This window comes from Eleutherodactylus coqui, chromosome 4 (genome assembly GCF_035609145.1).
Source record: "Eleutherodactylus coqui strain aEleCoq1 chromosome 4, aEleCoq1.hap1, whole genome shotgun sequence".
Lineage (NCBI taxonomy): Eukaryota > Metazoa > Chordata > Amphibia > Anura > Eleutherodactylidae > Eleutherodactylus > Eleutherodactylus coqui.
The window spans coordinates 266,604,676-266,712,141 of NC_089840.1; the positions used below are offsets into that span (position 1 = coordinate 266,604,676).

General features: G+C 45.3%; 2 protein-coding genes across 4 annotated transcripts; one reads left to right on the top strand and one right to left on the bottom strand.

Annotated features, from left to right (window-relative positions):
* The first annotated feature begins 12,045 nt into the window (after positions 1-12,045).
* On the top strand, positions 12,046-47,443 carry PIANP (PILR alpha associated neural protein). Of its 3 annotated transcripts, none has more exons than XM_066601271.1 (6): positions 12,046-12,146; positions 13,033-13,083; positions 28,956-29,527; positions 29,607-29,688; positions 36,234-36,416; positions 46,869-47,443. In XM_066601271.1, the coding sequence occupies exons 2-6, from the start codon at positions 13,076-13,078 to the stop codon at positions 46,888-46,890; spliced, it is 867 nt and encodes a 288-aa protein (XP_066457368.1). In that variant the 5' UTR covers positions 12,046-12,146; positions 13,033-13,075; the 3' UTR covers positions 46,891-47,443. The 3 variants fall into 3 exon arrangements, with proteins under 3 accessions (XP_066457368.1, XP_066457371.1, XP_066457369.1); XM_066601274.1 differs by having other exon boundaries at positions 12,066-12,106; XM_066601272.1 differs by lacking the exon at positions 12,046-12,146 and adding an exon at positions 12,857-12,886.
* LOC136626314 (WD repeat-containing protein 5-like) lies at positions 47,391-105,018 on the bottom strand. Its single transcript, XM_066601270.1, has 14 exons — positions 104,990-105,018; positions 102,160-102,265; positions 99,550-99,653; positions 96,716-96,861; positions 93,751-93,856; positions 89,103-89,221; positions 88,422-88,505; positions 84,465-84,551; positions 68,244-68,332; positions 66,076-66,283; positions 64,650-64,775; positions 51,443-51,611; positions 50,161-50,234; positions 47,391-47,562 (listed from the first exon to the last, which is right to left on the bottom strand). The coding sequence occupies exons 2-14, from the start codon at positions 102,256-102,258 to the stop codon at positions 47,471-47,473; spliced, it is 1,503 nt and encodes a 500-aa protein (XP_066457367.1). The 5' UTR covers positions 102,259-102,265; positions 104,990-105,018; the 3' UTR covers positions 47,391-47,470.
* Positions 105,019-107,466: the final 2,448 nt, after the last annotated feature.

The window sequence follows — 107,466 nt, forward strand, 5'->3', positions numbered from 1 at the left end:
AGTCTCCATACATGGGGCGGTTGTGGATTTTGGAGCGGGAAAAAAATTGTGTTAATGAAGCCTATGGGAGCTGTCATGGTGATGCGGTCCTCACCCAGCTTTCCCAGAAGCAGGTTTTATATTTTACGGGGGTTTCGGAGCTCATTCTTTGGTCATGTTGGTGAATCAACATGCACCGCGCCATTTGGAGGCCACATCATTTATAATCTAAAAATAATAGAGTGGCCGGCGCTGGCGCGGCGGGCTGGAGGGTAGGCTGCTAATGAACGTGGCAGGCTGGAAGCCTCAGCTTCTCTCTTGTCGGGTTTTGATCAGTGAAATAATGGCTCGTTTACTGCACTGAAGCACTTTGAGCTTTTTCTTGTCGTCTGCTGTGACAATCTGTTCTCTCTCGCCGCTTCTTCTTTTCCAAACTAACCAACTGTGTCACGGATCTAATGTGCCCTCCGCGCTGCAATATTGATTCCTGTGTATTCGCACATAAGCGACGCTTTGGCCAGCAGATGCAGTCATTGATGTTGTGGGCGCACATCTTTCTTGCTCATGAAATTTGGGGTTGAGCCAGGGAGAGAATAAGCTGTAGTCACACCCGGTGGAGACAGCTGGTAGACCCCGTGAATGCAGAACATCTTCATTAGAATTCTGCAAATATGCAAATCTGGTTCCTGAAAGTTGGGAAAGGGTTAAAATGGAGTGTCTTCCCAAAAAAAAAAAAAAAAAAAGACTTAGACCATTGTGTGGGTGCGCCGAAGAAGGTTTGCGCATACTTTGTGTGTGTGTTTCCTGGTTGATCACCACATGGGAACTAAATGATGTCATTTGAGGGGGTGAAGACATTCGCACGGGAGTTGCTGTGAGGGTAGTCATTCCCAACTGTAAAAATAGCCACAGCAGTCATAACATTTGAGGGGGCCCACGCGTTATGGGAAGATGGCAAAAGTAGCTTTGTCTTAAAGGACCTTAAATCCCAAATTATGGGACATTTGTAAGCCCCGCCCCATTTAGACAAGGAACACCCCCTTACCTGACAGAAATACCCCTTTTAGCAGAACAGTCCCTTCAGAAAAGGGGCTGTTGGTAAATCTGTTATCTGTTCTTTGAAGGGACTTATTGACTTGGGGTTCCTCTATTTGTGACTCTGAATTTCAAGACACTTGCATTGAAGTAAAGGGTCATATTTTTAGTGATGTCCAATATTGGGTGGGACCGTATTTACTGTACAGCCAGGTCCAGCTTTGACCTAAAGCTATGGAGGCAGCACAGATAGCAGGAAAGGACAGGTTTGCCCTCCTTGGGGTTGTTTAGGAGGCTTTATAAATAGTATTTGGGTCTAGAGGATGCTCTTTCTCCTCATAGAGACTACTTTTAGCTATGCAATGCTACCTGGGAAAAAATATGCAAATTAAGTTTTCCTTCCAGGAAGAAGGGAAAACTTCCTTTTCAGCACTACCTTTTTGGACAGTAGTTGACCTATCCCATGCTTTAACTGGTTTTGCAACATGACTAAGGATGAAAAATACTTGTAAGTGTTCCGGTTTCTTGGCCTTACTTGAATATGACTTGCAGTTGCCTAGCAACAGGTTATATGGGAGGAAGAGATCACAGTAACACCAGTGTAGCATCCCGTAGGGTGATTCTGGACACAGGGCATATGTTGAGGAGCAGGGGGGGGAAGATGCTGGCTTGTCACAGCATCACTTACCAGGCTTCCTCCCGGAGGGACGCACGTAGCCTCGTCCAGGGCTTCCGGATACCCCAGGAGAGGGATAGTAGTTGTCACGGGTGACGCCACCGTTCCGCTACACACCAGAATGACCTTCGGTGGAGAATAAAGGGGCCGCAGAGATAACGTACCTCAGGTCCGTGGGATCGGTCAGGGCCTGGCAAAACTTTACTTCAATATAACTCCATCAGTACAAGACAAAGTAGACAAAATTCCAAGTGCAGGCATTTAGACTTTAGTGGAGTACCTCCACACGGTGATCCCTAACTTCAGGACACCTGTGTGTGAACAACTGAAGATGAATACCTCCACCCAGCGGTCCAAGACTTCAGGACGCTTGGGCATGAACAATTGAAGAAGAGTACCTCCACCCAGCAGTCCCAGACTTCAGGACGCTTGGGTGTGTGAATTAAAGATGAGCACCTCTGTACTGGGCCTTGGGAAGAACACACTCACAGTTTGCTCACCCTCTCTCTCTCTCTCTTTGGGGCTCACTCTTCTTTCATGCTAGAACAGTCAATCCAGGGAACCTCTCCTCCTCTTCCATTCTTCACTGCATGAGGGTTGAAGTAGCCTCATGTAGCTGGCACTCTTGTTCAGGAACCCAGAAGACATGGACGTCGTCCCGCTCTCAGACACTCCTATTCATACTCTCACTCATACCATGTGACAGGACATTACCTGATACATTCGCAGGCAATTTCCAGGCTTTTGCAGACACTTAACCCATCACACGCTGCAGCTGTGCAATCCATATAGCAGAATGACTAGACAGATTTGCACAGTGCACCAACATAAGACATACATGTACGACAGTATGGAGGGGGCCAGGAATGTATGTACTGGGCCACTACACCGGGGTCTAGACCCCTCTGATTATAATGTACATCTGATCCCTTAGAGCAGCCACATGTTGGGGAGGTGGTCATTCATGAACGTTGTCCTCTCCATTAAAGTCTATGTGAGATATAGAGACAGCCAATTGGCTAGAAAGACATATACAGGGCCGGGACTAGCGGTAGGTCGCCGCTTACACGTACAACGCCACCTTTTTTTTGCTTTGTTGGGATTATCTACATTAAAAATTAGTGGAACTAGACCACTAGGAGGATCTTCCTATATGTTGAAGGGTTTTTCCATGACTTATGATAGGTCATCAATATCAGATCAGTTGGGATTTTCCACTCAGGACATCTGTGATCAAGTGTTTGGATGAGCATTGTGGCCTCTTCTCAGGCCCGTGAAGTCATGCTCATTGGTCACATGGCCTGAGAGCATCTCATTCCCATTCAAGTGAATGGATATGATCTGCCATTCCAAGAACAGCCACTAGGAATTATATAAAGAAATATAAAAATTCAGGATAGCGCTTCACAAGTAAACAGGTCCGTGTATTGCAGCAAACGTACTGTAAAATAAAGTAGAACTCACCCGGTGTTAAGTGAAGATCCTGTTTGAAGGATCTCCACTACACCCCTTATCCAGACAAGCCTTTAGTGCATGGTGCCTTTACAGTTCCCTGGTATCCTGCTGGGCCAGTCAGCTGGAGAGCCACTCAGAAGAAGTGACTATGTATAATAAATAATGGATCCGCGCTCCGAGAACTACACCTTCTTTTCTCCTTAGAAAGTTTTATTCACACACACAACGCGTTTCATCCTTACAAGGACTTTTTCAAGTGTGTACACACAAATGCAGCAGCGCCCGGAGATTGTGACGTCACGGCACCATGTGACTTGTCACACGACACGCACAGGGGGCGTGACGCCGCAGGACGCTGGAGGAGGACGAGACGGGTCGGAACGCATGGGATTAAGGTATGTGGAGTTTATTATAAATAGAATGTCAATATTTGTGTGTACCAGTCTTCTGGCGTGAAGAAGACACAAATGTTGGTGCACGCCTTACTTAGCAAAAATAAGCTTTTTTTTTGTTTCTAAATATGGGCGTGGTTTAGCGGGATGGGTGTGGTCTGCCGCAGCCCGACTTAATTATTATACATTTAGACCAGAAACTGGCATAAATTATAGCACAAATGTGCGCCAACTATGAGCTGGTGTATAGATTTGATTTCTGGTTTACAGACTGCGCCAAATTTATTAAGATGCATGCACCTCCTAGTAAGTTTTGCGCATCTTCATCCTGCGCAGTTTATGTTAAAACAGGTGTAGGAAATGCCAGTCTTGATAAATCAGGGCCTCAGTATTATGGTTGCACTTACAGGTTGTCGGAGAATCATCGAGAAAATGCGAGCGCTAGCGGCAGCCGTTGGTACTCATGGCTCTTGGAAGATGTAGCCTTGTGGGCAAGATGACAAGGTTTATACCTTGTGGAGGAAGGGTAGAGAGCAGGTATCCAACAGGAGACGGGGGAGGTAGGTACTGATATCCAGTAGGGTAGGAGGACGGTAACTAGGGTTGAGTAAAGGGAAGGATTAACTGAGTGCCGGGGAAAGGGGGTAGGAAGGTTCCTGGAGTTCAGTTGAGAGGTATAGGAACATGGCATCAGGGAGAGGGGTAGGTAGCTTGTGCCCAGTGGCTGGAGGGTGGTAGGTAAGTGGTAGCATGTGTGAGCCAAGTATGCAGGCAGTAGCTATCAAGTAAATGGGTAGGGCTAGTAGGTGGAAGGTGTCCAGTGGAAGGAGGGGGGCAGGAAGGTAGCTGATGTTAAGTAGTCGCATGGTGGTAAGTGGTTGGTGGAGTATGTCAATAGCTGTTGTCCATTAAAGAAAGTTAAGTAAGTGCCTGGTGTCAAATCGGGGGAGGTAGGTAGCTGGTGTTCAGTGGCTGGAGACTGGTAGTATGTGGTGTTCACTGTGAGCAGAGCATGTAAGTGACCATTTTCAGGGCAAAATGAGGGTGGTGATAGATGATAGCTGATGCCAACTGGTGCATGGTGTTAAGTGATAGGTAGAGTTCACTATCAGCTGTGCGCCAGTAAAGGTAGGTGTCTGCTGTCAAATAGGAGGGGGATAGGTAGGTTCATGGTGTTTCATTGGGATAGGAATATGGTATCCAGTGGAGTTAAGGGGATGACTGGTGTCCATTGTGACCAGAGTATGTAGGTAAATGGGGGATAATAGGTGTTGAGTGGGTGGGGGCAGGAACGTAGCTGATGCCAAGTGGCTGCGTAGTGGTAAGTGGTGGGTGGAGTACGCAGTGACTGTTGTCCAGTAAAGGGGGTAAGCAGGTGCCCAGTGTCAAATAGGAGGGGGATAGGATAGTTTTTAGTGCTTACTTAGGATAGGAATATGATATCTAGCGGCGGGATGTAGCTGGTGTCCAGCAGCTGAAGGGTGGTAATAGATGCCCAGAGTGGAGGGTGGTAATAGATGCCCAGAGGGTGAGAGTAGGAAGGTGGCTGATGCAAAGTGGATGCATGGTGGTAAGTGGAGTACGGCAGTAGCTGCTCTCCAGTAAAGGGGGTACAGTAAGGTATGTGGTGCCCACTAGATGGTAGTGGCTTACTTGGTGTTCAGTGGAGGGTAAATACATGTCTAGTGGGAACTGGCGAGGGGGATAGGCTGGGGGTTCACTTTAATTATGTGGGCTGATTTCCGCAGACACCAGTCTCTCTCCCCGGAGTTATAATTATTCTGAATGACGAGTGGCGATCATCCATTCTGGCGCCCATCTCCACGTAGCGCGGGGTGGCGGGGTCCACCATGTATAAATAGCGCTGATCACAGTAGCAGATGGGCTCCGTGTGATTGACAGGAAGAGGACGGAAGCGTGAGAACAAGACTGCGAGCGACGTAAAGGAGGCGATGATGCTGTAGGAAGCCGCACAGATTGTGAGCCTACAGCCCGGGCCTTCCTCGTGTTCCCGCAATGTGTTCTCCCATCGCCTGCCGCACGCCGAGTCTTATGTAAGACGACGACTATTATTAATTGAGAATGTAGGCAGATAACAGGAAAGTCAGGCTCAAAGCCGAGGCTCATGTCAGGGGAGAACTAAAGAAAGACCACCCAGCCAGCGTGTGGGGGGAACGTGGCGTGTGCTGCGCTGTTGACAAACCTTACATCAATTCATTCACCGACTCATTCAACGCGCGGAAGCGGCTTCCTAAAATTAGCAAGAACATACAATGAACGAGGAAAAAAAAAGCTTCTCCTTCAAGGACTAAATGTAAAGCGAACGTAACGCAGGAGACGGGTATAATTTTCTATCAATGATCCTGCTGGGAAATAACAATGATCGCAGGAATTGGCGGCAGATTATCTCGGCTGAGACGTCCTGCGAAAAAGTACCAGGCGTCCCATCCAGCCTCATTATAATGATACCCGCTGCTCCACGAACAGCTGGCGGCGTCCAAGGTGTGTGCAATTAGCAATTTGACCCCTATTGTGAATCTGTCCCCTCCTCAATCGGGGCAAATCAGGTGAAAGAAAGAAAAAATATTTGTTCTATATCCAATATGGCTGCCATTATGGCTCATACAGGGATGGGCATTAAACTTTTCCAAGCTCCTGACTGGCAAATTGTAGACAAGAAAACTTGAAACCCCCATAGTTGATTTTTGGATAAGAACAAGTCCGACCGCTGGGACCCTCGCTGATCCTTAGAACTGGGGTTCGGAAAGTCGCCGCATGAATGGAGAGGCGGTGGAGCATGCACATTCAATAGGTCTGCCTGAGTTAAAGCACTTAGCAATCTCTGGCAGTCACATTGAATTGAATGGAGTGGTGGCGCACGTGCTTCACCGCCGCTCCATTCATGCGGGGACATTCGGATCAGTAGATAATAGATAGTGTTTAATCTTTGCACAACCCTTTAACCCCTTTCCACCACAGGACGTAAACTTGTGGGAAGCAGAAATGGACGTAAGCTTTCATCATACGGATGGCGCGGTCTCTGAAGCTGAGCCTGCGCCATCCGCAGTGGAAGCTGGCTGTGGCTGACACTATATAATCGTGGAGGGCCAATAGGCCAGACAATGGCGTCTAGGTCTGCCATAGCCTATGATCGCTATTGTTATCAATTATACACTGCAGTACAGAAGTACTGCAATGTATTATCATAGCGATCAGAGCATCACCGGTTCAAGTTTCATACACAGACATAAAGAATGTTAGTAAAAAAAAAACACATGTAAAAACAAGTTAAAAAAATCCCTTTTTTTCCAATATTTCACCTCTTTGGTATCACTGCATACATAAAGACTCTTACAATAGATTAAACACACTGTTTGTCCCACACGGCAATTACCATAAAAAAGAAAAAAAAGCTAAAAACTAAGCAAAATGCTTTTTTTGTTTATTTCCCCCAAAAATACAATAAAAATGTTCGAAAAAACCATATGTACCCCAAAGTGGTACCAACAGAGACACCAAAACAAGCCCTCACAGAGCTCCGTCCATGAAAAATAAAAAAGTTATTGGACTTTTAATGCAGCGATAGAAAATATATATATTTTTTGTATTAAAAAAGGGGTTTTATTGTGCAAACATGAAAAAAAATAAAAAATATATATAGTTTTGGTATTGTCGTAATAGTAACAAACTGAAGACACAAATTAAGATGTCATTTATGCTGTATGATTAAGGGTGGATTCAGACGACCATATATCGGCTCGGTTTTCATGACGAGCTGATATACGGTGTCCTCATCTGCAGGGGGGGGGAGGATGGAAGAGCCAGGAGCAGGAACTGAGTTCCCGCCCCCTCTCTGCCTCCTCTCCACCCCCTCTCTGCCCCTCTGCACTATTTGCAATGAAAGAAGGTGGGATGGGGCGGGGCTAAGTTCATAGAATTAGCCCCACCCCCGTCCTGCCTCTCTCCATTGCAAATAGTGCAGAGGGGTGGAGAGGAGGCAGAGAGGGGGCGGGAACTCAGAGCACTGCTCCTGGCTCTTCCAGGCTCCTCCCCTACAGAGAGAGACTACGTATATCGCCTGGGCATGAAAACCCACTAAAATCCACTAAAAATTGTTGCGACCCCCTAGGTCTAAAATAGGCTGTGTCACTAAGGGGTTAAAGCTCCTGCAAAATCTCCAATACCCCGCACACATCCACCAGGTGCCATTTATAATATTGGTGTCTTCTTATGTGGCAGGGGACCTAGGGGCCCCCTCAGGTTCCATGACCTCTTCACAAAGGGTTCAAATAAATATCAGCACACAGAGCCAATAAATGCCCTTATATACTGAAAGAGGTGCCCAAAAAAGAGTACCCACAAAGAGCATTACTATAAGTGCCCACATGAGGGCTCTGTCAGTATCAACACAGAACATCATAAGTGCCCCATAGGGTGAAACAGAAGTGTCTACAATGAGGGTCTGGGTGAATCTCCAGACTGCCCGCATAGGGCATTATCAAGGATACTGGTGAATGCCAACCAAAAATATCATAAGCACCTTCACATAGACTTTGACTGAATTTTAACAAAGATCATTGCTAGGTGCCCACCTATAGGGTTCAGGTACATGTCAGCAAGTGCCTGTAGAAGGCACTATAAAAGTGCCCATATTCAGAACGACCAACATTAAGCATCTTCTGTTGGAGATGCCCACATAGGGGGTTTAACAACACAGTATCTAGGAGCGGTGTAGAGTGAATGAAGGGTTCAGGTGAATATCCACATAGGAGATCAATAAGTGCCTACCAAGGGCATTATCAAAAGGGGGGCTACTGGTGACCTTTAACAAACGACTTTGCCTGAATGTCAATTTAAGCCATCAATGAGTGCCCACAGAGGGCATCACCAAAATGGCCGCATACAGGAATCTGGTGAGTATTAACATAGAAGAGCTCTCGCTCATGACCTGAAGGTTGTCAGTTCAATCCCCGATGGTTCAGGTAGCCAGCTCAAAGTTGACTCAGGCTTCCATCCTTCCGAGGTCGGTAAAATGAGTACCAAGCTTGGTGGTGGGTAATAAATAAATTACCTGAAAGCGCTGTGGATTAAGTTGGCGCTATACAAAAAACAGGATTTATTTTATTTTTAACATCCTGTATTGGAACCAAAATGCCTACATGAGGTGAATGGCAGCAAAGAGCACCAATAAGTGCTGAAATAGAGGATTTAGATGTATGGCAACAATGAATGCCAACATACAGGTAACTCAACATAAAATAGCCTATGTAGAGGTGCCAGCACTGAGGGTTTGGCTGAATGACTACACACAGAACATCTATAGGGTTCAGGTGAATATGGACATAGCAGATCAATGAGTGCAGACAGAGGGCATCATCAAGAGGTGGATACTGGAACCTCAAAAACAATATCATAAGCGCCATCATATAGAGTTAGAATGAAAGCCAACAAGGAACATCACATTGCATACAAAGAGGGTTCAGGTGAACATAAATCTAAATAATCAATGAGTGGCCACAGAGGGCATCATCAAAGTGGCCGCATAAAGCAAAGTGATGAGCATCAACATTGAACGTCTTGTATTGGAACCAAAATGCCCACATGAGTTGAATGGAAACACAGAGTACAAAACTGCCCACGTAGGAGGTTTACATGTAGTCAGCAATGAGGACCGACATGCAGGTAAGTCAACATGAAAGAGCTTATGTTGGTGGAGCTGGCATTGAGGATTTAGCTGAGTCAACATAGAAATATTACCCATAAATGCTCCCTGTAGGGTTCAGGTGAATATGGGCATAGCAGATCAATAAGTGCCCACAGAGGGCATTATCAGAGTGGTGGATACTGGTGAACCTCAAAAAAAGACGTCATAAGTGCCATTATATAGAGTCTGGATGAAAGCCACCAAAAAACATCACTGTGCCTACGTAGATGTGAGTGTCAATCTAAACGATCAAAGAGTGCCCACAGAGGGGATTATCAAAGCGGCCGCATACAGGAATCTGGTGAGCATCAACATAGTACATCTTTTATTGGAACCAAAATGGCAACACAGTGCACCCTTACGTGCCTACACACAGGGTTTAGATGTATGTGAACACGAGATGATAGCCCAAGCAGGGCATTACTGAAGTGGCTGCATACCGAGTATCACAATTAAACATCTTGCATTGGAACCTGGGTGGCCAAACGAGTTGAAAGGCAACATGGAACATCAATGAGTGCCCACACAGAGGGTCTGGATGCATGTCAACAATGAGTGCCCACAAAGGGCATTACCAAAGTGGCCACATACAGTAATTTGGTGAGCATCAAAATGCCCACGTGAGTTCAATGGCAACCTAGAGCACCAATAAGAGAACCAATAAGTGCCCACACAATGGGTTTAGAAGCGTATCAACTCTGAAGATCAATAAGTGCCCACAGAGGGCATTATCAGCATGGTTGCATAGAGGAATCTAGTGAGTATCAACATAGAACATCTTCTATTAGAACCAAAATGCCCACATGAGTAGAAGGGTGGCACAGAGCATCAAAAAGTGCTGACACTGAGGCTTAAGATGCATGTCAACAATGAGTGCCCGAAGAGGGCATTATCAAAGTGGCCGCATACAGGAATCAAATGAGTTTCAACATAGAACATCTTGTATTGGAACCAAAATGCCCATGAGTTAAGTGGCGACACAAAGCACCAATGAGTGCCCACACAGAGGGTTTAGATGCACTGAAGATAAGTGAGTGCCCACAGAGGGCATTCTTCAATTGGCCGCATACAGGAATCTGGTATCAACATATAACATCATGTAATGGAACCAAAATGGCCATGAGTTGAATGGTGCCCAATAAGTGCCCATACAAGGGATTTAGATACATATCAACAACGAGTGCCCACAGAGGGCATTACAAAAATGCCCACATGCAACAATCTCCAGATAAAATAACTTATGTCGGAGGCACCAGCATTGATGGTTTAGCTGAATGTCAACACAGAACATCCATAAGTGCCCCCACTAGGGTTGTATATGGACGTAGCAGATCAATGAGTGCAGACAGAGGGCACCATCAAAATGCCAGCATACAGGGCAATCAACATAAAACATGTTGTGTTAGAAGTGCTCGCATACAGGGTTCAGGTGAATGTCAACCCAGGCGGTGGACGCATGCCCACAAGGGGCATTATTAAAGTTTCTACGTGCGACTGAGGCGAATGACAACAAAGATTATGTCAACCGGGATGGCGATGAAGAGACGGCTTACATAAAGGGTTTTGCCACATGTCCGCATTCATGGGTCAGTGGAGGCGGCCGACATACAGCGGGTGGCAGGCTGCCCCATGGGGGGTGACGGAGGGTGCAGGGCACCTTCACAGGCTGAACCTGATGGCCTAACAACAGAACTACGTAAATGTGATGCACATGCGGTCTCGAACTAGAGGGACTGAGGAAGAGACATCTGTATAGAGCAAGAGACAGTCAGGACCCTAGAGGGAGAGACAGACGTAGCATGCCATATCACAAGAGACATCCTGAGATGCTATGTAATATCAAACAGGTGATGAAGAGAGGCCGATGGAGCAAGAAAGAAGAATGAGACCGGGAAAGGTGATACGAGACAGACCGACAGACACCGCGGGGAAAAATACAGCCATTTGCATGTAGAATTAGACCCAATCCACAGAGACAGGACATTTGCGCAATGATTTGTGCAACTGAGAGGCTGAACGCCACAGCCGAGCACGAGGGGAGGAGATGATGTGAGACACAGGACAGACAGACCTGCAAGATAAGAGACAGACCAGACAGCAATGTGCAGAGAGACAGGTGGACATTTGGGTGGAAGGGAGACAGCTGGTACCAGCGATGCGCTCTCCTCTGTCTCCATGGTAACCTCTAGGCATCTTGCAAGGAGACAGCAAACGAGAGATAGGAGGGGTGGTTGGTGTTGGGGTGCGTGGAAAATGTAAAGAGAATCCGAAAGTATAGAAAGAGAGCGCCGTAAGAGTGAGTGACGGACCGGGCAATTTTCGCATGCCACATGAAATGAGACATACTGGCACAAAATGAGAGAGTAGGACAGATAAGAGCGAGATGCTTCTTCTCCTCAGTACACAATGTCCTCGTCTTGTCAGAGCCTGCAATAACTTGTACCATTAACGCAGCTCTGCAGAGCATCTCGCCGTTAACCCCTTCACCGCAGGCAGGCGAACTATCCCTCTATTAACCTCTCGCCTCCCAAGGGCCTATTACCAAACCATCTCTCGTTTTAACCCAAAAGGAACTCTCTCTCTCTCAAAGTCGCCCCGCAGAGCATCATTCCGATTTGCCCCCCCTTCTCCCAATCCTTGTTCCCAAGACATTGCAGAATGTTGCATCTTGCATGCAACAGTGGACAAGGAAGGGTAAAGAGCAAGAGAAGAGAAAGGTGGAGACAGCCTGCGAGGGAGGGAGAGAGATAATATGAGTGGATGGAAGGGAGAGAGAGAGGGGGAGAGAGAGAGAAAGTGTGAGAGGGAGGGAGAGAGAGAGCGCAGTGATCCTGCCAGACAGAGCGAGAAAAAGAGAAAGGAGAGGTAGACTGAGAAGCGTCCCCCTCAGCACCCCAAAACTGAGGTCAGAGCACCCCTGCACCACTTGTGTTTGTGTGTCTATACCTGTGTCGTATGTGATTTTTTACCCAGAAGAGCAAAAATCCGTCTTTGCTCTGGAGCAATGGGCATGTCCACCTGTTGTGCATCCATGTAGCGGTGCACCAAGCTGGGTGTGTGGCTGCAGCACTTGGGGTGTGTGTGTGGCACTGCATGCTTTGTGGGTGTGTCGGTGACTTGGTGGGTGTTCAGCATTGTGCTCCAGTGCAAGGAACACCACCAGTTGCTTTGGGTACACCGATACGTTGCTGTCTATACAAAGTATCACTGTGAAGAGTCTTTTCTCACCCTCAAGAAGTAGAGCTAAATGTGGTTTGAGGGTGGTTAACGAACTACAAATGCCAGCACTAAGGGCAGGTCCCATTTCCAAACCCGTAACCTATGTATGACTTTAACAATAGACTGAAGACAACTTCACAATATTGATGGATTGATTGATTGAGTTTCCTCCTGTACGTCATCTATATACCTCCATCTAACTACCTTTGTTAACAGTCCTAGAAAGAGTTTGCAGAGATTCAGTTCGCTGCCCTAGCCCTATATTAAATACTCACCAAGGCAGAGTGACTTGCTGGCACCCCCTGGCACCCAACACACTGCCCCCCCCCCCCCCCCCCCTAGCTACGCCCCAGCTTTATATAACACGTTATAATGATGGCTGGTATTTCTATGGTGATTCCCTGGTTCGTTCTTGCAGCTATTAGGGTACAAAGACATATTTATGATCAGATTGGGAGGGTTCGGAAAAAATAAGGGATGGACTGCAATGATCATTTAGATAATAATGTGCAACCAGGGAAGTGTCGGCTATTCTACAGTTGTCTCTGTCTAACTGATTCTTCAACCCACAGGCAATGATCATCTCGTCTTGGGGTTAACTCTGTGCGGTCCAACATGAAGTGGTATGTAAGATCATACAATGGGGTAAATAGTCTAAACTGGAGGGAGGAGGTGTAATATAAGACTAGTTAGTGCCGGGGTGATGGGTAAGAGTAAGACTGACTAAAAAATACAGTTAGTACAGAGAGTGCTTTGCACTTATTGGGGTTTGGGTATATATGATGTACACACACATATATATATATATATTTGTTAGTATTTAGGTATATGGGTTATATATGTATATGGTTATATAGGATGTATGCCTCTGGGTTTATATGATATATCAGATTCATATTGCTTTGGGTATATTAGGATGTGACCTTATCAGTATGTAAGGGATTTATGTATATGGGTTGCAATATTCAGTCATTTTGGAATATCCAGTATACAATAAAGTAATAACTTTGTATTAACTGTTTAGAGGAAGTAATGGTAGAATGCTGATTCTGTGGGGAAGCAAAATTAGAATGCCTTAAGTGTTAAAAAATGAAAACATATTGTGTGCAGTGACTGATGTAGAAAGATCAAAGTATGACCATGCTACATGGCCAAATTGTGAGGGCAAACATAGGAAGGACAGGATCGTGGTACTTAGGTTAGAATGCTTCATGTAGGGAAACAATGCTGGTTCCGTGGAGAAAACAGGAATAGAATGTGCTTTACAGAAGCCAAAAAATGATTGTGTGAGTTAGACTGTTCCATGTAGGGAAACAATGTTACAATGTGCTGCTTGTATACTGATACAATGTGATACAAAGCCTGGGATACTAGAATGCCTTGTGCTTTTAGGAAAGCAAAACAAGAATGTTCCAGGTTTGGGGTACAATGATTAGAATGCTTAATACAAAGAAAGAATGTTAGAATGCGCTGTATGTAGAGTGACACGATGCTACAATGTCTAGACTGCAGGGAAGGAAGTTCTGACATGTAGACAGATTGGAGTACTTCATGTTTGGAAAGAATTTCAGAATGTGCTGCATGTATGGTGGGTGACACAATGTCTAAACAGTAAGGAAGGACGTGTTCAAGGAGGCAAGTAGACAGATTAGAGTGCTTCATTTAGGGAAGCAATGTTAGAATGTGCTGGATGTATGGTGTCACCATGCTACAATGTCTGTGAGAATGGAAGATATAATATATAGAATGTTCAAGGAGAGAACCGCAGGTAGACAGATTAGAGTGCTTCATACAGGGAAGCAATGCTAGAATGCACTGCATGTTTAGTATAGTGACACAATGCTACGACATCTAGACTGCGAGGAAGGAAGTTTGAAATATGTAGAGTTGTTGAAGAGGGAGGCAAGAATAGGTAGACAAATTAGAGTGCTTCATTTAGGGAAACAACGTTAGAATGTGATGTATGTAAGGTTACAAAATGATACAATGTCCACAGTATAAACAAGTGCACTGGTAAAGTTATGTAAAGTGATGCATACAATGCAAAGAAGTTATAACGTAGAGTGTTGGAGGAGACAAGCAAAAGGTAGACAGATTAGAGTGCTTCATGTTTGTTAAGAATTTCAGAATGTGCTGTAGGTATGGTAGCACAATGCTATAGTGTCTAAACTGCAAGGAAGGAAGTTATAACATATAGAGTGGCCAAGGAGACAAGCAAAGTTAGACAGATTAGAGTGCTTCTTTTAGGGAAGCACTGTTAGAATGCACTGTCTGTAAAATGACAGAATTATACGATGTCCACAATATGAATAAGTGCAATGGTAAAGAAAAACTATGTAAATTGATGCCGGATAATACATAAGAACAATGTTAGAACATGCTGCATGTATGGTGTCACAATGCTACCACATCTGTGAGGATAGACGTTAGAATATGTAAAGTGTTCGAGGAGGCAAACAAAGGTAGACAGATTAGAGTGCTTCACATGGGTAAGCAATATTAGAATGTGCTGTATGTAAAGGCCCATTTAGACACAACAATTATCGCTCAAAGATGCCTTTTGAGCGATAATCGGTGTCGTTTACAGTGCAAGATCATCGCTCAAACGCTGAGTGATCACCTTGCGCTACAAGCAAGCCGAGCGCTATGAGCGGAGGATGCAGAAGACAAGTGGGGTGTATCCGCTTGTCTTCTGCATCCAGCTGTTCCCTGTTCAGAGCGCACGGCTGTTATACAGCCGAGCGCTCCGAGCGAAGGATGCAGAAGACAAGCGGGGTGGCCCCGCTTGTCTTGTGCATCCAGCTGCTCTCTGCTTGGAGTGCCCGGCTGTTATACAGCCAAGCACTCCGAGCGAGATATGAAGAACAAAGCTGGACCGCTCTGTTCTTTATACCCAGCCTGTCATCAGGAAGCGGGATACAGCTGAAACAATAGTATGAGCTGTATCCCGCTGTGAATCCCTGATAAGGCTCATCATTGTCTTTCAGCATGCTAAAAGACAACGATGAGCAATGGCTTGACGATGTCAGTGCAGTTACACACAACGATTATCACTCAAAAGACGGCTTTTGAGCGAATTTTGAGCGATAATTGTTGTGTCTAAATAGGCCTAAAGGTTACAGAATTATACAATGTTCACAGTTTAAGCAAATGCATTGGTAAAGAAAAGTGATGTAAAGCGATGTCAGATAGTACATTGTGGGCAAAGAGTTGTTCCAGTGACTATGGAAGCAATAGTAGAATGCTGCAGGGGAGCAAAATCAGAGTGTTCAAGATAGCAAACCTAGAAAGTGCATAAAAAGGGGCTGTCCAGCATTAGAAAAGCATGGCTACTTTGTTCCCAACCCAGCTCCACACCTCTTCTCAGGTTATGTGTAGTACTGCAGCCAAGACCCAAGCTGGAATACCAGACATGACCTGTGGATAGATGCAGCGCTGTTTCAGCAAAACAACAGCCATGCTTTTCTAATCCTCTACAACCCCTATAAAGTGAGTGTTCACCTAACATCACCATTTGATTTATTCTTTTATCTCTATAAGTACAAAATCCTGTGCTGATGACATTCATCATATTCTTTATAGAGGTTGGAGTTCCCTTTTTACAATCAGGATGCCTGCAGCCACCACTAGGGGGAGCTAACTGCATACAGATTTAAAAAGTTGTCTGAATCCATGACATTTTTTAATAAACACTGAAAGGAAACCTGAGCTCAGTAACCTACTGTAAAGTTATGGGCTCCTAGACAGGGGCCTCTGAGTCCAGGGACGTGACTTTTATACTCAACTGCCTCCCACTAACCTTGCTGTCCACCTGAGAAGCCATCACTTGGTACATTAAGTGGACTCATCTCTTCATTCCATATGCTCTTACGCTGTTCATAATGAAAGGTCAGAGTGTGCATGCACAAGGAATAAAAAGTCGAGTCGGACTTAGGGGCCTCTGTCCAAGGAGCCCATAACTTTAGGTTGTAGAGCTCTTAGGGCATGACAGGTTCCCTTTAAAATGCATATAAAACAACAAATGCAGTATCATTAATTCCCTGCCACTCCTGTGCTGACATTCCCTGCCCCTTTCGGTGCCTGTAGTGCAGCAGGGTTAGTTCTTTTTGTTTTTTCCAGTCCAATACATGAAGTCAGCTTTGCTTCAATTTACTGTAGAGGTATAACTGGTAGTACCGGGGACAGCCCACATACCACAGTGTTATCTCAGTACATGTGCATGCTTGCATGCACTATTTACACTTAGTAGGCCTTTTAAGGGATTTAGGGTCATCTGTAGTTCTGGTGTGTTTTAACCCATTAAGGACAAAGCACTGAAAAATTTACGGCGCTTGGTCCTGGGCTTTAAACCCAGCCGATAGGAAAAATATGGCGGGGGTTTAAAGCTTCTGCTTCTGCAATCAATCAGAAGCATGTTGGCTTGTCAGCTGTTAGTCACAGCTAATAACCCAGAGGAGAAGGCAGGAGGGGTTTTTAACCCCTTCTGCCTTCTCCTTTCCTGAGCACACAGCACTCAATGAACGCTATGTAATAAAAAGTGAAAGTGGAAGTATAATTTTCAGTACACGAGACAGTGATCATGTGACCGCCGGGATTCCCTACTACAGCAGAGCTGCAGGGTCATAGCAGACCCTGATCAGCTCTGCCAGTAACTATTGTCATTACAGGGGATGCTTTCCCTGTAACTGGGGCTCCTATGGATGCTGCTCCTATGGATGCCCCAGCTACAGTGGAAAAGTGTCAAATAAAAAAAAAGCTAAGCATGTGAATGTCCCCCGAGGTCTTATATGACAACATGGGGGACATAGATAGTACAAAGAATAGCTACATAAATAAGTAAAACAAAATTACAAAATAAAACAACAATATATACATAAGAAAGAAAATAACCCAAAGCCGTCGCTATAAGCGCCCTGTAATCCAAAACCATACATATTATATATCAAAACAAAACGAGGAATCCATTCCCATACTTTATTTTAGCGTAAATATACTAATTAAAAAAAATAACTATAAATTTTAAAAACTTTTTGGGTTTTTTTTTTTACCCCCAATAAACTAAAAAAACGGGGGGAAAAAGTGAAAAGGATATAAAAAAAAATAGCCCTATATATCACAGAAAAAAAACGCAGCAAAAATAATTTTGGTAGCTGAAGTAAAAAAAATAGGGCAATTAACCCTTTGCAATCCAATTGTGGATTCAGGGTTTCCTAGGGGGCTTTCTCTTTCTGCCATTATACAATGGCGCCATCTGCTGGCTAGAGCCAGTACTGCGGTATGGGACATGCTGGAGAGGCCCCCTGACAACAGAGCCGCCACTAATGTACAGTAGGAATACCCTGCCAGACGTCGTCCAACATCGGAGCTGTACAGCCTTCAATCAGAATGTCTTCAGACGTCAGACAGTGGATTGGAAAGGGTTAAACCACCACATGGGTAAAATCCCTAAACAGTGTCTGGTCCTTAAGGTACAGAGCAGCCTGGGTCTTTACGGGTTACTAGAGATACATTGTGACGATAGGTATAAAAGAAGAGTGCACGTCGTACCAGCACACTCATTAGACGTCTATTGAGCTTGTCTATTTTCCTGAGCGCAACGTACCACGTTGGGCGTTGCTGCACACAACGAACGAGCTTCCCAAGAGAGCCTTGACCTGCAGCTAAGTGACTCATTACCTTTGCAAAGTGAAGGAACAAAAGGGAAATGTAAATCCCATCAATACTTGATGTGACCGTCCTTTGCCTTCAAAATAGCATCCATTCATCTAGTTGCACTTGCACACGTTTTTTGAAGGGACTCGCCAGGGGGGTTGTTCCAAACATCTTGGAGAACTAACAACAGATCTTCTGTGGATGTCAGTTTGCTCAATTCCTGTCTCTTCATGTAATCTCAGACAGACTGGATGATGTGAGATCAGGGCTCTGGGGCCAAATCAGCACCTCCTGGACTCCCTGTTCTTCTTGCTGAAGATAGTTTTTAATAACATTGGCTGTATGTTTGGGGTGGTTGGCCTGCTGCAGAATAAATTTGGCGCCATGAATTGTATGGTGGATACGTCTCTGTCTGTATTTCTCAGCATTGAAGATACCATTAATCCTGACCAAATTTTCAACTCCATTTGCTTAAATACAACCACAAACTTGTAAAAAGCTACTACCATGCTTCACTGCTGCCTGCAGACACTCATTATTGTACCACTACCCACCATGCTTCACTGCTGCCTGCAGACACTCATTATTGTACTGCTCTCCACCATGCTTCACTGCTGCCTGCAGACACTCATTATTGTACCGCTACCCACCATGCTTCACTGCTGCCTGCAGACACTCATTATTGTACTGCTCTCCACCATGCTTCACTGCTGCCTGCAGACACTCATTATTGTACCGCTACCCACCATGCTTCACTGCTGCCTGCAGACACTCATTATTGTACTGCTATCCACCATGCTTCACTGCTGCCTGCAGACACTCATTATTGTACTGCTCTCCACCATGCTTCACTGCTGCCTGCAGACACTCATTATTGTACCGCTCTCCACCATGCTTCACCGCTGCCTGCAGACACTCATTATTGTACCGCTCTCCACCATGCTTCACTGCTACCTGCAGACACTCATTATTGTACCGCTCTCCACCATGCTTCACTGCTGCCTGCAGACACTCATTATTGTACTGCTCTCCACCATGCTTCACTGCTGCCTGCAGACACTCATTATTGTACTGCTCTCCACCATGCTTCACTGCTGCCTGCAGACACTCATTATTGTACTGCTCTCCACCATGCTTCACTGCTGCCTGCAGACACTCATTATTGTAGCGCTCTCCAGCCCTTCGGAGAACAAACTGCCTTTTCTGTTACAGCCACATTTGTCATATTGTGACTCATCACTCCAGAGCCCCTGCTGCCATTTCTCTGCACCTTAGTTCCTATGTTTTTGTGCATAGCTGAGTCACTTGACCTTGTCTCTATGTTGAACATAAGACATTTTGGCCACAGCTCTTCCAGGAAGACTACTTTTAGTCAGAGTTCCCTGAATGGTTGATGGGTGTACCTGGGTCCAACTGGTTTCTGCCAGTCCTGAGCTGATGGCACTGCTGGACATCTTCCGATTTTGAAGGGAAACAAGCATGATATGTCTTTCATCTGCTGCACTAAGTTCCCTCGGCCATCACTGTGTCTACCATCTTCAACGTTGCCCATTTCTTTGTGCTCCTTCAAAAGAGCTTGAGCAGCATATCTTTAAACTGCTGTCTGCTTTGAAATCTTTATCTGGAAGAGACCTTGCTGATGCAGTATAACTACCTTGTGTCTTGATGCTATGCTCAGTCTTGCGATGGTGCATAACCTGTGACAGGTAACTGTCCTCCACAACCTCACCTTTCTAGCAGAGTTTGGCTGTTCCTCATCCATTTACCTATAAAGCTACATAACTGTTTCAACTTATGTATGAAAACAATGATCATTATCACCTGTTTGGTATAATGGGTTAATCATATACCTGACTGTAATCCTACACAATCCCTGACTTTGTGTAAGTATACTTAGGAGAATTCATGCTGCTTTGAAGGCAAAGGGCGGTGACACCAAATACGGATTTGATTTAGAGTTCATTCACTTTATATTTTGTTAATTGAAAAAAAATTTTTTTTACCACTTTGCAGCATTTTTACTTTGCAGCATTTTTGCACTTTTTTTTTGCATAAAAGCTTTTATGTATATTAGGTTATTTTTTATCTATTATATGGAGAATAGTGTTGTGACACCTTGTACATTTTATTTGTTACATCTCACTGGGATGGTATAACAGGGTTTGAACCCAAAGCATAAGGGGAGCAGAAAGCAAGAAAAGGGAGAGCTATGGAGAGGGGCACTAAAGACCCCCAAATAATTAGCATTTAGTTGTCTGAACATACCGATAATGGTGGAGCTGGACGACTCTCTGCTGTGTATGGGTGGCCCAAGTTGTCCATGACAGATGATGTTAGGAATAAGAAGGATTGGGGACTCAGAATTTTAACATCTTTCTGTTCCCTGGGGAGATAAGCTGGCATCAGAGCTGACTGCAGCATATCTCCCTAAACGCATGAACATTCATGTGTATGAGGGAGTCAGGGAAACGGCTGCTGAAAGCATCTTCCCTTTGTAGTTATTTTTTCCACACCTGCATAAGACATATATATATATATATATATATATATATATATATATATATACACACACACACAGGCATGCCAAAAATCAAAAGAAATGTAGTACCCCTCTAGCCTAGCAAAGTGCAGCAACTCAATGTAGCATTAATTCCACAATTGGATGGAAGACGTCTGGAGGGATGTTGAGCTGCCCGGATAGCCCCCCCACAGCTCTGTGCTATTTGTAGGTGCCTGATCTCAGGTGTGAATGGCCATCTCCACCTCATCCCATAAATACTCGGATGGGCTCGTGTGCAGGACGCACCATTCATAGGAAGTCTCCAGAATGCTCCTCAAACCAATTCTGGACAACTTGGGCCTGATGTGTTTAGGTGGGCTAGTGGACCCAACCCATGCCAGGACAGCACACCACACACCAGTATGGAACTACCACCAGCCAGTACAGTGCCTTGCTGACAACTGGGGTCTGTGGTTTCATGGGGTCTGCTCCACACATGAACCCAACTATCAGCTCACAGTAATTGATACCATGACTCATTGGACCACGCTACATGTTGCCAGTCCTCTAGGATCTAGTTACTAACCTCAGGAGCCCAGGTGAGGCGCTGTGTCCAGTTTTGTGGAGATAAGAGGCGAGGCGCTCTGGTGGGTCTTCTGCTCCCCTATCCCATGGAAGCTAAAGAGCAGAGTACTGATCTGCAGGATATACATCCTCCTGGAGCCTCCTGCACTGCATGTGGATGAACAATTCTAGCCAAACGCTGCCAGTCGCGATCATTAAGTACCCGTTGACTGCGCTGTCCTTTGTGGGTGGTAATGCCTTCTATGATATATTCCATTGTGTATAGAGGAATCTTAAATGCCCGCACAAATACTGAAATGGAGGGTCCCATTCGTCTGTCACCCACTATCGTACCTCATTGGAAATCCGATAATTGACATAGTCTTACCTTGAGCACGCTGGGCGGTGTTTAACCTCACTCCCAAGATAACACCTCATGACTTCTACGGGTGTGAAAGTTCCCAAGTGGAGCGCCACTTCATAACCAATTTATATACCGCTTCCCAGAACTTTTGGCATGTCAGTGTATATATATAATCTAGATAGCAGTAGTACAGTCACTGGGGTATTCGCTGCATTCACTGATGTCCAGTCTCCTTGCTTTCATACTATCTATGAATCCACCTTGTGAGTCTCCGTTCTTCCTGCTTCAGCGATGACCTGTTGACGTAACGTGACAACTCCAGCCAATCACTGGCTGTAACGCTAATGTGCCAACATCCCTGAGGTCACTGCTGCAGCCACAGCAAGTCAATGTCACGTTGACTTATTACCACCGAAGCATGAAAAACAGAGACCAGCAGAGTGATGGAAGCGGCAAGGGATCAGCAAGGTATTACTACATTTGTGGTATGGAACAATACCTCTGCAGCGCCACCTATGAGAAGGCAACATTCCTACAAGTCAATGTTACAAGGCTTGTATAAAGAGACTAACATTGACTTGGAGGAATGCTGCCTCCTAATAGGTGGCGCTGTAGAGGTATTGTTCCATCTCCCTTATTTGCATATTACCCAGGGGAGCATGAATGGCCTTATAAGTTTCCTGACTCACCTTCTAGGTGCTCTCCTTAAGGAGAAAAGACAGCGTTCATTAGTGATATTACTCCATTGTAAGCTCTTCTAGGCTTCTAAGAAGCGGGTTGGAAGTGCAGTATGAAGGACAGCAGGGGTGCTGGAGCTTTGTTTCAGGAAGAGGGATCTGCAGCCCTCATACAGATATATAATGAATTAAGAATTCTAGAACATTCCACATCAAATATGCAAGGGTCGAATGCTGAGAGTACAGGGCAGCGACTGTAGAATATGCAGGGTGTAACGTTAAATCGGAAAGCTATTTTAGAACATTCTTGTGCAAGGAAGAAGCGTCCAAGTCAATGAGATGCAACTTTGTAGCTCTGGAACTAAAAAGGGACATGTCAGCTGTGAGGGCAGGCAGGGTTAGAGTGCGCCGTGTGGGCAGTAGGTCGGCCGAATTGGAAAGCACAGAGTGTAAGGAGAAATCTTGCAGATGGCAAAAGAGATAAAGCATATAGCACATGAGGAGTTAACGTGAGATTGCTCATCACGAGCATAAAATATTAGAATGTCAAGTGTGAGGGCAATGCTTTAATAACTGCGGTACGGGGAAGCAATGCTGGAGTGCTCACACAGCCAAAATGTCAGGAAGCAAAATGTGGGTGAGCAATGTTAGAAAACTCAATACGGAGAATTTATAATCAAGTAGTCAGACTACAAGGAGGTAATATTAAATGGATGCCTGGAAGCAATGGGAAAATACCCAATGTAAAGGCAATCAATTAGAATGCTCATACAATAGGGAAGCTAAGGTAGAATGCTCACACAGTCAGGATGTTACGAAGCAGAATGTGGGGAAGCGATGTTCGAAAGCTCACTAGAGGTAACTCATGGTCGAATAGTCAGTATATCAGGAGGTAATATTAAATGGATGCATAGTAGAAATGGTAAAACACCCAAACTAAGGGCAATCAATTAGAATGCTCATACAATAGGAAAGCTAAAGTAGAATGCTCACACAGTCAGGATGTTACGAAGCAGAATGTGGGGAAGCGATGTTCGAAAGCTCACTAGAGGGAACTCATGGTCGAATAGTCAGTATATCAGGAGGTAATATTAAATGGATGCATAGTAAAAATGGTAAAACACCCAAACTAAGGGCAATCAATACAAATGTTCACAAAGCAAAAGTAGAATGCTCATACTGCCAGGATATCCGGACGCAGAATGTGGGGAAGCAATGTTAGAAAGCTCGCTTTGGAGAATCAGCCAGAATATCAGGGTGTATCATTAAATGGGTGCATGGTGGTAATGATAAATACCCAATCTAAGGGCAATCAATTAGAATGCGCATATAGTAGGGAAGCTAAAGTAGAATGCTCACACAGCCAGGACATCAGGAAACAGAATGTGCCATAGATTTCACTATAGGGAATTCATAATCGAACAGTCGGACTATTAATAATAGTCTGGCTGTTCGATTATAGAGGTAATACTAAATGGATAAATGGTAGCATTGTATAATACCTAATTTAAGGGCAATCAATGAGAATCCTTGACCAATGGTGGAATGCTCGGGCTGTACAGAATACTACCATATTACAAGCCAGGAGACACAAATATTTACGTGGAGGTAAGAGACAGTGGAATGCGGGAGCGTACCAGGTGCTAAATGTAGTTTAGGTTTTTAATATCTTGCTGTGTTGCGCGAGGCGCTCCTCTGCACAATAGAATGCGCTAAGTGGTGGAAGCAACTAGAATGCCAGGTTTGTAGAAACAATGTCCAATGGATCAGGAAGCAGTAAGAGAATGTCCGCCTATAGCAGGGTAATGCTGCAATGTGCAGATGATTTTACCGACTGTATTATGCATTCACAAGTCTGCCGGCCCAAGAGCTGAAATCTCCCAGCATACCCTGCTTGTTCAGTTTCTATGGAGGAGTTTGTTAAATTGGCTTGCATTCTGGGAAGTTTTGTTTTTACACTAGGCACTGTAATCTGCTGCAGGAGAAACTTACCGCTCTGCGGCTTCATAGAACAATAGGCAAGCTGTTAGCGCAGGGTGTGTCAGTCAAGAAGCGTGCAGTTTCCAACAACCCCAGGGACTGTGATTGCTGCTCTAGAGTATAATACAGGATGTAATTCAGGATTAGTACAGGAAAAGTAATGTATGTACACAGTGACTTCACCAGCAGAATAGTGAGTGCAGCTCTGGAGTATAATACAGGATGTAACTCAGGATCACTACAGGATAAGTAATGTATGTACAGAGTGACTTCACCAGCAGAATAGTGAGTGCAGCTCTGGGGTATAGTACAGGATGTAACGCAGGATCAGTACAATGTATGTACACAGTGACTCCACCAGCAGAATAGTGAGTGCAGCTCTGGAGTATAATACAGGATGTAACTCAGTATCAGTAAAGGATAAGTAATGTATGTACACAGTGACTCCACCAGCAGAATAGTGAGTGCAGCTCTGGAGTATAATACAGGATGTAACTCAGTATCAGTAAAGGATAAGTAATGTATGTACACAGTGACTCTACCAGCAGAATAGTGAGTGCAGCTCTGGAGTATAATACAGGATGTAACTCGGGATCAGTACAGGATAAGTAATGTATGTATACAGTGACTCCACCAGCAGAATAGTGAGTGCAGCTCTGGAGTATAATACAGGATGTAACTCGGGATCAGTACAGGATAAGTAATGTATGTACACAGTGACTCTACCAGCAGAATAGTGAGTGCAGCTCTGGGATGTAATGCAGGATCAGTTCAGGATACATAATGTAGTGAGTGCAGCTCTGGAGAATGAGTGAAAGATAAACAATACAATGGGGCATATTTATTTAGATCAGCGTTCCATAAGCCAGTCTGGGTAAACTATGCCCCTGGCTACGAGCAACAAATGCATTACGAGGGTCAAGCCTGTTAGAACATTTTTCTCATCTGATGGCACCTCCATATGTGAGGTGGAAACCTATGAGCTGGTGTAGGTTTCTAGTATAGTGTATGCCGGTTTCTAGCATACATGACATATGATGGGCCGTATGCCGCCACACCCCCTATTGCTAGGTCGTGCCCACTTTTTGGCCTAAAGGCCCAAAAAGGTCACAATTTTCTCACCAAAATTATGACTTTTGTCATCCAGAAAACTGGTGTAGAGGGCATAATAGCGCCAATGTATTCAACGTCTTCTGTACATTATATCTTAATGTAAACTATTTCCACCATCACAAGGATACAGTATGGCGCACTGACCATTAAACTAAATGGACGGCCGTGTAATGCGATGGGTCCTCCATAGTGGGTAACGCTGATTGTAGCCGCTGTCGGCTCTAACAGATGACAGTGCAGGACGTGTGGAAATTCTGAGTCAGACAATCCCTTTAAGGACTAGTAAATTGGGAAGAAATGTAAGGATAGAGCAAGTGTGGGAAGCAAAGTAAGAATGTTCACTTCGTGTTCTCGCGTCCCCGGGATATGTGTCAGCCGTGCTGGAATGTCCTCAATTATAAGACCTTTCTAGAAGTACAGTAAGCGGAGAGGGTGTGATAACTGCGGGATGATATGAGACGAGCATGGAGATATAATACTGTACACCCGGCATTACAACATATATAATAATCGGACAATTATATTGTTACATATTTAAAGGGTATGTAAAGATTTGCAGCCAAGACATTTCTAATAATGCAACTTGCCTTAACCCTTTGCAATCCAATTTTGGATTCAGGGTTGCCTAGGGGTTTTTTTCTTTCTGCAATTATACAATGGCGCCATCTGCTGGCTAGAACCAGTACTGCTGTATGGGACATGCTGGAGAGGCCCCCGACAACAGAGCGGCCAGTAATCTACAGTAAGAATACCCTGCCGGACGTCTTCCGACATTGGAAGCTGTACAGCCTTCAATCAGAATGTCTTTAGACGTCAGACAGTGGATTGGAAAGGGTTAAAGGGGTTTTCCAGGAAAAATACTATGGATGACCTATCCTTAGGCTAGGTCATCAATAGCCGATCACCTGGGGTCCGTCGCTTGGGACCCCGACTAATCAGCTGATTGTGCGCATGCTGACAGTGCCGCAATTACACAGGGGTCGGAGTGGAAGTCTCTGCTCCAACCTTTGTGTAGTGGCCGGTGCTTGTAACTGCAAGCGTGGTTCCCATTGAAATCAGCTGATCGGTCGGGGTCCCAATCTACGGCCCCGAGTCGATCAACTACTGATGACCATTTATAGTTATTTCCCCAGAAAACCCCTTTAATTAAAAATCTTCTAGTGTATTATGTATACAACTCCTATGCAGACTTATGTGTCTCCATGGTAACAGACAACAAACAAACCCTGTGTGTAGTCTGCAGTCATGCCTTTCCTGTTTGATAACTATCACAGGAGAAGGAGCAGATGCAAGGGAGTTACAAATTACATAGGACTAAGCTGTAATACCACACACAACCTATGGATAAGAGTGGCGCTGTCACTAATGACTGAAAACTAAGCAACCATCCGTAATGGGTAGTATAAAACCGCATTAGACAGGGTGAGGCAAAAGTCTGGACAGACCTGTTTAACTATTGTAATAATGAGAAATTTGACCTCCAGTGTTTGAAAGTATTAATTGGGCTGTTCAGTTGCCATGGTAGACTGGGGTCTTCCAGAGGCCCCCAGCGCTGCCATGGCTGATTGGCTATCAAGGCATGCCTGTGGTGGCTTGGTAGAATGTCAGTCAGATGGCGGTATAATGTAATACTATGGTATTACATTACACTGCATGAGCAATCAAGCAATCAAAAGGTCAAGTGTCCTGCGGAGACTGCAAAAATATGTAAAAAGGAGTAAGAAAACTTTTAGAAAATAATCAGAAAAAAAGTAAGAATTATAAAAAAAAACAAAAAAAACTTTTCCCATATTTATAATAAACAAAAATGAAAACAGCAAAAACCCAAACATACAGCATCTGGCATCGCTGCGTCTGTAAAGGTCCGATCTATCAAAGTAAGGCCTCATGCTCACGGCCGGGTCAGATATCGCCTGCTAAATCTCACAGCTTAATCAGACCCGGCCCCCCCCAGAGACCCCATATTCACATCCGCAGTGAGAGTTTCGGCCGACGCTGGGGTAGAACACAGGGCAGACGGCTTCCATTGACTGCAATATTATGCCATTTTTGCTGCATTGTTTACCCTGTAACCCCCACCCCACCCCAAAGATGGCGGAATTGCAGTTGTTTTTTTTCATTTCATTCCATTTAGAAAGTACAATTCAGTACATTGTGCGGTACATTAAATAGAGCCATTGAAAGATACAGCTCATCCCTTTAAGGGGTTAAATTCAGCTCTGACTTTTCAAATGCGAAGGGGGTCATGTGATAAATTAATCTTGGCTAGAATTTACTGGGAAACTCACTGGAAAGGTCAGTTTTGCCCGATCTTTACTTGTTTAGCAGTGCAAGGGGAAAGTTGGTAAATTACGTCTGACATGCAGAGCCTTCTTTCATTGACGGATCACTTAACAGTGAGAAGCCCCTCCAGATGTGACAGGACACCATATTCCCATCCGTGCTCAAGGAGAGCAGCGAGTTTACACATTACTTGCAACATGATGGCGCACTTCGCTCTTGATGTCCGCAGATGATTGGTCATGCAATTCCCTGGGTGCTGGATTGGATATAGAGGTCCGGCAGAATGGCCGCCAAGGTCACCGGACTTAATGCCTTTGGATTTTTATTTCTGAGATCATTTAAAGTCCCTCAGAAAAACCTGCTGGCTAGAGCCAGTGATGAGGTATCGGACATGCTGGAGAAGCCCCCGACAACAGAGCGGCCAGTAATCTACAGTAAGAATACCCTGCTGGACGTCTTCCGACATCGGAGCTATACAGCCTTCAATCAGAATCTCTTTAGATGTCAGACAGTGGATTGGAAAGGGTTAACTCCTAAACAAGTAAAGATAAAGCAAAACTGACAGCTCCAGGGTGCTTCTAAGTAAATTGAAGCCAAAATTGATAGATCGCATGACCCCTTTCGCATTTGAAATTCAATATGGTGTTCAAAATGGCTGCCGAAAATGTCACCTCCACCAAAAAAGCAGCTCCCCCTCCCCCCCCAATTAATAATTTCAAACACTGATAGTCAATTTTCTCATTATTACAACTGTTAATCGGGTGTGTCCAGACTTTTGCTTTCCCCTGTATATTCATAGTTCCATAATGGTCACTGTATCCCTTTTCAGGATCATCATTAGAGGAGTAACTTGTAGCTGTTGAACCCCAATGCAAAATCTGTAACAGAGCCCCCAACTATAATGCTTCCTTTATCATACTGGAGTCCTCCAATGTGGAAGAGAGACCCTATGGACCCTCTAAAGATACAGGGCATGGGTGTAACCCACCATAGCGAACACCCATAACCATCATCAATTAGCCAGACCAAAGAACTCTCTCCGGACAACCCAAGGTCCATACATTACACGGACAGCCTACCAAGTTCAATGGGTACTGTGTAATGCTTCACTTCTCCTGTGGTGGCACTGCAGGGGAGCTGAACACTTGCTGCCAGAATTTCCTACAGCTGATCCCTCGATCACTTGCTGCGATCAGTTGATCAGTTTTTGTGGCACCTGTCTTACAAAAAGGAATTATAAATGGTAGATGATACTTGAAGGAGCAAACTATGTAGTAAAAGGCTGCTAGGAAGGGAAGAAAGAGCCAAGGGAGGAAGGGTTGTTGATTATGTCCATCTACTAACCTTCCACCTCTCTCTCAGGTCTGGCTGTCCTTCCACCATCTTCATTTATTATTCTGTACTCCTATCAAGCACATGTTCTTCACTCCCTAACCTCCTGCACCCTACAAGGTTTCCCCACCATGGTGCAATAAGATCTTCCTCTATCCCAGGTGTCCTTAAGCATCTACACACCTCCCATCATCCTGATCCTCCACAACCCTCAAGCTCTACTCACCATCTCGACCTTCATACTTCCCCTATGATCGGATCACAAGACTTTCCACCACGAATCACCTACTTCGCCCACAGGAACCCTAAGCACCGTTATCAGCGCTCTGTGCCTACCCGAGGCAAGCGTCAGTCCTCGGCGTCTAGCTTGCTCTTCCCGGCAGCCATTGAAGGAGCGGTTCCCCCATCTCAATACCCCTGGGCAATCTTGTGGGACCCTACAGTTTCAGATGAAGAAGGGGCTCAAAGTTCTTCTTTTACGCCTCGACCTTTTTACCATTCCGAGTGGGGCCTCATAGAAAACAATGAACCTGCACGGGGACTAGATCTGCGAGGGGTCCCGACCACACTGAGACCCCACAGATTTCCTCCAAAAGATGAAGGTGAGGAGATAACTGGGAAAGGGATTTGGAAACAAGATGTTCTTTCTTTGCACATATTTTATTTTGTCTCTCTCTACAGGAACGGACCCCCAACTGTATGTGACGATTGTCATCTCTGTAGTCATTGTCTTTGTGGCTACTGGAATAATTATCAAGTTCTGGTAAGTGGAAATGTAGCAATTATCAATATAGCCTCTACTTCAATCACATGCGGAATACCGCTGGATTCCTGTTAACTCTCAGGCTGCAAAGCTTAACATCTATCACTTACCTCCTGGCAGCTCAACGTCTGTATAATGCAATGTATGATCTGCTGGAGTGCACTGTGTGTGTCATACAGTGTGTATAACGAATAGCAATACCCAGGTTATACCAGTATCGTCCATATCACTATGGAGATGTATAACATACACCAGCTGTACATATATAGTTATATACAAAAGATATGTAGGTTATGCAAGCATGCTTCGTATTCACTATATACAGGAGATGTGTAACATATATGAGCTGTACATATATAATTGTATACAGGAGATAGCCAGGTTATACCAGTATGGTCCATATCACTATATACAGGAGATGTGTAACCTATATCAGGTGTACATATATACAGAAGATACCCAGGTTATACCAGCATGGTCTATATCACTACATACAGGAGATGTATAACTTATACCAGCTGTACATATATAATTATATACAGGAGATACCCAGGTTATACCAGTATGCTCCGTATTACTATATACAGGAGATGTGTAACCAATACCAGGTCTACATATATACAGAAGATACCCAGGTTATACCAGCATGGTCCATATCCCTATATACAGGAGATGTATAACTTATACCAGCTGTACATATATAATTATATACAGGAGATACCCAGGTTATACCAGCATGCTCCATATCACTAAATACAGGAGATGTGTAACCAATACCAGGTCTACATATATACAGAAGATACCCAGGTTATACCAGAATGGTACATGTCACTACATACAGGAGATGTATAACTTACACGAGCTGTACATATATAATTAGATACCCAGGTTTTACCACCATTGTCTATATCACTATATAGAAAAATAAGCTTATGTTATACCAGCTATATATACACATAATCATAGCCATGCAGCCGGTAAGATGGAAGGCCTGGAGTTGGCTGGTCAGGGCTAATGTGAGAATGGTGGATAAACTTTTTATTCTGAAACATAATTAGGGTGTCATTTATACATCCATATTTGCCGGCGTGCTTATGTCGTGGCGTAATATAAGACGTGAAAAACGCATGCACTTACTTTAAATAAATGGCTGCGAGCCATTATGAGGCTCTAATTGTAGCTGAGTGCTCCCCTGCTGTGTCCTTCTGAGTGACTTCCTCTTCACAGCAGAGCAGAGGAACTTTGCTTCCCCCCACAGAACAAATTACATTACAAATATATTCAATGTGGATGTCACCTTGAATGTTCTGCGCGAGCATTTAGATCATAAAAATACTTTATGGTACGACGATACTTGTATTAAAGCTTCTCATCGAATGCCTAACCACATGTATCAGAGGAAGAAGGAAACGGGGGGATAAGCAGAGCTACGGGCGCCGCTGCACAAGTTTAGAAACGCTCACCGACTCTACACAGCGAAAACCACTTCATTAGAGACCACATCTAGGAGAGTCTCTGACCTTCAGAACCGCAGCAGCTCGTCATCCGCAGGTATCAGAAGGCCCGGGGTGTGCCAAGAAAATATTCCCTACGCCACCCTCACCAGCTAGCAGGAAGCGGCCATCGATTCATATGGTTTGCATTAACGTCTGACCATCAGCTGCAGAGATCTGGATCCATCTGACCAGGCCAAGTTATTTTGCTGCTCCGTGATACAATTTTGGGCTCTTTCGCTCCCTGGAGTTTCTGATTCTCTTAGACACAATGGCGCTGGAACTGGTCATCTGCTGTTATAGCCGATCGGTGCTGAGGACGGTGAGTTGTCACTCGGACATGTTAGTTGGAGCACCAATGTAAGATTCAGATTCTCCTGACTGAGCAGCGCCTCTTGGGCAGAACCATTCCTTACATCCTCCTCTGACCCCTTTTTAGGAATCCCTCCGCAGGATTCCCCTTCGCTGGATGTTTTTATTTGATCGCGCCAATTTCCGTATACTCTCCACACTGCGGTTGGCAGTGACATCCCGGCCCGGCTAGTCTAGCCCCGATGACCCAGCCTCGTTGGAAGTCGCTCAGATCACTGGATTTTTCTATCTGATGTGGATTCACACTGAAACTAATCCACGGAAAACTTGTCATGTAATTTTACGCTGCACTCCGGGGTCACGGGGGGGAATGTCCATACACGGAAGCGCTGATCACCAGAGAGCTTTAATAAAGTGGCCTTTCAATGTATGTGGTGGTGTCCTGCATATAACTCTGCAAGGACTGGTATAAAAGCTCTGCAATGCTAATGGTGGGAGGGGAGTCCAAACAAGAAAGGCATGAAATGTATGGCTTTTTTTAATACAAAGTCCCCAAAAAGATCTCTGTATAAAGGAGGCCTCAGGCCGGTCTGAAATACTCTGAATATGGACACAATGCAAACTACCATGTTTCCCCCAAAATAAGACCCTGTCTTATATGGATTTTTGCCCCAAAAGAGGCACTAGGTTGGTCCACGTCCCTGAGCATTGATTGTCCAATTCATAAATCCCGCCTCCACAACACGATGGTTGCGATTGGCTCTCAAGCGCTGTTCAGCCAATCGCAGCCACCACATTGGTTCATCAAGCGCTGCAGTGATTGGCTGAAGAAGTGCTTGAGAGCCTATTAGAGCCATCGCTTCCTGGAGGCGGGATTTACGAATCCCGTAATCACGTAGCGGTCTTCTGTCGGCAGCCAAGGACTGCAGGAAGCATGCTGGAGCTCTGGAGAGCAACGGGAGGGACATGGACCGATCCTGCAAGGTAATGTAATGCTTTTTGTTTTTTTTAATATATGATGCAGCTGGGGCTTATTTTCAAGGTAGGCCTTACATTTCAAGCCTCCCTGAAAATCCTTAAAAATCAGGGAAGGGCTTATTTTTGGGGAAACAGGGTAGAACTTTACTGTTCTACTAATAGAACCTAATTGTAATCTAGGTTCATATGATACAGAATAGTGGGACTCCAGGTGTTGCAGCAATCAGGGTCAGTTTTAAACTAAGCGTGGCCCTGGACAAAAGTTCAGGGCCAGTCCGTCGAAAACACATTTTTCATCCCTGCTCCCTCACCTGATTGCCGGCCACACCCTGGAGGTCTTCTCTGTATATTGCAGCTACTTTTCTTCAGCGCATCCCCCTGTTGGATGTTTATCAGCCACCATCTCAATAGTATGTAGAAAGGTGAAAAAAAATAGGGGTGGAGCTACCTGAATGGGTGAGTGATTTGGAAAAAATATAGGTCGAGGAACCTGCGGAAGATGTGATTCTTCTCTCTGGTTAAGATGGTGGGTCGTGGAAAAGACCTAGTTGTTTGGGTGCAGCCAACCCAATGATAGTCACACTGACAGGAAGAAAAAAATGTGATGGGTGTAGGAGCAGGTGACCGAAATATAACGTTCAGTACAATACAGGAAGTAAGCCTCTCCGTTTTATTTAAAATTAAAATGCTGGTGTAAACTAAAACGGAGAAGCTGTGCTTACTTCCTGGATTGTACTGCACGTTATATTTCGGTCCGCGGCGCCTACATCCACAAAAATTTTTCCCTTCACCAAACCATCTTAATGGTGAGATTATACATTCATTTTCAAATCGATCCCATGATACATCAGCACAGCATTACTTAGAGGCTATACCATTTCTGCCTGCTGGGGGGACAGTTTAATTATAATAATTACCTTCTATATTCTATACCTAAATAAGCTACAGACCATAAGTATATAGTCAGGAGGATGAGCTGTGATCTCCTCTATTGTGTGACAGGAACTGTGTGATCATCCTCAGTAACAGTGATAGGAGTGCCTCTGTACCTCTCTAGGTAATTTCTGTAGCAGATCTATGCAAGAGTATCACACAGACTGAGAATCTGACTAGTTTCAGACAGCGTAACTGTCTGGTCAGAAATGAGATCACAGGACCATCTGAGGAAAAAGAGGCTAGGAGATTCAGATAGAAAGGTAATGCAAGCTCAGGAAGCAGTCTGCAGGACCACGGAGGGGCTGCGCTACAGTTGTCACCGGACGGTATTTATTTTTTACTGGCCGTATTAATGGTCATTAAAAAATAATTTCCAGCGGCGAGACGGCTGGGGAGCAATCCCACAAAAAGTGCGTTCACTCCGTCTGCAGCTTTGGTTGGGTGGCTGCTAAAGTCATAACTCTGTGACTCCTGACCTAACCCCCTCCCCCCCCTTCTTCCCTGGCATCTGCGTTCCTGCACACAAACGCCAGTCTGTACACAGGGCGGATACCTAAAGAAGGAGGGGGTGGGGGTGTCAGGGGGTCACAGAGTGATAGCAGCGAAGCGGTTGCCCAATCAGAGCTGCAGACAGAGTGAGAGCGTTGCTTGTGGGGATGCTGTCCAGCTGGGGGTCACTAGTATTACTGCAGCCACTATTGGGTGCATTATTACTACTGGCGACACTTTTGGGGTCACTATTACTACTGGGGACATGATTAATACTGGGGGCTCTATGAGGGTCCATATTACTACTGCGACCACTAACGGGGTCACTATTACTACTGGAGCTATTAAGATGGTCATTGTTACTATTGAAAATGATAGAAAACAAAAAAAGGGTGGAGCAAAACCTGTATGGTCGTGTTTAACGTGAAGAATGAATCTACATATGTGGTAAAAGAGAAGAATGAGGATTGCAGTAGTGGAGGTGCCGCCTGACCAGATAACGCCCCACCTAGGTGGGCGTGGATAGGCAAGAAATAGGACTAAAAGACCGGTGGTGATGGCACAACACTCCAGGCTGCAAAATATTGAAAGTGACCAAAAAGTGTGGAAACTTCTCCTTTTATTGACTGAGATGGGTGTCCAGCCTATGAAACCGTGTTTGGGAATAAACCCCTTCATCAGTTCAACTGGTGCTTAAAATATACAAACAATTAGTGGGTCCCAAGGGGTTAAAGGGGAACCAGTTTGGCTGTATACTGTCGGTCAGCCGGGACGGCAAACGGGTTCCCCTTTAACCCTTTGGGACCCACCAATTGTCTTAACCACCAATCTTTTAGTCTTATTTCTTAGGCCGGGTTCACACAGGGCGGAATTGTCGCAGAATTCCAGTGCAGAAAATTCTGTCTACAATCTTAAGCCCGAGACTAACCAGCAAAGTGGACGGGATTTGCAAAAATGTCGTCCACACGCTGCGGAGTAGCCGTTGCGGCCAAGCCACACTAAAGCAGACATGCTGCATGGAATTCAAAGCCGCGGCATGTCAATTATATCGCTGTTTCCGCAGCGGCCTCTGTCTGCTGTATCGGGAGAGATGGCTGCAGTGGAATACAGGTGGCGAAACCGCTTCAAAACCCACGCCGAACGGTGCGAGTTTTGAAGGTGTATTTCTACTGCGGAAATCTGGCGGTATTTCTGTGCGGACCCGCTGCGGTCATTCCACGAGATTTCTGCCCCGTGTTACCGCAACCTTACTGTTACTATTGGGGGCACTAGTACTCTGTCCTGTAAAACAAGTCTCAACACTTTCACACTTCACCTCAGGCAGCATCAAGTCTCGGTGCACCCCTGAATATACATTGCAGCTGCTGAAGAACCTCTTTATATGGTGGAATCACCACATGCCAGTCCATCAGTGCTTAAAATGGGAAAAGGTTCCTCCTATAAATGTGATCAGTGGCGGAGAGCCCCTGAAGGAGGAGATCAGCGGTGTCTATGTATCACCACTACAAGATAAACGGTAACGAGCATGTGACCCGCAGCGACATAGCGATCATAGATCATTCGCTTGGCGTACATTTGCACTGAGCAATAATTGGATAGTTTCGATCGTTCACTGGATCATAAATCACAACCACGCCTCTAGTCAACCCCCATGTTTTCTATTCCGCACGTCGTCGTTGCGGCGACAAAGGACGTACGAGGATTTTTAGGTCCGCGCGAAAGTTCCAATCAGCGATAATCTAACGATTTATCGCTGATCGTTCGTGCAAAGCAGTCAAGCGAATGATTATGTAAAAGCCTTAATTCTCACATCCTGGCATCAGAATGTGCGCTCTTACGATTCCCACCGAGACGGGCTATGGGTGAGATGTCCTGCGCGACCTTGGCCTGCCAACTGCGGACCGCTATATACGAGGAGCCGTGTCTTCGCAGGTTCTCTTCAGACGGATTTCAGTTCTTGTTAAAGTTTTCAGCCCGGATTTATTTGCACATTCCGACTTGTGATGTTCAGCCGTTCGGTTGATTGCCACTTACATGCGCGGCTTCTGACGCCACGGGCTCTCCAAGGACAGAGATCTCGCTACACGCTGGTAAATTCAATCTAATCGTTCCAAACTTTGCATCATTCTACCTGTTCACCGCACACTAGAAGATGCTCTAATATACAAAGTATGATTGCAATGGCCTCGTAGACCATGAGAAGCTGGGCGGCAGCCATATAGATTAGTTCAGTGGCCATTATGGCTGTATAGGTGAAAGATATGATGAAGTAACTATATAAACTAGATTTGCTCCATTACATTCCATGTACTTCATGCTTCAATCTTTTCCCCTTAGTTGTGAACGCAGACAGAAACGGAGACGTCACCGAAATGACCGCTGTCCGTTACCGGAGGAAGGAAGCTTACAGCCACTCACTGACCTTTCACCTGATACGGACATTCCTGGACTTCACCCTCTAAAGCTTGGAGACTTCAAAAGTAGTCTGGATGAGAGAGGCATCCCCTGCCGGACAAGCAAGTAAGAAGAATGTTCAAGTTGTTACACCCTCTGTTGTCACATTTAATCCAGTTGACACTCTCTGGTCACCCAGTTGTGAAGTATCATGCTCCTGGTGGCCTAGTGATGCCGTATCATGTTCCCAGTGGTCCAGTATTCTTCTTTTGGTTGCCCATTGATGTAGCATTCTGTCTCTGATGACCCACTAGTAAAGTATAATTTTTATAGTGGTCCAGTAATATAGTATACTACCCCTGGTGGTGTAGTGGTACAATATCATATCCCAGGTAGTCCAGAATTCGGTTTCTAGTTGCCCAGTTATTTAGTGTTTTGTCTGTGGTGGCCAAGTAGTACAGTATCAAGTTCCTGGTGGTTCATTGTCACAGTATCTTACTCCTGGTGTCCTAGTGATACTGTCTAATGTTCCTGGTGGTCCAGTTTTCTGCTTCGGGTTGCACAGTGATACAGTGTTCTGTCTCTGTTGGCCCACTAGTTGAGTATAATGTTTGCCCAGTGGTGCAATATACTGTCCCTGGTGGTGTAGTGGCCCAAGTATCCTGTTTCTGGTGGTCCAGCAATGCACTATTCTGTCCCTGGTGGCTTAGTGGTGGAGCATCTTGTAATGAGCAGTCCAGTATTCTGTTTATGGTTGCCCAATTATGCAGTATTCTGTCTGTTGTGTCACAGTGGTGCAGTATCATGTCCCTGCTGCTCCAGTATGCTGTTTCTGGTTACCCATTTATCTAGTATTCTGACCCTAGTGGTCCACTGGTGCAGAAGACTGGTCTTGGTGGACTATTAATCTGTTTCCGGTTGCCCATTTATGCAATATTCTGCCAGTGGTGCCCAGTGGTATAGTATCATATTCCTGGTGGTCTAGAGTTACAGGATCCTGTTTCTGGTGATTCACTGATATCGGGTAACATAGATCTGAAGAACCCTCTTCCTTGAGGCCTAGTGCTTTAATTTACAGTCACTAGTTCTCTAGTTGATAGTGCCTGGTGGTCAGGAACCTGTTTTATGTCCCTGATCTTCACAGATCTATTTGCCCCCTCCCCTGACAAGCTACAATTCTGCAACCGATCCCAAGCTGATTGCACTGAGCCTCTAAGATTATTGTAGGAAGGAGAAAACAGGGCAGCTGTCATATAACAGCGACTCATTATAGTCTGATCATGGGAAGCCACAGACTACTCTCCAGTGTACAGATATAGGGAGCATATACTACTCTACAGAGTCAGTTATTACTGGAAGATAGTCAGCACTCCTGCACATAGAAATAGCCATTTAAAGCATTTGCCCACATTTTAACCCAATTTTACAGTTTATGTAGAGTTTTAACCTTCACAGAAATGTCACTATGTAAATTCATTATATTGCTTATCCTGTACGGATCCTGAGTTGCCGCCGTATTATACTCCTGTTACGGCAAAAATATATGGCCGTCTAGGGGAAGCGGAGTGTACCTTGTGAATGACGTCATATGACCCATGCTACGGCGATAGCCTGCTGAGGGACAGCAGAGTGTACCCTGAGACTGAAGTCCAGGTGGCCCGTGCAGTAGGGCTGCCACACCTGGAGTTCAGTACGTGATATGACGGAGGAACTAAATGACAGAGCCCACTCAGTTATGGATTCATCAAAGAATTCCCACCCAACCTGGGCCAGGCAGCTTTAATTTATAGCCCCCTTACATTGGGGTGTCACAACATCATTGGTCAATTAACTATGCAAGTTTATTGGTTAGTTTCCAATCCAACATTTCTCATAGGTCAATTTAACCCTTCTTCATGTCCATTGGCCACATCTCATTATTCCAAGAAATATCATAGTTCTTTGGACAGTTCTCAATCCGACCTTTGATTGGTTCCTTCTTAGACAATACATGGCATTCACTGGATACCTTCTGATTCTTCATTTGCATACCTCCAAGAAACTATTAAGTCGCAGTGAATAACCTCTTGACGGAGTGCTGAGGGGCCCAAGTAGCTCAAAGTTCTTATCTCATCTCAGCATATGTGTCCCTGTACATAGCTAAGAACAGGGTCACATGGTTTATCTAACACATTTCATGATTATCCTGTGGCGTAGGTATTAATTCAAAAATCACTTGTGTGTATACATATATATACATATCTAGTCCATGAGTACTTTATATGTTACTATTACATTGAAGGCATCAATGCTGCCCATTAACCTTCTTGATAGTCTTATCTTATCTTGACATATGTCTCTTGGTACAGTTACACAACCTAGTTCATGAAGTTGTTTTTCTGGTATATTAGATGGTGTCTGCTACTGCGTAGTTTAAATTCATACTATATATATATATTGTCCATAATCAAATATTTTCTGTTACACTCCAGAGCTGCACTCACTATTCTGCTGGTGGAGTCACTGTGTACATACATTACTTATCCTCTACTGATCCTGAGTTACATCTTGTATTATACTCCAGAGCTGCACTCCCTATTCTGCTGGAGGAATCACAGTGTACATACATTACTTATCTTGAACTGCTCCTGAGTTACATCCTGTATTATACTCCAGAGCTGCACTCACTATTCTGCTGGTGGAGTCACTGTGTACATACATTATCCTGTACTGCTCCTGAGTTACATCCTGTATTATACTCCAGAGCTGCACTCACTATTCTGCTGGTAGTGTCACTGTGTACATACATTATCCTGTACTGCTCCTGAGTTACATCCTGTTTTATACTCCAGAGCTGCACTCAGTATTCTGCTGGTGGAGTCACAGTGTACATACATTACTTATCTTGAATTGCTCCTGAGTTACATCCTGTATTATACCCCAGAGCTGCACTCACTATTCTGATGGTGGAGTTACTGTGTACATACATTACTTATCCTGTACTGCTCCTAAGTTACATCCTGTATTATACTCCAGAGCTGCACTCACTATTCTGCTGGTGGAGTCACTGTGTACATACATTATCCTGTACTGCTCCTGAGTTACATCCTGTATTATACTCCAGAGCTGCACTCACTATTCTGCTGGTGGAGTCACTGTGTACATACATTATCCTGTACTGCTCCTGAGTTACATCCTGTTTTATACTCCAGAGCTGCACTCACTATTCTGCTGGTGGAGTCACAGTGTACATACATTACTTATCTTGAACTGCTCCTGAGTTACATCCTGTATTATACCCCAGAGCTGCACTCACTATTCTACTTGCATTTCCACCTGTAATAACAGCTATTCCACCCCACCCCCACCCCCATCCAATTTATAGGAATTCCATTTAACTAAAATGGTACTCCAAATGGACATCCCCTTTAAATTATAGGGGAATGACGTAACATCATAATAGGTCTGTACTGCTTTTGTAGCATGCGGCTGTGTAGATAGACATTTGATTAGCTGGAAGTCTAAATTTACTGCAGTAACTCAGAAAGTTCCTTTTCCCTGAAAGCCAAGTAATTCTCCGCTATAACTCGTACCATAAAATATGCAAAAACTAAGGTTTACAGAGCGTTATAATTTATGACCGATTGTTTTAGTGAATGTTTATAGCTAATTACTTCTGGGTCTTTACTCTGTAGCTGGAGTCTATGCTGATTCCACTAGTGACACCTACAGGTGAAATGGGGAAATACACACATCTTCTGATCCACTCCTACAATTTATGGTGTGCGAGTTCCTCCTGCCTGTGGTTAAAAATTAAGAATAGATACACTGAGATTGACACATTGATCTGTTCACAGAAGGCGAATAATGCAATGAGAACTAAACAAATAAGGCACATGAGACGGCAGGTTCATAAAAGGATGATCAGCAGAGAAATCCTGTGGCATTGCTATCTTCTGCTTTCTTAATTGATGCTGGGGCAGCTGCTATGACATGTTGGAGGGGATCAGCAGACCACAATGCTCAGCTTTGTTTCAGAGAGAAGGGTCTAATTTGCTCTCCTCTCTATAAATACTTTTGGCTTTTGCAGAGTGGTGTGGTTGATAGCTGTAACAATATGTGTTCTCTTCAAAATTCCATGTTCTAGTTTCAGTGCCTAATTCTGGTCCAGTCTTTGTGCCTTGTGCCATTAGTCCACTAATGTCTAGCAACAGTGCTGAAAAAAAGACCCCTGCCCGTTCAGTTCAGCCTATTATCCTGCAAAGTTGATCCAGAGGAAGGCAAAAAAAAGCATGAGCTAGAAGTCAAATTTCCTCATTTTAGGGAAAAAAAATCCTTCCCAACTTCAATCCGGCAATCAGAAAAATCCCCGGATCACTGACCCTTCTGAAGTAATCAGTGATATAACATGTAATATTATTACATTCCAGGAAAGCATCCAGCCTCCTCTTGTACTCTTAGTGAGTTCGTCATCACCACATCCTCAGTCAGAGAGTTCCACAGTCTCACTGCTCTTACAGTAAAGAACACCCTTCTATGTCGGTGTAGAAACCTTCTTTCCCCTAGACGTAGGGGGCGCCTCCTTGTTACTATCATAGTCCTGGGTATAAATAGATGAATGAAGGGATCTCTGTATCGTCCTGTGATATATTTATACATAGTTATTAGGTCGCCCAGCAGCCATATTTTTTCTAAAGTGAATAAGCCCAATTTTGGTAACCTCTCTGGGTATTGTAGTCCACCCATTACATTTATTACTTTAGTTGCCCGCCTTTGTACCCACTCAAGCTGTGATATGTCCTTCTTGAGTACTGGTGCCCCAAACTGTCCACAATATTCCATGTGTAGTCTGACCAGTGACTTGTAGAGAGGAAGAACAATGTTATCGTCATGTTCCCCTAGACCTCTGCTAATGCACCCCATGATTCTATTAGCCTTGCCAGCAGCTGCCTGACAGTGGTTGCTCCAGATAAGCTTACAGTTAACTAAAATCCCCAAATCCTTTTCCATGTCAGTGTTACTCAGTGGTTTCCCATAAAGGGCTCACACCCACTGGCGTTTTTTTTTCTCTTGCGCTGCGAGAGCAAGTGCAAACACTTGCCTCACAGCGCAAGAAAAACGCAATGATATCAAAAGTGTTTTCAATGGGGCCAGCAGCAGCAGCGCTAGCCCCATTGAAAACATAGAGAGAATAGCGTGGACTTCTGCCACAGCTGTGGCAGAAGTCCAGCAAGCTATCCCAAAGCTTTCAATGGGGTCGGCGCTGCTGCTGGGCCCATTTAAAGCAGTGGTTTGTGGCAAGCCCCGCAGCATGACTTTCGGGGAAGAGCTTGAAATATAAGCCCTTCCCTGAAAATCATCCCCAGCTGGTTAAAAAAACAAAAAAACAAAAACTTTACTCACCTCTCCGCCGCTCAGACGCGTCCTCCGGCTGGCTCCCCTGCACTGTTGTGAATGAATAGCTAAGCGCTGGCTGTAATTGGCTGACCGCTCAGCCAATCAGCACAGCCCTTTCAGGAGGCGGGGATTTTTAAATCTCCGCCTGCTGAAAGTGCTGGACAGCAGTGCAGGGGAGCCAGCCGGAGGATGTGTCTGAGCGGCGGAGAGCTGAGTAAAGTTTTTTTTTTGTTTTTTTAACCAGCTGGGGATGATTTTCAGGGAAGGGCTTATATTTCAAGCCCTTCCCTGAAAATCATACTGTGGGGGTTGCCACAAACCACTGCAGCGCCGACCCCATTGACAGATTTGGGATAGCATGCTGGACTTCTGCCACAGCTGTGGCAGAGGATTTCTTCATCCCCGCGAGTGTTTTCACTTGCTCTCGCAGCGCAAGAGAAAAAAAAACGCCAGTGGGTGTGAGCCCTTAGTGTGTAATGGTGACATGCATTTCCATGCCCATGTGCATATCCTTACGTTTATCAGTGTTAAACCTCATTTGCCACAATTCTTCCCCCAACGTATCCAGATCCATTTGTGATGGCATTCTGTCCTTTATTGTGTTACCTACTTTACATAGTTTTGTATCATCTACAAGTAGTCTGCTCCTTCGTTCTCTAGTCCAGTCTGTTTCCTACTTTCTGCAATCTCTCCTTGTTTGTTGCCATCTGCCTTAGATCATTTCAGCATATGCTTCTTTAGCTTCTTGTCTTGGTCCTAACGCCCTCCTGTTCTCAAGGATAGTGTTTTAGACAGGGTCATTCATAGGGACAACAAAGGGCTGTTTAGGGACAGTGGGGTCTGGTGTTGAGGGACAGTGTCAGGCAGAGATATAGGGAGGGCCAGTATTAGGATCAGCATTTCTCTGGTTATTTTGGTTCAGGCCCATCTGATCCAGTCTTCAATGGCAATTAATTACATTATATTCAGCACCCTCTATCCCTCATCTAATATTGAATCCCTAGATGCAGTTGTGTTTTCACCTGTTTTGTGTCTATATTTCTTGTAACACCCATTTTTTGACTCCAATTGGCTCTATTGTAAGTCCTGTGGTATCTGAGTACTGACAGATACAGTTAGTGCTCAGGAAAAGTGACTGCTTAACGAAAAAGTTGAGTTTTACTGTTAAGCATTCAGCTGGCCTTGTTACAAATGCGTCATACTCCATAGTGTAGTCTGGTCTAGAAGTCCCATCACCATTGCTATGGGTGGCGAAAACCTGTGCAGGACTTCCTTCTACTGAAAGACTGCAATGTTAGCAAACAAGGGGGTGGAGATTTGGCAGAAGGGTCATGAAGGACGAACCAAACCCCAAATACCTCCGTGCTGGGTAGCAAAATGCAACAGCATAATGGGGGTCCTGTTTGATCTTTGCTATGGGGTCTTTCTCTTCTGTGCAGACCACTGTTTGCGTGACATGCCAAAAGCCAGCATAACATATGTTTCCGTCCAGTGGGAGAAATAGGAGCATAATCCCAATGCAACTAATTGCCAGAGAGAGCCAAGAGAGGGAGGGGGTGGAGCATCTAAGTGACCTGTTGACAAAGAAATCGGCTCATTGACAACTAAAATGGCTGCTGTCAGATCCTGATGACTGTTGAGGCATCTTTAGACCGCTCTCACACATGCGTTCACAATAAGTTGCATTTGAAACCACAGCATTTTACCTCGATTTTGCGCGGCGTGTTTGAACGCATACTTCAGCGCTTGTCAGCATTTTGTAACCCTTTCCAATCCACTGTCTGACGTCTAAAGACAATCTGATTGAAGGCTGTACAGCTTCCGATGTCGGAAGACGTCCGGCAGGGTATTCTTACTGTATATTACAGGCCACTCTGTTGTCGGGGGGCCTCTCCAGAATGTCCAATACCGCAGTACTGACTCTAGCCAGCAGGTGGTGACATTGTATAATGTCAGAAAGAGAAAACCCCCTAGGAAATCGTGAATCCAAAATTGGATTGCAAAGGGTTAATGCATCCCATCATTGTGATGAGGTGCGTTAAAAAGCACTAAAATGCATGAAAATAGAGCACACGGGACTCGAAAATCGTGGTGTTAGAAATGTCACGTTCGAGTGCTGGTTTGTGAAGCCCCATGAAAATCAAGGGAGGGGGGGGTGTTGTACAGCGGTTAGCGGTGTTTGAAATGACGTGCTAAACGCTGTAAAAAGCGTGTGGCGTGAGAGCGGCCTCAGGGTCACAGACTGCTGGGTTTCATCATAGAGTTATACAAGACTGAAAGGTCAGACTACACGAGATTTGTTTGTAGTCTGTAACCATAGAGATGCATAGAAGCTGTGTACACAAAACGGTAGATTGTTTAACTTTTTTGGAGCCCTAAAAAAAAAAGTTTGACGAAGTGAACAAAGCCTTTCAGTTTCTGTGCCCTTCATAATGCCATTGATCTTTCTGCCACATCTACAGTCCCTCTGTGTCTGTCAATTGTGAACTGTATGTAGATTGATTACCCTGCGGTCCCTGACAAGATATCAGGGAGGATGGACGGCGCCTGATATTTCCCACCGTGGCCATCATCTTCCTGGACATGTTTGATGACACTTGTCCTCTTGTTCCAGTCACTAATGGCATATAATGGGATGTATTCACCTTCTTCACCTCACCTGTCACCTCCAGTGCTTAAGGAGAAGAAAATCTGAAATATGTGATCCATCCCTACAGTCCGTCCATCTATCTAACGTTACAGTTTCGAGCAGACACATAAAACCCCTTAATGATAGCGTCACAAAGTATCTCAGGGAACGTGTCTGCTGACCTAATAGAAGGCAGTGATAGGAGTCATTGAGAGGTTATTTCTATATTAGATGGACCCCCGTTGCACACAGACATGTTGTCCTGCCCAACATCACATGATCACACTAGCCAATTGTAGACAGCCTTGGAATAGTGTTGCCCACAGTGAAATCAAGGTAGCACCCAGTGATGGGCTGTTACGGTCATGTGACATAGCACTAGAAGAGACCTCATTGTGTAGTGGGGGATCCCTACAATCGTATTTGGGTAACAAGATCCACCTACAGTTGTCAGGATTACTGTTCATTAGAGGCAAGAGAACCGATCCCATGATTCGTATTCATTTGGCGATCCGCTGGTCATTAGTAAACAGTCGGGGACTCGATTTGCTCAACGTTTCACGCACGTTGTATACTAATAGCTGAACTGCAAGTCAATTGCTCAACAACTCCACTTCTGCTCCTGTGTATGGCGTATATGGTCACATGTGGTAGCAGTACCACAATAAAAATGGCGCAAAACTGCGGCAAATCCACACTGGATGTTTAAAGAAAGCTGTAGACCGTAAATAATAAGTGGTTTTGTGGGGGTGAATGGAATCTTTTAAAATCCCGTTGCATAAAAAGCTTCTTCCACTGACATATTATCAACAGTCTCGAGTTTTGTAGTATGGTCCTATGAAATGGATCGCAAAAGGGGTGGAGTTTATTCTCAAATGTATTAAAAAGGGGACATTTCTGGTTGTTTTGGGGTGGGACTTAAATTGTCCTGTGATTGGGGATTCAGATGTTCATAAGCATTAAAGAGTTTTTTTGGCTTTCGACTGTTGATGGTGTATTCTCAATAGCTGATCAGTTGGGGTCCAATACGCGGTGACTGGACTGCTGCACTAATGTACAGAGGTGGTGAGCTGCCGGAAACGCACAACTCTGTATACACCGCAATACCATTGTGGCGCACTGCAGTATGTACTGAGCTACATGTTTCCTACAACAGAGCAGCTCTGCACGGTTCCGTGATCAGCGGGGAGTCCTATGTGTCGGACCGCTGACGATCAACTATTAATGGAGTATCCCGAAGACAGGCCATCAATAATTGAAAATATCAACCCCCCTTTTAATGGTATGTGCTAAAATTTTGAATAGTCACCTATCCCGATGACTCCCTGCCCAGTGCTGCAGCGCCGCCGCACGTAACCTGGAAGTAGTGGCGGGCGGTCACGTGCCGTTCATTGTGCATGTGACCGCTCCACCACTCACAGCTTCGGCGATGATTCTTCTATGGACACTGAAGTCTGTGATTGACAGCAGTGAGATTTCTTCTGGATTTCGTGCGGCGGGCACCGGGGCTGCAGCTCTGAACGGGGAGCCGCTGGGATAGGCGAGTATTTACTTTTTCTTCATTCTAAGCCCGTAAATTTTTTCTCTTCATGTCCCGGAAAAGCCCTTTAAAATTTGCACCAAAACGGTGCAGAGCTGACGCGGATCCACACCTAACCCCCCCCCCCCCCCCCCCCCGTGTAAGTACAGCTTTAGGTTATCTTCATACGGCAGATTCCACCATGAAACTTTCTGAACAGAATTCCCCTGTACAGCTGCCTCTGGATTCGGTGGCTATTATATATTATATTATTATTATATATATTATATTATTATTATTATATATTATATTATATTCTGCTATGGTTTTTGCCACGGATTTAGCCTCGTCAACATGGAATTGCGAGGCGTTTTTGCAGAAATCCACACGAAGGAGTAACATGTAACTTCTTTGCACCAAAACGTTGGATACTCGGCATGTGGATTTTGCCTATTGACAGGGCTAAATCAGCATGTGGACTCGTGGCAAAATAACCACGGATTCCTACCGCTTTTTTGTTATAAGTGGATTCTGCGCAAATAATTCTGTGAACAGACCCTTAAGGGTTTTTTTCGGAGCTTGGATATGGATGACTTATCTTCAGGATAGGTCATCAATATCAGATTGGTGGGGATCTGCGACATAGGATCAACTGTTTGATTTAGCCGTGGTGTTCGCGGAAGCTTTTTCACTACATACGGGGTACAGCGCCATACATTTCATAGTGTCAGTGCCTGGTACAGCAGCTCAGTCTCATCCACCAATATGGGACTGAGCTGCTTCCAGGCCAAGTGATGAATGAACAGGATAGCCATAGTCTGAGAAAATGTCATGGTGCTCACCGGAGTGCAGGGGTCTCTTCGAGCAGCTGATTGGCAGGAGCCCCAAGTGGCAGACTACCACGACTGATATTGATGACCTAGCCAAATTTGCTAGTCAGGAATCTGCGAAGGCTTGGTGGCAACTTCCTTGTGCCGTCTGACTGTAGCCGTATTGGTGGTCCACAGCTTACCGTGTAACCAACGTGACTACAGAACTTTTTTCTTTCCCGCAGGATCCCTGTGGTGACGATGTGATGGCGCCGTTATTGTGATGACGTCGTATGACGACACAGAGGGTGAATATTACAATACAGGAACTGACCTGACGGCAGGTGGCGGTATACAACCCCACATTTCTTAAACCTCTGCACCCCAAAAACACAAGTAACGTGAGAGGAGACGAGTGTCGGAAGAAGAGACCGGTCAACGGAAGACGACCTCACCTAGCCGGGAGTAGCCCCCCCTGCAGCCATAGGGCTGTATGTTTATGTATGATACATGTATGTATGCATGGGTGCACATATCTAGTGACCCGGGACTGACCATGGAGAAGACCCGTGCTGCCCTGCGGCATTGTGACAGAACATATATGTAATAATACCGTTATATATATTTCTATATCTATCTATGTACGTATGACAGCATGTATGACTGTTAACATGTGATCACGAAGGGCTTAACCCCTCCCCCGCCACACGTATGTGCTGTGAATGTCTCCATGTGCACCAATACTACGTGTACGGTATCCGCTCATCTTCAGGGTTTTCATCACAGTTTTATTTTTAATAAACGTAATTTTACGTGTAAACGCGTCGTCGAAGGCGGCTTCTCTCCGTCATATCAGCACGCACCACTGCCAGCCGCTGCGATCTGCCTGCACGTCAGACGGTTCAGCCACCGTGTCCGCTTCCCACAGATCTTCCTCCTCTGGAAAAGAACATCGTCACAGCTGAGCATACAGTAAGCCAAGGATATGACACATCTACACGGCGTGATGATAAACACTCGGCGTCATGCCGTGCGTGCGCTCAAGTCGCAGCCTCTGGCAGGGGGTCATTGCTCGCTATGGGGATTCGCTATCTGGCGCAGAGCTAATGCTGATGCACTAGCTGCGCGGTCTGGAAAGTAAAGTGTTAAAGAAGTTGGGGAGGATTAGAAAAACATGGCTGCTTTCTTCCAAAAATAGTGCCACATCTGTCCACAGGATGTGTGTGGTATTACAGCTCAGCCCAGTTCACTTTAACTCTTTGCAATCCAATTTTGGCTTCAGGTTTTCCTAGGGGGCTTTCCCTTTCTGCCATTATACAATGGCGCCATCTGCTGGCTAGAGCCAGTACTGCGGTATGGGGCATGCTGGAGAGGTCCCTGACAACAGAGCGGCCAGTAATATACAGTAAGAATACCCTGCTGGACGTCTTCCGACATCGGAAGCTGTACAGCCTTCAATCAGAATGTCTTTAGACGTCAGACAGTGGATTGGAAAGGGTTGAGTTGAGTTGCAATACCACACACAACCCATGGACAGGGGTGGCGCTGTTTATTTGGAAGTATGCAGCCATATTTTTGTCCATGAAAGTCTTGCATTGTCCTTTTAACAACAAGCATCTGATAAACCCGAAAGTCCGATAATCCGCAATTTGTTTTCGGCTCAGAACTGCAGGACGATGTGGAAGGTTGTCACCCTTCTGATAGTTCAGCACGTATTGATGCCGGATTAAAGGATTTTACCATATGTTATGTTGGATTATCAAATATGGCATAACGTATCAGACTATATTAGAGTGCCCATCCAGTAATACGTTGGATTTCCTTTGGCCTTCAGAATAGTAGCAACTCGTTGTGCCGTACATTGCACTAGATGATGGAATCGTTCTGCAGGAATATCGGCCCCTGCGGACAGGAAGCTGCTGATTAGATGGGGGTGCTGACATGTTCTGACCAGCTGACAGGAAAGGGTCAGCAATTCATGCTGCTTGTGCCAAATTCTGCCCTCCCATTAGCACGGGGCAACAGAGATCTGGATCCATCTGACCAGGGGATGTTTTTCCACTGCTCAGTGATACAATTTTTGTCCTCTTTTCCACCTGGAGTCTTGCCTTTCTGTTTCTCTTAGACACAATGGCGCTGGAACTCGTTGTCTGCTGTTATAGATAATCCGTGCTGAGGAACAGCGGGTTGTATATTTGGATACATTAGTTCGAGCGCCAGCGTTGTATTCGGCTGCTCTTGACTGTGCGGCGCCTGTTGGTCAGAACAGTTCCTGACATCCTCCTCTGACCCCTTTCGGTGACAAGTTGTTTCCGTCCCCATGATCCCATTTTGCTCGATGTTTTTCTCTATCACACTACTCCCGGTATACTCTCCACACTGTTACATGGGTAAACCCCACAAGGTCGGCAGTGACACCCCGGCCCCAGCTAGTCTAGCACCAATGATCCGGCCTGGCTGGAAGTCACTCAGATCGCTGGATCCACAGAAAACGTGTCACATAATTTTATGCTGCTCTCAGGGGTCACAGGGAGAATTTCCATACAGGAAAACGCCAATTATAAAAGGGCCGGGGGCTCTAATAAACATGCCATTCAGTGTATGTCATGACCCCTCTGGAACCAGAATGGGTGTCAGCAGAGAATAAACTGCATTCACCAGCACAGCATATGAAGAGAAGATGTATTTTAGATGTACTGTTCCTTTAAATCTCAGAGGATATCTAAGAGCGTAGAGAGATGCAGTGGAGAACGGCCTCTGGAGCCATTAAAAATATATGATTCCTCTACTTCTCGGTCAATTTGCACATGAATGATGTGTTTCTCCGCTACTTTCTGCTGGAATTAGTTTTCATTCACTCCTTTGTGTCGCTTTTATGTGGAAATTGTGGTTATAAGATAAGAGTCTGAGTGCTGATTATAATAGAGACGGCTGCACCGGTACGGGGAGGGCATGAAAGGACGGGCGCTGTTTTGTTATGCCCCTCCTCTGTTACATATAAATGTAGGACCCCACACATAGACAATAAATAGTATATACACATTATTACAGCTGCACGGGGGGTCCAATACAAATCCACTCATATACAGCTTGTATATGGCAGCAGCTGCCTGTATATTGATAAATGGTGCACTAAAGCCTTATTAACCCCTTCAGTGGCAGGTTTATTACTACCATGTCATGCCTCACAGGGCAGATTTTTTTAAATGGGTCAACAATGCAATTTGATCTCGCAAGTAATTTGACAGTTGGTATTATGGCAGGGAAATCTCCAGGGCTTGCTGCGCTGAGTATGCAGTAAAAACCCCGGAAGATGTCAGAGGACAGCTCAGTGGTCTGCACATTTCAGCACTAGAGCTGTCCACGGAAATCTTCCGGTGTTTAACTGCATGGTCAGTGCAGCAGGCCCCAGAGATTTTCCGGGCGTGCCACTAAAGGGTTTAAAGGGGTTGTTTCCCTTGACAAATCCTTCTTAATCAGTTAACTTGTGGTTGACACAAATCCCAGGATAAGACCCCGTGTCCTTGGTCTCCTTACCCTCCTCATCTTCTGATTCAGTCTCTGGAGCAGGAAGCAGAAAATCTGGACAGAAGTGAACCCGTACCGCAGACCTACGACAAGAGCAGATAATCACCGGAGATTCTTCCATGATGGTTGGATAAAACATTATTATATAGGATACAAAAAACATATAATAAATCACCATTGAGAAGGCTCACTAATGGACAGTTATATATCATACCTCCAACTCTTCCAACTCTCCTGGGACATTTGGGAAGATCCCAAAAAGAAACCAAAGAGTTGGCAAGTCTCCTGGAGGCTGCACCGCACTACTTACTTTATGGGCGGCTTCCCTTTCTATGCACACCTTGCAGGATCTTCACGTGCACTTTGTTTCATCCTCCTCCATGCTCTGCTGCTTACCCTCTGGCACTCAGAGGAATGAGAGAGAGCCGTGAGAAGAAGTCAAGATGCACATGAAGATGCCACACGTAGGAAAGGAAGACAATGATAAAGTAAGTAATGCAGTTGGAGAAGGACTTGTGAGTCACAAAGGAGGGGAGCACTATTATGCAATGGAGGCACAAAGTATGCACTATTACCTAATGGGGCACAAAGTGAGCAATATTAACTAACAGGAGCACTATTACTTAATGGGGACACTACCGTATTACCTAATGGAAGCACAAAGTGGGCACAAGTAACTAACAGGAGCACAAAGGAAGCACTAATACTTAATAAGGGTACAAAGGGAGCACTAATACTTAATAAGGGTACAAAGGGAGCACTATTACCTAGTAGAAGTACAAAGGGGGATCTATTACTTTGTGGAAGGCAAAGAAAGGCATTATAAACATTATAAAACACAAAGAGGGCACTATTACCTTATGAAGGACACAAATGGGTGAAGCACCAGGAGGGTATTATTACTGTGTAGGGGGTACTCAGGTAGCTGCAGGATGAGGAGTCTCCAGGTACCTCCTTAATTTTAGTACCTTTGTAATGGGTGGGGGCTCTAAATAGGGGCTGTAGCATGTGCCACAGTCGCTAATCTCCATTATGGCGGTTTCTGGAAGATGTCCAGTACGCTAGAAATGAATTCAAAATTAAATCCACCAACTACAATATACCAAGTGTAATCCGGTTCAGACAGAGGAACACACAACAGACTGAGTCTTAGGTTCTTCTAGTCTACACTTGTCTCCTCAACACATATTAGTCAGTGATGAGGCAGGAGGAACAAGATACCTCACTTATATAGTTATATGTTCGATATGACTGGCAAGGTTCAAATGTATTCAACTATACGAGGGCTCACCGGTCCAATGCTGCTCCTCTTGGAAGCTCCTCCCACAGCAGCAGTTCCCTCCCTCCTGTCACCCATCGGCACAGCCCATTGGAAGTACATGAAACCGCCAAACATAAGAACCGAGAGACTTCAGGGCAGGACAAGGTGCACAGATATTTGCCCGATTCCACATTGCGGACTGCAAAGACAAAGAGTGTGAAATCAGGGAGGTTTGTGCAAAAAGGCCAGCGAAAACTTTTTACGGTAAAATTCCAATAATCTGGCATTCGTGGGCTTGCAGAGCTGCTTGATTATCAAGTACTCTGGACCACCGGATGCCTATACACACAGACAGATATATATTTAAACAAACACGGATATATATACTCCCTGATGAACATGATGGCGTCAACACAGATATGTCGATGCTCTGGTAGGGGGTCTCCAGGATACTCAAATGTCAATAATGCGCAATCATGGCAGCGAAATGGTAATCAACGGTTTATCTAAAGGCCTTTAAAGATACGGTACAACCGCTACTGGTACCATCACTGATCTCACGAGTGGCTTCTGGTGCCCTTATGGTGTATCAGGGAAGGAGACATAAAGCTTTGGGCTCGCCTGTCCACAGATGGAGGACGTCAGTAGCATGAACCACAACCAGCACCAGCGGGGGGCTTCATTTTGCTTTCTTGCTACGAGATCCCCTCCATTGTATTTACAACCCCATTAACCGGCATGTTCAGCTAAGCCAATTTCAGTAAAGATGTGGGAGATGAGTGGCAGCCCAACAGCTCAGGAGTGGCTTGTCTCTGTGGGTAGCAATGGGATCCAACAAGAGGAATCGAACCAGTCTGCCCCATAGTTCATCCAACATTGGACCAAGTACTAGATCAGTGTTTCTGCCAAGAACAAAAAAAATCTGTCTATGGGCAGCTTAACCTCTTAAAGGAGTTGTCCAATTACTGGACAACTTTGCCCCTATAGCTCCAACCGAGCTAAAACTTGATTGGCTGAAGCAGTCAGGTGACCTCCTATGACATCATCTTCCACAGTAAACACCAGGAGGACGGCAGGACTATAGTGCTGGATCCCCAGGGCAGAAGAGGGGTAAGTACTACTCTTTTTCTTAATTTAACACCGATGGTAGTTATAGGGGCAATGTTGTCTATTAAGTGGACAACCCCTTTAAGGATACGGCCTAGTTTGGTACTTAAGGATGCAGCGACTTTTTTGGCAGGAGCTTGAAGGTTACAGAACGGGGGTCCAGGGAGCAATGTCTTATACTCACAGACACCCCATTCCTGCACCGTTTCCCCGAAGTCCGTGCACTCCAGCAGCGTGACTCTTTTCAGCCACTCTGTGCTTGTGCTCTCCCACAGAGATGAATGGGAGAGCATGTGTACTGCTGCCGTGCACGGACTTTGAGGGGACATAGCACAGGAATGGGGTGCCCGCTGAATATAAAACACCCCTCCCTGGACCATGTTCTGTGACCTTTAAGCCCCATAATGTTTTTTATGGGGCTCAAAGGTCATGACAGGTTCCCCCTAAGAAGATTTGCGCTTTATCATCCCTGGATTGCTGCTTGCAACATCCATGTCACATTCTGCCTGATGCTTTACTATTGAGCTACGGTGTCAGACCGGATGATCACAGGCGAGAATTTACAAGGAAAAACATGTTTTTCAGCAGAGATTTCCATTAACGCCACATTGTGCATTTGGACCTTCTTGCATTTTTTTTGCCTGCGTATTCACTGCATTTACTAGGAGGTCCCAGGGAATTCTCCTGCCTTCCTGAGTATTTTCGCGATCCCATTGACTTTAATGGGCAATTCGGTACATAATACGGCCAAAATAGGACATGCTGCGATTTTTTTCACGTTCATAATATACACATGTGAAAAGTGCATGTCTGAATACTCCAATGTAAATCAATAGTGTTTAAAGGGGATTTGTCATTAGAAAAAAAAATCAATACTTCTCTATTCCTACCCAGGCAGCCTTCTTACCGCATCTTCTACTCACCTATCTTCTCCTGGCTCCACCAGTCCCCCAGGTCACATCATCTCCAGTCGTCCGGATCCTCTTCTTCCTGTTTTGGAGCGTCCATTATCCGCAGTTCACTTCCTGCATGGCAGTGAACGTAACAAGTGACGTAGTGCTCACTGCCTAGCAAAGAATGACGAATCCTCAGCAGCCTGCTTTAGAGTGCATGCGCAATATCTCGCCGATAGTGTTCCATATAGCATATGAAACACTAGGGCTGAGACATCGCGCATGCGCAGTCCATCTAAAGCAGCGTGCTGAGGATTCAGTATTCCCTGCCAGGCAGTGAACACTACATCACTACTTGAAGGAAGCAGAATGCCGGCAAAGTACGCCTCATCACAGGAAGAAGAGGATCCAGCCGGCTGGAGCTGACGTGACCCGGGGGACTGGAGGAGCCAGAAGAAGATCGGGGAGGAGGAAATCTGGCAAGAAGGCTGCCTGCTACAGAAAATGGGCATTACACTTTTGGACAAACAGTTTGCTCTATTTCAAACAGCTGTAGCTTCGGTTATAATGGTGCTAGAGACATGCTTTTGGTCTCATTTTAAAGCAAATAATTTTGGCTGTAGCACCAATAGAACTGGAGCTATAGCGGTTTGAAGTGGGGTCTGCAACACTGAATATACAGATGTTATATCAGTCTGTGCAGAGCAAAGGGAGACAAGCGTGCAACAGAGAAGATCTGTGAAGCTCCTGTATATCTCCTGTCCCACGGAAGAGGTAATATGGGCATTTCAGGATGTCATCAACCTCCCACCGCCGCATCAATCAAAGAACTTGTCCCACAAAATACAAGGCGTCACACAGCTACATTGATAAAAGAATAAAAAGAGTTATGACTGCTGGAACACAAAATGATTTACTGGTTCTTAAGTTTAAAATTAGTTATGTCACTAAGGGGTGAAAAATGAGCTTTAAGTGACTAAATTCTGCGCCAAATACATTTATACAAACCATAAATTCAAAATCTGCAATTGAAAAGTGACATTATTAAGAGGGTTTTTCCAATTATAATGTGTCTGTTAGAGGGTTAAAATCTAATGATTTGTTATTGCACGGACCCGTCGAACCTGGAGCGCTGCAGACGTTGTGCTGAATGTCAGGCGGCTCATCAGTTGGGTAGGATACAGCGGGGTCGCTCTGCTCTCCTGCCTCATTCTCCACTTGTTACAATCATTTTCTCATCTTCATAGAGGAAAAGAAAGTTCATTTTGCATTATCGCTCCCTAGAGGTCACCTGCAGGAACGAGACGAGCGTAGCGAGCGCGGACGCAGACGAAAAGCAATTAAAGGAAATTAGTAAAATAGTGTGCAGGAGAAGTAATGGAACAACAGATGAAATCATCATCCGAAGGGCTGCGGCACAGAGAATACATACCTGCAGGCGAAACAAAGAATGAATGCGGCATTCTAGAGCCGGCCTGCGCTTGTATGGTTAGCACTCTGAAATACTCTGTGCTGCGGAAAAAACCCATTTAGTCCACAGTGGCCTCTCACACGTCTACATTCCACCTCTTACACCATAACATCTCCCGTCTGGTGTTTTTGTCTACACTAATACAAGTCACTGTTCTCCACAATATCAGCAACCGCAGTCCCTGAAATACTCTGTGCTGTGGGCACCCAAACTGCAACCCAAAACCAACTTATCGCAAACTGCCAACATGGCAATTTAAACTGAATACTATGGCTGAGACAGTATTGTGCCCATGCACATGAGATGTACCGGCGGATGCGAGGCGTCTTTATGTAAAAAAAACTCCTACAGTGACCCCAGTAGTAATAGTGACCCCCACAGTGGCCCAAGTAATAATAGTGTCCTCCATATTGGCCTCAATAGTAACAGTGACTCAGACAGTGCCCCTGGTTGTAATAGTGACCACTATATTGGCACTGGTAGTAATAGTGACCCCCATAGTGGCCTCGGTGGTAATAGTGTCCCCTATATTGGCCGCAATAGTAATACTGACCCCCACAATGGCCTCAATAGTAATGGTGACCGGCACAGTGGCCTCAGTAGTAATAGTGACCCCCATAGTGGCCCCAGTAGTTATAGTGTTCACTATATTGGCCCTAGTAATAATAGTGACTCCCATAGTGGCCCTGGTAGTAATTGTGTCCCCTATACAGGCCCCAGTGGTAATAGCAACCCCCACAGTGGCCTCAGTAGTTATAGTGTCCCCTATATTGGCCTCAGTAGAAATAGTGAACACTACAATGGCCCCAGGAGTAATAGTGACTCCACAGTGGACTCAGTTGTAATAGTGTCCCCTATATTGGCCTCAATAGTGATAGTGACCCCCCCCCCCAGTGGCCTCAATAATAATAGGGTCCCCAATATTGGCCCCAATAGTAATAGTGGCTCCACAGTGGCCTCAGTTGTAATAGTGTCCCCTATATTGGCCTCAATAGTGATAGTGACCCCCCCAGTGGCCTCAGTAATAATAGGGTCCCCAATATAGGCCCCAATAGTAATAGTGACCCCTACAGTGGCCTCAGTAGCAATTCTGACCCCCACAGTGGCCCCAGTAGTAATAGTATCCCCTATATTGGCCCCAGTAGTAATAGTGATCCCCACAGTAACTCCAGTTGTAATAGAGCCCCCTTGAGACAGATATACTTGCCTCCTTCTGGTTTTCACAATGCTGTTGCTCCTGTGCTCGGCGTTGCTGAGGGTGGAAGTGTGAGCACCCCCGGATGCCTCCTCCCTTCTCCTCTCCTCCTGCGGAACCAAGGAGGGCAGGTCAGAGGAGGAGGAACCCAGGTGCACACACTGCCATGAGTGTGTGCATTCCGCAGCAGTGCCACTGAGTGATTACCAGCCGGGAAGCCACGATACCCCAGCTGGTAATCACCTTCATGGTGACCCGACGTCCCAAAAGTAGAAAAGACATCCTGAAAGCGAGACAAAAAGGCTGTCCCGTTTAGGGACCCTGGGGAAAGCGGGACACAGGATCCCAAAACAGAATTGTCCCGCCGAAATCGGGACATCTGATCACCTCATTTTAGTGTAGTAACGAGCGCATGCCTAGAGAGAGGGCTCTGAGGACCCCCTTTGGCACGCATGCAATAGGTTTGCCACCTCTGGTCTATGGTCTCCCACTTGATCCCCCATTCATATGCAGCTTTCATAATCACAAGACTGGACTGATCTCTGCCATCTAAGTTCAGTTCTATCATATCCTGAAATACTATGTGCTGCTGTGGCAACCCTGCTGTTTCGTGTCACTGTTAGTCTGTGGTTTCCAATCGTCCCCGTAAATTAGTAGTTCTGTCCCCACCAACCTCATCACAAGACTAGACAGGTCACTGTTGGCTAAACGATCAGGTCAATCCTGTCCTGAAATCCTCTGTGTTACAGTGGCACACCAAATATACCCTCCTCACACGAAGACACCACCCCTGCAATGTGAAGACAAGTCACTGCTCCTGAAATACTCTGCACTGCTTCTTCCACTATCGTAATCTTAGTCTGTTTACATACAGACCATTTATATAGTAAGACAAGTGGACAGGTGACTGCCTTCCCCAAAACCAGCACACCCTCTCCTCAAATACTCTGTGCTGCTAGTTCTTGTATGCCACCATCAAACATTTAGTCTGTATTTTTTGATTTGTCCCCATCCACATACATCCCTCTTCTGAATGACATGAGTGGAGAAGTCACAGCCCCCAACGGGATCTCCACAGTCCTTTCCTTAAATACTTTGTGCTGCTGGAGACCCTTCAATTATCTAATTCAGTGATTTCCCACTCACATGTAGTCCTTGTCTCATTAATAGAGTCACGGTAGTGAACTGGCCACTGCTCCTCTCCCGAAATACTCAGTGCTGCTAATTCCTGTCCGCCACCCACTAAACTCTGTCTGTTCCTATTTCTGCCCCATACATTCCCGTACCTCTCTTCAATAACAAAATTACATGAGCGGTTAGGACACAGCAACCTAAAAAGATCATTCCACCCCTCTTACTGCACCCCTACAGAATCAATCCACCCCTATCACAGTCTCCCTACGGAATCAAGCTACCCATCTTAAGACCCCCAACAAATTCACTCCACCTCTCTTACTGCCCCCTACAGAATCACTCCCCCTCTCTCACTGCCACCCAACAGAATAACTCCACCCCTCTCACAGCCACCCAACAGAATAACTCCACCCCTCTCACAGCCACCCAACAGAATAACTCCACCCCTCTCACAGCCACCCAACAGAATCACTCCACCCCTCTCACAGCCACCCAACAGAATCACTCCACCTCTCTCACAGCCACCCAACAGAATCACTCCACCCCTCTCACAGCCACCCAACAGAATCACTCCACCCCTCTCACAGCCACCCAACAGAATCACTTTACTCCTCTCACTGCCACCCAACAGAATCACTCCACCCCTCTCACTGCCACCCAACAGAATCACTCCACCCCTCTCACAGCCACCTAACAGAATCACTCCACCCCTCTCACTGCCACCCAATAGAATCACTCCACCCCTCACTGCCACCCAACAGAATCACTCCACCCCTCTCACTGCCACCCAACAGAATCACTCCACCCCTCTCACAGCCACCTAACAGAATCACTCCACCCCTCTCACTGCCACCCAATAGAATCACTTCACCCCTCTCACAACCACCCAACAGAATCACTCCACCTCTCTCACAGCCACCCAACAGAATCACTCCACCCCTCTCACAGCCACCCAACAGAATCACTCCACCCCTCTCACAGCCACCCAACAGAATCACTCCACTCCTCTCACTGCCACCCAACAGAATCACTCCACCCCTCTCACTGCCACCCAACAGAATCACTCCACCCCTCTCACAGCCACCTAACAGAATCACTCCACCCCTCTCACTGCCACCCAATAGAATCACTCCACCCCTCACAGCCACCCAACAGAATCACTCCACCCCTCTCACTGCCACCCAACAGAATCACTCCACCCCTCTCACAGCCACCTAACAGAATCACTCCACCCCTCTCACAGCCACCCAACAGAATCACTCCACCCCTCTCACAGCCACCCAAAAGAATCACTCCACCCCTCTCACTGCCACCCAACAGAATCACTCCACCCCTCTCGCAGCCACCCAAAAGAATCACTCCACCCCTCTCACTGCCACCCAACAGAATCACTACACCCATCTCACTGCCACGCAACAGAACCAATCCACGCCTATTAGGGTTACCAACAGAATCAATTCATCCTACTTAAGGCCGATTTAGACACAACAAGAATCGCTCAAAAGAATCTTTTAAGCGATTTTCGTTCTTTCTAAATGCACGGACATTGTGCAGTTTTCGTGCACGAGTCATTGATCACTCACTTCAAGTTTTCTTAAATTGAGCAATCAGCTGTTATCAGTGGAGCAGGCTGTTATCACAGCCGGCTGTGCTGATAAGATTCTCTCTGCCTGTGTCCTGCTGTGAATTCACAGTGGGGCACGGGCAGTAAGCACAAAAACAGCTGTATTGTTCGGTGAGAGATAGTGGCGGTGTCCCGCTGTGCCTGCATAGCTCTATAGTAGCTACTTAGCTACTATAGAGTATACAAAAACGATTGCTTAAACCTGTCACTCAAACTGTCCCCCAACAGAATCATTCTACCCCTTTAACTACTCCCAATAGAATCACTCAACCCCTCTTATTGCCCCCCCAATAGAATTGCTGTACCCCTTCTTAAATACTCTGCCCTGCTGGAGACCCTGCTCCTTCCATAGCCTAGCCCTCATTCAGATATTTCCCTGTCCCATGCATCTCTTGCTTCACTAGTGGACCGGCCGCCGCTTTAGCCCCGGCCAGCAGACTCCTCTCCTTAAATCCTCTGTGCTGATGTGACATTCTAGGAATCCGTTCCGCTGTAGTAGCTTCTATGTCTGAAATGTCGTTGTGCACGTTTATGGAGATTACAACCAGCCTTTGCGCTTTATGACCTCTGTGTAAGAGGCTTTGTGCCTTTCGATGGCGGCAGATGTCTTTGGCGACTCGTAATATCCTTGCCTATTGTAATCAGGGAGAGATTACAGAGCGGCCCAAAGTAAAGGTTCATTTTTCTCTTCATAAATCTGAAAATATTCCTTTCACCAGCAGACAATTCTTGTTCCAGGATACATAATATTCCCTGCGCTTTAGCGCGTTGCGCTCCTTATGGTAAGGCCGCACATTACTTTTAGTGCTTTTTTCTGCGACGTTCAATAAAACATCTCAGCCGTGAATGATTCCAGCTCCATTTGTAATTTTCCGCCTGAGCTCAATAAAACAATCATTTAATGATCTTGTAGTTCGACCTACATAATGCAGGTTACGCGGTATGCAGGCGCAGCAATGAATTACTCCGTCTGACACACGGGGAGCTCTTTAACTGAAATATGCTTCTATCAGAAAATAACTTGACGCCCGCCTGTTACCGCTTATATTTCCTACAGAGACGGGATGGAGCGTTCTCCTAACAGATGAAGAGCCGAGAAAAGAAGAGGGGGGGGTATGAATGGCGGTTATCGAAATATATCTGCAGCTTAGAGAATCATGCACCTTCCTGCAACTTTGGACCTAAGAGGTGTCCTAATCCTCCATTATAAGGATGTATCATGGAAAGCGACTGCAATGCTGATAATATTAATGCATATATTCTTGTACACAGGAGGCAGTATTATAGTAGTTATATTCTTGTACATAGGAGGCAGTATTATAGTAGTTATATTCTTGTACATAGGGGGTAGTATTATAGTAGTTATATTCTTGTACATAGGAGCAGTATTATAGTAGTTATATTCTTGTACATAGGGGCAGTATTATAGTAGTTATATTCTTGTACATAGGGGCAGTATTATAGTAGTTATATTCTTGTACATAGGGGGCAGTATTATAGTAGTTATATTCTTGTACATAAGGAGCACTATTATAGTAGTTATATTCTTGTACATAGGAGCAGTATTATAGTAGTTATATTCTTGTACATAGGAGGCAGTATTATAGTAGTTATATTCTTGTACATAGGTGGCAGTATTGTAGTAGTTATATTCTTGTACATAGGTGGCAGTATTATAGTAGTTATATTCTTGTATATAGGGAGCAGCATTATAGTAGTTATATTCTTGTACATAGGGGGCAGTATTATAGTAGTTATATTCTTGTACATAGGGGGCAGTATTATAGTAGTTATATTCTTGTACATAGGGGGCAGTATTATAGTAGTTATATTCTTGTACATAGGGGGCAATATTATAGTAGTTATATTTTTGTACATAGGAGGCAGTATTATAGTAGTTACATTCTTCTACAAAGGGAGCAGTATTATAGTAGTTATATTCTTGTACATAGGAAGCAGTATTATAGTAGTTATATTCTTGTACATGGGGGGCAGTATTATAGTAGTTATATTCTTGTACATAGGAGCAGTATTATTGTAGTTATATTCTTGTACATGGGGGGCAGTATTATAGTAGTTATATTCTTGTACATAGGAGCAGTATTATTGTAGTTATATTGTTGTACATAGGGGGCAGTATTACAGTAGTTAAATTCTTGTACATAGGATGCAGTATTATTGTAGTTATATTCTTGTACATAGGGGGTAGTATTATAGTAGTTAAATTCTTGTACATAGGGGGCAGTATTATAGTAGTTATATTCTTGTACATAGGGGGCAGTATTATAGTAGTTATATTCTTGTACATAGAGGACAGTATTATAGTAGTTATATTCTTGCACATAGGGGGCAGTATTATAGTAGTTATATTCTTGTACATAGGGGGCAGTATTATAGTAGTTATATTCTTGTACATAGGGGGCAGTATTATAGTAGTTATATTCTTGTACATAGGGGGCAGTATTATAGTAGTTATATTCTTGTACATAGGTGACAGTATTATAGTAGTTATATTCTTGTACATAGGTGACAGTATTATAGTAGTTATATTCTTGTATATAGGGAGCAGTATTATAGTAGTTATATTCTTGTACATAGGGGGCAGTATTATAGTAGTTATATTCTTGTACATAGGAGCAGTATTATTGTAGTTATATTGTTGTACATAGGGGGCAGTATTACAGTAGTTAAATTCTTGTACATAGGATGCAGTATTATTGTAGTTATATTCTTGTACATAGGGGGCAGTATTATAGTAGTTAAATTCTTGTACATAGGGGGCAGTATTATAGTAGTTATATTCTTGTACATAGGGGGCAGTATTATAGTAGTTATATTCTTGTACATAGAGGACAGTATTATAGTAGTTATATTCTTGCACATAGGGGGCAGTATTATAGTAGTTATATTCTTGTACATAGGGGGCAGTATTATAGTAGTTATATTCTTGTACATAGGGGGCAGTATTATAGTAGTTATATTCTTGTACATAGGGGGCAGTATTATAGTAGTTATATTCTTGTACATAGGTGGCAGTATTATAGTAGTTATATTCTTGTACATAGGGAGCAGTATTATAGTAGTTATATTCTTGTACATAGGGGGCAGTATTATAGTAGTTATATTCTTGTACATAGGGGGCAGTATTATAGTAGTTATATTCTTGTACATAGGGGGCAGTATTATAGTAGTTATATTCTTGTACATAGGGGGCAATATTATAGTAGTTATATTTTTGTACATAGGAGGCAGTATTATAGTAGTTACATTCTTCTACAAAGGGAGCAGTATTATAGTAGTTATATTCTTGTACATAGGGGGCAATATTATAGTAGTTATATTTTTGTACATAGGAGGCAGTATTATAGTAGTTACATTCTTCTACAAAGGGAGCAGTATTATAGTAGTTATATTCTTGTACATAGGGGGCAGTATTATAGTAGTTATATTCTTGTACATAGGGGGCAGTAAAATAGTAGTTACATTCTTGTACATAGAGGAAAGTATTATAGTAGCTATATTCTTGTACATAGGAGGCAGTATTATAGTAGTTATATTCTTGTACATGGGAGCTGTAAAATAGTAGTTATATTCTTGTACATAGAGGAAAGTATTATAGTGGTTATATTCTTGTACATAGGAGACAGTATTATAGTAGTTATATTCTTGTACATAGGGGGCAGTATTATAGTAGTTATATTCTTGTACATAGGAAGCAGTATTATAGTAGTTATATTCTTGTACATGGGGGGCAGTATTATAGTAGTTATATTCTTGTACATAGGAGCAGTATTATTGTAGTTATATTCTTGTACATGGGGGGCAGTATTATAGTAGTTATATTCTTGTACATAGGAGCAGTATTATTGTAGTTATATTGTTGTACATAGGGGGCAGTATTACAGTAGTTAAATTCTTGTACATAGGATGCAGTATTATTGTAGTTATATTCTTGTACATAGGGGGCAGTATTATAGTAGTTATATTCTTGTACATAGGGGGCAGTATTATAGTAGTTATATTCTTGTACATAGGGGGCAGTATTATAGTAGTTATATTCTTGTACATAGAGACAGTATTATAGTAGTTATATTCTTGTACATATGAGGCAGTATTATAGTAGTTATATTCTTGTACATAGGGGGCAGTATTATAGTAGTTATATTCTTGTACATAGAAGCAGTATTATAGTAGTTATATTCTCTTACATAGAGGGGCAGTATTATAGTAGTTATATTCTTGTACATAGGGGGCAGTATTATAGTGGTTATATTCTCTTACATAGGAGCAGTATTATAGTAGTTATATTCTTGTACATAGGAGGCAGTATTATAGTAGATATATTCTTGTACATAGGGGGCAGTATTATAGTAGTTATATTCTTGTACATAGGGGCAGTATTATAGTAGTTATATTCTTATACATAGGGGGCAGTATTATAGCAGTTATATTCTTGTACATAGGAGCAGTATTATAGTAGTTATATTCTTGTACATAGGGGGCAGTATTATAGTAGTTATATTCTTGTACAGAGGGGGCAGTATTATAGTAGTTTTATTCTTGTACAGAGGGGGCAGTATTATAGTAGTTATATTCTTGTACATAGGGGGCAGTATTATAGTAGTTATATTCTTGTACATAGGGGGCAGTATTATAGTAGTTATATTCTTGTATATAGGAGCAGTATTATAGTAGTTATATTCTTGTACATTGGAGCAGTATTATAGTAGTTATATTCTTGTACATAGAGGACAGTATTATAGTAGTTATATTCTTGTACATAGAGGACAGTATTATAGTAGTTATATTCTTGTACATAGGGGGCAGTATTATAGTAGTTATATTCTTGTTAGGGATGAGCGAGTATACTCGCTAAAGCACTACTCGTTCGAGTAATGTGCCTTAGCCGAGTATCTCCCTGCTCGTCCCTGAAGATTCGGGAGCCGCTGCGGCTGACAGGTGAGTCGCAGCGGGGAGCAGGGGAGAGCGGGCGGGAGAGAGGGAGAGAGAGATCTCCCCTCCGTTCCCCCCCCCGCTCTCCCCCGCAGCTCCCCGCCCCGCGCCGGCCCCCGAATCTTCAGGGACAAGCAGGGAGATACTCGGCTAAAGCACATTACTCGAGCGAGTAGTGCTTTAGCGAGTATACTCGCTCATCCCTAATTCTTGTACATAGTAGGCAGTATTATAGTAGTTATATTCTTGTACGTAGGGGGCAGTATTATAGTAGTTATATTCTTGTACCTAGGAGGCAGTACTATAGTAGTTATATATATGACAATGAACCTGATTGCAGTGGGCGCTCACATACTATGTTAGGTGCAGGAATTTGTTTTAACCCCCATTTCTGTGCTGCAGTGTGAGCACCGCATGTAGTCCGTGATGTTCATAATTAGTGCCCCTCCCTCTTATCCACTACAAGGATTATTGACAGCTTTATTTCTATACTGTGCGAAGAAAGAAGGCTGCCAATCAGCGTATGGGAAGTTGCAGCATCTAACGCTTATGAATAACATACGCAGCGCGAGCACAGTATAGAGCGGACTGCATGCTGTGCTTTCGCTGAAGCACAGAAAAATGGATTTTAAGAAAACTACTGCACCTAACATAGTTAATGACCCCCCACTGCAATCAGGAGCTCTGCTGCTATTTATGGTGCCTAAAGATAGGGAAGTCTGCTAACAGATTCCATAATGTAACTGGTTCTGTACCTTAGAAGACACTGTTGAGGCTCTGTAAGGTAACCTGGTGTACCGTATATAGGCCACCAGCTATCAAACTGCAAAGTGGGACATTTCACATATTGCAGCACTTACCATTCAGATAGCCATGTCCTTGGTCAATGTTAAATCCAGTGGTGATGAAGAGATTGTTGGGTGTAACAGCTAACGCATCAACAAATCCGGAGCTAGAATTGTGATTGGACAGACGGATGAGTCGGTCTGAAAAATACAAATTTGGATGTATTTAAGAATAGGACATGATGATAGATGGGCGTCTTATAGCAGCCTGATATGGCACAGGGCCCACAATTTCCAGCAGTGTTATCCCCCGCTACACACATCAAGTGTACATGTCCTTTTAATATCATTAAATCTTAAAACTTTCTGCCATCTTTATATCCGATTGTCCACTTCTGAACCTGCTGAGCCCCGTTATACATGGGTTCCATTATAACTCAGAGCTCAGATTCAACCGAGCATACTCTGGTGGGCTGAACTGACTCTGACAACCAGAACTTATCTCGGCTGAATTATAGGTTGCTTCAGTTGTCGGAGCGATCCCACAATAATGTGTAAGAAACAGCCCAATGATCTGCTCCCTGGTTAGGCTACATTTACATTGCACTCAGGACCCCAATCACGACTTCTGTCCATGGCTCCATTTGGATGGCCGAAAACGGAGTTGTGATGGAACCGTGTACAACTCTATAAGCTGTTGTTGTTAGAGAGGAGACCAAAGCCGCAAGCTTTGGTCTTTGCTTTAGTAGGTTTCCATTTGATTCCAGAATTTTGGCTAGAGAGAATAGCACAAATCGACTATGCTATTCTGTCTAGAAAAAAATGCTAGAATCCAACAGACATGTGCTAGAGCGGAGACCGAAGTTTGTAACTCTGGTCTCCTTTTTATTAAAGGGGTTTTCCAGGGAGAATGCTACTGATGACCTATCATCAGGATAGTTCCATCAATAGTTGATCGGCAGGGGTCCGTCACTCGGGACCCCGACCGATCAGCTGAACGGCTGCATGCTGTCAGTGCTGCAAAAAAACAGAGGTCGAAGCGGAAGCAGTGAAAGTCACTGCATCGACCTCTGTGTAATCGCCGGATCTTGTAACAGCAGGAACGGCTCTCATGGATTTCAATGAGAGCTGTGCTTGCAGTTACAAGCGCCGGCCACTACACATAGGTCGGCACGAAGGCTTCCACTGCTTCCGCTCCGACCTCTGTGTATCTGCAGTGCTGACAGCATGTGCCCGCTCAGCTGATCGGTCGGGGTCCCGAGCGACGGACCGCAGCTGATCAACTATTAATGACCTATCCTGATAATAGGTCATCAGTAGTATTCTCCCTGGAAAACCCCTTTAATATTTGGCTATGGAGCCGTCCAGGGTTCCTTCTGGACATTGTTTTTAGCTATTCAGACAAAGCCCTGAGACATGGGACAAAGCCCCCGAACAGGGAACCGAGAGCGCCCTCCTCTGGATCTCTTCTCCTAGACTCCCCCCTAGGTCTGAATCTCACCTTGCTTCCAGTTGACGGCTTTAATGCACGATCCCTGCGTCGCCAAGTATAGCCGGTCTTTAGTAGCACAAAGACTGTACAAACCCCTCAAGGAAAGTGCCAGAGGGTCACAGGAGTGCTGAAGACTCAGTGCTCCAGAAGAAGGGACGACTCTCCAGACCTTCAAGGAACCTTCTGATGAACCCGAGTACAGAAATCCCGAATGGAACTAAACAGAAGAGAGAATAACTAGATGTTACCCTACTTTCCAATGCTAATATAAGCTGCAGAGCAGTCCGCAGAATGTAATCCCTCATATCAGTGCCTGTCCACAGCGCGATTCACGGTCTAATTTTCCTAGCTCAGTTATCTTTGATCATAGCTGCAAGTTCAAGTCTCCTGTGGGGACTGAAAAAAATGTTCATTTGAAGTCAATAAAATTCAAGAAAAAATCTAAATAAAAAAAAAAATTAATAAAAAATTTTAAAATCCCCCTTTTCCATTTTTGCCGCAAAAGAGTCTAAAAATAAACAAAATTTGCATCACCACATCTGAAAAGCTGGATGTATCCAAGTACTGCGTTATTTATCTCACATTGCGAATGCCGTAAAAGGTGCATAATGCCAAAATTTAATTTTTTGGTCTCCCAATATAAGTGGAATAAAAAGTGATCGAAAATCATATGCACTCAAAAATGGTAACAATGAAAACTACTGGTCACCCCGCAAAGCATGAACCGCCATGCCGCACCATCGCTAAAAAAATAAAAAGGTTATTTGGCTCCGCAGAGGACGACAAACTAGCATTTGTTTTTTAATTTAAACTTTTTAAGAGTAGTAGATTATGTAGTAAAAAAAAAAAAAAGTAAACATCTTATTGTCATTATGGTGCTGATTAGAGATGAGCGAGCATACTCAGTAAGGCAATATACTCGAGAGAGCATCGCCTTTTTTGAGTACCTGCTGGCTCATCCCTGAAGATTCGGGGGGGGGGGGGGCGCGGGGGCGGCGCAGGGCAGCGAGGGGGAGCGGTGAGGAGAGTGAGAGAGATCCCTCTGTCTCTCTCTCCCTCCCGATCCCCTCTGCAACCCCCAGCTCACCCCTGAATCTTCAAGGACGAGCCAGTAGGTACTGGAAAAAGGCATTGGTCTCTCGAGTATATCGCCTTACCGAGTATGCTCGCTCATCTCTAGTGCTGATCCATAGGATGAAGTTAACTTGTCAATGTTGCTGCACCTTAAAAGCTGCAACAGAAAAAACAAAGAATGCCTCAATTGTGTTTTTTAACGCTTTCATGTCATTCCACTTAAAATCTCTAAAAGTTTTCGAATACATTACATGCTATATTAAATGGAACCATTTGAACAGACAACTGGTCTCGCAGAAAAACAAGCCCTTATTCAGCTACGTCGATGGAAAAATGAAGAAGCTACAGACATTGGAGAGGGAAGCTGCAAAAAATGAAAGTCGGAAAGTTGAAAAATTGCTGGAAATTAAAGGGTTAAAAGTGCTTTGCAGGTCCTGACCATATGGTACATAGTGCTGGGATTCAGGGGGCACTAAAGAGAGACTACCAGTCATATACTGCCCCCTCAGGTCTGAACTAAGCATTACACACATTGGACAAAAGCTCTGGTCCTGCCGATTTTGGTCGGGTGCGGATAGCCCCTGCATGTGTTTGGGGCCTCCTGACTTTCCTCTAACGGATCATGTTGGGAAAAAAAGAAGGATTTTGATGCTTGATCCTTTTCTACACCCTGAAGATAAGATGCCAGAAGAGCTGTCAGTTTGTATAACACATGATTGCTGGGCCATGCTGATTGTCCAGGTGTATGGGGGACGCAGGTGTATGGGGGACGCAGGTGTATGGGTACCTTAGCAGGTTTGCCATGTTGGCTCCTTTCAGTTACTTAGAGCTCATACATCTTGACGGCGCCTCCTATACCAGTGCCAATCACACAGTGAGCCCGTAATATTAGTGCCATCCACCCAGTTCCCCCCTCTTAGGGGGCCACTAGGGGGCGCTCACATGAATCTTCGAAGCCTTGTACTCATACCTGTGAGCAATGCAGGGAAGAAAGCCCAGAGTTGCGGTCTAACGACGGTGCTACGTTCTCTGCACCAGAAGACCCTGCAGTCTGTGGTGCCTTCTGGACTATTGCACACCGCTGCTCTAGACACCCCTATTACCTGTAAAGCCGTGACCTTCTCGTCATGTGATCTCTGGGACTGAAGGTTTTCTTGGGTTTCCAGATTCCAAACCTCAATCTTTCCACCATCTGAAACATAACAAATACATTATGGGACTAATCCTCTGTCTGTAACATCACTGCGGAAAATGGTTATCGGCTAATCACATGGGAAGTGTAGACCATTTCTACGTAGCTAAGGCTTACAGCGGTTGTCCCACAAAATAACGGTAACCAGTGGATTACTGGGGGCTCAACCACTGGGACCAGTAGTCCGGAGGGTCCCCAAGTGAATGGAGCCATAGTTGCTTCACTGCTCTACTAACTTCCAAGCACTCGGCTATCTCCGGCGGTCCCCATGAAATAAGGCGCATGTGCGATCAACGTTTCATTTCTTCCAGGATGCTCCAGATCCCTGCTCTGCTGATTGGTGGGGTACCAACGGTCGGATCCCCAATGATCATCAATCAGCCTCTATACTATGGACAGGGAATAATGTAAAGAGACTTTCACCTACTTTTAGTCCTATGAGCTAAACTCATGGGCTGAAAGTAGGTGACCCGCTGAGTCCGGGGATGTGTTATACTTACCTTTCTTGTCGTTCCCCCGGTGTCAGCGCTGGAAGCCTCCACTGCAGAGCAATGAGCAGCGCTGCTACGGCAAGAAGTCCACCCAACATAAAAATACAGCGAGCGGACTACTGAATGACGGACACCGACGGACTGACGGGGAATGCACTTACATCCCTGGACGCAGCGGGTCACCTACTTTCAGCTTATAAGCTTAGTTTATAGGGCTTAACGTAAGTGACAGATTCCATTTAACCCTTTGCAATCCAATTTTGGATTCAGGGTTTCCTAGGGGGCTCTCTCTTTCTGCCATTATACAATGGCGCCATCTGTTGGCTAGAGCCAGTACTGCGGTACGTGACATGCTGGAGAGGCCCCTGACAACAGAGCGGCTAGTAATCTACAGTAAGAATACCCTGCTGGACGTCTTCTGACATCGGAGCTGTACAGCCTTCAATCAGAATGTTTTCAGATGTCAGACAGTGGATTGGAAAGGGTTAAAGGGCTCGTACCACAATCAACTTTTATCTATTCTCCACACCGCTAAGACCCCCACAGATCCCAAGAATGCAGCTCCTGTGTCCCATCTCCTCCTCACTGCACCCCCACAATGAGGGGCAGGTTAAATGGGCAGCAGTTGAGCATGTGTGGTGGTGCTCCATTCATCTTCAATGAGACTACCTGACTATTTCCATTAGCTCCATTGAAATGAATGGAGAGGCGCTGTCCATGTGTGACCACCATTCAATTCAATCTCCACGTCACTATTGGCTGATGCCCGCAGTCAGAAGAGGGGGACCTCTGTTCTTAGGATTGGTAGGGGTCTCAGTGGTGAAGCTCCCACGATCAGACTTTTATCACCTTTCTTATGAAGAGTGGATCAAAAGTCGATGGTGGTGCAACTCCTGTAATTTTTTGGGTCAACCCTATTAATCAGTCAAAAGTTCTGCAACTTTATAAATCTTCTTGGATTTTAAATTCATCCCATTTTATCATGGTGTTCCTGCACTGACAGGTCAGGGGACCCCCGCTCTTGAGGTAGGTGCACAAGTGTACCTCTTTATTCATTCCCTGCCTAGATTTGGTGGCCGCTGACATGTGGATTAGGGGGCCACCATTCTGGAAATAGGTGCGGGTCCCAGATTGGCCCATGTAGCCATCTAACATTTATGGCACATCCTGTGAATATGCCATAAATATCTGCAATTAGAACAAACTTTTAAGATCTCTGCTTGCCATCAGTGAACAGCCACTTACTTGTATACATGCATAAGCTAAAGCAACAATAGTGCTGCATTTACTGAAGGGTGAACAAAGCCTAGGGGTCTACTCACTTGGGCGCATTTAACATCTGAAGTCCATCTGAACTTGTAGCCGACAGAACTCAGACCCATGAAAGTGAATGCAGTCATTCTCACATGGGATCTTGTTATGGGCTGATGATCTATGCTTATAAATCACAGAATGTCCCATTTTGGTATGTTTTCATATCCCAAAATCGCCATGAAAATCAATAAGTGCTTAAAAAAAAATAGCAAACACGGAATGCACTTGCACGGCACGCATATGCGTTGTTTATTTTTTCACGCACCTATTAACTTCAACGGGTGTTTTAACCCCTTGAGTGGCACGCCCGGAAATTTTCCGGGATGAGCTCCACTGCTCATAGCGACATAGCCCGGAAGATTTCCGGGCTATGTATCACTATGGGAGCTGCAGAGCACAATGCCACAAGCTGTGACAGTGTGCTCTGCCTGCACAGACCCACAGAGAACAAAGCAAGGGCTTTGAAAAACCAGCAGAAGATATTGCCGATCTGCCGGCAATCTCCTGCTTCTAAGTCTCCTGCTTTGTTTACAGGTTGCCATAGAGACCATTGGCTTGTCAAAAGCAAGCCGATGGTCTCTGTGGCAGGGAGAGCTTGGTGCTTGGCTGTCAGAGGACAGCTAGGTACCAGCTCTTACAGCAGAGATCAGAGAAAACCTCCGATCTCTGCTGTGTTAACCCTTTACATGCTGCAGTCTATGTGACTGCAGCATGTAAAGGGCTGTCACTGCAGCATGTAAAGGGCTGTCACCATCGGACCCCCGGAATGTGATCAGGGGTCCTGATGGGTCCCTGTGGAAGTCCCCTAAAGGGACAAAAAAAAAAAAAGGAAAAAAAATTATAAAAAAAATTATAAAAACACTTGTCTCCCTTTACTTTGTAAAAAATCAAAAATACAATCACACATGTGGTATCCATGTGTTGTAATGACCCAGAGAAGGAAGTTAATACATTATTTAACCCCTTAATGACATGGCCCATTTTTTTCTTTTTTCCCCCATTTCTTTTTTTCCTCCCCCCTGTTTAAAAAATCACAACTTGTCCCGCAAAAAACAAGCCCTCATATGGCCATGTCAATGGAAAAATGAAAAAGTTATGGCTCTTGAGACGCAACTGCAAAACTAGTTGAAATTCAATGATTAGACCATTTTAAAAAACCTGCCCTGGTGGGCACGACAGGGTGGTAGGAAACCTGTCACTCAAGGGGTTAAAGGGGTTGTCCAATTGTACACCATTTACAGCCTATCTTGAGGATAGGTCATCAATAGTAGCTCGGCGGACGTCCATCACCCATGACTCCTGCTGATCAGCTGTTCTCTGAGATAGTGCACTTATGTACTGAGTTGCTTTATGCAGGAAGCAGACAATGCTGTTCCTACTGCAGTGGCCAGCTTTGGTATTACAGGCACTGAGGTTAAAGGGGTTCTGACATGACAAAAAAAAAACAAAAAAAACTTTACTTACCTTGCCTGGCCAGGATCGATCATCAGGCATGTCCCCTCCATCCGGCATCGTCTTCTGTGGCTTCTAGAAGCACAGCTGGAGCGGTCAAAATGACCGCTTCCTGCTCTGCTCAGTTCGTGAGCCACTTCCGAGGTGAACGGACGGGCGCCACGTCACAAGCAGTGCTTGCTGTGGGCGGCCCGTCCGTCCTGGCTGAACTGCAATTTCTGCGCGTGCGCACTGGAGAGGCGGCCCGTCCTGACTTCTGTCAGAGGGCACCTGTCTTCTGTGCCTGTGCGCAATCCCGCTCGTCGGAGGAAGAAGACTGCCTGCTGGGAGATGACCTCCGCGGCACAACAACAACTGAACACAAGGTAAGTATTAGGTTTTTATGCTTTAACTGGCCAAAAATCATGGGTTTCCTGTGTCCATTGGGCAGACCAGGGAACAATGGCTGTTAAAGTATAAAAACCTTTTTCGTGTCAGAACCCCTTTAATGGGAACTTGGACTGCAATACCAAAGCCGGCCACTGCAATGGAAACCATGTTAATTCTAAATAGAATGTATATCAATAACCCATTCAGCGCTCCAGCGTACTTCCTGTTTTTTCTTTTTAAATCGGCCCTGTCCTTTTTGTAATACCGAAGGTAAAACTCATGTTGTGATAAGCCACGCCCCTAACCGCCTCTGGCCACACCCTCTGTCCCGCTGTCTTGGGGCTCCACGAGAAACTTGTGCTTCAAAAAAGGCTCCATGGCTGAAAAAGTTTGGGAACGACTGATCTAGACAATTCTCTGAGCCATACACATCAGCAGCGCAAATCTCTCTCCTGTCCTGATAGTTTGCTACAATGTATCAGCGCAAGTATCATACCCCAGTCTGACAGCGGAACTCCCCGCAGAATTCCATCTCTGAAAAACGTCGTAAAATCTGCATCTTTTTGCCGCAGTTTTTGAAGCGGATCTGTGCTCGGTTTAAGCCCCGTCAATGGGCCACATTTACACACGGAATCCCGTAAGCGGATTTTGCCCATTGACAAGGCTAAATCCGAGTGCATTTCCACGCCAAAAAACGCGGCAAAAAGATGCAGATTTTGACACGGTTTTTCGAGGCGGAATTCACCCTGAAAATTCTATGGTGAGTTCTACCATGTGAACAAACAGTAAGAAGCATTCAGTTAAAGCAGTTACTCAACTTCTGGATAGAAAGCATAATGTTTCCATTCACTGACAGCAAGCAAAGGTCCTGAACACTGAATAGGTGAAAGGGAAAGCAGTAGAGCAGTCACAGCCCTAAACCAGCACTTCATCGCTGTTATTCCAAGGGCCAGTGGTGGCCCAAAGGGTCAGAAACCGACCAATCATAAAGTGATGGCATATCCTAGCGATACAGAACCTATGATATAAATGGGAATAACTCTTCACTAGAATGCAAAACTGCAGTGTAAACTGACACAAAGTGAAATCGGAGTCTGAGAAGGTCAAAAGAAGAAGGATAAAGACTTATATGCCAATCAGGGTTTATAGAAAGTTGGGTTGCATCTCCTATAGTGACTGTAATACTTGTCAGGAGGGATTACAATCCAGGACTTGGTTCTTATGTAAGAGGCCAAGATAAGTCAGGAAAAGGAGGAACAGAACACCAGACGCCCGTGCACAAAAGCAGAGCTCAGGGATTTATATTTCTAGGTCATCTGTTATTTTCTGGGGGGGTTGTGCATTTCAGGAAGGAATTGAGAGGTAGTTGGTCATAAAGTATTAATAGAGCCAAAAACAGATAGAGCTGAATGGAATATCTAACAATCTGACAGAAGAGGACGACGCAAGGACTTCGCTGAAGATTTACTTCTTATTTCCAAAGGAAATATTTCTTGTGTTTAAAGGAGAACTCCGGCCAAATCCGTGATCACATGGTGCGTGCAGCCCCTAACTAGTCAGGTTACAACTGAGCACCGGCCAGGATAGGAAAGCTTTACTGCACATGTCCACCATTGTATATCTTCTCTATACATAAAGAATACATATAGGAAAGGTTCAGTAACTTTGAAAATATATTACAGTACTTATGCTGTACTGCTCCTGAGTTACATCCTGTATTATACTGCAGAGCTGCACTCACTATTCTGCTGGTGGAGTCACTGTGTACATACATTACTTATCCTGTACTGATCCTGAGTTACATTCTGTATTATACTCCAGAGCTGTACTCACTATTCTGCTGGTGGAGTCACTGTGTACATACATTACTTATCCTGTACTGATCCTGAGTTACATCTTATATAATACTCCAGAGCTGCACTCACTATTCTGCTGGTGGCTTCACTGTGTACATTCATTACTTATCCTGTACTGATCCTGAGTTACATCCTGTATTATATTCCAGAGCTGCACTCACTATTCTGCTGGTGGAGTCACTGTATACCTACATTACTTATCCTGTACTGATCCTGAGTTACATCCCGTATTATACTCCAGAGCTGCACTCAATATTCTGCTGGTGGAATCACTGTGTACATACATTACTTATCCTGTACTGATCCTGAGTTACATCTTATATAATACTCCAGAGCTGCACTCACTATTCTGCTGGTGGCTTCACTGTGTACATTCATTACTTATCCTGTACTGATCCTGAGTTACATCCTGTATTATATTCCAGAGCTGCACTCACTATTCTGCTGGTGGAGTCACTGTATACCTACATTACTTATCCTGTACTGATCCTGAGTTACATCCCGTATTATACTGCAGAGCTGCACTCAATATTCTGCTGGTGGAATCACTGTGTACATACATTACTTATCCTGTACTGATCCTGAGTTACATCTTATATAATACTCCAGAGCTGCACTCACTATTCTGCTGGTGGCTTCACTGTGTACATTCATTACTTATCCTGTACTGATCCTGAGTTACATCCTGTATTATATTCCAGAGCTGCACTCACTATTCTGCTGGTGGAGTCACTGTATACCTACATTACTTATCCTGTACTGATCCTGAGTTACATCCCGTATTATACTGCAGAGCTGCACTCAATATTCTGCTGGTGGAATCACTGTGTACATACATTACTTATCCTGTACTGATCCTGAGTTACATCTTATATAATACTCCAGAGCTGCACTCACTATTCTGCTGGTGGCTTCACTGTGTACATTCATTACTTATCCTGTACTGATCCTGAGTTACATCCTGTATTATATTCCAGAGCTGCACTCACTATTCTGCTGGTGGAGTCACTGTATACCTACATTACTTATCCTGTACTGATCCTGAGTTACATCCCGTATTATACTCCAGAGCTGCACTCAATATTCTGCTGGTGGAATCACTGTGTACATACATTACTTATCCTGTACTGATCCTGAGTTACATCTTATATAATACTCCAGAGCTGCACTCACTATTCTGCTGGTGGAGTCACTGTGTACATACATTACTTATCCTGTACTGATCCTGAGTTACATCTTATATAATACTCCAGAGCTGCACTCACTATTCTGCTGGTGGCTTCACTGTGTACATTCATTACTTATCCTGTACTGATCCTGAGTTACATCCTGTATTATATTCCAGAGCTGCACTCACTATTCTGCTGGTGGAGTCACTATATACATACATTACTTATCCTGTACTGATCCTGAGTTACATTCTGTATTATACTCCAGAGCTGCACTCACTATTCTGCTGGTGGAGTCACTGTGTACATACATTACTTATCCTGTACTACTCCTGAGTTACATCCTGTATTATACTCCAGAGCCGCACTCACTATTCTGCTGGTGGAGACATTGTGCACATACATTACTTATCCTGTACTGATCCTGAGTTACATCCTGTATTATACTCGAGAGCTGCACTCACTATTCTGCTGGTGGAGTCACTGTGTACATACATTACTTATCCTGTACTACTCCTGAGTTACATCCTGTATTATACTGCAGAGCCACACTCACTATTCTGCTGGTGGAGTCACTGTGTACATACATCACTTATCCTGTACTGATCCTGAGTTACATCCTGTATTATACTCGAGAGCTGCACTCACTATTCTGCTGGTGGAGTCACTGTGTACATACATTACTTATCCTGTACTGCTCCTGAGTTACATCCTGTATTATACTCTAGAGCTGCACTCACTATTCTGCTGGTGGAGACATTGTGCACATACATCACTTATCCTGTACTGATCCTGAGTTACATCCTGTATTATACTTCAGAGCTGCACTCAGCATTCTGTTGATGTCAGAGCTGAAATCTACCTCTGCTGGTCCCAGTGTATGAAGAGACTGTACGGCATGTATTTTTGATTTTGTTCTTCACACTCATGGATACAAAATGTGTATTCCATGAGCGGAAGAAAAATCGCAGCATGCTCTCTCTCTTACAGCAAATGCTGCGTGGATGGTCTCCATTGATATCAATGGAGGCGTCCAACCTGCAGCCCATATTCAATTACCATTGTGTGTGGGCTATGCGTACCTGTGTTATCGGTAAGCGACGGTGCGGATAATACAAACAGACAAAAACGAAACCTATACTGCACATGACCGCCTGCAAGCCTCCACGGTCATCCGCAATACAGGTTAGTGCCATATGCAGGGTCACTGGCCGGGCTCACAGCCGGAATCTGCTGCGAGCCTCCAGCGTCTGGTATCCGACCCGGTCGTGTGAGCCTGGCTTAATAGGTCATACGGCCCAGGGGTTGCTGAGCTGGAATACCTCTTTAAGATGTGAAGATCCTGCATACAGCATCCCACATCTCAGCTTCCTGCTAGTGACAGTTCAAGTTACTGACGTTTTTCCTCCACCTGCTGTAAGAATCTTCACCGTCTTTATATGAAAACGTGAAAGCGGAGCAGGTGTTCTCGAGAAACTTCAAAAAAGTTAAAAATACTCCCCGTTATTCTCTGCGAGGTCGCGTATACAAAAACAAAGAGCGGCTAATGGGAGGGATAATTGTGTAGTGGTGGATTTGTACATAATTGCAGAGCAGGTGAAAATAAGCAAGTGGCGGATTCTAAATAAAGCGTCTGGAGGCTCCTTCATTCTTGTAAGAACAATTCCAGAGAATGAATCATAAACCTCCAGAAACGCACAAAGGCCCGTGCGTCGTCCTCCTCCGACGAGGTGATGGAACGTCGGCTCAGCAGTTTCTATTTTACATCTGGGTGACAACCTCCACGGCGCTACGGATCCTACAAGTTGTGGCCAAAAGTTTTCAAATTGACTCAAATTTTGCTGCTTCGGTGATTTTAGCTCTCTTAGTCAGATGTTTCTATGGTCACTAAAGTACAATTATAAGTATTTCATAAGTTTTTAAACTTTTATTGACAAATACATGAAGTTTAGGCAAAGCCTCAATATTTACAGTGTTGACCCTTATTATCCAAGACTTCTGCAGTCCGCCCTGGCATGCTGGACCCCACCTAATCTAGGTAATACCTCAGAACTTCAATGCATTCAAATACGTTCCTAGCCATTCACATATGTTCCTAAACATGCCCTCTAAACAACTTATTGTTTAGATTTGCTGTTTCAAGAAGTTAATCATATATGGTCAACTCTGAGCCTGCGTGTGTTTGTTGGCATTTTAGATGTTAAATTCCTTATCTTGTATATTTATATTTTGTTTATGTTTCTTTGACCAATGCTAACAAAGGAATTATAATTAGATATGAGCGAGCACGCTCGGATAAGGAAGTTACTCGAGCGAGCATCGCTCTTCTCGAGTAATTGCATTCTCATCCAAGCAGGCTCGGGGGTGGGGGTGGGGGGTGGCGGGGGGGGGGGGGGGGGGGGGGAGAGATCTTTCACTCTCCCCCCCCCCGCCGCTCCCCCAAGCATGCCTTATCCGAGCATGCTCGCTCATCTCTAATTATAATAGATTAGAATTATTGTAATTAAACATGTGCCCCTATATAAACTGTTGCCTGTCACTCAATAAATAGATTACTTTGATCACCCTAAGTCTTGTTGTGGTGACAGATAATCTCCTGAGCTCAGTTTACCTGTATACAATTGAATTTGGACCCTAATGGCATATCGTATAGCAAATATTGGTTTGCACTAACAGAAGGGTATCAAATTTTGTCCAGATTTTGCTAAGGTGTTTACCAATTCTCCTGTGCAGTTCCTGTATTGTTTTTCCTAGATATAACATGAGACAGTAGTACATTGCTACATAATCACACATTTGGTTCTACATATATTTTGTTGCCAAGAGGGTTCCTAAAAAAGGTGGACTTTGTCATAAATGGAAAAAAAGAGCAGTTACCAGAGGATTGGCTACCAAGAGAGTCCTCCTTATTGCTATCTCTTCTAGGCTTGGATGCAATATTAAAGTGACAGTGGACAAGAATGTCCCTAAAGTTCTGACCCCTCCTGTATGTAATACTGGCTTGTTTAGTTATGACACTCTCCAATTCACAATCTGCAATCTGGGCACTATTTTTTCAGGATTTGCATAATTTTGTTAGTATATCCGTTGAATATACCAATGCACTTAATAATCTTCTTTCTATCAGCCTCGGGTTTCCCCCTCAACTTGTTCTGATCGGCCCTATTTGCTCTAGTATAGGCTTTAGTTGGCATTTGGCAGGGTAGCTCCTCTTTTTGAACTTGAAAAACAGTTTCCCGCATTCCAACTTGAACGATTCTTTCTAGGAGCAATTAAGTTTAGCATTCAGATACTGCGCTGCTAGAATTTCCCTCTTCAGTGATGGGGGAGGAGGAGGGTGGCCAGGTTTGCCAGTGCAGAAGGCCGTTTGTAGCAGTGGACTTCCTAAAGAAGTTCATTTGAATCCTGCCTTAATGATCATTATTAATGGACAAATTTGAATGCATAATTTGTGCTATTTATGTGTGAATTTAATTCTGATACTGTTGTTATCCAGAACAGAAACAAAGTGTTCAAAGGATGACCCATCACCATGCCATAGGATAAAGACGTCATCTATGTAACGACCTCAAAATAAGCTATGTGAAATAAATTTTTCCATGTCGTCCGTGAAAATAGTTGTAGACTCCCACCACCCAAAGAAATAGTTTGCATAAGTGGGTGCACAAGCCGTGCCCATGGCGGTACCACATATTTGGCAGTTGCCAAAAGGACATTCACCAAAAACAGACAGGGGCGTAACTATAGGGATGCAGGTGATGTGGTTGCACCCGGGCCCTGGAGCCTTAGGGGGCCCATAAGGCCTCTCTTCTCCATATAGTGAGCCCAGTGCTTCAAATAAAGCATTATAGTTGTGGGCCCTGTTACAAATTTTGCATTGGGGCCCAGAAGCTTCAAGTTACGCCTCTGGGTTTATGTATGGGTACAGATGGGGAAAGGGGCCCAGCTTAACATTTGCACCTGGGCCCCTAAGCCTTTAGTTATCCCTCTGAAAACAGATATATCACGTATTGTTTTTATAGGGTTTGCAGGTAAGAAGGCAGTGATGTCACAAATGGCCTTAAAACTGTGTCTATATTGGTACTGGTATTTGCTGTCAAATTATTATTACCTGAGATTATTGGGCGGCCCGGAATGGGCATCGTTTTTTATGTAATTTTGGCATAAATTGTAGCAATAGTAGGATTTTCATCAAAGGTGAATTTAAATTCATCCAGACATAATAGATGTTCCTCCAAAGCGTCTAACAGGACTATCTGAATTCTTCAATGAACTGTCCTGTGGGGTTGCCAGATAGGATGAGACAGTTTATGTCCCTTGCTCTAGGCTTCTCATGTGGGCCTTCATTAGAACTCAGATTTTTCTTTTTTTGGGACGGTTTTACTGAAACATAATAAAGGTTATATTTTAGGGATTACAATGTAATAGTGCCATAACCCCGAGGGTATTTAGATGTTTGCATACGCTCAGCACTGGAGGTTTCCTATACGTCACACCCTTTTTGTTGTTCTCAATAAATAAGGATTAACACTGTAAATATTGAGTCTTTGCCTAAACTTGGTGTATTTGTCAATAAAAGTGTAAAAACCTTAAATGCTTTAGAATTGTACTTTAGTAACCATAGAAACATCTGACTAAATGATGTAAAAAACTAAAGCAGTAAAATTTGCATCAGTCTCAAAAGGTTTCCCCAGGACTGTACAGGAGTTATCACCCAGCTTTCATGTAGATGTAAGAGGCAAATCTATACAGTCAGGCAGTGATTCATCTCTTGTATTGGAGGCCAAGTGCAGCTGACATTTTCGAGTCTGATTTACCCCTTGCTGACCAAGCCTGTTTGTGCCTTAATGACCAAGAAAATTTTGGAAATCTGACGTGTGTCACTTTAACATAGAATAACACCGTAAAGGTTTTGCATATCCAAGTGACTCTGACATTGTTTTTTGCCACATATTGTACTTCATTTAGGTGGTAAAAATAGACCACTAGAATTTGTGTATATTTATTAAAAGCGCCAAAATTGGGACAATTTTGAAAATTTTTTTAATTTTTCCACCTTTTCATTTGCAATATCTCCAATATGTGCAAAAATACTGTACAAATTTTTGATAAGCTTATAGAGGAGCGAGCGTACTCGCTAAGGCAAACTACTCAAGCGAGTAGTGCCTTATGCGAGTACATGCCCGGTCGTCTCTAAAGATTTGGGTGCCGGCGGGGGAAAGCGGTGAGTTGCAGGAGTGAGCAGGGGGAAAAAATGAGAGAGTGAGAGATCTCCTGCCCTCCCCCGTTCCTCCCCCGCCGGCACCCGAATCTTTAGAGACGAGCGGGCAGGTACTCGCATAAGGCACTACTCGTTCGAGTAGTTTGCTTAGCGAGTACGCTCGCTCATCTCTAGGTAAGATATATATTTCAATCTGTTTACTTTATTCTGGACACACATTTAAAAAACTTTAGTTTTTTAAACCTTTTAGGAGATGTCCAAGTTTAATATTATTAATATTTTTAGGAACACTTTGTATTCCTGCACCAAGCCAAGATGGCAAAGGCTCATAGGTGTCAGAATGATAGATACCCCCGCTAATGACCGCATTTTAAAAACTACACCCCTTAATTTATTCACTGAGGGGGGTCAGGAGTATTTTAACCCCACAGTTTGTTTCAGAAGTTAATGCAATTTAGAGGAGAAAAAATAAAATGTCATATTTTTACAAATATGTCATTTAAAAGGCATATATTTTTTTCTATAGTGCACATGAAAATGAGGATTTTCAACCCAAAATGGATACCCCTGTTTGTCCTGTGTTCAGAAACATACCCATTGTGGCCCTAATCTTACGTCGGTATGCACAATAGGGCCCAAAATAAAAGGAACAGCCAGTGGCTTTCAGAAATTTTTTTTGCTTGAAGGTGTTTTAGGCCCCATTGCCCACTTGTAGAGCCCTTGAGCTGCCAAAATGATGGAGAACCCCCACAAATGACTCCATTTTGAAAACTAGACCCCTTATTGAAATCATTTAGGGGTGTACTGCGTATTTGTACCCCACAGTTTTTGAATGAATCCAAGCAAAGCAGAAGCAAACACTTATGATTTTCATTTGTTGGAAATTGTGTTATTTTAAAAACAGGTTTTTTTTGTACAGCAAACATAGGAATGAAGACTTTTAACCCAAAATGGATACCCCTGTTTGTTTTGGGTACAGAAAATTACCCATTGTGGCCCTAATTTTCTTGTAGGACACCTATAGGGCTTCTTGTAAATTACGTATTACAGGCAGCGATCTGAGGCAGGCAGAGGATCCCAGCTGTGAGGCCGTCCAGGCCCTGCATACAGCCGCGTAATGTACTGCGCATAACTGCATAGTCACACAAGTGGTCATGCACAGCACAGCTTTTTTTGTTTATATTTCCTGCGCCTTCGCTTAGCGATAATGCGGGTATTTACAGCCCGTACACAGTGAAGTTACGTATGGGCTGTGGGTATATCCGTGCTCAGAGCACAATGGGCTCTATGTTGTGGATATCCGCTTTAAAATAGAACATGCTACGCTCTTGTTTTCTGTGAGTGGATTACTTAATTCCGGCCCGCTAATGTGAGTGGAATTCTGTAATCCAATGCATTTGATTGATCCGCGTATTACTGCAGATCAAACGCTTGCGGAATCTGCAATTCCTGTCCGCTCTTGTGAGACCAGCCTAATGGTAGATTGCTACCTTTTTATCACATGACTGGGGATCGCTCAACGAGGCCACCGGTCACTGCTCCAGGCTCAGCCGAGAGGAAGGAGATTTTCTACATTTCCTGGGCTCCCTGGCTCCATGGACCTTCCCCAGCTGGCGCATGTGCAGAAGCCGGGGAAGGTCCATGGAGGAGGATTGCGTCAGGGTTCAAACACGGAGGCCTCGGGTAAGACGTTTAACCCTTTCCAATCCAATTTGTATCCTGGTTTTCCTAGGGGGCTTACTCTTTTTCTGCTGTTATACAACAGCGCTATCTGCTGGCTAAAGCCAGTACTGCATGAGGGGACACATTGGATAGGCTCTGACAGAAGAGGCTAGCAATATAAAGTAAGAGAACCCCGACGGACGTCTTTCAACATCGGAGCTGTACAGCCTTAAATCATAATGTCTTCAGACAGTGGATTGGAAAGGGTTAATCTCCTCTCACGGATCGCATCAGTGAGGGGAGATGAAACTTCAACTTTTTTGGTAGTTGTACGAGGGCTCATTTTTTTCAGGATATCCTGCAGTTTCTATTGGTACAACCTTGGAGTATATACGATTTTTTTCATCACTTTTTATTACATTTTTTCTTGGAGACAGGTTGACAAAAAAAGCGTAATTCTGGCATTATTTTTTTTTTTCTGATGACGCTCACCGTGCAGCAGATCCGAGGTGATCAACTATTGATGACTCATCCTGAGGATGGGTAATCAATAGTACTTGCCCTGAAACCCCCTCTAAGTTGGCACAGAGATTGCTTAAAGAGGTATTCCTATCTGGGAATTTTATGGCATTTTGACAGGATATGTCATGACGGTGCGGGGCCAAGCTCTGTGACTTGCATCTATCTACAGTTCAGGCCCCAACATCCCCTGCCCAAATGTTTGCAGTGACCAGACAGTGGTCGGGAGAACAGAAACAGCTGGGCATAGCAGGGCTAAGCTATTTCTAGAGGTCCCCTAAAAGTTAATGAAAGTTGCACAAACAGTATAGCACAGCGAGTTACAAGGTTTCTGAGTTATGGGCACTGCATGGCTTTCTGGCTGTGCTGTTTGTTTAACTCCTATGGACTTTTAGGAGAGTTACAAAATACAGCGCAGCCCTACGGTCCTCCTCATCCCCCCGTATAGTCTTACAGTGGAAATACCGGATCCTTGAGACACGCTAAGATCGGCTGTGCAGAGTCAGCAGCCTCCCATCGCCGAGAGATCACATGACTGACAGGTCTGCAGCAGTAAGTGGCATCACCACTTTCTGAGCAGTTTACACAGCGCTTAACCCTTTCATGACCAAGAGTCATTGCTGTGCCGAACTCCAAGGTCAGATTCTGTAGTTCCGCTATGCCCACTTACAAAAAATCATAACTTGTCCATTCTTCGGGTGACATATCTTCACGAGGGCTTGTTGTTTTTTGCGGGAGGAGTTGTATTAATCTATGCTACCATTTAACGCATCATGTATTGTATTGGAAGACTGTTAAACATGTTGTAAGTAGGGCGAAATGCAGAAAAACACACTACTGAACCATTTGGGGGGATATTTTACGAGACAATACGTTATCTTTATTCTGTGGGTCAGTGCGAGTACAGAGAACTAGATCAGTTATACAGTTTTTTTTATAGTAATACTAAAAAAAAACAACTTTTTTTTTAAAGAAAAAAAGGCTTGCTTTCTATCGCCATCTTATGACCCCCCCATAACTTTTTTTATTTATCCGTCAATGGGCCTACGTGAGGACTGTTTTTTTTTCTTTGTCGACCTGTAGTTTGGATTGGTACATTCTGGGGCAAGTGCTACTTTTTTATAGCTTTTAAATTGCAATGACCAAAAAAAAAAACGTTTGTATCATTGTGAAAAAAAATTCTAAAGGAGTTAATCATGGGGGATTAATAAAGGAATATTTTAATAAATTAGACCTTTACAGATGCAGGGATTATATTTTTAGAGGTGCCAACTGGGAAAAGGATCCTTAATATTATTTTATTTTTCTAATAATTAAAAAAAAAATCTTTATTTTGCTTATTTTTTTTTCTTTTTTCTTAGTCCCCACAGGGGACTTGAACTTGCGATTGTTTGTTTGCTTATACAGTATAATGCAATACTATGGTATTGTATCATACTGTATTTTAACAGGCTGCCTGTTAAAGACATGCCCCAGCCCATAGGCAAGTCTTTAAAAGACAAACAATTAAGGCCAATGTGGGGGGCTATAAGAAGTCCCCAGGCTGCCATGATACAGAGATGGCGACCCCGCAATCTCATCTTGGTGAGGAATGCTTAGGACATTTAAATGCCACTGTCAAAAAGGACAGCGGCATTTAAAGGGCTAACAGCCGTGATCAGACTATTGTGGGCAGGCATCAGCTGTCACAGGCAGCCGATGCCCACCGTGTATTGCGCGGGTTTTGCTCCCGAGCCCGCCTCATACCCAGTATCTGCTGTGGACTGCTATTAATGTCCTAACTGCATGGGGTATGTGCGTTTAGAACGTAAATAGTCGTATGTGTGTCACAAACGAGTTAATGACTGCCGTGTATACAGCGATCAGGAAAACAGGGACTCTAATTACCCATCTCTGCCTTTTCTATGGAGCGTCAGAGACGGCTGCCTCCCCTTTCCTGCAGCTGCACGACTTCCATGTGGCTGCAAATTATGCAGAAACCTTTCTAAGACGTGAGTTATATGCGCACCAGACGGACGGTTTACGATGTCCACAAGAGGTTAATGCTACTTATCTGTACCGCCTGCTAGTGAGACTCACCTGAGCCAGAAATCAGCAGCTTTGTAAGTGGTATATGAGTGATGGCGGACACCGCAGAGAAGGTGTATATACTGAGGAGAGGCTGACCTGGGTGGGAAGAAGGCAACAATCATCAGTGGGACCCCCGAAGACACATGAGCCACTGTATTTGTTATACGTTCTGACTATTCCTTCCATACACGCAATATAATATTAATGTAAAGAGGTTTCCGGGCACACTACTACTTTTCATCATCCAATCCACAGCAATACATTGAGACTTTACCCATCCTTGCTCTTTAGTAGATTTTCGCAGTCCGTCACGTGACACACGAGCCGTGCAATAGTGGTGCTTCTGCTAACGTCTTGTCTGTTTCTGCGCTTTCCACCCTCTCCGTAGCCTCTCCCATAATGATCTGACCAGCGTAGGACGAGCGGACAGATGGAAGCAGCATAATGTCACAAGCGTGCACATTGCGGAGTTCCTGAAAGTCCTGTCTGCGAGCTTTGATGGGTGCAGAAGGTGGTGTGTCCTGCGTATGATCAAGGATCTGCAGAGGATGGGCGCCAGTACAAAGTATCATGGAACTTGCAGTGAAGAGGTTGCTACAATGTTTACTGCTGAAGTGACGCATATTAACAGAGCGGCAGATCGGCGGTTGCACAGGAAGGCCCCCTGTCCACGGCAGTGATTTCGCCGGCGGAATGATGCCGGCCGACGCTTTCCATAGCATTGCTTGGATGATTGGATGTACGGGGTCAATGAGAGATCAGAGTCGAATATGACCCCAAGGCAGCGGGCATGTTGTCTAGGAGTTATGGTGGCACCACACACTGAGATGGAGATGTCAGGAGGAGGTCGGTTAGTGGAGGGTGGAAATACCAGTAAGTCAGTTTTAGAGAGCTTTAGTTTTAGGTAGAGAGAGGACATAGTGTTAGAGACAGCAGACAGTCAGTGATGTTTTGGAGGAAAGGTGCAGAGATGTCACGGGAAGAGGTGTATAGCTGGGTGTCATCAGTGTAGAGGTGGCATTGGAGGCCGAATCTCCTGATGGTTTGTCCAACAGGGGCTGTGTAGATAGAGAAAAGGAAGGGGCAAAGGACCAAGCCCTGAGGGACCCCAACAGCAAGGGGAAGAGGAGGAGAGGTAGAGCCAGCAAAGGAGACACTGAAAGAGCGGTCAGATAGGTAGGAGGAGAACCAGGAGAGGGCAGTGTCCTTTAGGCCGATGGAGCGAAGCATACTGAGAAGGAGTTTGTGGTTAACAGTGTCAAATGCTGCGGAGAGGTCGAGGAGGATCAGTAGGGAGTAATTGACCCTCGATTTGGCTGTCAGTAGGTCATTGAATACCCTTGTAAGGGCAGTTTCTGTCGAGTGTTGGGGTCGGAAGCCAGACTGTAGGGGGTCTAGGAGAGAGTACTCTGATAGCTTACAAGGCGGGCGTAAACTAGGCGTTCTAGTAGTTTAGAGATGAAGGGGAGATTAGAGATGATAGTTGGTAGCATCAGTCGCGTCCAGAGTCAGCTTCTTTAGCAGTGGGGATATGATGGCGTGCTTGAAAGAAGAGGGAAAGATGCGAGAGGTCAGAGAGAGGTTGAATATAGTGGTGAGATGGGAGATGACCACTGGGGAGAGGGATCGGAGGAGGTGTGATGGGAGAGGGTCGCTAGCGCAGGTGGTGGGGCGAACAGAGAAGAGCAATTTGGAGACTTCTTCCTCTGTCGCTAGTCTGAGTACAGATAGTGAGCAGGAGCTAGATGCTGTGCTGACAAAACTAGGGTCAGGGCTAGTCTGGGATTGGGAAGTTATTTCCTGACGAATATCATCAATTTTCTTTTTGAAGTAGGCAGCCAGCTCTTCAGCACTGAGATCAGTCACAGGGGGCTGCGGTTTAGGGCTGTGAAGGGAGTGAAAAGTATCAAAGAGTCGTTTAGAGTTGTGCGATAGTGAGGAGACGAGAGAGGTGAAGTAGACTTGTTTGGCGTGGTGGAGGGCAAGGTTGTAGGTTCTGAGCATGAATTTGTAGTGGAGGAAGTCAGCGGACGTTTGCGACTTCCTCCACGGCCGTTCAGCACTTCTAGAGCACCGGCGGATGAAGCGCGTTTGAGGCGTGAGCCAGGGTTGCCACGGTCTGCATCGGATGGTTTGGGTCATGGGGGGTGCCGCTTCATCCAGGGCATGTTTGAGAGCGGTGTTGTAGTGAGCGGCAGCCAGGTTGGGGCAGGAGAGGAGAGAGATAGGGAACAGAGAGGACTGTAGGGATTTAGCAAAGTCCTGGGTGTGAATGGCCTTAAGGTTCCTGTAAGCACGGTAGGTAGGTGGGTCTGGAGAGATGTTAGGGAGCATGACAGAGAAAGTGAGGAGGTTATGATCTGAGAGCGGGAGAGGGGAGTTAGTGAAGATGGAAGCAGAGCAGAGACGGAGGAAGACCAGATCCAGAGTATTGCCATCCCTGTAAGTGGGAGAGGCTGTGAGTTGTGAGAGACCAAGGGAGGAGGTGAGCGATAGAAGCTGAGAGGCAGATGGGGAGTTGGGGTCATTAGTGGGGATGTTAAAATCACCTAAGATGAGGGTTGGAATTTCGCAGGATAAGAAGTGGGGAAGCCATGCAACAAAGTGGTCCAAAAACAGGCAAGGAGCACCTGGGGGGGCGGTAGATAACTGCTACTCGCATGGACAGTGGGGGGAAAAGCCGTAGTGTATGCACCTCAAATGATGGAATAGTGAGTGAGGGTACAGGGGGGGATGACCTGGTAGGTACATTTCGGGGAGAGGAGAGCACCTACTCCTCCGCCACGCCTGTCATCTGGTCTTGGTGTATGGGACAACTGCAGGCCATTGTAAGACAGTGCAGCAGGGGATGCCGTGTCAGACTGCTGTATCCACGTTTCTGTGAGAGAGAACAGATTTAAAGATTGAGCAGTAAAAAAGTCGTGGATGGTGGGGAGTTTATTACATGCTGACTGGCAGTTCCAGAGCGCACATTTAAAGGAGTCAAGGGAAGGTTCGCATGGGCTAGCAGTTGGGCTTGGGGATTTTATCAGTGAGTCAGGTAGGGGGTGATAGCTAGGAACAGTGGAGGGTGGGCCAGGATTGGGAGAGATATCCCCAGCTGCTAGTAGCAGCAAGATAGCGAGGGTTAGCAGATGGTTAGGAGATTTATGAGGGCGACTGGTATGTTTGTTAGTGGCATTAGGGGGTTTGAGGCTAAGCAAGGAGGTAAAGAGTGCATGTGAGCTGTGCATAGTTGAGGACAGGAGAGAGGGGCTAATGTGAATAGAGTGCCCCAGAGGTTGGCACTTGAAAGAAGCTTGGAAACAGAGCAAGGATGAGAACAGAGGTGACAGCATTAGCGATAGCTTTGAAGTGTAAAGCATTTAGGCAGAGTTTGTAGCCTACCTGTCTCCTACCCTGTCTCACTGCCATGGTCAAACTGCATCACACTTCATCCAGCCCACACTTAATACATCACATATTCGCATGGCATACATGCTTACACTGATATTATAGTGAAAGTTAAAGGTACGACTAGGAAACAGCTGGGAGTGGCTAATCAGGTTCCAATTGTCCAGCCAGCTGACTTTAGCATTGCAAACCTATTGACCAAAAGGAGGAGGGGGGGTGAAATTTATTGCTCCCCTTAGATAAAGAAAGCATCTCAACAAGGATGGGTGAAAGATGCCATTTGGTGGAGGTGGATGGCAGAAATGACTAAATGTAGACTACTTTATTATACACCGCAGAGGATGGAACAGTGGCGTCATGCGTGACTTTTGGATTTCAGGTAACCTCCAGTTACTTTTCCCTGTGACCTCCCCCAGCAGTAACTTGGTCAGGTCCCGAGCTACCGCTACCCCCCAGGGGGGGAGATGGTAGAGCCCCGTTACAAGGCCTCATCTACCCCACTATCTCCTCGGCTGTGGGCCCGCTCCTCAGACGCTGCACCTCTAGCTTTCTCCTGGATGTGTCACCTCTTACCTGCGCTCAGGCTCCATACTTTGATGCTGCTGTCGGACGATCCGCTGCAAACAAAATGTTCTCCAAGAGGCAGAGAATCTGAGTCTGAAAGTGAAAAATAAAAATCCTCAGCGCATCATCAGTCCCGGACATCAATCATCTTATCTACAGCACTGTGCAAAGATTTGGGGAAGCTGTGGAAAAACCTTTTAAAAATAGGAGTCTGACTCCAAATGTATTCTGCAGCAGGGCAACAAACCCGAACATCCAGCCAACATCACTAACAACTATCTTCAGTGTGAAGAAGAACAAGGAGTCCTGGAAGTGCTGATATGGCCCCACAAAGCTCATCATCATCCATTCTGTCTGGGATTACATGAAGAGACAGAAGGAATGGAGCGAGCCAACATCCACAGAAGATCTGTGCTTAGTTCTCCAAGATGTCTGGAACAACCCCCCTGCTGAGTTCCTTCAAAAATTGTGTGCAAGTGTACTTAGAAGAATTGATGCTGCTGTAAAGAGACAAATGGTGATCACACCAAATAGTGATGTGATTACATTTCTCTTTTGTTGATTTACTTTACATTTTGTCATTTGACAAAAATAAACTATTAACCCTTCCATTTCTGAAAGCCTTCTTACTTTGCACCATTTCTCCGCACCTGCCTGCAACTTCCCTACAGAACTGAAGGTGTTACTTACGTATCTTGGCTCCATCCAGGTAGACCATGACCAGGCACGTGATTCCTGCTGTGTGACCGCATAGCGTCCTGACTTCTGACCGCGATGGTAAATCCCAAATACGTATTGAGGTGTCCCAACTACACAAAGATGGCAGGCAAGAAAAGATGGAAAAGAAAAATGGGTGCAAAGGGCCGCAGACGAGCGGTATCAGATGGACAGGCTGACACAAGGGTGAGAGAACCGTCCCTATCTCTCCAGCCGAGTTACATTATTCAGTGCCTTGTATATCTGTACATCTTGTCCACCGACTGCTGTATAATAGAGGGTCAAGTACTGAAGGTCGCTCCTCTGCTCCCTCATACTTGTGTCATCAGAAAGTTACCTTTTGCATAAATCAGGTTTTATATTGAACATATTTGTTAAGACTGTTTGGTGATTTGTTTTATTTTCACATCATAGTTTATATCTTAAAAAAATCCTAAAATCCTAATATTAAAAGTCTAACATCAGTCTAACACTCCCCGCTCTGTAGAGAAACTGCTCAGCAGTCCCCTAATTATCATCACAGGCAGGATTACACTGCAAGCTGACACCTATATATAGAGAACACAAGATCCACCATTCACAATAGGTGATGTCGCAGCTCACCTCCTCCCCATCCCTGCACAGGCATCTCCCATACAAGTCTATAGGTGATGTCACAGCTCACCTCCCCCCTCCTGGCACAGAACACAACCATCTCCCATACAAGTCTATAGGTAATGTCAAAGCTCACATCTTCCCCATCCCTGCACAGGACACAACATTCTCGCATATGAGTCGATAAGTAATCTCACACCTCACCTCCTTGCCCTCCTGGCACTGGAGATGACTATCTCCCATATAAGTCTATAGGTGATGTCACAGCTCACCTCCTCCTCTCCCTGCACAGGTCACAGAGCATGCCAACATCACTCTCCCATAGAAGTCACTGTGTCCTCTCCTGTGCTATGCGTGTACAATTGAAGACGCTGCTGTAAAGCATCTCTTGAAGTACTGTTAACTGCAGCTCAGCAAAGATGGCCGCCACCACAGTCATGTACACACAATAGAATAAAAACTAAAATCATAAGCAGAAAATAATAACGGATTAAAAAAATGGAAAGAGTTTCCCTGTCAGGTTTTATTCAGTAAAAATAAAGGCGATACATTCCCTTTAAAGGCAGTTTCCAGCTCCTACGAGCTCCATAAACCAAGATTATGGGGGCTGAAGCACTGAGTCCGGGCATGTGACGTTAATACCTACCTTTCCCACCATTCCCCCACTGTTGACTTTGAAAGCTGCTGCTACATCCATCCTATGGACTACATAGGCGCTCTCTACTTGTCCTTTTACTACACAAGTCTAGTCCTGGCATTACACGGGTCCGGCCCTCGCGTTACACGGGTCTAGTTCTGGGTCCGGTCCTCTGGTGACACGGGTCTAGTTCTGGGTCCGGTCCTCTGGTGACACGGGTCTAGTTCTGGGTCCGGTCCTCTGGTGACACGGGTCTAGTTCTGGGTCCGGTCCTCTGGTGACACGGGTCTAGTTCTGGGTCCGGTCCTCTGGTGACACGGGTCTAGTTCTGGGTCCGGTCCTCTGGTGACACGGGTCTAGTTCTGGGTCCGGTCCTCTGGTGACACGGGTCTAGTTCTGGGTCCGGTCCTCTGGTGACACGGGTCTAGTTCTGGGTCCGGTCCTCTGGTGACACGGGTCTAGTTCTGGGTCCGGTCCTCTGGTGACACGGGTCTAGTTCTGGGTCCGGTCCTCTGGTGACACGGGTCTAGTTCTGGGTCCGGTCCTCTGGTGACACGGGTCTAGTTCTGGGTCCGGTCCTCTGGTGACACGGGTCTAGTTCTGGGTCCGGTCCTCTGGTGACACGGGTCTAGTTCTGGGTCCGGTCCTCTGGTGACACGGGTCTAGTTCTGGGTCCGGTCCTCTGGTGACACGGGTCTAGTTCTGGGTCCGGTCCTCTGGTGACACGGGTCTAGTTCTGGGTCCGGTCCTCTGGTGACACGGGTCTAGTTCTGGGTCCGGTCCTCTGGTGACACGGGTCTAGTTCTGGGTCCGGTCCTCTGGTGACACGGGTCTAGTTCTGGGTCCGGTCCTCTGGTGACACGGGTCTAGTTCTGGGTCCGGTCCTCTGGTGACACGGGTCTAGTTCTGGGTCCAGTCCTCTGGTGACACGGGTCTAGTTCTGGGTCCAGTCCTCTGGTGACACGGGTCTAGTTCTGGGTCCAGTCCTCTGGTGACACGGGTCTAGTTCTGGGTCCAGTCCTCTGGTGACACGGGTCTAGTTCTGGGTCCAGTCCTCTGGTGACACGGGTCTAGTTCTGGGTCCAGTCCTCTGGTGACACGGGTCTAGTTCTGGGTCCAGTCCTCTGGTGACACGGGTCTAGTTCTGGGTCCAGTCCTCTGGTGACACGGGTCTAGTTCTGGGTCCAGTCCTCTGGTGACACGGGTCTAGTTCTGGGTCCAGTCCTCTGGTGACACGGGTCTAGTTCTGGGTCCAGTCCTCTGGTGACACGGGTCTAGTTCTGGGTCCAGTCCTCTGGTGACACGGGTCTAGTTCTGGGTCCAGTCCTCTGGTGACACGGGTCTAGTTCTGGGTCCAGTCCTCTGGTGACACGGGTCTAGTTCTGGGTCCAGTCCTCTGGTGACACGGGTCTAGTTCTGGGTCCAGTCCTCTGGTGACACGGGTCTAGTTCTGGGTCCAGTCCTCTGGTGACACGGGTCTAGTTCTGGGTCCAGTCCTCTGGTGACACGGGTCTAGTTCTGGGTCCAGTCCTCTGGTGACACGGGTCTAGTTCTGGGTCCAGTCCTCTGGTGACACGGGTCTAGTTCTGGGTCCAGTCCTCTGGTGACACGGGTCTAGTTCTGGGTCCAGTCCTCTGGTGACACGGGTCTAGTTCTGGGTCCAGTCCTCTGGTGACACGGGTCTAGTTCTGGGTCCAGTCCTCTGGTGACACGGGTCTAGTTCTGGGTCCAGTCCTCTGGTGACACGGGTCTAGTTCTGGGTCCAGTCCTCTGGTGACACGGGTCTAGTTCTGGGTCCAGTCCTCTGGTGACACGGGTCTAGTTCTGGGTCCAGTCCTCTGGTGACACGGGTCTAGTTCTGGGTCCAGTCCTCTGGTGACACGGGTCTAGTTCTGGGTCTAGCCCTCTGCTTACACGGGTCTAGTTCTGGGTCTAGCTCTCTGCTTACACGGGTCTAGTTCTGGGTCTAGTTCTCTGCTTACACGGGTCTAGTTCTGGGTCTAGTCCTCTGCTTACACGGGTCTAGTTCTGGGTCCAGTCCTCTAGTTACAGGGGTCTAGTTCTGGGTCCAGTCCTCTCGTTACACGGGTCTAGTTCTGGATCTAGTCCTCTCATTACACGGGTCTAGTTCTGGATCTACTCCTCTCGTTACATGGGTCTAGTCCTCTTGTTACACGGGTCTAGCCTGCCCGTTACATTGGTCTAGTCCTCTCGTCACACGGGTCTAGCCTGCCCGTTACATTATTCTAGTCCTCTCGTTACACGGGTCTAGTTCTGGGTCAAGCCCTCTCGTTGCACGGGTCTAGCCCACTCGTTACACGGGTCTAGCCCTCTTGTTACAAGGGTCTACATCCCATTTGCTGACTGCCTGATAATATTTGTTCTTTATACATTTCTATGTGCTGAATTTCAATATCACAGGGTCCGATTTTTCCAGAAATTGCTAATATTGTTTTTGATAAATAGACTGCTCATTATACGTCTTTAGGACACGTATGACATCTATATGATTGACAGATGAGATAAATGAGCCAGAACCTGAAGACTGAATCAAAGAAAGATCCATGATTAAGCCTTTCAAAGGAGATTAACCATACAGAAAGCTAGAAGTGATAGATAGTGCTGAGCGCTTTCATGATTCGGGCATAGGAATAAAGGAGGTATTATACATTAATCCTGCTGCCGTTTAATTACTTCAATAGACAAATTACATTAATTAGAAATCGAAGTCAAAGATTTCGTGAGCACCATGACGAGCCGAGACAGGGAAGCTTGGTCGGCTATTTCTGACGTGTGCATGGGAAGCATGAAGCCACAGCTATGAGAGCAGGTAGGAAGGCAAGTATAAGTGTCCCATCCCTAGACTCAGCGCTTCAGCTCCCATCAGCCTATAACCTTAGTTGAGAAGCTGACAGATTCCCTTTACAAATCTGTGTTGCCGGTTGCTGCCACTAGGTGGCAATCTGTTTCAAGCCCTTATTACAGTCCAACTAAACTTTTTACAAACTTCTGACGTGTCATAGTGATCTGTCAGTTTTGAACATGGAGGGTCCGGATGCTGAATCTCCACTGATTGCTAAAATGGATGGGCAGAAATGCTCATCTGAGCACGGTGTCTGTTCGCCTGTCATCATGAGCGGTGTACGAACTCCACAGACTTTCTATAGAGCCTTTATTCTGCTGCAAGCAGTAATGGAATCAGCTGAACGTCGCGTGAGCTCTTCTGCCTTTTCACTTTAGTGATCAGTGTATAACTTAGCAGCATAAAGATCGCCTCCTAGTGGCCCAAGTGTAAGTAAAGATACAGCACCGAATCCTTATATTAGGGGAACGCCTTGGGTTTATAGAACGGTGGTATTACTTTTATTAACACTGATCTGCATGTCTCACCTCCCGGAGATCATGTATGTGTCATGGATGAGAACACACGTCACTAGATCACTGTGCCCTTCCAGGCTGTGGACAAGGAACTGTGAGTTTTGCAATGGATAGGGCTCTGGGTGCAGGAAGGCACAGAAAGGGGTCAGTTCATGAGAAATTTGGGTTAAAACCAAGGAGTCAAAATGGAGGAGATGGGGTAGAAGAAAAAAAGACGGAGGATAGAAAAGAATGAAGGAGAACAATACAAGGAAACATAAAAGGAGAAGTTACTTTATTGCCGGGTATGAATAAACACTGATAAGTAGATTACAATCACTAATATCATTATTAGGGGATGATCACACGGTAGCGATTGGCTGACGATTTGGGAGCGGATCGGCAGCAGATTTCACCTCTCCAATTTTAATTCATCTGAAAGGGTAAAATCTGTGAAAAAATCTTCATCAAATCAGCAAGATGTGAACCCAGCCTTACAGTTATTATACAATATTACTTGGTTCTGGGACAATGTATAACTCAGAGCTGTATGGAAAACTGGTGATTTGTTCTAAATGTCATCCAAAGGTAATACAGAATGAAGATTACATGGGTTGTCCTATTGTAAACTACTGATGACCGATACAGGACAGACCATCAATAATAGATCAGTGGGGGTCTGACACCTGGGATCTCCACCAATCAGCTGTTTGCTGGGTCAGTGTCCTCATACAATGAGATGATTTCTGCAGGAAGCAGACAGCTCCATTCTCACAGTAGTAGCCAAACTTAATATTGCAAACCAAGTTCCCATTCACTTCAATGCAAGTTGGGGCTGCAATACCAAGCCTGGCCACAGCAAAGAGAACGGAGCTGTCTGCTTCCTGCAGAAATCAGCTTAGTGCACAAATACATTGGCCCAGCAAACAGGGGATCACAAGGAGCAGCAGACCTCACTGATCAGATATTAATGGCCTATCCTAAGAATAGACCATCAATTTTTAAAGGCTGGATATCCCCTTTTAGGGAAAATTAAAGGGGTTATTGAGGATACACCAGGGTCATTGGAAAAGCACTGTGCTGACCCTGTGTAACGGTCGGCACTCATAATTACAAGCACAGCTCTCACTGAAATCAATAGAAGCTGTGCTTGTAATTGCAGGTTGGGGTCCTACAGATTCCAATGAGAGCTTCACTTGCAATTGTCGCTACACAGGGGTTGGAGCAGCGCTTCCACTCTGACTCTGTTGCATCCCGTTGGCCACCTTCTGGATAAGCCCTTTAAGGAGATACCTAATGCAGATAAAGCAAGTCTTTATATATAATAGTTGGAAGATGCAAATAACTTGCTAAGTGAGGACAGGAGCTTCATCAGGGTCTGTACAGCACACTGTGCACCAGAAGTATAACATGGAACCGTCCTCATCTGGTGTCCACAGGAGCCACGCATCCTGGTACACATAAAAAACACTACAGGACATGTAGTACCACACTGCACAACAGCTAAGTACCATTCACTTGAGCTACAGAGAGCTGCAATACCAGGCACTGCCACTAGAAAATGTATGGAGCTGTGCCTGGTAAATAATGAAGGAGATGTGGCCTTTGCTGGAGCGCTGTAAGTTCTCCAGTCAGATTGACTGGGGTAGTGGAAGTCACAGGTACCTATCCAACGGATAGGTCTGTTAATAAACTACTTAGCATCTGGTCTGCAGAGATGTAGTTTCTGGGAATTAGTTATAGGAGAAGGATATCCTCACCGACCCAGGTCTATAGGTCTCTCACTAGCCAAGCCAGAGACCTACTATATACTGATGAGGGCCAATCACCCCGAAACAGCTGTCTGTGCATGGTTATTCTGGCTTTGGCTCATAATTCCCAGTCATTACAAGGCTTGTTAAAAGGTCTGACATTGACTTGCAGGAATGCTGCCTTCCAATAGGTGGTGCTGTAGAGGTATTGCTCCATCTTCCCATTTGCAAATTTCCCAGAGGAGCACGGATGGCCTTATAAGTCCCCCACACCTTCTTGGTGGTCTCACCAAGGCGAAGCGATACCCTTCCCGACCAACTGATATTCCACACGTGCATGTTCATCTAAAAGCCGGGGCCGTAGCTACCAGTTAACCCTGGAGGTTCTCAGCACTGGGGATAAGTAACATGGGAGAGGAAAGTTTTCTAGACTTCCCATCAGTCATGCTTTTGAAGAACACTACAGCGTGCTCGAAGTGGCAGATAACAGAGAGCAATCATTAAGTCATTGCAAATCTCACAATCAACTTATCCAAACTGCTGATTGGCTCTCAGATTCCACAGAGACACATCCACTGGTCCCACATTACAGTAGAAGCAAGCGGATCTCCCCACTGAGGTGTCTGAGTAGCTGTCATGATGGCCAAATTGTCACCCAGCTTTTCCAGATAAAACCAAGAAAGCTGAATACAATTTTCAGTAACTTGGCAGAAAATGAAGACTTAAAGGGGTTTACCAGGGAAATACTGTTGATGACCTATCCTTAGGATAGATCATCAAGAGTTGATCAGCTGGGGTCCGTCACTCTGGACCCCGACCGATCAGCTGAGCGCATGCTGTCAGTGCCACAAAGGTCTGAGCGGAAGTAGCCGAAGTCTCTGCACCAACCTCCAGGTAGTGGCCGGCGCTTGTAACTGCAGGCACGGCTTTCACTGAAATCAATGGGAGCCGTCCCTGCAGTTACAAGCGCCGGCCACTTCACGTAGGGTGGCGCGGAGGCCTCCACTCCGACCTCTGTGTATTTGCGGCACAGACAGCATGCACCCACTCAGCTGATCGGTCGGGATCCCAAGCGACGGACTCTAGCCGGTTAACTGTTGATGACCTATCCTGATGATAGGTCATCGATAGTATTTCCCTGGAGGACCCCTTTAGAGATTCTTACATTTCTATATGTCTGCTGTTTTAGTTGCTTTTCTTCTTTTTCTTTCAGCTGCACAAGCTTTCTAATTACATATTAACCAAACCTGTAGGACGCCCTGCGGGGGGCGGCGTCTCATTTGGAAGTGCTGCTTGTACTTGAGAGGTAGTTTTCTGCTTTTTTCGCTTAGACGCTGCGGCAGGTTGGGGGCTCGGCTGGACATCCGCATCCGGTTGGGGCAACGCATCCGTTCTACGAGAGCAGGAAAACACGAGAAGATGAGCAAATACAGGACAGCTACAAGATGGCTCTAATTTACCTGCATGGCACATATGTAGAATGGGGGCCACCACCTAAATAATGAAGGGATTCCCACTGGTCTTCCTGATGCCCCGCCCCTTGATGACGCCGCAAATCTTTTTCTTTTCAGTTTTGGTTTTTCCTCCTCACTTTCAAAAAATCATCACTCTTATTTATCAGTTGACGTAGATGTCGGGGGGCTTATTAGTTGTATTATTCAATGTTACCCCTTAATGTACCCTATAATGGAGGTGAAAACTTTTACAAATTTCTAAGTGGACTGAAATGGAAAAGAAGAACAATTCCGCTATCCTTGGGGTGGGGAGCTACTTTTTAGGGCTCATCCACATGGACGTATATTGGCCGGGTTTTCACGCCTGACCGATATACGCTGCCCCTCTCTGCAAGGGAAGGAGGCGGGACGGGGCGGGAGCTATTGTGCTGAGCTCCTGCCCCCTGTCACTGTTTGCAATTGGAAAGTTGGGGCGGAGCTAAGCTAAGTTCCGCTCTGTCCCGTCCCTCCCATTGCAAACAGTGGTGGGGGAGGAGAGGAGCGGGATCTCTGCACACTAGCTCCTGCCCCGTCCCGCCTCCTCCCCTTGCAGAGAGGGGCAGCGTATATCGGCCGGGCGTGAAAACACGGCCCATATACGTCCATGTGAATAAGCCCTTACAGAGTATGCCCTGCAGCACAAAGGGCCACGATAACTTTATTCTGCGGGTCCCTACAATTACAATGATAGCAAATTTGTAGAATATGAAAAAACTTTTAAAAAATAACTTTGCAAAAAAAAAGTCATTATTTCCTGCCGCCACCTTCTGACCGCCAGAACTTTTTCTGCTGACATAGTTGTGCAGTTTATATGGTTACTATTTTGGAGCACATGTGCCTTTTTGATTGCTTTTTTAAACATTTTTTCTTGGAGACCAAAAAAGCGCAATTTTGGCATTGTGTATTTTTACCCATGTGGTGTTTTATTTTACTGCCCTATTTTTTTCTTCAGCTACCAAAATTATTTTTGCTGTGTTTTTTCCGTGACATGTAGGGCTGTGTTTTTAATATCTTCACTGACTTTTTCCATTTTAGTTAGGGTAAAAAGCTATTAAAAAAAAAGATTTTTTAAAATTTATAGCTGTTGTTTTTTCTAAATTAGTATATTTACGCTCAAATAAAGCATGGGAACGGGTTCCTCATTTTCCTTTGGACGTTGTGATATATTGAGCTGGACATTGGTTTTCTCCAGCAGGTTTCGGGGTATTTTGTAGCTTCCAAATTGTATAGTGTGCACACATCATCGACCAGATCAGACACAAGCTATCAGTCTCATATCCAAAATGGCTCTCTGGACAGAAACACCCAGACAGCCCCTTTTATTGTAAAGCATAACACCTGCCCTTTAATGGGCGTGCAACAGATTACATCAGTAACATATAGGATTCTCATTTGTCGGATCATATAGAATCTCCCCTCCTTCCTGCCCACCTTCTCTCAACTCCAATGTATAAGCAAGTCTTTGTCTTACAAACATGTGCTCAAACCTGAAACTGAAAGTAAGTATCTTTGTTGAAGAAGATTCTGTGTGGGGGGATGAGAAAGGACTGGGAAAACACTCAAGATGAACACAAGCAATAACATATAACACTGTGATTTAACTCTTTCCTTATGCAACAGAGTTCCACATTAGGCTGAAGTCACAAAACACATATCTTCACCATTGTCCAGCAATTACTATAATGAAATTATGCAGTCATTAGCCTCTAAGAGTTAAAGTCACTACAGCTGCGTAATACCTCTAGTTTAGTACAAATCAATAGACATTTTACACTGACTAATCATCATGTCTATCACAATATAATATGTATAGTTTGGGATTATTTTTTTATGTATATATTTTTATTTTATTCTGTAATTAACTTATTTTTTAAACTATTTTTTTATCATCTATGTCCCCCATGACAACACATAAGATCCCTGCGGGTTATATACATTGTTTTTTTATTTCACACTTTTCCACTGCAGCTGGGGCATCCATAGGAGCTCCACTTACAAGGAAAACATCCCCCTGTAGTGACAGTAGTCACTGGTAGAGCTGATCAGGGTCTGCTAGCTGTTCTGTTACAGGGGGCTCCGGGGGGTCACGTGAATGCCATGTTGCATTTCAATTTTTTCAGTACATAGCACTCATTGAGCGCTATGTACTCGGGAAAGGAGAAGGCAGAAGCGATTAAAAACCGATTCTCCCCTTGGTCCCCGGCTGTGTCTGACCGTTCAGGACCCGACCTGCTCCTGCTTGATTGCAGGAGCAGACGCTTTAATCCCATGCCGTATTTCTACTATCGGCAGGGATTAAATCCCAGGACCAAGCGCTGCAAATTTACTAAACTTGGTCCTTAAGGGGTTAAACAATACCCTTTAAACCATAAAATTATGAATGTCCACAGCTACCACTAGAGGGAGCTAAGTGCATACTTTAACCCAACTTTCCTCGGGGATAGTCAGACATTAGATTTGCAATGGACCTAATCAAAGTTGTCAGGATTCGCAGACTCTAATGTGACCCACCTCCTGAATGGCATCTCATGGGTATAAGAGCTGCAATGATACGCTGCACACAGTAGCAGGATCACTCAGTGACTTACCTGCAATCTCCACTTGTCTCCACATTTTCCTCGCTGTCATTGTCTTGTGCGATCTGAAATAACAATTGCTCTACAAGCCTCCGCAGCTCATGCTTCCGTGTAACCTAAATACAGGAGGGAACCAATCAGATCAATGTTACACATGTATGCGCTTCTAAGATAGCCGATAGGGCATACGGACATCACAGAGGAGAAGTCATCAATACTTCATTGGTGGGGGTCCACAGCGATCAGCTGACTGAAGAGTCTGTAGATGAGTACCGCGGCCTCTTCTCAGACACGTGATGTCAGGTTCATTCATCACATGGCCTGAAGCGGCTGTGGTGCTCGCCCATGCGAGGGCCACTTTCATTTTAGTGGGGATCACAAACGGTGGTTCCCTACTGATGAACTATTGATGACCTATCCTGCAAACAGGTCATCAATAATTTAGTACTGAAAAAACCCTTAAAGGCGATATGATTCTTTAACCCCTTAAGAACGAAGTTGTTTTGATCCTAGAGGACGAAGACACTTTTTAGGGATTTTACCCACGTGGTGGTTTTACTGCTCTATTTTTTTTTTGTGTGTGTAACATACGTATAGGGCTATTTTTTTAATGTTTTTCTTCACTGACTTTTTCTTCTCCGTTTTTAAGTTTTATTGGGAGTAAAAAGGTTATGTTTCACATTTTTTTATAGTTGTTTACTTTTAAAATTAGTACATTTACGCTAAAATAAAGTACGGGAACGAGTTCCTCGTTTTGTTTTGGACATTTTGATATATAAAATGCATTGTTTGGGATTACAAGGAGCATACGCCAATGGTTTGGGTTGACATCGGCTCATTGAGCGCAATGTACTTGGGAAAGGAGAAGGTGGAAGGGGTTAAAAAACGCTTCTCCCTTCTCCTCTGGGTCCTCGGCAGAATCGGACAGCTGAAAACCTCACCAGCTCCTGCTTGATTGCAGGACCAGAGGCTTTAAAGGGGTTGTCCCGTGCCGAAACGTTTTTTTTTTTTTTTTCACCCCCCCCCCCCCCCCCCCATTCGGCGCGAGACAACCCCGATGCAGGGACCTAAAGAAAAATCCCCACAGCGCTTACCTGAATCCCCGCGCTCCGGTGACTTCTTACTTACCTGCGGAAGATGGCCGCCGGCATCTTCTCCCTCGGTGGACCGCAGGGCTTCTGTGCGGTCCATTGCCGATTCCAGCCTCCTGATTGGCTGGAATCGGCACGTGACGGGGCGGAGCTACACGGAGCTACACGGAGCCCCATAGAGAACAGAAGAAGACCCGGACTGCGCAAGCGCGGCTAATTTGGCCATTAGATGGCGAAAATTAGTCGGCTCCATGGAGACGAGGACGCTAGCAACGGAGCAGGTAAGTGAAAACCTTCTTATAACTTCTGTATGGCTCATAATTAATGCACAATGTACATTACAAAGTGCATTAATATGGCCATACAGAAGTGTGTAGACCCACTTGCTGCCGCGGGACAACCCCTTTAATCCCACGTCATACATCTGTTATCAGCCGGGATTAAAGCCCAGGACCAAGCGATGTACATTTACCGCGTTTGTTCCATGAGGGGATTAAATGGTTTGACTCTTACAGAAAGCAGCCCGGGGAGATCAGCGGATCTCTAAGTACTCTAAGCAATAGGTGAGAACAATTTTTAACTTGACAACTTTTGGGAATGCTTAAAGGGGTTCTGACACAAATAATTTTTTTATGCTTTAGCAGCCATTGTTCCCTGGTCTGCCTAATGGACCCAGGGAACCCATGGGTTAATGGCTGCTAAAGCATAAAAATCTTATACTTACCTGTTCTCCTGTTGTTGTTGACATCGGGGGTCATCTCCCGGCAGCATATTAGCACTTTCTGCTTAGGTTAAGCAGCCTGACTAGAGCCACCTGATTGGTGCACGCTGTGCAGTCACGTGGTGCCGAAGAGCCAATCAGGTGGCTCTAATCAGCAGCGCTGCTTAACCTAAGCAGAAAGTGCTAGTATGCCTCCCGGCAGGCAGTCTTCTTCCTCCAGCAGCCGCGCCGCTCCGGGATCGCGCGCATGCGCAGTGGAGAGGTGCCCTCTGACAGGAGTCAGGGCGGGCTGCGTCTCCACTGCGCATGCGCAGCACTCCGGAGTTCAGCCGGACGGACGGGCCGCCCACAGCAAGCACTGCTTGTGACGTGCTTGCTGTGGCGGTCCGTCCGTTGACCTCGGAAGTGCCTGACGGACGGACCAGAGCAGGAAGCGGTCTTTTTGATCGCTCCTGCTCTGCTTTAAAGGCACAGAAGATGATGCCGGCTGGAGGGGACATGCCTGGTGATCGGGCCAGGCCAGGCAAGGTGAGTACAATTTTTTTTTTTTCATGTCAGAACCCCTTTAAGGGTTTATTTGAGGATTGTTTTGTTGTCCGTAACTATGGAGACACATAGGAACGCACAGGAGCTGTAAACACAGAATTGTAGATTTTGAATCAAAGCGATGTGCAAAGTTGCCTCATTTTAGATACATTAAAGCAGAGAAAACAATGATGCAAAAGTCTTGACACGTCATAGCAGAACATTGTAGAACTGTGATACGTGCAATCAGCGATGCCCAAAAACACAAGGACTGCTGTACTTCACCTTTGTGATCTCACTTGGGGTCAGTTCCCGGGGAAGATGCTCTAAAGTTTCAATCTGTCGAAGTTTCTTACGCAGTTTTCGGAGCTCAAGAGCGGCCATGACAGTCCTGTGAAGAAATGACGAGGATTAAAGGGGCGGTCCAGTTACCAAACAACGCCGCTTAAATAGTGCAGCCTGTATATAAATAAAGTGAACTATACTTACCGCTCTGCCTCCCCGGGATCCAGCGCTGCAGCCCCGCTGTGGTCCCGGTGTTTGCTAAGACAGATGACGTCACAGGAAATCAGCTGACCGCTGCAACATCACTACTTGTTTTCCTGGCATCAGAACTCATATCCAGAGCACCATGATGCCAGGAGTTCAGGAACATGACGCTGCAGCGGTCAACTAATTTCCTGTGACATTATCTGTCATAACAATCACTGGGACCACAGAGGGGCTGCAGCGCTGGATCTTGGCGGCGGCGGATGGGCAAATATAGTTCAGTTTATTATTTTTATACAGGCAGCCTTATTAAAGCCGGAATATCTGGTAAGTGGACAGCCCCTTTAAGAATTGTAGAAGACCCCAGGTAGATACAAAGAAGTGGAGAACAGGATGAAGCCTGGAACTGGTGAGAGATGAAACTATATGGTGTGCAGAGAATGCAGTAGCCAGGGCCTTCATCTCAGGCTGGATATGCCACGTGACTCGACGCATTTCTGCTTTGACACGTGTGACATCATCAAAGCCAATGGACACCACTACACGTGTGACATCATCGAAGCCAATGGACGCCACCACTTGTGTGACAGCATGAAAGCTAATGGACGCCACTACGTGTGAAATCATCTAAGCCAATGGACGACACTACACGCGTGACATCATCGAAGCCAATGAACGACACTACACGCGTGACATCATCGAAGCCAATGAACGACACTACACGCGTGACATCATCGAAGCCAATGAACGACACTACACGTGTGACATCATCGAAGCCAATGGACGACACTACACGTGTGACATCATCGAAGCCAATGAACGACACTACACGCGTGACATCATCGAAGCCAATGAACGACACTACACGCGTGACATCATCGAAGCCAATGAACGACACTACACGTGTGACATCATCGAAGCCAATGAACGACACTACACGCGTGACATCATCGAAGCCAATGAACGACACTACACGCGTGACATCATCGAAGCCAATGGACGACACTACACGTGTGACATCATCGAAGCCAATGGACGACACTACACGTGTGACATCATCGAAGCCAATGGACGACACTACACGTGTGACATCATCGAAGCCAATGGACGACACTACACGTGTGACATCATCGAAGCCAATGGACGACACTACACGTGTGACATCATCGAAGCCAATGGACGACACTACACGTGTGACATCATCAAAGCCAATGGATGCCACTACACGTGTGACATCATGGAAGCTAATGGACGCCATTACACTGTGCTTAAGCAGGAAGTGCAGCATCTCCAGTCTGAGATGGCGATGTTAATCATCAGCGTGGAGAAGAAGAGTCCAAACAACTTCAGATGTGAACAGTCTGATCTTGATTTACATGCTGCGCAGGAAATACAAGAACACAGAATAAAAATGGCGGCGTTCCTGTCTCCGGTACTTGGCTCGTATTACGTACGGATTAGTTCCCTCTGCTAAATATAGCGGACGGGCTTCCTTCAACCCCTTCCCATTAAAATCAATGCCAGCTGCACCTGCAATAAACAGCACTGCCCACAGGGGGCAGCACTCTCTGCTTCCACTCCGTCCCCTGTGTTGTGGCGCAGACAGCGGGGCCCAATCAGCTGATCGACAGGGATGCCGAGAGGCAGACCCCAGCTGATCAACTATTAAGGATACCTCATCAATAGGATGTGCCCAGAAAACCCCTTCAAAGGGAACCCGTCCCCACAGCGCTAAGAACTCCGTTATGGCGCTGTTGGGGGAGGTGACAGGGAACAGGGGGATGTATGTTTGATACTAGCCCACTCCCATGATTTAGCGGTGTCCTACTCTGAAGTCCCGACGATGCACGAAAATCTGCCGCCTGCAGTCTATAGGGGGCGCACACGGGGCTCTGAAGAGTCTGATTTTCGTGCTGTGCGGCGACTTCAGAGGATCGGGCGAGTATAATAAATACATCCGTCATCTCCCTGACAAGTCCGCTAACAGCGCCATAACTTAGTTTATAGCGCTGTAGGGACTGGTTCTTCCCTTTAAGTACCAAACTAGACCCATCCTTAAAGGGATTGTCTGAGATAAATGTTCTTTCTAATAATGGGTCCCCTGTGTGGCAGATATAATAACGCGCTCATACTCCCCCCTCCCCACGGCGACACAGTCAGCCTGTGACATCTTATAAGCCCTCCTGCTGCAGCCAATGACAGGACAACAAGGAGCTCTGTCATTGGCTGCAGGAGGTTTATAGGGCATCACAAGCCTGTAAACATTACGTGCCGCAGGCGTATTTACATATTCATCAGCACTTCGGCCCTATTCACCAATCAAGTTGCTGGAATTGTGAGACAGACAACCCAAACAACCAATCAGGTTGCTGGAATTGTGAATCATAACCAATCAGGTTGCTGGAATTGCTGAATAGGGCCGAGGTGCTGATGAAGATGTTAATATGCGCCCCGCAGAGAAGAAGTGGGGAGGGGGAATATGTCTACCACACAGGAGACCCTTTATTATAAGGAGGCCTGGATATGAGCCGTGCAGGCAGGAGGCAGCAGCACCGCACATTACATGGCGCCCCGTGCAGCCTACACTGCAATGTAACACTCGTTTCTACATTTGCCACATAGTTACCTTTCTGCTGGCGCCCCGGAAGGTAAATACGCGCGTGACCCGGAAGTGCACGCGGCTGCTAGGCAACGGCCCGAGCACCGGAAGTCACGCGGCCGCCATTTTGTTCGGCTGCTTTGTTCCAATTAAAGCCGCTACCGTCTAGTAAGAGACTGTAGGAGGCGCTGCTCTCTTCTCACACAGCGGGCAGCCTGTCACTGCATGGTGTTGGTGTCGCTGCTGCTATTCTATGCCCACCAGGGGGCGGCTTACTCCATAACTACATCCACTTATGTGTCAGTCTGTACTGCACTCGTAGCTTTATATTCCTGCACTGGAAGCTCCTAGAAGAGGGTGTTCTTTACAGCTGCGTTCAGCACTCACGCTGATCACTGCTATTAACCCTGTGAGGCCCAATGTCCATGGGCGGATTGGATTCCGCATGCAAGAGCCCGCAGCGCAATCTGACCCTGCTTACCCGTCCGGGTCTTCTATCTTCTTCACTGCGGATGGGTGTGGAAGCCCCGGTCGCTGCGCCTCCGTACATGCACAGTGGAGTTTTTTAAATTTAAAGCTCCTGCTTTCCAACGGAATCCATGGCCCGTCCGCAAGTGAATTGCAGAACGCAGATCGGACGGCTTCCACTGACTTCAATGGAAGCCGTCTGTGCAGGAACCGCACTGAAGTGGAGCGTGCTGCCATTTGTTTTCCAGACCAAAACGTCCGCAAATCAATTCCGCATGCTTTAATTCATGTGCGGACGTCCGTGCTTCCCTCTGGGCGGCTTGATTTGCAGTTCTTCTGCGCATCAGATCTGCCCGTGGACATTAGGCCTAAATGCCCCAATTAGAGTCCTGGGGAAGCGAACTCCCCCCCCCCCCCGCAATGAGATTGAAGGCTGACGTTCATTTGCCATAGCAGCCAGCGACCTGAAAGCCCCAGGGCTGCCACTGCCAATTGCTGCTCAAGCCGTGCCTGTGGAGTGTCTGGATAGACTGCCTGTCAGATGGCGGTATAAGGCTGGGTTCACACAGGGCTGATTTGCTGCGGAAATTCCGTCCGGAAATCTCGTCCACATGGGAAGGCGAATCTGTTGCGGCAAAGCCGGGGTTGCGGCGCGGATTCGCCGGCCGCAGCATGTCCATTCTATTTTTTTTTTCCCACTGCGGCCGCTCCTCTATTGGAGTGCCGGCTGCAACGGAAAAGCGTGCACTCAAGCCACTTCAAACCCCGCAGCTAAGTGCCACGGGTATTGAAGTAGCGCTTTCCAGGCGGAAATCTTGCGATTTTTTTATTTTGCTGCGGCCAAACCACGAGATTTCCGCTGGGAATACGCCGTGTGACCCCAGCCTAATATATTACTTTGGCATTACATCAAGTTTAACCCCCTTTCCTCATATTTATAATAAAAATGAAATAAACCCCAAACCTATTTGGTATCGCTGCGTCTATGAATGTCTGCTAGAACAAAGGAAGGCATTATTTACCCCGCATGGCGAACATCGGCAGAAAAAAAAATGCAGCGTCAAAAGTGCACATTTTCTGGTCACTCCATCTCCCAGAAAAAAATATAATAAGTGATCAAAAAAAAACACCTGGACTCTGAAGTGGGATCAATAGAAACCACAGGATATTGCGCAAAAGATAAGCCCTCGCACAACTATCAAAAATTATGGCGGCAGAAAATTTTTTTTTTTTTCAAAGATATTTTGTTTTCTTAAAAGTGGATTCTCCCCGTAATCGTACAGAATTCTCGGCTCATTCCTGCTGCAGCGCGCTCACCGTACAAACAACCCCCTTCGCCAAAAAAGGCTAAATGGTTTGACATTCAGGACCATCGGCTGATCAGAGCGACAGCTGCACTTCCATTGACATCCCTGAGAGAGCTGCGCTGCTCCTTCACTTCCTGCTATGAATGTGACGTCCTGAGCAGGAAGTGAAGTGGCAGCGCGGAACTGTCATGTGATCAGCTGATGGACGGGCCTGAGCGGTGGACCCCCATCTGTCAACTACCGATGACCTATTCAGGGGGATAGGTCATCATTAAAAAAATCCCGGAATACCCCTTTAATGCTCGACCGGCTGTTTAATTATTTTTTTAAGTGGGACCACTCCTTTAAAACATAGCTTTAAGGCCGCTCTCACACGGGTGACAAAATTGCGCGATTTTCTCGCATGCAACAGCGCTACAAATTGCATGTATGTGAAGCCCATGCTTTCCAATGGGTTCCTCACATTAGTGATGTTTTGTAGGCTGCTACACTGCGAGGGAGAAAAAATATACATTCGCCATTTGCGATGTTTTGTAGCCCATGTTTCCTTTGGATCCTTCCTTTCTGTTGCAGCGCATCGCACGGAATTGCAATTCCCTACTGTTTGCCCTAAAATAAGCCCTAGCTGTATTAAAAAAATACATTACCTAACAGGCGCTGTCCGCTCAGCCGCACTTCTCCTCCGCTGCTCCGGCACTTGTTTGCAGTCTTCAGCCAGTGCTTCCTGGT

What these genes read in the sequence shown, in the direction of transcription:
- PIANP (XM_066601271.1), top strand. An exon ending in ATTTCCTCCAAAAGATGAAG is followed by an intron (nt 29,528 to 29,606) that starts GTGAGGAGATAA and finishes CTCTCTCTACAG; the next exon opens with GAACGGACCCCCAACTGTAT. An exon ending in ATCCCCTGCCGGACAAGCAA is followed by an intron (nt 36,417 to 46,868) that starts GTAAGAAGAATG and finishes TCTTTCCCGCAG; the next exon opens with GATCCCTGTGGTGACGATGT.
- LOC136626314 (XM_066601270.1), bottom strand. Translation starts at nt 102,258, where the DNA reads ATGGCCGCTCTTGAGCTCCGAAAACTGCGTAAGAAACTTCGACAGATT. An exon ending in GCTGCTGATTTCTGGCTCAG is followed by an intron (nt 68,333 to 84,464) that starts GTGAGTCTCACT and finishes GTTATGTTTCAG; the next exon opens with ATGGTGGAAAGATTGAGGTT. An exon ending in AGCCGTCAACTGGAAGCAAG is followed by an intron (nt 64,776 to 66,075) that starts GTGAGATTCAGA and finishes TGTATTTTTCAG; the next exon opens with ACCGACTCATCCGTCTGTCC.